The sequence below is a fragment of the Lepidochelys kempii genome, chromosome 2 (assembly GCF_965140285.1).
Source record: "Lepidochelys kempii isolate rLepKem1 chromosome 2, rLepKem1.hap1, whole genome shotgun sequence".
Lineage (NCBI taxonomy): Eukaryota > Metazoa > Chordata > Testudines > Cheloniidae > Lepidochelys > Lepidochelys kempii.
Window position 1 is genome coordinate 39,007,279 of NC_136381.1, and position 112,746 is coordinate 39,120,024.

General features: G+C 41.9%; 1 protein-coding gene across 8 annotated transcripts; it reads left to right on the forward strand.

The window, feature by feature from the left end:
- Positions 1-3,366: 3,366 nt before the first annotated feature.
- Positions 3,367-100,005, forward strand: RNF19A (ring finger protein 19A, RBR E3 ubiquitin protein ligase). Of its 8 annotated transcripts, none has more exons than XM_073330439.2 (13): positions 3,367-3,595; positions 6,546-6,702; positions 8,693-8,813; positions 10,228-11,052; positions 58,268-59,033; positions 68,464-68,672; positions 71,323-71,467; positions 72,251-72,413; positions 80,669-80,783; positions 83,455-83,616; positions 85,112-85,325; positions 87,812-87,955; positions 89,242-91,513. In XM_073330439.2, the coding sequence occupies exons 5-13, from the start codon at positions 58,438-58,440 to the stop codon at positions 89,930-89,932; spliced, it is 2,439 nt and encodes an 812-aa protein (XP_073186540.1). In that variant the 5' UTR covers positions 3,367-3,595; positions 6,546-6,702; positions 8,693-8,813; positions 10,228-11,052; positions 58,268-58,437; the 3' UTR covers positions 89,933-91,513. The 8 variants fall into 8 exon arrangements, with proteins under 8 accessions (XP_073186540.1, XP_073186543.1, XP_073186544.1 ...); XM_073330442.2 differs by lacking the exon at positions 10,228-11,052 and adding an exon at positions 23,812-23,875; XM_073330443.2 differs by lacking the exons at positions 8,693-8,813; positions 10,228-11,052 and adding exons at positions 53,278-53,444; positions 56,199-56,348.
- The last annotated feature ends 12,741 nt before the right edge of the window (positions 100,006-112,746 follow it).

Sequence of the window (112,746 nt, forward strand, 5' to 3'; positions counted from 1 at the left end):
ATGCTTCTCTCCCTGGGGAGAAGATGAGAGAACAAACAACATGTGACAGATGTGTAGTCATATTGCTTAATGAACTACTGGAAGGTACTCATATACTACAGGGATGAGTCCGGTATAAAAACCTATGCAGAACAGAATATTTCTAACTGCAATATTTAAGGACAGTCATGGAGGAAAGGTCCAATTAAAGAACAATTCTGGAAAGGATGAATATACAGAATATAGAAGGGCTAGAGAAAGGCAGGATGAGGGTTAAAGCAAAAATAATGTGAATTGTATTGAAAGTGATTCTTACATCTCTGAATAAGGTAAGAGAAGAGTAGAGGGATATGATAGTATAGGAGTGGAAATCAGTGGTGGCAAACAAAGCAAAATAAGTGGGTTTTGAGGCCAGGTCTGCAGGAAAGTGAGCACATTTGATGGAGGTTATAATTCCAGACGTAGGGAGTAGCATGAAAGAAGACAAGAAGGCAGTGATGAGCTGCCAAAATCTTAACAACTGGTTCCCTCCTCACTCCATGAGGGGGTCGTTGCCCACCCCCGCTCCCTGGGACTCCTGCCACATCCAATCCCCCACGTTCCTTGATGCGCCCCCCCCCAGGACCCCTGCCCCATCCACCCCCCCTCCCCTGTCCCCTGACTGCCCCCAGAACTGGGCAGGAGGGTCTCATGGGCCACCGTAGTGGGTGCCACCCCACCCCTAAGAGCCAGAGGGACCTGCTGGGGGGTGAGGTGGGGAGTCCCGGTGGTGCTTACCTGGGGCAGCTCCCAGGAAGCATCCAGCAGGTCCCTCTGGCTCCTAGGGGCGGGGGAGCATAGCTGGGGGGGAATAAGGGGAGTGGCCGCTCCCCTCACTGATCACATCAAAAGTGGCGCCTTAGGTGTGGACTCCCTGGGTGCTCCGGGGCTAGAGCACCCACGGGGAAAATTTGGTGGGTGCAGAGCACCCACCGGCAGCTCCCCACCCCGTGCCCGGCCCCAGATCACCTCCGCTCCTCCCCTAAATGTATCGCCCCGCTCTGCTTCCTCGCCCCCTCCCCAGGCTTCCCGTGAATTAGCTGTTCGTCGGGAAGCCTGGGAGGGCTGAGAAGCAGGCAGTGGCAGCTTCACACTCAGGCTGAGGGTGGCGGAGGCGAGCTGGGGTGGGGAGCGGTTCCCCTGCGTGCCCCCCCCCCGGGTTACCTGCTGCGGCGCGGGCAGCCCGCCTCGCACCCCCCGCCCCAGCTCATCTCCGCCTCCCTGGGCCTGAGTGCGAAGCCGCCGCCGGCTTCTCAGCCCGTCCCGGCTTCCTGCGCGAACAGCTGATTCGTGGGAAGCCTGTGGGGGGCGGAGAAGCAGGGCGGGGCGGCGTGTTCAGGGGAGGAGGCGGAGACAGAGGTGAGGTGAGGTGAGGTGAGGTGAGGTGAGCTGGGGCTGGGGTGGGGCGGGGCGGGGAGCTGCTGGTGGGTGCTCTGCACCCACCAAATTTTCCCCTTGGATGCTCCAGCCCTGGAGCACCCATGGAGTTGGCACCTAAGGCGCCACTTTTGGCCGGTTAAATTTAGAAGCCCTTTTAGAACCGGTTGTCCCTTGCGGAACAACCGGTTCTAAAAGGGCTTCTAAATTTAACAACTGGTGGGAACTGGCTCCAGCTCACCATTGCATGAAGGTCAGTATGAGAAGAAGAGATAAATGGAGCAATAAGACAAGGGGAAGGGGCAACATGCAGAATGTAATGGGTGGGCAGGAGATGAGATGTAGGCAGCTGAAGTGCTAACCAGGGCCTTGAAAGTGAGGTAGAAGTGTTTGAACTTTGTCTGAAAAAAGTCTGGGTATTGGTTAAGGAACTTGAGTGGTGTGATGTGGTAGAAGAGGCAGATGATTACTTGTGTTACCAGATGTTGGAATCTGGGAGGCCAGAGGAGATTACGGTAAACCAAACAAGAGAGAACAGTGGTTTGAATCAGGGTTTTGGCAAGGAATACAGAGAAGTGACAGATTTTAAATTCTGCAAGGATTGATAGGAACATGAAACAAGTGCTGACAGAAAGTTCCACTGATTGTGGAATTATGTAAGAAGAAACAAGACTTTTTTAGAATTATTTTGAAAGTTTATTTTTGAAGCAACAATATGAAGGACAGAAATGAAGGAAAAGTCTGTATTTTGCTACATGTAGTTTGTGCTAATCAGCACTCAACAATGTTGCCCTACAGAAACCTCCAATAGTTCATTCTTCTCACTGCACTTTTATGTTTTAATGGGTATGAAGTCCACAGAATAGTAAATAATTACTTTGTGTTGGTGGTGCTGCTGCCGGCAAAACTGTGAAGTCCCTGCACACTAGTTCAGTAAATCAGTTTCATGCTTGGATAAATTAACATTAATATTGCCCTAAATCCTCTTGCAAATAAATTAAACTGCTCCCTTTCCTCCTTTGTTTTCAGTGACAGCAGGGGTGGCCAAAATGCAGCCTATGGAGTTCTACAAAGGAGCTCCAGGCTGCTTGGCTGGAGATGGAGCATCACATGCTGGGAGCGGTAATCTCCTAAATGGGTTAGCACTTTCTTGTTTGGAGTTTGTCTAGTGGGACCAACTAATGTGGTATGGTATTGCGACATAATGCTGTGTCACCCAGGCTGCCTTAAAACAGCAACAAGCTATTACTTGGTGACAAGTCATGACAAGACAGTCTTCTGGTTCCAAAAGCTGGGTGGAGTGCTAAGTGGGGGTGGCCTGGGAGTGATGTTGGATGGATGCATGCACAGGCTTTTCCTTCTTTAAGACGGGGAGCGCCGCCAACTCTTGTGATTTTTATCATGGATCTCAGGATATTTGGTGTTTTCCTTTAAAGCCCCAGCTCTTGGAGTCGTGAGCGTTTGTTTTTAAACAAATCAGGGTGGTTTTAGCCCTCTTCATAATGGGGGTGGGGGTGGGGGAGAGACTTAAGAAGATAAAGTAGGGTCCCAAGACGCAGCAGGCAAATACAAGGAATCCCAAACTGCTTATTTTCTAGCAGCTCCTGATTTGAGCCCAACGGTAAGTGTGCTCGGGGGAAGGGGGGCTCCTGGCTTTTGAATGCCTGGGGTTGGCAAGAGGCCTCCGCTGTGAGGGGTGGCAGGCAACAAGTCACCCCGATGGGAAGTCAGGGGAGCTGTTCAGTGTGTGTGTGGCGGCGGTGGGGGGCTGGCTCGGCATGAAAACAGCCCGTCCCAGCAGCTCGTTACCCCGCCCGCAGCCAGGCGGCAGGACGAGGGCCTCGGGGCAAAGGGCCCCGCCGCGTGTGAGGTGAGCCCCGCGCGGGGGTGGGGGCTCGGAAACCAAGCGGCCCGGCCCGGCGCAGCCCAGCTCGGCCCGCCCCGGTCCCGGCAGCGCCGCCTCCTGCCCCTCCCGCCTCACACACAGACGCTTCCTGCGCGGGGCCGGGCGCAGCGGGGTCGCGGCGGCGGCTGCCGAGTTAAAGGTCCGGGGGCCGGCCTGGCGCGGCTGCAGGGGCCCCTGCTGCCCGGGGAGCGGCCCGGACGCGGTCTCCGCGGCGTGCCCGGCAGGGAGCCGCCCGAAGCGCCGGGGAGGCGCGGGCGGAACCGCCTCTGGACAGGGCCCCTCGGGCCGGGGTCGGTAAGTGAGAGGCTGGGCAGGTAGCGCGTCCCCGGGCCCCGGGCGGGATCCCCGCTGCCCCGGGCGCTGGCAGCGGAGCAGCGTCCTGGCAGCCGGAGGCGGCGGCGGCGGCGGCTCCTCACATTACTGGCGGGTGAAGTCATCGTGTCCATTGTCTCCCGTCAGCTCCCGGCCGGGCCGCCAGCGGGGGGAGCCCGGGCTGCGGCGCCGAGGGGGGCGCGTCCCCCTCCCTCGCCGCACACAGCCGGGAGCTCTGCCAGGGCCGAGCTGGGGGGCGCCGCCGCGCTGTGGCCCCGCACGGGGTGGGTCAGGCTCTGCTAGCGGGGGCCGAGGCTCCCCCTAGGGCGAGGGGGCCTGGGAATGGCTACCGGGTGGGGAGACGTTACTAGCCCCATGTCCAGCTTTGCCATTAATCCCCAGGCGGGGAGAGACTGTGAGGAAACTCCCCCCCCTTCCCCAAAAATCATTGTGGGGCGCCTGTAGCACCCACACCTGGAAATGGGTCTGGCGCAGCGACTAACACACGCCTCTTGAATTGAACCTTAAAAGTAACCCTGGGTGGAGAGCGGGAGAGAGACTAATGCCCCCACCACAAGAGACTGGATTACATCTACTTAAGACCCATCATCTATGTAATGGGCCAGTGCTAGTGTAGACAAGCCTCCAGGGGCTGCTGCTGGCATGTTTAATATGTGGACCTGATTGGAGGGTAGTTAAGTGGTTAATGCCCCTTGGTGCCTTGTCTATACTAGCATTTTTACCAGTGAGTTTGCACTGGTGGTAATGTAGGAGCGGGAGATTTTCCCCCAGAAAGTCTGGTGTGGACACAGCCATAGAGCCTTAAAATTAGTGGGTGAGGGTGTGGTTGGGCTAGGAAAATACAGCTGGAAACACAACCTTAAAATGAAATATCCAGGGAGGACCCCCACCAAACAAATGACTGAGGGACCTGAACTGGTGCAGGTCTGCAGGTGGCATCCCCTGGGGCTCTACCCATAAATAAGGACATAAGGGGCAGCTCTGCTTGAGGGAGTCTCCTATGTCTTTTGGTTATGTTTTAAGAAGCAAGATGTAGAACGCTAGTATCTGCATGGAGCAAACAAGCAGGGGAGGAGATTGGCATTGGTATTCTTGAGGATTCTTAATACAATATGACTATTTCCGCATGGTGGGCACAACAGCTTTCATTTCTGTTAATGTTTTAGCGGGCATTGGTTTTGATTAGTGTTTTATATCAGCTATTCCTCAAAATGTGATGCTAATCATCACCAAGGTCAAAATTGTGAAAAGGGCAAAGTGTATTTGAGGAGTGGGGAATTGCAGGGCTGAATGCTGCAGATAGGTCTAATCAGAACCTTAGATTTTCTTCTTTTATTTCCCTGGATATTTTTCTTTTGTCCCACTCACCTCCAAATAAAACTTCTAAAACAGTATTGCCAGTGGAAAGGCTGGATTTCAGCATATGGTGAGCTACTTTTCACTGTGTCCACTGCAAAGGAAGGTTTTCAGTTTAGTATTATGATTGAGAATGAAATGTTCTAATTCAGCTTTTTCAAGAGATCTGTCAACTGACTTGTGGATCAAATCTGAGGGATCCAAATGGGAGTAAAATATAAAATGGAAATTGCACAAAAGTGGCAAAATTCATTTGCAACTACAAAAATGGTGATGGCCTTATGTGACTGCACTGTTTTGCTAAATTTTACTCATGTTGAACTGTGAAACTGTGTTTGAAGCAGTTTATGTAGCCCAGTGCACATGTAAGTGTAGTTAAAAATCAGGAAAACGTGTAGGCATTTTGTTTTCTGTATTCCCAGAAAATTAGTGCTGTTTTGCATTTTATTCAGATTGGAAAATGAAAATAAACCAGTCAGTTTCACTTTCTCTTGCACAGGCAGTAATGCTGCTGCCTTTTGGGACTACAGTTCTACAGAAAAAGGCTTATGTTTTAAAAAAAAGAATACATTAGTCTTGAAATTAGAAAAATCTGGCAAACATTTCTGTTTTATCAACACCCCCCTCCACCCCCCCCCTTTTTTTTTTGAACAAAATATAAATATTAAGGTAAAAAGTAGTCGTCGCTTTTAAATGATCTGAAGTCTTGGGCCTTGCTCAAGCTCTCTGCATTTCCAGCCATTCTTAGCTTTGCAAAAATGAGGATAGGTTTGATCATTAATTCTAAAATTGGGAACTGAAAAATAACTGTGTCTTATATATGCAAAATGGCAGGACTTGTATGCAAGAGTCATCAGAATTCTTAAATTTCTGTTTAGTTATGACAGCAGTGGATCAGGAAGAGGGAAGATATTTGACGGATGCAAATGTGTACCTTTATAAAGTATGTCTGTCTTGTCCCCTGAGTTAACAAAATGTTATGACTGTTTCCCTTCTTATTTGTCCAGTAAGTAGGTTGCTCTTCCATACATCTTATTAACTTCCTTTCCCCCCTGCCCCTTTTACCCTGTTGTGGTACCCACCACAGTGCTCTTGCGGGCAGGACATCTGAATCCTTCCTTAGTACTAAAAATCCTGCGTTGAGGCCAGTGACAAAGGGGCTGTGAGCTTTCAAGTGCAGCAGCTATTTTTTTTGCACCCATGTCCTTTTATGCCCAAGTGCATTGTCTCTGGTATGTTGTTACTTTATTCTGGCCCTTGGCCTTGGAGAAATCATTCTCTAACATGCACCCTGAATTATAATGCAGTCTGCTGTCGATAAGTCACCAGATTTTGGAGAAGAATTTTTAATAATTAAAACAGGAGCATAGACACACAAGCACTTAAATTCCAAAGTGTTTGGTCTGACTCCTAATCTGTAACAGGAGCCAAGACTCAAACTGATTCTTGCTTACGGTTAATAAAAGTTCTTCATAGGACCAGTTCTAATGTTCTATGGTTGTTTACTCATAAGGGAGCTAATTTTTATTTTCCTTTCCCTCTGTATTTATTCCAGCTGTAAGTTTCCAGTGTCACTTCTGCATTAGCTGATGGAAGATGTGTAACTATGGATGAACCAATGCACATGCACAACTTCAAGATAAAAATGGTGTTGTATGTTGAATTGCTAAGTACAACTCACTTGCACAGGGAGATAAACTTCCACCAAGAAGGTAACAAGATGCTTTAAGCTTTGTTTTTCAGTGACTTGTGATATTTTTATTTTCTGTAATAAAAAGCTACATAAATACCTAGTAGAATACAAATTTTTTAGTACATTTGATTAGTGGCAGAAGGTGACTTTTTTTTTTTTTCCCTTGACTCAGACTTGTATGCAATTTGCCTTCTTGATACTCAGTCTTCCATGTTTTGTGTGTGTGTTTTTTTTGTTTTAATCTTGAGTGAGGACATTTTCAAGAAAAACACGAGATATGGCTATCGTTTCATTTGTAGATTTCTATTAGTCTGTTATACAATAAACTAAAACTAGAAAAATGGGAAAAAAATCAATAGCCATAAAAGTACTAATCACTTATCAAATATAGATAAATGACCCAAGCTAGGATCTTCCAAACTAAGGACCATTGCTAAAAAGAATACAGTTATGATCCCATATAGCCACTACCCTCAGTACTTTCCTTATCAGAAGGGAAGGATTGGCAACATTATTAAAATGTAACTACATTCTGGTGTTCTATAAAAGTTTTCAGTGAAAACAGCTAACTTCTGAACATTTTTTTGAGCAGACAGGGCCATCCTTACCCAGTTTCTAGAGCTCAGGGCATAATATTCTGTGGGCTTGCAGGGCCTTTTACCAATGAAAGAGCCTTACACAGCAATATCCTTAGCCTCTATTTATTAACAGTTACCAAAACAGAATGCATATGCTAAGCATATATAATGATCACCACTCCCAATAAGGCAGATGAACTTTTCCTAGTGGCCAGTCAGGATCTGGTCATCTGGAGACTCCAGCGTCTGCATGATATAGTTGGCAGGGTATTGAGGACTGGCAGCTCTGATCTTGGGTTGTGTCCTGGAGTTGGTTCCAAAGAACTTCCTTTTGGACCCCAGTTTACGTTGTTAAACTTGAGTCCTGCTTAGCTAAACCTTAACCAATCATTTTAAACTAAAGTACTACAAAACAGTATTTTTAACCAATTCTAGCCCCTTACGAAACAATATTTTATCCAATCATACCCCACCACCTTAGTTGATTTAAATCTTGCAAAATTAGTCATGCAACAGACAAACCATGCAGTTAAACAATAGAGAAATAGGGACCATAAAAACAAAACAATAAAGAACTATAGATTACACATTCACAACTTTTGAGAAGTGGTTCCTTGCCAGACAGAATGCTATCAAACAAAGTTTTCTTTAAACATCTTAAGATTTGTTTCTTTATCTGGTGATGGTGGGTACTATTGGGACAGGAGCACCTTCTTAACAGCCCAATATTTCATTGTTTTGATGTAATTTAGATGGAGTGTCAGGATGAGACGTTCTGCTCCTTGGCTCATGGCTGCTGCTGTCCTAATGCAGAAAAAGGCTTCAGACCTCACAAAACATGTCTTCAGAAAGACAATTGAAAGGTGCCCATCAGGAATTGAGTTTGCTGCAGCTGTGCTTATCATAGCTTAACTGTTCCTTTATATTTTCTAAGTAGTTCTTCCTGACATACTTCATTTTATCCAAATAATCTAGAAAATACTCTATAAAACACCTACTGGCTTTTAATGTGGTAATTGACATAGCTCTGGACTTTCTAAAGCTGCCAAACAATGTTATGGCCATCTCATTTGTAGTCCACTGGATTTTCTGGCACGTGGGGGATGGAGCTTTTCTTTTAAACTAAAGCTCATTGCCCTTCCCTTCAGTAGTCCCACATATTTTGTGGAGGAACTAGACTATGCCCTCAGGGCTGTTTCTATGGAATTCTCTCATTTTATCCTTTTCACAAATTATCCGTGTCACCTCAAGTTTTGGGAATTTTTTTTTAAATGAGTATCAATTTTAGCAGTTGACTACTTTAATCAGATTTCATTGAGAATAAATTGGCTGTTTTGATGGAATCTGGGCAAAAATTATTTCAAGTCAGTGATGCCTTCTAGTTTTGAAGAAAAGGTACTTGACAGAATGACACTTTTTTTTCCAAAACAGGAAAAACTTCCTTTTCTGCCAAAGCTCCAAGACATCAGCACAGCCATGTTCCTGTTTCCATATGAGTAGCTCCTGGGAGCCAGCTTTATCCCATTTAATTTTTGGAGAAACAGCTTTCAAGGTGAATTATAATGGTTGTGAACCTCAAAGAGATCATTTTATTAAAGACTGGAGGTTTGGGCTGGAAACTGTGCCATGTGAACATGGGTTACTGAACATAGGGATTTTACAGTGCCTATCAACTTAAGGGAAGCTTACTGTCAAGTTTCTATCATTACAGCACCAGTGTTCCTAAAGTATGGTATACCAGGAGTATATTTTTTTATTCCCTCCCTCCCCTTTAAACACTGTCTGCAGAACCTGAACCACAATCATGATGATGACGACAGTTGTAGCCCTTCAGAAAGGGGAGATGTTGATGGGGCCCTACCTAGACACTTTACTCATCCAGTTCCCTTTCTGTGAAGGAACAGAACTTTCAGTATATTCTAGTTAACTAGCTTAGTGGTAAACAGGAATGGGCATGAGGGAGAATGTTGACTGATACTTCTGCAGTAAATCTTTTTCTGGAGACTCCGATAAGACATCAAAGTAGAAAAAATTTTTTCCCTTCATGAAGAGGGTGGAATAAACTGATCCATTCAAACCAGATAGTTTCAGTCTTCAACTACACCAGTCCCCCAGAGCTTCAAGTCACCTTTTCAGGCTTGAGGATTTGGTGCTGTACGCTGTCCAGACTTCAAATGCTGCAACTCTTCCTGTCAGTACGATCTCTTCTTAGTCCCTCTCATTCCGTGATACTTTAATCACTGAACAGCCAGACATGGTAGAAGTGTCTTTTTGGTTATAATTGGACTGACCGCATGTTATAACAGAAACCAGCAGGCTGTTTGGAAATCCACTTAGGCGCCAGGATGACCTAGGCCCTTTGCTTCATCATCATCATCTAGGTAAGCATACTAATGCTGGTTGTCCTGTCTTCCAAACATGTAGCACCACAGGGACATCTGACTTTGAACGGATGGTATGTCTGTAGTGGCCTAGCCCAATTGGCAAGGGGATTGAAGAGTAGAGCCCAACAGGAAACTGGTTCTTTTGGTCAGTTGTGCAGAAGTATCCTCGCTTCCCCCCCATCTGCTCTTCATGTTTCCAGAGCCAACAGTTTTACAATAGACTTGCTGATTTGCAAACAAGTTCAGCTGTGAGATCTGAGTCTGGAAGCTAAATTCTTTAATCTTGACCAATTAATAATGTATCTTCAAGGAAGATTTCTTTTCCACAAAGGAATCAATGTCCTGCATCAAATACCTCACCCTAGGAGATCTAAATCAGTACTCCATTCTTTATTCTTTTGCTGTTCAACCTAGGAATACACTGCTTATTTATTACTTTTCTCCAGGTGGTACTTTGCACTTGTCTCAGCTTCCTACCAAAAGTGATCTTTTTCCCCTGCTTCCACATAAGGGTATAGCTATTTACTTTTGTTGCCTTTATAAATTAAATAGCAAGATACTTGTATTTTGTTTTAATATTAGGAGAGCCTAAATCATGTCTCCAGAGGAAGTCAGAAGCCCTGTTCATTCAATTTGAAGGTCATAAATGGAGCTGCCACATTTTCAGATTGTCTAACCAAATGGACCCTGAATGGTATCCAGAGCCTACAAAGCCAAAGTGCTGGTGTGCCTGGGAATGTGTAAGATTCCCCATTCAAGCATCCTAGGCTAGGAGAATAGAGAGAGGAACAGTGCAAAGCTACCTCCTGGTGATTCTTCCCCATTTTCCAAAACTCTGTGGTCTTAAATGTCTGTACCTGAACTGATACTGCATTTGGTCACTGGATGCCAAGAATATTTCTCAGAGTTCCTACCTGACTCCTCCTCCTTCTTCTTGCCACCTTTGCTTGTTCCCCTTTTTGTTGCCCAGGTTTACATTTTCTTGTGTGGTGGACTTCTAGTCCCAACTCTTATCTGCATTAGTGGCAGTGAGTCTCAGAAAAATGAACCTTTCTACCTCTTCTGTGATCTGACACCATTGCAGACACCCAACCAGAGTAAGAGTACAAGAAAGCCTCTAAGTCTCAATGGAGGAATACAGAGTTTTCACTATTAACAATTAAGTGACAATTCCAGGATAAAGTAGATCATGGATTAACTAATTTGTTTTCAGCTGTGGAAAACTCAACAGGAATAAAGAGAAGGATGCACCCTTCCTTGCAAGAATGCAAAATATCTTCACTGGGACAATCTGCACCTTGCCTGACTAAGGAAGGAAGAACAAAAACTCTTGTTTTCAGCACTTGTTTAGCCAGATCATAGAAAAACAGCTACACAGATAAATTTCTCCTGTATTGCCGATTCAAGGTATTAGACGTTATTTGATTAAAAAAAATGTTCAAATCATGGTTTCCACAATACTTGTTTTTTGTTTTCACTACCTGCAGTATAACTAGTGTACTTTTAAAGCTAGATCTTTTGTTTTCAAAAGACTTGCAAGGAAGGTCATGCAATAATACTGCAGACCTGATTAGGTTTTTTTAGTTAGGTGATTAACATTGCCGGGGGCTTACTAGGCCTGAAAGTAGTGCCATTATGATAGAGAAGATGTATGGATAACTAAGCAGTAAACTGCAGCAAGGTATATTTTATAGGCCATATATATATATATATATTTTTTTTGCAAAGCTTCTTTGACTTCATTGCAGTTATGCTTTATTTAGCTCTATTTGGCTGTTGATTCATGCCTTTGGTTTGTGCTGCCAACCACCAGAGCAGTGTATCAATAGTAAAGAAATGCATATCTTTGACATGTTTTAGTGCTACTGAAGTACATCAAAAATATAGCGGACAGTTTTGATCATTTAATGGTAGTGTGTTTGGGGATTGAAAGGAAAATAATTTCACTATGCTTAAAAAAATTTCAGAGAAAAAGTTAGAACTCTAAAGGGAGCAGGGCTGGGGGCCTCCAGTTTTCAATACTGTAGACCATATGGCAGTGGAAGTTAAAGGAAGCTTAAGTAGATTGTTAGAGATACTCAATCCTGAAAAGATTGAGGCACATGCTGAACTTCACTCATGCGAATAGTCTGTTTCAGGTCAGTGGGATGACTCAGATATGTGAAGTTAAACTTGTTCCTAAGTGTACACTTTTCTTTATCAAAATGGTCTTAAACAAGGAAGCTCAGAGATGAATGACTGGAAGATAAACCATGTTTGAGTGACTTCCAGTTATGTGTATTTAATTCATTTGTCAGTGATGAGCAGTACCAGTGTTGCATTCATTAGTAGTTGGTACATTAATCTCAAATCACCAGAAAGGCCAAACTAACTAATCAGAGTATGGCTTTGAACAATAATTCTTCTTAGAGTAATTTTACATGTCTATGCCCTAGTAGGTGTGTGCGCGCGCCTTTGGCACAATTGTCAGAGGACCTTTTCCCCTCAGCAGTACTGGTCAGGGCAGCTCGAGTGCCCTCCATCACTGTGCACCACTGCCTGCTGGTATAAGAGGGCAGAGCTGCCCCTGAGTCCACTCGGTTCCTACTGACTGCCAATGATGGTTGTTGAAGTGCTTCCAGACTTGCTCTTGCAAGTTTATTTCCTTCACTCTTTGTCTGTGGTATGTTTCTCACTTAGTAGTTAGAGGTTTTACCCAATTTTATTTTTGATATTAGAGCTATGCCTCACTCTCTGGGGACCAAGTCCTGCTGGTTGTATGCCAGACCGATGCCAGTCAGTGACCTGCACCCCAGTTGCCTGAATTTTCTGTCTGGGGGTGTCCCACATCAGTGACAAGTATCACATTTGCAGAGGGTTTAAGGCTCGCTCAAAGACAGAGCAGCAAAACTTAAGTGTCTCCTTATGGAGGTGGCACTTTGCCCTCCATAGAAGCTGTCCGGTTCAGAACATACTCAGAGTATGGCGATATTGGAGCAGAGTGTGCCTCCCAAGATGTCTTCAGCACTAAGTTCTATGTCTCCAGTACCGAAGAAGAGACTCCGATCTGAGAAGGACCCGGTACCTCATCCAGCTAAAAGCAAGATCTCTGGGAGGGACTCTGAGGGGAAGCTTTCCCTAGAGTGTTCCTCTGCTGCAAAGACAAGTTAGTCAACTCCAGAACCTGTGCCAGGTCCATCGAGGCCAACCCCTGAAGTTTCTATTTGTTAGACCCAAGACCCAGTCCTGGTATTGATGCCAGCACAAGCATATGCTTCTACAAAAGAATTACTTAACCTTTCTGTACCAGTGTCCCCATCTATGCAGGAGGGGTTTCAGATGGTATCCGTGACTGTAATCCGCACTCTAGCCCCACAAGAACATTCAAATATCAATGCTACTTCTGGTACCTAGGAGGCCAGTATATTCCAAGGGCAAGCCGCAGTTAATATGCCCGGTAATGCCACCTCTGGGTTTGGCTTACTTGTCTCCTGTCCACACTGGTTCTGCTCCACCGTGATTGCAGGACTCAGTCATCTTTGTCAGATTCAGAAATGGGGCCCACCACCAGGTCTGTGGCCGTTCTGGACACTATGGGGTGTCCCTCCCCTTGATAGAACCTCTCCTCACCTGTCTGACTTGACTTCCTCGAGGGTGCACCAGGTTCATCAGTACCACAGACCGGGTTCTTAGATAACCAGTACCATGCAACTGGCAGTTGCTTAGATGGCTTCTCCACTGAAAGAGGCAGATCAATCATTGCCTCAGTGTCCTGGTGTGTGTCCTTCCTCATCTCCAGATGAGTTTGTAGAAACGGTGAGCAATTTTTTTCCCCCCAGCACCAGAGGATTACAGGGCTCACAAAGAACTGCTTAAAAAAGGACTCAGATATTCAAGCAGAAGAGGTTCACCAGAAATCCCACAAGCCAGTAGACATTTTAGCTTCTGCGGGACCCTCCCAAGTGGTGCTTCTGATTAAGCAATTCTGGAACCAGTTTAAATGCTTTGGCAGACCCCTTCTACTGCCTTCATTGAAATAGACAGAGAGGAGATACTATGTCCTTCTAAGGCCTTCAAAGACCTCTTCTCTCACCTGCCCCTTGTCTCTTGGGTGGTGGCAGCAGCTGAGTAGCGGGAGAGGCAGGGTCTCCCTGCATTGACTCCAAAGAGTAAAGAATCAGAGGCTGGACCTGTTTGGTCATAAACTTTGACAGAAGGGCTGCAGCAAAGAATTGCTAATCAGCAAACTCTCCTAAGTTGTAACAACTTCGCCCTATGGGAACACATAATGAAGTTAAGCTACAAGAGAACTCCAGGTGAGAGTTCACTCTTATGGTAGAGAAGAGTAAGCTGGTGTAAAGGACAGCTCATCAAAACAGTTTGGATGCAGCAGACTCAGCAGCTTGTTCCATGGCATCTGTTATTTTTGAGGTGGTGTTCATGTCTGTAATTCTCTGGTCTCCCTCTTGTAGTACAGTAGGCCATCCAGGATTTGCCATTTGAGAGTCCATCCCACTTTTTGGAAAAGACAGACTATAAGCTGCGTAGCCTAAAAGATTCAAGGGTAGCACTGAAATCCCGTGGAATTTACACATGAGCAACGAAGAGGAGAGGATTCCAGTCTTAGTAGGCTCATAGATATAAGAGCTTTATACCTTGGCCCCAAGACCTGCTGAGAAAAAGGTGCAGGAATTACTGGAGGTGATCACACACACACCCCCCATCGTGCAACAGCAGGTTCCTCTCGACCAACAGCAGAGTCTAAACATGCATTTTGACAGGCCTGTCAAGGGCAGCATACCAATACTTGCAGACCGATCTGTTCCTGCCAGTTGTTTATCCCACTTCCTCCATACTTGGACTCATGTCATATTGGATCGTGCAAGCTAAGCATAGTGGATCTGGGGTAATCCCTTGAATTTGTTTTTGTCCCCAGTCTCTCTTCAGGGATCAGTCTCATGAGACTGTTCTTCAACAGAGGGTCCAATCTCTCCTTCTAGCAGGAGTAATAGAGGAAGTTCCTCTATTCCTCAGGGGAAGGGTTTTTATTCCTCTACTTACTTATTCCTAAAGCAAAAGGCAGTCTCACCTATTTTAGGTCTAAGAAAGTAAAGTTTTGCATCGTTACACCTAGCTCCCCTCATTCCTTCCGTGGAACAGAGCAACTGGTATGCTGCCCTTGACTTAAAGGGCACTTACTTCCATACAGTGATTTGTCCAGACTGCTCCAAGTTCCTCAAGTTTGTAGGCCAAATGGAAGCACTGTGAATTGGTAATGTGTTCCATTAGCTATCAACAACCCCTCTTGTTTTCACAAAGTGTGTGGAGTCAGTAACTGAATATCTGAGAAGACTGGGAAACTGTGTATTCCCTTACTTGGGTGACTGGTTGGTGAGGGGCCAGTCTCACTTCCAAGTGCTGTCCAGCATGGCAATCATTCTGGCCACCTTCAATGCATTGGTCTTACTCGGTTAAGACATATCAATTCTAAAACCTGTGCAAAGAATAGAGTTTATTGGAACACTCCCAGGTGCTATACAAACCAGAGTGTTTCTGCCCCATTCAAGATTCCAAGTGCACCAAACCCTTTTATTGAATCTAAAAGCATATCCCATTACTACAGCACACATTTGCCTCAGACTTCTGGGGCAGATGGTAGCGTGTACCTCTCTGGCACAACACACCAGACTGCGCCTCAGGAGCTTCAGGGTTGGCTGCCTTCAGTCTGTGTTCCCCATTGTCATTGTCGAGACAGATTATTTCTTGTTCTAGAACTAATTTTGTCCTCTCTGGACTGGTGGACAGGTCCTCAGAACATTTCTACAGGAGTCCTTTTCATTTCTGTGCAGCCATCGCTCACAGATGTCTTGTCTTGTCTCTGGATTGGGGGGAACGCGCATCAGAATCCTACAGGCGCAAGGGATGTGGCCCTCACAGGATCTGAGGACTCGTACAAACATCTAGAAACTACAGTAGAACCTCAGAGTTAAAAGTATCAGAGGGGGTAGCCATGTTAGTCTATATCCACAAAAACGAGGAGTCCGGTGGCACCTTAAAGTCTAACATTTGTTTGGGCATAAGCTTTTTGTTTTTTACCCACAAAAGCTTATGCCCACATAAATCTGTTAAGTCTTAGAGTTACAAACACTTCAGAAATGGAGGTTGTTGGTAACTCTGAACAAAAACGTTATGGTTCTTTCAAAAATGTACAATTGAATATTGACTTAATACAGATTTGAAACTTCACTATGCAGAAGAAAAATGCTGCTTTAAACTTTTTTTAAAGTAAAACAAGCACAAACCATTTCCTTACCATGTCAAATATTTTTTTAAATTTTCCCTTTTTTTGCCATTTAACACAGTGCTGTACTGTATTTGCTCCTTTTTGTCTCTGCTGCTGCCTGATTGTGCATTTCCAGTTCCAAATGAGGTCTGTGGTTGGCCAGTCAGTTTGTAACTTTGAGGTTCTACTGTATGTGCTACCCATCTAGCCTGCTCAGCCTTCTGTCCCCGTGTTCTCGGCGGGAAATCTGTTAGTGTTTACATAAACATAGTTTCTATATTCTCTGTTAACAAACAGGGAGGGGCCACCTTCTTCCCAACTGTGCCAGAAGGCAATTCTGCCTTGGGAGTAGTTGGCGGATCGCTTAAGAAGGTCTTCAATGGTCATTTCATCTGGCTTTGGCCAGGCCCATCTTCCAGTTGTGGGGAGTTCCCCACGTGGACCTGTTTTCAACAAGGGTCGACGGAAAAATGTCGTTAGTTCTGCTCCCAAGGGGGGAGGGGGAGTCACAGCACTAGGGCTTTGATGGATGCTTTCCCGCTATCATGGATGAATTCCCTGTTGTATGTGGCCTTTCCTCTGATACCATTACTATCCGGAGTCCTGTTCAAGGGCAAGCAGGATCATGCTTGCTGTAGGCATATAGCAGCAGCATGACCTCAACACTGGTTCTCAACTCGGTTAGCATTATTAGTGAAGCTTCCTCTACCCCTCCCATTAGATTCAGATGAGATTTCTCAGGACCATAGCTGTCTGTTCCATCCCAGTCTACAGGCCCTCCACTTGACAGTATGATTGGTTCCTGGCAAGCACCATTGGGAATGGCTGGTTTGAAGAACATTTCAGAAGGTGCTGCTTTATAGCAGACAGCCTTCCATTAGGCATACTTGTCTGGCCAAATGAAAGCATGTACTGGAGACACACATTTCTCCGCTGAAAACAGCTAAAAAATGTTTCCATTAACCACATTTTGGATTATCTATTGCACCTAAAAACAGCAAGGCCTAACAGTTCCATTAAAGTATATTGGAGTGATTTTGGTATTCCACCCTCCAGTGGGTAGGTAGTAAATAACTTTTTTCCCCCCCAACCCCATAACTATTAGATTTCTAAAAGGGTTGTACAGACTATACCCTCCAATACAAGAACCTGTTTCTCCATGGAATCCTTGTGGCACCTTAGACTAACATTTATTGGGGCATAAGCTTCCATGGGCTCTAGGCCCTCTGAAACCTGTTTTCCCCATGGGATCTCAACCTTGCGCTAACAAAATAACGGGGCCTCTCTTTGAGCCTCTTGTGGCTTGCTCCCTATTCCGCCCCTCTAAGAAAGTGGCGTTTTTGGTAGCGATAACCTCAGCAAGGAGAGTGGGTGAACTGGGAGCCTTGGTTTCCAGACCCTCCTTATACAATTTTCCATAAGGCTAAAATTTACATTTGCCCTTACCCAGAATTCTTGACAAAGGTGGCTTCCAGTTTCCACATTAATCAGGCAATGTATTTACCAATGTCTTTCCTGATGAACAGAAGCTTCATTCATTGGATGTGAGGAGAGCAGTTATTTTCTACTTGGGCCACACTAGATCCTTTAGGTGTTCAGTGCAGTTATTTGCTGCAGTTGCAGACAGGATGAAAGGCAAACTGGTTTCAAGTTGGGATTTCCTCTTGTTGGTGCTACCAATTAGGTAATGACATACCACCCCTTAGAGCATTAGCTCATTCGACTAGAGTGCAAGCAGTTTCAGCAGTGTTCCGAGTGCAAATACCTGTTCAAGTCATTTGCAGAGCAGCAACCTGGTAATCAGTACACTCTTGCTACTCATTATACCGTTTTCTGTCAGTCCAGAATAATGCTAGTTTTAGACAAGTTGATCTACAGTTGCTGTTCAGGTAGAGTCTGAGACTCACATTAATCTGCTTGTGAGTCACCTACAGTGGAATGGATGTGCAATCACTCAAATTAAAAGGGTTACCTGCCTTTCCGTACTGTTGGTCTTCGAGATGACACGCATGTCCATTCCACAAACCTGCCATCCTTCCCCACTCTGTTGGAGTCTATGTGGTAAGAAGGAACTGAGGAGGATCAGGGGCGACACTTCCCTCTTATACTGGCATGCAGTGGTGCACATCAGTGGAGGGCACTCAACCACCCTCATTTGTACTGTTGAGGGAAAAAATTCTCTTGACAACTGTGCATGAGGTGCACACGTATGCCTGCAGTGGATTGGACACGTGCAGCACATCTCAAATAACAAGAGTTACATTAAAGTAGGTAACCATTTTTTGTCTAAAGCCATACTTTAATATGTATTTTGCAAGAACTTTAATTTCTGTAAAATATATTAACTTTGTTTTTCTTTGGTGTATGACTATTTTGTTCTCTCTAAAAAAGACTCTCTTTTCAGTTGAACTATGGCTTAGCTGTTTGTAATGCACTGCAATGTGAGAATGCACTCTTGCAGTATTTGTTAGGACAAGGGCTCTTTCAGGCCAATGGTTGGCTTTATCTAGTTGTGGTGTTACCCAAATACCATGATGAGCGCATTGGAAATATCTAGATGAGTGGATATAGTTTCTGGGGAAATTATCTGTCAGTGCAGGTATATGGCAGACTTTTTTTGAACATCTACTGCATGGTTACACATAAATAAAATGAGATTAAATATAAAATTATACACAAACTGTATTTGAAAGGATGTTGTTAAGGTTGTAAATTGAAGGAGTCAAAAGATAAATGCTAGAATTAAGGAAGGTTGTGCATCCTTAATTCATTCACCGGTATGTATCCAGTCTTAGTGTGTGTTTGTTCCCCCCCCCCCAGGTCCCTTGAATCATTTAGTGCACACTTAATGAGCAGCTACTCAATATTTTGTTTTCTTCTTGTTCAATGTGTGGCTCCATGCCTTACTCACTGCATACTGTTCAAACACTGCTCTACACAGAATTTTTAATTTCCTCAGTCTTTCTGTGGCTCTCATTGCTATAGTGCTTTACAAACGTTAATTTATCTTCTTAAAACTTCTTTGGTGGAGTGTTAATCTCACTTTACAGATGAGGAACTGAGGACAGAGATAAAAGTAAAAAGTATCCAATAATTTTGGGTTCCCAGTATGGGACAGAACCCGATTTTATCCCCCCCCCCCCCCCCCCCCGGAGTACTTAATTATATAGCCCTTCATATTCAGGCACAGCTCCCACTGATGTCAGCTTCAGCTGTGAGTGTTCAGCCTTTCTGCAAATCAACCCCACAATATCAAGTTGGGCACCTAAAAAATGAGGAACACACAATTAGTGACCATGTGTGACCTGATTTTTTTTCCCCCTTCCCAAGCCTGATCTATTCTGACCAGTTCCCTGTCAAAGAGGCAGGACTCTCAAATCCATGGCACATCATCCCAGTTCCGTTTTCTTCCTCACATCATCCCAGTTCCATTCTCTGCCTCAGTCCAGTTTTGCTCCACAGATTTTTCATTCCAGGCCCACTTTCCTTTCCTTTCTTTCCCTATCCAGGCTCCCAGTCCCAATCTCCTTCCCCAGTAGTCCCATTTCCACCAGCCCTGTTCCTTGTCTAATCTACTTCTCTCCTTGCCCACAGTTTTGCCCTGCCCATGTTCCCCAGTGTCATTGGTTCCCAGTCTGTCTCTCCCCAGAGTCCTCTTACAGTCTGTGTTTTCCCTCCCCCCCACCTCAGCTCTTTGTCCCAGTCTATGTGCCTAGAAAATTCCCCTCCCCTTGAGTCCTTGTAAGATTTGTCTCCCCTTCACCTCAGCCTCCCCACCCAACTTGTTCCCAGTCTCTCATTCTCTGTTCCTCATCTGATCTCAGCCTTCCCCCCCTCTTCCACTTGAATTTCCAGTCCCAGTTGTCCCCCTCCTCCCGCTTTCCAGTCCTCGTCTGCCCTTACACTAAGCTCCTTGTCCCAATGTACTCCCCCAGGCCCTGCAGATCCATCTTGTGTCCCCTCTGCATTTGAATCAGGAAGCTTCACGCTTCTTGGGCCCGGTAGGGTGGTTACTGAGAGCACAGGAGAGAATCTCTCTGCTTTCGCTTCCAGGGCCAAGACCGGCCCCCACATGGACCCAAAGCAATTTCAGGGAAAGTTCTGCTTATCCCAGGGCTGGAGCATGCTCAGTGCTGATAAAATCTCCAAAGATTCTAGTTGTTTAAACTCTTAAGTCTCTGCTAAGCATTTGTGAATTGTGACCCCCCTCCCCACCGATGCTTATAACATGACCAAATTTGATTGGATTTTCACAGGGCTGGCCAAAGGCACATCCTAATTTCAAGTCCCTGCTCCAGAGTGTGGGGATACTAGAGCCCTTCAAAGAAAAGTTCGCAAATATTTTTTAACGTAGGCAAAATGTATTTTTCCCCCCTAGCCTTGTTCTTGGGAATGGCTGATCTTAGTGGCAATTTAAAAAAAAAAAATTTGCCTGAGGCAGATACCCAAATGGTTTAAGTTTGGTGAAGTTATAAGTAGTTTAAAGTGGAGTCTTACAATGGGAGGTGTCAGACAATCTTAATAGGCTGCGCTTCTAGACCAGCATAGAAATAAGAAATACTGTTGATAAAATGTAGAAGTTGGGTGAGTCATAACACATTTGACTGCTTGGTACACTGGCTTCTAGCTTGAACAGTGTAAGGTGGTTTTTTTTCTTCCATCTTAGCGTATAATTATTTGCTTAACCTCCCCTCAGCCTTAGAGGGAGCTGCTGCTTAACTACAGTATACTACATCCACCCTTCCTGCAATCCTGCTGTTGCCTTTTGGAGTCAGCCAGCTTCTTAAGTGCTGCTTCACTCCATGTGTTGCACATTGCAGCCAATTAAATGTACAAAGTAGTGTGCTGTTTTCACACTGCAGCCCTGGATGATGCATCGTAAAAGGCTAGAGTGAAGCATGCCATCTTGTGAGCTCAGAAGCTTACTCTTTTATGTGAGCCATGAACTGCAAAGTGAAACTTACCAAAGACTTTATAAAAAGAAAAGGAGTACTTGTGGCACCTTAGAGACTAACCAATTTATTTGAGCATGAGCTTTCGTGAGCTACAGCTCACTTCATCGGATGCATACCGTGGAAACTGCAGCAGACTTTATATACACACAGAGAATATGAAACAATACATCCTCCCACCCCACTGTCCTGCTGGTAATAGCTTATCTAAAGTGATCATCAGGTTGGGCCATTTCCAGCACAAATCCAGGTTCTCACCCTCCACACAAATTCACTCTCCTGCTGGTGATAGCCCATCCAAAGTGACAACTAGTCACTTTGGATGGGCTATCACCAGCAGGAGAGTGAATTTGTGTGGAGGGTGAGAACCTGGATTTGTGCTGGAAATGGCCCAACCTGATGATCACTTTAGATAAGCTATTACCAGCAGGACAGTGGGGTGGGAGGATGTATTGTTTCATATTCTCTGTGTGTATATAAAGTCTGCTGCAGTTTCCACGGTATGCATCCGATGAAGTGAGCTGTAGCTCACGAAAGCTCATGCTCAAATAAATTGGTTAGTCTCCTTTTTCTTTTTGCGAATACAGACTAACACGGCTGTTACTCTGAAACCTGTCAAAGACTTTATGAAATCTTAGAATGGACAGGCTAACTGCAGACATGGCACAATAAATTGAAACAGAGCAGGACAGAGAATAATCTATTAAAAATAGTTTTAGAAATCAAGAAAAAATGCTTGACAAACACCCTTTCCTCTCCTCCACTCCCCATATTTTTGAAAGGTAATACTTTCTTTATCTTTAAATACATTTGAACCCCGTTTATCCACCTTCAATTATCCAGCTCTCCATATTAACTGAACAGCCAGCGCACAGGTCCAGAAGCGGGTGACCTCTCGTGTGGCCACGAGATGGTGCTGCAGCCTTGCACTTTCCTATTCTTGGGATTATCCAAAGTTTTGAATATCCTGTTTGACCCCAATCCCAGTTATTTTAGATAAATGGGGTTCTGCAGTACTTATTTTTTCTTTCCCTCCATCATCTATTTTCATCTAATCCCAGCAGGCTTTTCTGTTACCTTATTTTTTAGTAAGGCACTGAATAACAAACAAATGCAAATAGAAAGGTATATCAGTACTAATAGTAGTTTTCTGTAGACCACCTAATTGTAAAAATTCCTAATATTTTAAATGTTCTATTTTTATTTGCAAATATGCTATTATGAAAGTTAACATAAACATAGCCTAAGCCCCAAAGTGTAGTTGTGTCTAAGGTGTTTATACATCACAAAAATGGCTACACTGGGTCAGACCAATGGTCCGTCTAGGCCAGTATTCTGTCTTCTGGCAGTGGCTGGTGCCAGATGCTTCAGAGGGAGTGAACGAACAGATCAATTATCAAGTGATCCATCCACTGTCTTCCAATCCTAGCTTCTGGCAGCCAGAGGTTTAGGGACACCCAAAGCATGGGGTTGTGTCCCTGATAGTCTTGGCTAATAATCATTGATGGACTTATCTCTCCTGGATTTATCTAATTCTCTTTTGAGCCCAGTTATACTTTTGGCCTTCCCAACATCCCTTGGCAACAAATTTCACAGGTTGACAGTGCATTGTGTGAAGAGGTACTTTCTTCTGTTTCAAATCTGCTGCCTGTTCATTTCATTGGGTAACCCAGGTTCTTCATCTAGCACAACAGGGCTTCTAGTTGCTATTATGGTTCAAATAATAAATTTAAGCGATTTAACTTTAAGGTATTACCTATTTATAAGATATAAATATATCCAGGCTAACACACGTTCCTTTGCACTCAGTTCATGGTTGTGGGTTAGTAACTGTAAAGCACTCCTGTGTTCTGGTTGGCACATTTGACTGATTATGTTAATTCCAGTGATATTAGGAACTTTGTATAATGTGACAAAGTTCCTCCTCTACCTTGGTGGGTCCTGCTGTGATTCACAGCAGCCCTCAGTTTAGCCACTTTCATGGCTCAAATCTGCCATTCACTCAGATAACCTCATCACTGGCCAGCATGGGGAAAAAGAGAACAACCACCCCCACAGTTTCTGCTGATCCACCATGTAGGTCATGGAACAGCCCAGAGACCTCCCCTCTGGTGGATCCCACAGACCAGGTCAACTCCTCCTGTGTCTGATCAGGAGTTGGGAGGTTTGGGGGAACCCAGGCCCACCCTCTACTCCAGGTTCCAGCCCAGGGCCCTGTGGAATACAGCTGTCTAGAGTGCCTCCTGGAATAGCTGCATGACCGCTACACTCCCTGAGCTACTTCCCCATGGCCTTCTCCCAACACCTTCTTTATCCTCACCACAGGACCTTCCTCCTGGTGTCTGATAACACTTGTACACCTCAGTCCTCCAGCAGCACATCCTCTCACTCCCAGCTCCTTACACACCCACCTGATTAACTAGGAGGTTTTTAACTAGTTTCCTCAAGCCCCTGATTGGCTTCAGGTGTCCCAATCAACCTAGCTGCTTTCTGGAAGGATCTTAATTGTCTCCAGGTGTCTTGATTAACCTGCGGCAACTGCCATTTGGTTACCATGGTCACACAGATTTCTTTAGCCTGGGGCTAACCTACCTGTTTCTCACTACTTTCCTATAACCATCTGGCCTTGCCCCATCACAATAACTAGAACTTCATATAGTGGTCTGCTTAAAGTGCTAAAGAACACTGATTGTAGCACTTCTACTGTTGGTTCTGTAGGAATGGCATAGCTTGTGCTATGGTAGTTTTTATGTTTAACTAAAATGGTAAGATACATATTTAAATTACATATACCATAGCAAACTGCTTTTAAAAAAAACTTAATTGTGTTTTGAAAGATTCCCTTCCATAGCATAAAATGTCCCTTTTAATAAAATGTTAATGTCTTTGAAGTGGAATTATATAAGTGCTTCCTCTAGTGTATTTGTGTAATTATTTTCTTTGGAACTGTAGGAGGAAATAAATGATTTCAGGTAAACAGTGAGGTTTCTGGCGTCCAGGAGAACTTCCTTCAAAAGTAAAGTAACTATTTTGGTTTTTTGACAAGTAAATCTGAACTTTTTTTTAAATCTTGCTGCGAGCTGTCTAAGACTTAGATTGTAAACTGAGACACTTTCCTTCTAGGTCCTTTAGGGAAGGAGTTACTACAGGAAGAGCCCCACTGGATTTATTCCCATCTATTGCATTATGAGGTTTAAAAGGCCAAACTTGCCGTTGGAGATGAGTTCCCATGCAAGAAAGAGGCATTCACTAAAGTTTTTCTGTAGTGATGTTCATAGAATCATAGAATATCAGGGTTGGAAGGGACCTCAGGGGGTTATCTAATCTAACCCCCTACTCAAAGCAGGACCAATCCCCATCTAAATCATCCCAGCCAGGGCTTTGTCAAGCCTGACCTTAAACCTCAAAGGAAGGAGATTCCACCACCTCCCGAAGTAAAGGATTCCAGTGCTTCACCACCCTCCTAGTGAAATTTTTTTTCCTAATATCCAACCTAAACCTCCCCCATTGCAACTTGAGACCATCATTCCTTGTTCTGTCATCTGCTACCACTGAGAACAGTCTAGATCCATCCTCTTCGGAACCCCCTTTCAGGTAGTTGAAAGCAGCTATCAAATCCCCCCTCATTTTTCTCTTCTGCAGGCTAAACAATCCCAGTTCCCTCAGCCTCTCCTCATAAGTCATGTGTTCCAGTCCCCTAATCGTTTTTGTTGCCCTCCGCTAGACGCTTTCCAGTTTTTTCACATCCTTCCTGTAGTGTGGGGCCCAAAACTGGACACAGTACTCCAGATGCAGCCTCACCCATCTCAAATAGAGGGGAATGATCATCTCCCTCAATCTGCTGGTAATGTCCCTACTTATACAGCCCAAAATGCTGTTAACCTTCTTGGCAACAAGGGCACACTGTTGACTCATATCCAGCTTCTCATCCACTGTAACCCCTTGGTCTTTTTCTGCAGAACTGCTGCCAAGCCATTTGGTCCCTAGTTTGTAGTGGTGCATGGGCTTCTTCTGTCCTAAGTGCAGGACTCTGCACTTGTCTTTGTTGAACCTCATCAGATTTCTTTTGGCCCAATCCTCTAATTTGTCTAGGTCCCTCTGTATCCTATCCCTACCCTCCAGCGTATCTACCACGCCTCCCAGTTTAGTGTCATCTGCAAACTTGCTGAGGGTGCAGTCCACACCATCCTCCAGATCATTAATGAAGATATTGAACAAAACTGGCCCAAGGACTAACCCTTGGGGCACTCCGCTTGATACCGGCTGCTAACTAGACATGGAGCCATTGATCACTACTCGTTGAGCCTGACGATCTAGCCAGCTTTCTATCTACCTTATAGTCCATTCATCCAGCCCATAATTCTTTAACTTGCTGGCAAGAATACTGTGGGAGACTGTGTCAAAAGCTTTGCTAAAGTCAAGGAATAACACATCGACTGCTTTCCTCTCATCCACAGAGCCAGTTATCTCGTCATAGAAAGCCATTAGATTAGTCAGGCATCCAGCTACCATTATTAAAAAATTGTGGTAGCATTCGGGATCCAAGTCGGGTCTTGGGCTCTGTTGTGCTAGGTAGTATATTGATTTGTATGAAAAGACAATGCCTGAAGTCAGAGAACCTACAGTTTAAGAAAAGAACATAAAATGAATGCTGGGGTGGGGTGAGGGAAGGGAAGGGGACAGGACAGGGAAGACAAATATATACAATAAAAAAAGTAAATTTATAGGTAGAATAGTTGACTATCCCCATCTGCCCTTTACTTGCCAGTTTTTAATTGGCTGATTTTTTACAAGTATCATAAGAGATGTTTGTTTGTTCTCTTACTAATTCACCAAATTGAGATTGTCAATGGGGTTCCCACTCATTAGGGCAAATGAAAAATGTTCTACTGTATGCCTGTGCCACCTGTAGGCACAAAGCAGCTATGTTGTTTTTCCACTTTTAGCAGTCTAGAGGAGACATCCCTGTAAGCTTACCTGTGCTTTATCATGTCTTCATTCCTCTCTACATGCTACTTTTTACCCTGGTAGTTGGGATGAAGGATAGAGCTACATTTCTGATAGAATGCTAATGCTGATCCAAGCAGTTGTGTGGGAGTAGTAGAGCAACTCTATCCCTCTGTTTCTCTCTACCTAGAAAGAATCTTTGTTTCTGCTGGGAGGGGAGGAGTGGAGTTTAGTGGGAGAGGCCAAAGCATAGCCTTAATTGGGTGTATGCCCTCTTGGAAAGCAAGCAACCCTTTTAAAATACGTTCAAGGTAGAAATATGTTTAGAATAGTGTGAGCATATTTGTACTACTTGTGGTGTACCTGTTCAGTCAGTCCGGCACCTCTTACAAGCATGAGAATTAACTTAAATGTTAAATATCTAGCACTTGTATAGTGTATTATATCTTCAAAGTATTGTGCAGGCATTAAATGAGGCAAAAAGCAGATGTAAAATGGAATCTTATGCCAAAAGTAAAAAGCAAGTACTTTAATGTGACATTACAGTTGATTTTACATGTACAAAAGTCATCAGATTAAAATAGGATTCCCACTACAGTTGGAATTTAACTCTCTTGTACATATGCAATATTTCATGGATTTAGGATGATTCACAAATACAGTATTTTCTAAGAAGGCCAAGTGATAGCTATGGTTCCCCCAGAAACCATCAGTTTTTTTTACTTTTTGAGCACACAAAATATGAACTATACAGTTACGTATTTGGTTGGTTAACTTTCTCAACCAGACTTTTTAAATCTCAGAGCACACGTTCCTCATTGCAGACTCGCACACTTTAACTTCAAATGCAGGAATTAGAATTAATCTGAGCATATAAAGAGATCTAATGCTTCTTAAAGTATAAAATAGTCTTCCTTTTCACACTCCTGATAACTCAAAAGGCTGAACAGGCTTTTACCAAACTTCTTGTTTCTTATAGTACAGTATACGAACACAAGACATTTTAATGATTTTTTTTCCCCTCAAAGTTTTAAAGGCCCTAAAATGGCGTCTTAAAAATAATTCCTCTGAGCAGTAGCTCCAGAGTTGCTATTGATATTACTTTTTTAAATTTTAATAGCTTTTGTCAGTTTATAGAGGTCACTACATACTTTGTATCCAATCAGAGTGGATAGAAGATAAAGACTAAACAGAATTTCAACAGGGAAAATATCAGTCTTACAAGTTTGCACAGTACATAGTAATTTTCTTAGGAGTGAAAGCTATGTACTATCAGTAAAAATTTAAGTTGCAACATTAAAATTAGAGGGTGCATTTGCTTTTTTTGTTTTATTTTATAGTGGGGGAAAGAAATAGGAAACAGATCACTTTGCTCTTTGAGAAGCAACACATCTCTTCAGCTTCTGTGAATATTTACAGATTTTTAACCTGGTAGTGACATTTTAGATGGAAGTCTTTTCTCACCTTTGCTATTGTTTTGCAAGTCAGCCCAGTTGCGTGCAGGTCGTGTGTAATTCTCAATTACAAAACAAACAAAATCCATTTGAACAACTTGAAACTTCAGAGACCAGATGAAGAGGACCGGTTAGCATCTTGCTGTAAGGAGACATAACTTGTCTTTTCCTTTCTCTGAAAAAGCTACTATTTAGTCTGCTATTGGGCTCATCAGCTTTCTTATGTTAATTTGTTAGCAGTAGCAATTTTCTGTCCTTCCAACCTTTTGGCTATTCCCAGCTAGGGATTTTACTATATCAGCCAGTACTATTCTTGACCACTCCCAAAGATCATTTTGATGCCCATCAAAATGTATGCTGTCTGAGATGGCAGTTTAGCTATAGAAGCTGCTATCATAAAAGCATAAACACCCCTCCCTGCCACCCCACCACTTTCATGGTAGGACCGAACACTTTCATGGTGCGTTTCAACTTTTCAAGGTTTATTATTGCAGGCTGATTAATTTCCTGTTTTTCTGCTAATGTGATGCCAAAAGTAGAAATATGTTATCTTTCAAATGTTTGTTTTTTAATTAAATCTAGCAAATTCGTAACTTATTAATTTACAAGGAGTTGTTTAGGACTTTTAATGAAGGAAAAAACACCCTCTCTCCCCGACCCTCTCTCCCCCAAATGCAGTCTCTTTGCCCAGCCAATCCAGGTTCCCGTCTCAATCTCTCTCCCCCATCTGGCCTCCAATCTTCCTCCGCCCTCCTATTCTCTGTCCCCACTGGGTTCCGATTTTTTTCTCTCCTTGTCCAATCTGTGCTCCTCCCTCCCTGGTTTCCTGTCCCAGTCTTAGTTCTCTCTCTCTCTCACAAATAAACAGGTCTCTTCTTCTCTCCGTCACCCCCACCGCACACTTCCTCTGATCCCTCACCTTTTCCCCCACCCCTTATTTCTCACTCCCAGTCTCCTTGGCCACCCCGTCTTTAGGTGAATTATCACAACTTTTATCATTTTAAAAAATATTTATAAAATGTGGCCTTTAGGCTCAAGATGCCAGAATACAATATAATAAACAACAGTTACAACTCTACATTTCTCAAAAGGTGAGAAGACCGATTACTCCTTTCAAGAAACCCAAATCCCACTCCTTTCAAGCAGGTGTGTGTGGGGGAGGAGGGGAAGGGGAAGAGCATGTGTGTCAGGAACTTCTAATGATGTCACAGCTTCTCCTTTAGTGCATAATATTGTGGAGTAGGAAGAAATAACAGAAAATCACATTTACAGAACATAATCAGGTAGAGGTAGGTTAGAAGTATAATTTTTTATTTAATATTTAATTATATTATTTAGAATGTTAATGTTTGTAGACTTCAGAAATTCAAATTTAGGTGTGGTGACAGTGCAGCTGACTTGTTAGTCTTCCTAGAAGTTTTTTTTACTTGAAAAACTTCTCTAAAGTGAAAACAGCAGAATAAAGCTGCAAATCCATTTTAAATTTCTGATTATTTGTGTGGAGAAAGTGCAGCTGCATTTAAAGAATGTTTCTTGTGACAAGTGCTTACATATAGATAGTTAGTTCATTTTTTCTTCCAAGAAGTACTAAAAAGTGTTCCATAAAAATTACTGTAGGCTAATGAAAAAATAATAGGTACTTCACAAATCCTAAAGGATTGCATTTTTTTTTCATATATTGAGATTTTCTTTCTTCCTAAATATGCATCCCCTTTTGAGGGTGGGGAAAGAGATCTTATGTAGAAGGACATCTAAGCTATCATTGCAGCCCAAATTCCTTGCTCAGATAGTAATCCAGCAGGGTTTTTTCTTCAGTAATAGGGGCGACATTCAAAAGATTAGTGATTTATTAAAAGGAAGACTGTGTGGTATTTTTAAAAAAAGAAAAGGAGTACTTGTGGCACCTTAGAGACTAACCAATTTATTTGAGCATGAGTTTTCATGAGCTACAGCTCACTTCATATGCATCCGATGAAGTGAGCTGTAGCTCACGAAAGCTCATGCTCAAATAAATTGGTTAGTCTCTAAGGTGCCACAAGTACTCCTTTTCTTTTTGCGAATACAGACTAACACGGCTGTTACTCTGAAACCTGTGGTATTTTTGTACTTACAAATCCTGGAGGGTTTTAAGAGGAAAATATACTGGTGTGTCAGTGAGTGAGAGAGAGAGAGAGAGAGGGTTAAGTTTCATATTCTAAACATATAATTCATGTGTTTAAAAGGGTGCTTTTGTCTTTTAGAAATAGCCTTGTTAAAATATTGGACTCTAGGACTTGGGAGATCTAGGTTTAATATCAGACTCTGCTACAGACTTCCAGTGTGACTTCAGGCAAGTCACACAGTCTCTGACTCAGGTCACCATCTCTAAAATGGGAATGATACTTCCTTTCCCCTGTTTTTAGTGTCTTCTCTATTTAGACTGTTTGAGGCAGGGAATGTCTTATCTGTGTATCTACAGTGCCTAATATAGTGGGTCCTGATCTTGGCTGGGGCCTCTAGGTGTTCTAAATTAGTATGCGTAAGAGTGTGTGTATGTGGTTTTTTTATATATAATATATATAGAACCCTCCTCCCACATTTATTTATTTACTTACTTACTTACAGGAGTCACTGGCAGTTCTCATCTATTTCATATATATACATATATATGTGAAGTAGATGGGAACTGCCAGTGACTTCTGTAAATAAAGTTGCCTACAACTTTTTCCTATTACAAAACCTTGTTTTTAGTTGCTCAAAACTTTAACTGGGCTGAAGTTTGCCAAGGTGGGTGTCTGCCTCAGGCTGAATTTTTTTTAATGTTTTAGAACAAATGGTTCAACTGTTTGAGAATATCAAAAGAAAGTTTTATTGCCAGTATTTGGTGCGGGGAGAAGAGGGGAAACAACCAAAAAACTTAGTTGTTTCATTGAGAAGCTCTAGTGCATGGGTTCCCAGACTTGGTTTGCGACTTGTTCGCAGCTCCTCCCGCAGCTCCCATTGGCTGGGAACGGCAAACTGCAGCCAATGGGAGCTGCAAGTGACCGTACCTGCGAACGATCAGGTAAACAAAGCATCTTGAGGCCCACCAGGGGTTTACCCTGAACAAGCTGCAAACCAAGTTTGGGAACCCCTGCTCTAGTGCCTCCATGCTTTGGCGCAGGGACTTGAAATTGGACAGAGGTGTTGCCCTAGGGCCAGAAAGCAGCCTTTTGTCATCACTGTGAAGAGCCACACATTTAGCTTTTGATGATTAAACCTTTGAAAAATCATTGTTGACACCTGCTCAGAGGCTTGTTAGTTGGGCAGCCAAATTCTCCAAAGATTCTACCTGTTTTAAGCATGCTCCCGCCAGGGCTTTTGAAGCTGAGCAGATCTTTCCCTACAGTTGCTCCTTCCACATGCCAGAGGGCTGCTGTGATTCTGGGCACAGAATTGAGTGCTAGAAGACTCTCACAAGCTCTCTGTTCCTCTTGCTGGTGTCTGAGGAGGAAGAGGAAGTAGTCTGATTCAGAGGGAGGACATGGAAGGGTTGTGAGATTGATAAAGAAGAGAAGGTGATGGGGACTGGGGACATGCCAATGGACAGCCCCAGAAGAGGGCATGCTGGGGGACAGGACAACAACAGAAGGGTCTGTAATCCGTAGAACGCACCCCCTCCAGAATCTGGAATTCCTGAGTTCCAACATTCATCTGTCTAGCAAATAGCTGTGAAACCCACTGATAAGATGTGTCTCATCATCTTCTAGTGGTTGGTGCACATAGAGGATAATGGCTTACTACTACCAACAGTTACTCCATTAGTTAAATTGCAGAGGTCTGTGTTAAAGTCCTTGAGTTCCCAATCCTGCTAATAACCCACGTGGGGTAAGGATGGTTCCACATGATGGAATGTGTGTTTGGTCAGGGGGGTGTTTAAGCTTGAAAAATTACATTAATCTCTCCCCCCCCCCCATGTTAAACAAATGTTAAGGTGATAAAGTCAAGCACTCAATTAAGGGTCTATGAAACCATTGTTCTGGCCTCCTTGTGCCATTTGCATTATGCTACATCTTTAACTAGATGATCCCATACGATTGTTCCCATAGGATACCTGCCACATTCAGTGCTCAGGATGGTTGTGTAGGGAATGAGGCTGTTGTCTGAAGGACCTGTGCCTCATTTAGTGTAAAAGTTAGAGAGGGTGTGTAGTGATTGAGACGGGATTATAGGATGAGAAAGGAGGGTTTTGTGGTTATGGCAGTGCGGTGCCACACTATAGAATTAAATGCTATGCCAGTTTTCTTTATAGAGTTCATATGTAATGCAGAGCAAGTCACTTAAAACAAGCTTCATCCAGGTGGCCACTGACTGCATGTTACTCATTTATTGGCTGCCCAATTTAAGATAACCAGGGCCTAATTGCACAAGTGCTGAGCACTCTCAGATGCAGCTGAAGTCAGTGGGAGCTGCTTTGAATCTATAGGGTAATATAAAAATGCTAAGTACTCTGAAAAATCAGGCTCAAGGTATCTCTAGTTGGGCATGCAACACTGGTGGTCGCTTAACAATTTTGGCCATAAGATCACAGTACTTCTGTTCCCTATCTGCAAAATGGGGATAATATACTTCCTTTACAGGAGTACTATGGAGATTAATTCATTAATGTTTGTGAAGCACTTAGATACTGTTGTGATGAATACTATAGAAAACGAATATCATGAGAGAAGTAATAATTCTCTTTTCACTGTTGGGTTTGGATGGTGTGTGGTAAAGGCATAAAAGCACACACTGAATGATGAGGGAAAAAGTTACCTATTCAGTGAGCTCCATCCTGTGGACTTAATGAGGCCAGGGTCTTCTGAAAAATAGTTTGTGATCCTGTAATTAAACATCATCGTAATTCAGCTCCCTTGTGCGCTTGCATTAAGGTTTCACAAGGAACTTTAATTGTGGTATTTGCTAAGTTTACACTGCTTCACTGTGCAACCTTAACGTTCCTTTAGCAGTTTTTTTCTGTATTTGAATATATCTACTGTACATATAAAATGTGTGCAAATCTGAGATGCAATAGAATATTTATTGGAGAGACATTCAATAGCTTATATATGCCAAAACAATGAGATGTGTTATAATTGAACGTATTGTGGAAAGTATCTGCTCCCAACATTAAAAATGCCTTTAAATAAAATAGTCCCTGTGCACGAACACCTAGGGAGTGTCTCTCTGCAGCACTGTACCCATTTAGCAGCTGGTGTTTTTTCAGGGAAAAGACCCAGTAAGGCTCATTACCTCCCCCATATGTAAGGGGGATGGAAATTGCTTTCTTGGGAGAAAGGGTCTAGGGTGAGAAATCCTGAGGTAGGAACCCTCGCAGTGGACATGGCTGCAGAGAAGGCTTGAGTTGAACTTTGTTATATTATTAATTTATTTGTTAAAGCCAAACCTGAGAAAGGGAAATGAGGGTCTGATGTTGTATATTTTTAGAGTAGGCTGAGGTAGCTACTTACACAATGAAATTAATGGGTTTTGGAACTGGTGTTGGAAGAGGTGTTCCTCTATCCTCTCACTGCATCAGACCCTCCCACCCCCGTTTTTTCCTCTGCCTGTTCAGATCATTTGCATGCTATGATATCATTGGTGGGGTGAAATGAGTGAACAAATGAGGTTGCATCAAGGGCTCACATGCCAACAATACCATTTATATATAGACTGGTTGATACTGGTAGATTTGTGACTTTGGAGGTAGCTTTCCCTTTTACCTGCAGCCCCCTTTTTACCTGCAGCCCCTACCCCCACTTCATCTCTCTTCCCCTTGTTCCTTCCCCTTTTCTCCTCCACCTGTCCTAGTTGTTATGCAGCACTGTGACATCAGAGGTAAGTGGATGCGCAGCTGGTGGTAGGCAGATATAATATATAGAGCATGTGGGGATTGTATCCACACAGTCAAAGCTTTTACATTTTAGGAGCAATCTCACTGGCTAATTCTGATTTAGCCTCTGCCTTATTTTCTGCTGCATTTACTTGAGGAATAGCCACAAATCTAGCTGAAGCTGCTCTTAACTTTAGTGGGGAAGTGGGCTGATTTAAAATATTCTGCTTGTATTCATTTAAATCTAAACTAAGTTATGAGTAGAACAGTGATATTTTTTGTTTGTTAAATTTAACTGCTCATTTGTCTACTAGGATATAATGTCCGCCTGACCCATGGTTATTTAAAAAGCTTCGCTCAGCATACATTATAGCTTGGGCTGAAGTTGTTAGTATTCGCAGACAAAGAAGGTTTTAGGATCCAAGATAGAACAGTTCATTATTGGGTAGTAGAATTGTGACATCAGAGTTAACTTGGCAGATCATTATCATGGCAGAGTTAACTTGGCAGATCGTTATTTGTATTTAATACACATACTGCACTTGTACTGACTAAAATACTCTAGGTATACCTTTTTTCTTAAACTTAAATCCCATTTCGTGACTAATGTCACAGTCATGGAACAAAGCTCCCTGATGGCCATGAGGTGAATCTCTTCATTGCTCTGGCTGAGCAATAGTGGTATTGCTGCTCCTTCTATGAAGTGTCTTTTGTAATGTCTGTATGTTTGTAACAAACTACTGTTACATTTTGATCCAATTTGAAAGAATTATTCTGTAAATGACATTTTATGTAATGTGCAGCAATTGAATGCTCTTTGATCAGTAGAACAGTTCTGGGGTAAAAAACATTTTAGGCAATTCAGCTGCAAATTATGAATTAACAAGGTGGCGGGGGGAAGGGGAGGTAAGAGAATTTTTCTGTCTCTGTATCACCACCCAGCAATGAACATTTCATAGGCATAGCAGAACAAAGGGCAGAGAGAAGACTTGAGAAAATAGAGAGGCAGAGCAGCACTGATCAAGCCCATCCTGGGATAGGCTACTAGATATGATATAATGCACTGGTAATTGACAAGGTTATATAAACATTAAGCAGTTCTGATGGTATCACATGCACAGGACTCAATGAGAACACGTGGAAGCAAAAAAAAATTTTATAGTGTGGCTGGTTGAATAATTACAATTTGGTGCATTTTTAGAATATTTTTAAATAAATCATATGACAGTTTTTTCACATTCACGGGTTTATAGAGCTGGGTAAATAATTTTAGAACTTAAAGTTAAATAAAATTTCCAGTGACCATTATGCAAAGTACTGTTTTAATAAGAACAAACTTGATTTTTGCAGATTATTGTCAAATTCTAAAAACTTAGAATTTCAACAAGCCACATTACAGGAAAGCCACATTACAACTGACAATTTTGAGAATCTTTTGTTTTTTAAATTCTGTAACTTTTCTATGTCATTATCTTACACACTTAATTTCACATGAAATATTAGTTAATTTTAAAATAATTGAAATTAATAAAGTAAATTTAATTACCGTGTTCACCATGTTTTCCCTCTGGGTGCAGATGGACCACTGAATTTTAGCAGAAAGTTTCCTTCTGCCAGTGTTGGAGTTATAGGCCTGGTTTAATTCTATTCTGTTGCAGGTAGGTTCTTATATAACCCTAATCACTGTAATATTTGAGTGCCATCTAGTAGCGCGTTAAGCAAAGTTACTAACATCTGTCACATGTGGTTCAGTTTTTCTCTGATCCCCTCCTCAGCAAGGAAATTGTATACAGTCTAAGTTTGGGTAATTTAAAAAATAAACCAAATAAGCACATACTGTTTTGTGTTTATATTGCGGAAGACAAGGTTAAATAAGTATGTCTTGAATTTAGGAGCAGAATGTGAGGTTTGGCGTTGTTTTTGGTTCCCATGGATATTTCTTCTTCAGTCTGGGACCAGCCACTGAGAAATCTGTCTCCTGTGTAGATTATCATTACCTTTGCGGTAAAAAGTTCTGTAGTGCCTGAAGAGCAGAGTTGTTGACCACAGTCTTTTTCTTGCAGCTTTAAAAAATCTTGTAGACATCCTTGAAGCAGGCCATTGAGAGCCTGGAAGATAGGGACTGAGACCTTGAACTTGACTCCCTGTTCTTTGGGAAGCCAGGGGTAGAGAGCAGAGGATAATTTTGATGTACTTTCAATAGCCCATGTTGCTGAGGAGATATACTGCTGCATTCTGAATTGGGTGGAATTACCTAAGGGCTGATGCTTTGTGCCCAACTATATTTCATTGCTATAGTCCAGCTGGGATGTGATTTACCATATAACTAAGGGCAGATCATCACCCACCAGGATGGGATAGAGTCTCCTAGTCCAATAGGAAGCATTACTTGAAGACTTCGTGTCAGAGTTTAGTGTCAGCAAGGAGCATACCTAACCTAAAGACAGATTTGACTCATTGCTGATGTATACCTTCAACCAAAGAAGACTGCACCATGGCTTCCAACTCTTCAAAGCTTTCCTCTGCTCACCAGTATCACATCTCTGGTGCTTGTATTGAGTATCAAATACCTGTTCGTTATTCATAAGCTGAACATGTCCAAACAGTGGGCCAGCTTGGTGTTTAGTGGCATGTGGTAAAGCTCAAATAGAGCTGTCTCATCTGCATATTGCTGGCACTTTGAGTCCATGTCATCTTAGCAGTTTTTCTAATGGCTGCATGTCAGTGATGAATAGGCCCAGAGAGAATTGAGCCATACGGGGATGCCACAAGTGAGGGGGTCTGGTGGGAGAGATGTAATTTCTCTTTATTTTGTTCTTTGGGTGCATTCCTTCAGGAAGGACTTAAACCATTTTAACTTGTTTCCATGGACCTCTGCCACCTCTCAAGTGGGGAAAGTAGTATCTCTTGGCTGCCAGTGTCAAATGCTGGAGAGAGGTGTAGTTGAGTGAGGGTGGATGTCTGCCCTCTATCCATCAATACCAGGAAGTTATCCATCCGTGCCATTAAAGCTGTTTGCATTAAAGCTGTGTTGACTTGAAACCAGATTCTGCCAACTCTAGACATTGGCTTCACTTAGAGACCCTAACTACAAGCTTATCTATGAAATAGCTCAGAAGTGGAAGGTTTGATACTGCACAGTAATTGGCTAGCTCCTATTTATCCAAGGTAGTTTTCTTCAGTGTTGGTCACTATTGTTAATTTTTGAATGAGGAAGGGAAGATTCCCTCCCTAAAGGCAGCACTGGCGAACTTCAGCCATGAGTGGCTCATGACTCTTTCACCAACCAGGAAAGGCAAGGTTTCAGAGTCACAGGTGTTGAGTCTATTGGCCAGTATAGGGGGAATGGATCCATGCAGTTTGAGAAGTGTTTACAAATGCTCCTGATCTTTTCAGCAAAGTAAGATGATAGTTCTCACTGCTGGGTTCTGCTGTGGAGTGTGGTAATCAGGATTATGAATTGATTTACCACCCTGGATAGCTCCTTAAGGTGAGATGTGGCACTTCTGTGGAGGCTGTGGAAGCTTGTCTTGGTGTAGGCTTTGAAAAAAAACTTCATTTTAAACCTGTTTCAGCCCTTGTTTTCTACCATCACGCTCAAGTTTTCTACCATCACGCTCTCAATCTAGTATATGTGGATGAAGAGGCCCTCTGGGATGGTTGAAACTAGAATATGAAGATAATGATTCACAAGATCTTCAACTCATTCTGTGGGTAGTATGCTATTATCCTTTAGTATATTTTGGAATTTGATGGGGGCCCATGACACTTCCTGCTTGAATCAGGATCGTGTGTCTTTCTTTATGCCTGGGAGCTATAAATGCTCTATTACTTGTATGAGGTGATGGTCTGTTCAAGATAATGCCTGGGTTGTGATGTCCTCACTATTGATATTTAATGTGAGGATCAGGTCCAAAGTATGACCAGTTATGTGGGTTAGACAAGAGGTGACCTGTGAAAGTCTTAAAGAAGCAAGTGAGGAGATGAGTTTTTTTGAACTTTAACATCTGAGGCCTTGTTACTAACAACACTGAAGTTTTCCCAGGATCACCTGTCTGGAACATTTCACCACCATCATTGACAAGGTATCAATGAGCTCCCTTATAAACCCTTTAGTCTTTGATGTCCATATTGTGCCCATGCTTTGTTAGCTCTGACTCTGGTATGTAATTCAAATGGCCTTGTTTTATTTGTCTCATCTCTTTTGGATTTGACGTTTGAAGAAAAGATGAATGCAATGCTGCCTCCCTGCCTTATCCTGTCTACATCAGGCTTAGCGGCTTGGAGGAACATGGTGTGCCACCATAAGGCTTGAGCAGTTTTCCAGGCAGGTGTTTGTGATGCAGGCTGTATCAGGGGCAATAAGGACTTGAATAGAATAGAATTCTGCCTCCCTATTACTCCTTTCTAGCCTGGCTCCATCATCCCTGTATACCTTTCCTCCCTCTCCTTGCTGCCCTGAATGTCTCCGTAGCTCCTCAGCTACCCCCTTGCTAGCCTCTTCATTTAATTGTCTTCTCTTTATGCCTTGCCTCCCGTCGACATACCAGTTTTCTGCAGCAGAAGTCAGACCATTGGAGGTTTGCCACATGGAGAAGCTCTCCCTATACCGCAGCAGCAGTCTTCAGCTGTCCGGCATCTTTATCTGTACTGTCCCCCACTCTCTACTCTTTTTAAATGGCACTTATTGTTAAGGACGCCAACCTCAGATTTTCTTAGGGCGTAATAGCACATCCTAGGCTTCAAAAGTGTCTGCTGACAAAATTTAAAGTATCTTGTTGAGGTCACAGTTGAGTTTGCCTTTGAGTGTGATTTGTGTCCGACGCCTCTTCTCTCCTCTTCCCCTCAAGGAATTGTGTGGTTGTATGTTGGAATTGAAAAAGGAATTTGGCAATGCATGTCAATGGCAACTGTTGTGTATGTGATAGGAAATATATCTGAATTAACAAATTTTTGAGTTGTAATGTATACAGAGTAGGCTAACTTTTCATAGAATACTTACATTTTTTACATTTGCCCACCTCTTTAACTTGAATAACAATTTTTTATTTTAGTTTTTAAAGCTAGCCATCTCAAAAGACTGTTTCTGTAGCTTTTTTCCTTTAAAGGAGTTTGGAATAATGACTCTTAGAAAGAAAATGATGCATGTCTCCTTTACAAAACAAGAATTTTTGAAAGCATCAAAACTAGGTTATAGTTTATAAATCTTTTTTCCAATATCAGAAACTGTTGAGCCACTAAAAATATGAAATACCTGCTTCCTGTTGTTCAAAGGATGGTTCCCTAAATGTCCTGTGCATCAGTCATTCCGTCCCATTAATAACTTCATTTCATTTTTTAAGGTGCAATGCAGAGCTAAAACAAAAAATTAGTTGTCTGAGATTTCTGGGTAGCATGCCCCCACTAATTAGCTTCCTAAGGGTATTAAGCACAGAAATTTTGACTGCTTTTTAAAAATATTGTGTTTTTCCCATCTGGGCAATCCTCGTGGTACTTCCTAGCTCACTGACAATATCTCAGAAGTTTCATTAGAAACCACGCAATTCATAATAGGCTACTGTATTGGAATCCACTGAAATTTATGGTGTATGATGCCGCATTCTGGGCTATCACAGTGAATCAGGACGTCTTTTTTCAGTTTTTCTGCATTGTTAGGTGATGTGTCTGCCTCCTTTGTACTTTTGCCATTTTTGCAATGGCTTTGCTGTAGGCAATGTTTCCTATCTGGGACTCCTACTCAGAACGTCTCTCGGATGGATTATTTTTATTTCTCTGGACTTCTCTCTGTCTCTCTAGCTTTTGACTTCGTTTAGTTTTTCAATCTCTATTCCTCCTGTTGTTTGGCCCCTTTTCTTTTGTGCCATCTTCTCTTAGGTTTATCTTGAAAGAAAGTTGCACCGGTTTAAATAAAGGTGTGATTTTGTTTTGTTAGGCTGATATATTAAACTAGTACAAAATCTACACTTTTTAAAAAAATTTAATTCAGCATGTCTTAAATTGTTTTTAGGTTAACTTGATAAGGAATGGAGTTAAGATAAATTGAGATTAGCCAAATGCAATTGAATTAAGTGTGTCCGTACAGGGTTTTGAACTGGTTTAACTACTTGGGTTTACAGCTGCATCTTTAGTTAAACTGGTACAATTTTGAACATAGACCATATAAAAGGAAGGCTGTTCCTGTGATGAGGATACTCGCGTGGTACTTGGGAGACCCAGGTTCAGTTCCTTGCTCCAGCATAGGCTTGCTATATGACCTGGCATCAGTCATTTAGGATAAAAATTTCTTAAGTCTGTAAGTCACATTTTTAAAGATGTCTTAAACACATAAGTCACTTATTAGCCATTTCTGAAACTTACCCTTAGTCTTTGTGCCTCCATTCCCCATCTGTAAAATGGGAGTAATAACACTTCCCTACCTTAAAAGGGTGTTCTGAGCTGTATCCTAGTTTCCATGATTAAAACCCCCCAAATTCTCGATGACAATAAACCATAAAAATCCACATTTTTCTATGATTAAAATAAAACACTGAGCTTTAGTTTCCCTAGCCACAATATACATAAATATCAGTTGAACACAGTGTTTTACTGATATACAATAGAATCATAGAATATCAGGGTTGGAAGGGACCCCAGAAGGTCATCTAGTCCAACCCCCTGCTCGAAGCAGGACCAATTCCCAGTTAAATCATCCCAGCCAGGGTTTTGTCAAGCCTGACCTTAAAAACCTCTAAGGAAGGAGATTCTACCACCTCCCTAGGTAACGCATTCCAGTGTTTCACCACCCTCTTAGTGAAAAAGTTTTTCCTAATATCCAATCTAAACCTCCCCCACTGCAACTTGAGACCATTACTCCTCGTTCTGTCATCTGCTACCATTGAGAACAGTCTAGAGCCATCCTCTTTGGAACCCCCTTTCAGGTAGTTGAAAGCAGCTATCAAATCCCCCCTCATTCTTCTCTTCTGCAGACTAAACAATCCCAGCTCCCTCAGCCTCTCCTCATAAGTCATGTGTTCTAGACCCCTAATCATTTTTGTTGCCCTTCGCTGGACTCTCTCCAATTTATCCACATCCTTCTTGTAGTGTGGGGCCCAAAACTGGACACAGTACTCCAGATGAGGCCTCACCAATGTCGAATAGAGGGGGACGATCACAATAGAATCCCATTATCTGATCTAACTGGGACCAGGGCCAGATCAGATAATTTGATTAAAAATTTGGATAATCCGGATAATGGAGGCTAGGATAAATGGGGTTCTACTGTACATGGTTTTTATTTTTTCACAAAATGTAAAAACTAAAGATTCTATGTAAAAATGCAAATTCTGCATTATTCCATGGTAATCAGATTTCTAGGATCCCTGGTTATGAGGATAAATGCATTAGGGAGTTACACATTTTGTAGCATCTTTAGTCTGAGCTTATTGCACACACCAGGGGCTCCTTTCATCTCTCCATTCCCACCCACAAGCTCCCTAAGTGTCATCCTCCTCTATTTCAGGGACTCACTGCAACTCCTCCTAATTTCCCCCTTCTAGTGGTTCTATGTGTGCCCTGTTTCTTCCTCCTCCATATGAGGGTGCCCCAAGCCAGGGCCTCTGTGTGCTTGCCCTGTTTTCCCCCTTCATCCATACACCATTATTTGTTGTCTGTCTGGAAGATAAGTCATTCAGGGTGTCAGCATGATTAAACTCTATGGGAGGATGAAGATAAATGAGGGCATTTGTATCCTAGAAGACATAATATGTGCCATTAGTCTTTCGTTTGGCATAAAGAAAACTGCAGAGATGCTTGGACCTATGATTTGTGTTAAATTTGTTCTGAACAGATGGCAGGGGCTCCATGTGTCCCCTGTGCTCCCCATTTTGGTTTTCCAGTTTCCCCCAAAGATCAAGAGGATTCTGTCTCTTAATGCCTTAGAACATTCCCTGAAATTTTGAAAATGATCAGATGTATTGTTCAAAAGTTATTGTGTTACAGAAGTGCCATTGTGTTGTATGTAAGGCTGTGCAGGCTTGACCAACTAAAAGATTGAGGCCCTCAAATGCTATAGTAATGTGGGCCACCTTACGTAGAGCTCAATATACTTAAACATTTTTCTGTCCTGTAGATCTCGCCTCACATTTTCCTTTCTCCCTGCTATTGTGCCATATGCTGTGTATAGGCTGCTGTTTTCCCCCCAGAAGTGGCTGTATTGCAGTATTACTGTAAATATATATTTCATGAGGCACTTTACTACCCGTTAGGGTGATAGACTATATAAATGTAATTATTTTTGATAATAGTACATTGTTTTATTTTGCTGTCTTTCTCCCTTCTCCTTACTCACCCTGCCTGCTGAAGAGTGGGATCATTAAACCTCCTTGCCCTTGCTTTCTTTACTGGCTGCTGAACCTGATGTTCTGTGGCAATAGAAGATATGAAGCAACATAAAGGTGTGCTCCATATAAGGCTTGGTGCTTGCTTGCATAGTGAAGATGTTGGAGAGCAGTGCCTCTGACTTATCTGAGAGCATGACAAAAGGAAAGAAAGTGCTAGTTGGTCACACTGGCTCAAATCAAGCACTGAACAGTACACAACTCCCTACTGGGTAATATGACTATGTAACTATGTAAATAATTGCACAACTTCTTTTTGCAGTTACTGTCCAGTTCTTGTCCAGTATCCAAGCTTTCAATTTTTTCAGAAAAGTATCTAGCTTTCATGGTTGCAAAGAAAATGTGCAAAATACAAAGTGAAATCTGACACACTATTGTGTTCCTCAGTGTGTGGTCAGTATGAAAGAATAGCTCTGAGATGTGTGAATGATTTCCATTCATGTCTCTGGGCTGTTAACTCTAAAGCCTCATGATAATACTTGAAACATGAGCTAATTCTGTGCTAATCATTGAAACAAACACCAAGCTATTATATTAATATTAATCTATCATTGAATGTCATGAAAGATACTAGGATGTGGTGGTGGGGAAATAAATTGCTGTCTAAGTTTGCTGAGGTGGGGAATCAGAATAAAAGAAATGTAGGGCTGGGAGGCACCTGGAAGTCATCAAGTGCACAGAAGTTCAGGATCAAGTAAACCTACACCATCTCTGATAGGTGTTTGTCCAACATGTTGTTAAAAACCTCCAATGATGGGGATTCCACAGTCTCCTTTGGAGGCCTGTTCTGGTGCTTAACTATTATTATAGGTAGAAAGTTTTTCCTAATATCTAACCTAAATCTCCTTTGCTGCAGATTAAGGCTACTACTTCTCATCTTCATGAAGAACAACCGATCACTGTCCTTTTTTATAATAGTTCTTAATGTATTTGAAGACTGTTAGCAGGTCTCCCCTCAGTTGTCTTTTTTTCAAGGCTGAACATGCCAGTTGTTTTAACTTTTATCTTTTTTTGTTGTTGTTGTTGCTCTCCTCTAGACTCCCAATCTGTTGCATGTTTCCTAAAGTGTGGCGCCCAGAATTGGATACAGTACATGAGTTGAGGCCTTTTGAGTGCCGAGCACAGTGGGACAATTACCTCCCATGTCTTTACATATGACACTCCAATTAAAACACCCCATAATATTAGCTTTTTTTGCAACTGCATCACATCATGTACTCGTATTAAATTTGTGATTCACTGTAACCCCCAGATCCTTTTCAGCAGTACTACTACCTAGCCAGTTACTTCCCATTTTGTAGTTGTGCATTTTTTCCTTTCTAAGTGAAGTACTTTTCACTTTATTGAATTTCATCTTGTTGATTTCAGACCAATTCTCTCATTTGTCAAGGCTGTTTGAATTCTAATTCTGACCTCCAAAGTGCTTACCTCCTAATTTGGTGTCATCTGCAGATTTTACAAGCATACTCTCCACTCTATTATCCAAGTCATTAATGAAAATATTATCTAGTATTGGAAGTATCTATGGGGCCCCGGTAGATTAGCCCTCCAATTTGAAGCAAACCGTTGATAACTACTCTTTGAGAATGGTGTTTCAAGCAGTTTTGCACCTACCTTATAGTAATTTCATTACCATATTTCCCTTGTTTACTTATGAGAATGTTATGTGGGACTGTCAAAAGCCTTTCTATAATCAAAGTACTTCACAGCTATTGCTTCCCCCCCTCCACTAAGCCAATAACCCTGTGAGAAAAGAAAATCAGGTTGGTTTGTAGGGCTGTCAATTAATCACAGTTAACTCTTGATTAACTAAAAAAAAATTAATTGCAATTAAAAAAATTAATTGCAGTTTTAATTGTGCTGTTAATAAAATACCAATTGAAATTTATTAAATATTTTGGATGTTTTTCTAACTTTTCAAATGTATTGATTTAAATTACAGCACAGAATGCAAAATGTACAGTGTTCACTTTATATTTTTGGTTACAAATATTTGCATTGCAAAAATGATAAAAAAAATAGTATTTTTCAATTCACCTCATACAAGTACTGTAGTGAAATCTCTCTCATGAAAGAGCAACTTACAAATGTAGATTTTTTTTTTGTTACCTAACTGCACTCAAAAATAAAACAATGTAAAATTGTAGAGCCTACAAGTCCACTCAGTCCTACTTCTTGTTCAGCCAGTCACTCAGACAAACAAGTTTTGTTTACATTTACGGGAGATAATGTTGTCCACATCTTATTTACAGTCTGACTTGAAAGTGAGAACAGGCGTTTGCATGGCAGTTTTGTAGCCAGCATTGCAAGGTATTTATCTGCCAGATATGCTAAACCAGTGGTTCTCAAACTATTGTACTGGTGACCCCTTTCACATAGCAAGCCTCTGAGTGCGACTACTCCCCGCCCCACCCCCATTTAACACCATTATAAATGCTGGAGGCAAAGCGGGGCTTTGGGTGGAGGCTGACAGCTCGCGACCCCCCACATAATAACCTCATGACTCCGTGAGGGGTCCCGACCCCCAGTTTGAGAACCCCTGTGCTAAGCATTCATATGCCCCTTCATACATTTAGGATAATTGGTCTGTAATTCCACAGTTTCTCTTTAAATGGGAACAAAGATGGATACTGTGCTTGCACTTCTACAGTCCTCTGGGACTTCACCTGATTTCCAGGAGCTTTCAAAGATGAGTGCTTTAGCTAGTTCCTTAAGTACCCTGGGATGAATGTCCCGTCCCCCCCTACCCCCACACTCACACACTTTGCATCAGGACAGTTTGCAAAGTGAGATGTCTTAAACAAACCTAGCCCTCTGATGCTGGCAGACCAGGTACCACTCATGCCAAAGACCCAGGCCTAACTGAACACTTAGGCCTTGTCTACGCTGCTGCTTTACAGCGCTGAAACTTTTTTTCACACCCCTGAGCAATGCAAGTTTCAGCACTGTAAAGTAGAAGTGTAGACAGTGCACCAGTGCTGGGAGCTAGTCCCGTCATGGACGTGGGTTTTGTTTTTTTGTTTTGTTTTTTTTTACACTGCTGGGAGAGCCACGACGACACAGCCATGTTAAAGCGCTGCCGCAGCAGTGCTTTCACGTTGGTAGTGAAGACATACCCTTACAAATGCATAGCTGGAAACCAGTCTTGCTTACCTTTTATGTTAGCATTATCAAAATAAGTATTATATGTTAAATTGATAATGTTTTTAGTGTTTTGTAAAAGGCTTGTAGGATACTACCTACATTGTTCTCACTCGACTAAACCTCATATTATAAAGTGATAGCATTTGCATTGTAAATCTCTGTGACATGTAACTCATCAAACAGGAAAAAAGCTTTGTGTAATGATGGTCTCTAACTAGATGTTAAATCCTGCTCATTAAACTCAGATGAGTCATTGTGTGATATCAAAGGATCAGAGTTAAGTGCATTTCTCCTCTCCCCCTTCCATGAAGAAGGGACCTGCCTGGGAACTCTTACTGTTGCCTGGTTACGGCCCTGCCTGTGTGTGTGTATTAGAGGAGGTTTTACCTGCCTGGCTCAGCAAGACAGGTTAAAGGGGCCCATGCTGGCAGAACAGGTAGACTCAGTGGTATCTCAGCACATCAGGTGGCTTCCCAGGTGGTTTTTGTTTTCCATGTTAGGTGAATGAAGTTGTGGGGGACTAAACTCTGATTTATTTGCTAAATTGCAGCCAACCTATGTATAAACATAGTACTTCATGGTATTTTTTTACTGTTAAGAATAAAATGCAGATGAACAAAGTTCAGAGGCAGAATCTTTAACTCAAAAGCAGTTTAAAAAGCAAAAAGAATGGAGTGTCAGCTTTAATTTGACTAAAGTGAAAAATAAGCTTCATACTGACTGAAAACTTCTGGCAGATCTATCATTTTGTTCTGCTTATTTGGGTCTTTGTCAAGACTGGATTAATGAAGTAGTTAAATTTTTGGTCCTTTTTGTAGGTAACTCTAATTCCTTATATTCAGGATTTCCTAATGCCCTAAGAACCTTCTCAGAAAAGACAGGTTATATTTAAATTCCTTAGCACCATAGATTCATAGATACTAAGGTCAGAAGGGACCATTATGATCATCATCTAGTCTGATCTCCTATACAACGCAGGCCACAGAATCTCACTCACCCACTCCTGCGAAAAACCTCACCTATGTCTGAGCTATTGAAGTCATCAAATCATGGTTTAAAGACTTCAAGGAGCAGAGAATCCTCCAGCAAGTGACCCGGGCCCCATGCTACAGAGGAAGGCAAAAAACCTCCAGGGCCTGTTCCAATCTGCCCTGGAGGAAAATTCCTTCCCGACCCCAAATATGGCAATCAGCTAAACCATGAGCATATGGCCAAGATTCACCAGCCAGATACTACAGAAAATCCTTTCCTGGGTAACTCAGATCCCACCCCATCTAACATCCCATCACAGGCCATTAGGCCTATTTACCATGAATAGTTAAAGATCAATTAATTACCAAAATCATGTTATCCCATCATACCATCTCCTCCATAAACTTATCGAGTTTAATCTTAAAGCCAGATAGATCTTTTGCCCCCACTGCTTCCCTTGGAAGGCTATTCCAAAACTTCACTCCTATGATGGTTAGAAACCTTCATCTAATTTCAAGTCTAAGCTTCCCGATGACCAGTTTACATCCATTTGTTCTTGTGTCCACATTGGTACCGAGCTTAAATAATTCCTCTCCCTCTCTGGTATTTATCCCTCTGATATATTTATAGATATATTAATGTCTCCCCTCAACCTTCTTTTAGTTAGGCTAAACAAGCCAAGCTCCTTGAGTCTCCTTTCATAAGACAAGTTTTCCATTCCGTGGATCATCCTAATGTGGTCTGCACTTAGAGTTAATTAGGGTTTTAAATGCTGAATTTTCTATAAATCCTGCTTTGGTGTTCTAACTTGGCCTACAAGCAGGTCAAACAAGAAAGAGATTCTTCATTGGAGTGATTCTTTGATGCAAGCTGGCTCCCTTTTCAAATGAGGGGAAGGAACAGTTTGTGTTTCATTTTAATGAAAGTATTGCTACAGTTGGATTTGTATTCTAGTTGTGCAGTTTCATGGAATAGTTCTCTTTTATCACTCTTAAACCCTTAGGTTGATAGCATTTTCCAGACAGACAGCCAACAAATTAAATGAGTTAGGACACCCCATAAGTAGTATACCTCCACAGAAGCCAGAGGTGAGAACACTTGTCCATAGTCACAGAAGGATTAAATATATTTATGTAATCTATGCTTGTGATGTTTTGGAGTTTAATGGAGGAAAAATTCAAATTGTGCATAAGAGCTTAATTTGTAGCTGTGCAGTACTGCACAGATCTATACATTTTGCGTTGTTTGGGTTTCCATGTGCCTACACTAAATGATATCTGGCTGATCACTTTTTGACCTTGCTATGTGATGGTGTTTACCTGTTTACAGTAGTGCTCAAAATTGGCTACATGCACTTTCTAAACAGTGGTCCAGATCCCTGGTCTTGTTAAGATCACTTTATTCAGTGGGACTGATGCAAAGTGACCTTAGAGCTACCCTGAGGGTGCATCTGAGGATTCCTTCAACAGGAGGGATCCTTGCTTTATGCCAGCTCCTCTGTCACAAGGAATGAGTTGAAGCTGGATGGGGGAAGTGGAAGGTGTAAGAGCTCATATGTATTTCCCTTTGCCAATTCCCATTTGGTGGAGAGCTCCTTATTAGTTTGTTGCACCAGTCACCCTGCGAGAGGCATAATGTAGCTAACCTTTGCCTCCCTCAGCTGCATTGAAGGTGAGTTTGGTGCATCTGACATTTGTGACCAGAGAATATATAATCTCTGACCTGAAGCCCTTACTGGTTGAATCCAACAGAAAAGCAGACTCACAGAGAAAGGGAGTACAGCATGCCTTTTTTGGTAAAATGTGTGAATCTGCAAGTCTCTCTAGCCTATCTGTAATTATCTAGATTTTTTTTTTAAGTCGTCATATCATACGTGGCTCTTCATGGGGGATTTGAAAGGAGAGCGCATAGTCCCTTCACAGATCATCTGTGTGCAGGCATTCTGCAAATAGGGGGTAGGATAGAAGAAGTTGCAAAGATGGCTGAGAAAGGTCTTGAAGAATGGGTTAATGACAGTGATGGGAGGACAGGAGGTGATACAAAGTGATAAGGATGGCTATATATGAAGGGCACATTTATGTAGAAAACTTGAAGACAAGGGCAAGAAGCTTGAATTTGGTGCCTTAGAAAAAGGGAGCAGTGCCAGAGTATGGTTATCAACTGGCTATGAAGGTGATCTTGGCAGCACATTTTGTGTGGATGGGAGTGAGCAATGTGGGAGTTGGGAAGCTCACAGAGGAGGAGATGACGGTAAATAAACAAGAGATGAAGGCCTGAAAAAGAGTTACACCCTTTTCTGTCCATTCCTAAGGCTGAATCTTATAAATGTTATGGAAGAAACAGTGGTAGGAATTGTATATGGCCTGTGTATGTGGGTCAAGAGAAGGAAAATTGCAGCTGCCTTTACCCACACTGGGCACTTCCCCAACTTCTGGTCTGCCCTCATGTGAAGTCAGACTAAGTCCTTTATTTGTAAAGTGTCCATCAGCAATTATCCCTAGCTAAATCTTGGTATCCAACAGCAGTCAGGCTAAATCTAAATACATTTTCTTGGCATAGTACAGAAAATAGAGAGCTAAGCAAGGAATAAAGTTTGGTTAGAAAACATAACGTTTGTATCTTAAGAGGTTCTTTACAGACCGATATAAAACATGGCTCCTGCTCCAAAGAACTTATAATTTAAATTCAGAATAACATAGTTTGAGTGATAAATGTTGATGGACAGGTCAAGAGAGTATTGCAGCGTTATAAGGTCTTATGTTTCTGTTGATTTGTGATGTATGTTTTTGTTTTGTGTTTTGGTTAATATTTGTTTAATTTTAGCAGGTCACTATTTAAAAAGCTTTAAGATAGCCGCAAATCTTAGAGGTTTTTGTTTAAGTAAAGTTAACCCTTTGCATAACAATAAATCCTCTTCATGACTCCTAGTAATATTTGGTGGGGTTAGGTTAGTGGGAGTTAGGTATGTGTGCAAGGCTAAGAAAATTACTTTCTTCAAACTTCAAATAAGTTAGTAGTTAAAAAATAAAAAAAGGCTTAGTGTGTATGAACTTATTAAAAGTGGTCTGTCTTAATTATATTATTCTTATTTCCATACAGAAGATTTCAGTTTTTGGTTTTGGGTGGGGTTTTTTGTTTTTGGTTTGTTTTTTGTTTTTAATCTTTTAAAATGGCAGATTCTACAAGGCTTTTCCAGTCCTCCTACACAGTAAGGATAGTAACTGAGATGATGGGAGGATTCGGAGGAGAAATGGAGACTGTCAGTGACAAAATAAACTTTAAATTCCTTGATGGTATTCTAACATGTTATACATAGTACCTTCAACAGGAGCCACTTCTGAAAACTGGGTCATTTATTTAGGAGCCTAAATACAAATAAGAGCTTAACTCTATACTCCTCTTTGTAAAAGTTTTGGTGCCTGTGTATGTAAATAACCAAGAGACTTCTATAAATAAAGACAAAAATTAAACCAAAACAATATTGCCCTCTTATGCAGACGTTAGAATGGTACCAGATACTACAATAAGAATTTCATGTCCTGCTGGTGATACTGGTTGGTTAGGGTTTATCCATAAATTCTTTAGATTACTAAGAGAAAGACTGTGAAACTAAATAAAGGAAAATTTAGGGTGAATATCAGATACAAATTTGTGTAACACTGAGGTCTTATTTTAAACGTAACGACCTCAACACCTGGGACATTGTAAATCAAGAGTGGACAGAGCTCCTAATATATTACATGAAAAATTCCTGTATTTGCAGGGTGAATGGACTAGTTACATTTAAAAAAAAGCATTTTTCAATCTCTTTTCTATAATTAATAAATGTATTTGTGTTTTAATTTCAAGTCTGTTTTCCCGCTAAAGAATCTTAATAAATTTGAGTTTTAATAGTCTTAATAAAATCCAATATTGCTATCTAAATTCTCTATTTTCAAATTCAAGCTAGGGGAGTCAAATAATTATTTTTACCACATTTGTATTAACCTTAGGAACATTAAATGGAAAAATGCATCCTGATGATGAGTTACACCTAATTCTAGATCTTCTTTAAAAAATTGATTTGAATGGAAACCAAAAACTACCTTAAACTCAAATATGTGTTTAATAGACATGTATTTGCTCACCTTTGCTGCAGCATCAGCAATGAAAATACATACTAGTCCCAGAGTATTGCTGATACCATTGGTACTGGTGCATGCACACACTTTTCAGCATGACATACTGTTAGGTAAGTTGAAGTGTTAACAAAACAAATGTTAGATTAATTTCTGTTCTATTCAAAAGACTGGAAATGATGTAGAGTGGAAAAGGTCAAAGTGAGTAGGGTAGAAAAGCATGTAAATTGCTTGAAGAGACCGTTACAAAGAAAAAAATTAAAATAAAACAATATTGTGTCCTTTTAAAAAAGGAAAAGTAAGAATTATATTCAATCTTTTCCTCGGTTTAAATAGATTTTATCATATTTAACCAAAATTGCTCTGCCTCTATAGTTTGTTTCCCTGAGGAAAAAAATTAAACATCACAACTTATGAGGAATGCTTCTTATGCATTTATTTAATCAATCATAGAATATCAAGGTTGGAAAGGACCTCAGGAGATCATCTAGTCCAACCCCCTGCTCAGAGCAGGAGCAATCCCCAATTTTTACCCCAGATCCCTAAATGGCCCCCTCAAGGATTGAACTCACAACCCTGGGTTTAGCAGGCCAATGCTCAAACCACTGAGCTATCCCACCCCCACCCCCCGTAATGATCCCAAATGTTGCAGTAGAAACCTGAGGACTAAGCTCTAGTCTTGGCAAGTAAATCTTTTTTTAGATAATCTTTGAGGCATTCTTCTAGTTAGAAGAATATATCCATTTTGCTGTATCTTTCCATAGATCGTACCATTTTTCTCATTAATCTGGGAGAAAGCCAGTAGGGGTAGTCCGATAATAACACTCTTTCCATTCCAGTAGAAACTCATGAGAATGTTAAACAGCTACTGATGTTAGACATTTTTAAATCCGCAAGTCCAGGTAACTTGCATCCAAGAGTTTTAAAAGAGCTGGCTAAGGAGCTCACTGGACTAATAATATTGATTCCTCTTCCTCCCCCCAGTAAATCAGGAGAGTTTCTTGGCCAGTTAATCTGTGCAACAACATCAACTTGCACCTCTGGCAGTGAGGGTGAAATATCTGTCTTGGGGTGATCTTCCTTCCTTTCTCCCTCTCCTGACCCACCTTTGCCTGCAGGGCTGGCAACAGTGTTTAAAGCTCACAGTAACTTGGAAAATGTTAGCAGGGATGTTATTAACTTAGATCCGGTCCACACTAGGAAATTAGATCAGAATAACTATAATGCTCAGGAGTGGAAAAAATCCCCATCCCCATGGGACAGGACCTGCCACTGCGAGCTGAGCTTTTAGTTTTTTGTTTTTCATTGTATTTCACATTTGCTCTGCTAAGTCTTGTGCTATTTTGTGCGGATCTGACCATAATTAGTTAAGTTATCACAGTGAAGCTAGTCTTTATACCCTCTCTTCTGTAATGGCTACTCATGTGTTGTCTATTCTTTTTAAAACTTTGTAACTAATAATAAAAGCCACATCTACTACAAAAGAGAGAATGGCTAACTCTGTCTTTCAGATTTTGAATCTGGTATAGGATAATTGTAAGTTGCCCTTAAATAAGTGGCAACTTCTGTATTCCAAAAACGAGGCAAAGTCTCTTAGGAATTGGTCTTGCTGGAGAGTGAATGATTGATATATCCCATGCAAAGAGAACACCAAACTGAAAGAGAACATTTATTAGAACATGGGAAAAACTTTGCTTATAAAAAGTGCAGTTGATGAATCACCATAGCTGCTATTTCTTGATTCGCACATCTGTTGAAATTGGCAAAAAAATCTTGGAATGCGTGTTCTTTCCTCTCTAGAGAAAGGAAGGGAGGGAGGCTTATATTCTTCTTCTTGGTTACTATACTTTTTCAGAGAGTTTATTTCCAACAAGTTTATCACCATAAATTAATGTTTTTTTACTATAACTGATTTGTTTCATACTTGTGCCTGAAGATAACACTTTGGTATATATTACTGTTGCTTTCAACACCAAAGATTACGATAAGGGAAACATTAGCCAAAAAGAGTTCGGTTTTGTCAGGTTGTTTGTTTTGTGCATTCGATAGTATTTGATCAGTTGCACTATCATTAAGACCCACACAGAAGACAGGGGAAACTAAATTCGTTAACAGGAGAGAGAGAAAGTATGATTGTAAAAGCATAAAAATCGGCAGGGGAACTCAAGCAAGTGTAGTATGTGAAAATTTTTTTCACCAGATGTCACGTTGACAGTGTTCCTGTAACAGAAACAAGAATAAATGTTGCTTCTTTGAGAGATGGTCCCTATAGTATTCCACTGAGAGATGTGCGCATGTGCCAGGTTCCCAGAGCCAGAGCTTTTCCAAGTAATAGTGTCTGCACATGCACCCTGGCATTGCCTTGTGGTTTCACCCGAGACCATAAAGGGTGGAACAATCGACCATGTCTTCAGTTCCTTCACACCACCCAAGATCCGCGTCAGAGCTTCTTCCTTTTTCTCTCCTCTTTCGTGACGCACTTTCCAAAAAAACTGCGTTTTTATTCTTGTGTATATAGTTCAGATTTGACTGATTTTAGTAGTAGTTTTAGTGCTCATAGTAATTTTTCTAGGATCAAGGATTTTGGGACTCTGCTTTGGTGATTTTCCACCAACCCTGCCCCCTCACCCCCACCCCCGCACCTGTGTCTGGGCACTGGATTATACCAAAGATACCAGGATTCAAGGTCGGCACTTCTTTCCTTTGCTTGTTTTCATTCAACGACAATCCTGTACTGCTTGGAGGAAGCCCACATCACGTCCAGGTGCGGTATCTGCCTCTCCTTCCCTGCCTGTGCCCAGGAAGGCCAGGCCCTATGGCTTAAGACGCACCTCATATGGGGCCATAGTCCGATCCTGAGCAGTACATCATGTACGCTGACCTGAACGGTCCAGGAGCCTCCTATCGCAGAGTCCCAGTCCAGATCTGTCGGTACCTGCACTATGGATAAGGCTGCAATTTAATCACGGAGGTCATGGAAATCATGGAATCCAAAGACCTCAGCCAGCACTGGCTGGGAGCTGTGGGGTCCCATGCCACCTGTGGAGGCAGGGAGCTGCGGAATACCCCTGCAGCTCCCAGCCACTGTGGGTGGCAGGGGGAGCCCTGCAGCTCCCCGCTGCCGCTCTGGGCCACCACAGGCGGCAGGGGGGAATCCCCACTGCTCCTGGCAGAAAGGGGTGGCGGGGGGGATCCCAGCCACCCTGGGCAGCAGGGGAAATACCTGCCACTCCCAGCCGCCACAGGTAGCAAGAGGGGCCCTTGCTGCTCCCAGCTGCAACGGGAGGCCGGGGGACCCCCACAGCTTGGAGCCGCCAGTGGAGGGTGACCCTGGAGCTCCCAGCCCCGCTCTCCCCCTCCAGCTGCCCAGGCTACCCATTTTGTCATGGATATTTTTAGTAAAAGTCAAGGACAAGTCACGGGCTTCTGTTAATTTTTCATTATTGTCCGTGACTTGTCCTTGACTTTTACTAAAATATCCATGACAAAAACTTTGCCTTAGCTATGGATACTGTGCTGGGGCCTAGCCATGAAACCCAGAAGAATGTGCATAAACATGGTAGTAAGTGTTCCTCCAGATCCAAGAAAGAGGCTGCATTGTCCATGAATTCTGGCCATGGAGGAGGCGTGCATTCCAAGGCTCAAAGAGTGAGAAGGCGGCTCCTCATTCACTGGATCCACCGGTCCGGGTTCCCAAACTGCACACCGTCCTGCATCAGCTCTGCTAGCGCAACATTAATCATTGGTATGGAACCATTATACATCCTTGCATGCTTGTATTTTAGCAAATCCATTTCCTCACTTTAATGGTTGTAAAAGTAAATAAAATAATTTTCTGAAGGTGTTGTTTTGGCTTCATATTTATTGATTTGCCAAATCCAGATGAGTAACCCCAGAATTTTGCTCTTTAGGTCAAAGAGCTGCCTTTTAAAATTTGGCTCTCTAGTTACATTTTAACACAATGTATACTTTATTTCATGCGGCTCTGCTAGAATTTGTCCAATTTAGAAATATACGTATATTATTTAACGTTGGATTACTTCCTACAGACTTGTGAGTTTGTAGTCCGGATTAGACCTCCACCTAGAACTATTGTCATTCAGTTTTGATACTATTTGACAAATTAACAGCAATACCATCATTTTTTAATTTATCCCCAGTTTTACAGACATTCCATCGAATTGCTTTGCACTGACTTTTTGGCGCTGGAGATGGAATTCCATTTCTGAGTACTAATTTCAGTTCACTGAAATTAGTAACTCTACTTTTCAGTTTATTTTTTGGCATACAGAATTTGATAAAAATGAGTAGCAAAGAATTGGTTGGTGTATAATACAATAATTATATTCCATGTACCTTAAAAATGGAATAAGAAAAGGAGTACTTGTGGCACCTTAGAGACCAACCAATTTATTTGAGCATGAGCTTTCGTGAGCTACAGCTCACTTCATCGGATGCATGCCGTGGAAACTGTAGCAGACTTTATATATACACAGAGAATATGAAAAAATACCTCCTCCCACCCCACTGTCCAGCTGGTAATAGCTTATCTAAAGTGATCATCAGGTGGGCCATTTCCAGCACAAATCCAGGTTTTCTCACCTCCACCCCACCACACAAATTCACTCTCCTGCTGGTGATAGCCCATCCAAAGTGACAACTCTTTACACAATGTGCATGATAATAAAGTTGGGCCATTTCCTGCACAAATCCAGGTTCTCTCACCCGAACCTGGATTTGTGCAGGAAATGGCCCAACTTTATTATCATGCACATTGTGTAAAGAGTTGTCACTTTGGATGGGCTATCACCAGCAGGAGAGTGAATTTGTGTGGGGGGGTGGAGGGTGAGAAAACCTGGATTTGTGCTGGAAATGGCCCACCTGATGATCACTTTAGATAAGCTATTACCAGCTGGACAGTGGGGTGGGAGGAGGTATTTTTTCATATTCTCTGTGTATATATAAAGTCTGCTACAGTTTCCACGGCATGCATCCGATGAAGTGAGCTGTAGCTCACGAAAGCTCATGCTCAAATAAATTGGTTAGTCTCTAAGGTGCCACAAGTACTCCTTTTCTTTTTGCAAATACAGACTAACACGGCTGTTACTCTGAAACCTGTCATAAAAATGGAATGATACTGCATGTTGACACGAAGTCTCATTTTCCTTTATAAAGTGGAAAAATATTAGTTATTGAAGCTCTGTAAACTTGTTTTATAAGTAGGAGAATTCTACAAGCATTTTGTTTTCATTTAGTTTATGGATTTAGTACACAATTACTTAACAGCAGTGCCTTTGACAAATGAACCTTCATTTGCTTCAGGAGATACAGTATTTTGGATCCTAACAGATTTTTTTTTTACCCTCAGTCAAGTTAAATCATACGTGTCAATATATGTAATATGCAGTGTTGTAGCCGTGTTGTTCCCAGGATATTAGAGAAATTTGGTTTGTGAAGTAACAACTTATTACAGATGTAATAGTAATTTTAACCACTGTGAAGTGAGGCACGATACAAGAGAACAGTCATCATTCAACCAGGAACAATATAGCTTTTTTAGAATTCAGCTATGAATTTAGTACTATTGTGCATGATGCTCTGAAATAGAAGCTTGTTTTTAATTTACTTATTATAGCATTTTAAATATTTTACTTCAGATACAGTCTACAGCATAATGCATCCCTAGGGTTACCACCTTTCTAATTGCTGGTAACCAGACCCCTGAGGCCCCGCCCCGTCCCTTGCTACTCTCTCTCCTCCCTTGTCGCTCACTGGGTCATCTCCACTCTCCCTCTTCTCCCCCTCCTCCGGGGGCTGGGATGGGAGCTGCTGCTCTCTGACAAGGAGCCTTCCAGCAGGTAGGAGGGTGCCCTGCCTGAGCAGGAACTGGCACAGGTTAATGACCCGTCGCCTCCACCCACCCCATGGTAACCAGCCTTTTGGTGTCCAATCAGTACATCTGACCGGACACTGCCAGGTCCCCTTTTCGACCAGACTTTCTGGTTGAAAACCAGGCACCTAGCAACCCAAACATCCCATCAGTGAAAAAGAGAAAAAACGTGTTTTAACAATACTGAATGGATTTTGCTTGCGAAATTCCTCATTCCCAAGGCCTTGCAGCCTTTTCCAATTTGCAAGAGAGGACATCAGTTTGAGTGTGACTGGACTGTTAACTGGGAATGCAAATAATAGTATGAAGCTGCAGGTTTTTAAAAGTAGGCCTTCCTTTACACATTCTGGCAGCAAAGTTGCTATGGAGATGACTCCTAGATTTTCTATACTTGCATCCTACATGTAAATGCTAATGCTGTTGCAGCAGAGGGATGATGAAGTTACTGTAAGATCTCAGTAATCTGTTCTTGGTGAATCAGTTTGTCAGAGCATAATACAGTAGTTTAAATACTTTGTTCCATTTAGTATAAATTGTTTATGTATATTGTGACTGCAGAATTTGTTTGCATGAATTATGCATGATGAATATGAACATTTTATTTCACAGTCCCATAAATGCAGGACTTGAAATATACCAACTTTGAAAGAAATACTCTTAAAGCGCCTAACCATGGTTCTCGGTGTTAGTGAAACCAGCTGTCATTTCATGACTCTTCAGTATTTTCACAGCATAGCAGTCATATGATGAAATCATCAGGTATTGCTTACAAAATTGAAATGTCAATAAAATGGAAATAGAAAATGCTTATAAATACTAAAAGTGTAAAATGTGGTGGGAAGTGAGACATTAGATTCTCCTCACAGTAATCGCTATGTGCTGTGTTAGTGGCTGTGTTTTAATTATCCTCTTGGCTGCAGGTTTACAGCTGTTTGAGAGGTTGTTTTTAGGGTGTGGATTTTTGATTTTCTTTGTTTTTGTTTTGTATTGGTTTTAAACAAAGATGAGAATGACCTCCCCAAATATGTGCACTAGCCTATCCATGATATGACCATATTTATATCTTGATTTACTGTTTCTTGTTGCACATACATGGTATCAGATCTTCCTCTTGGAGAGATCAGTGGGTTGACGTTTCCACTGCTAGTCAATCTTCTTTTGAAACCTCCCCTGCTTGACTTTGTGTTCTAGGTGTTGCTGATTTGGCTGTTGTGGGAAGGGTCTGTAGACATGCACTTAGTTACTGTTCAATCAGTAGCTGGTCCTATATCTAGGATACAAATTTTGTAATATGCTCATTGGCATTGGCTCAAGGCTCAAATGCATTGGCTCAAGGTCTCCTGCTCAATATGCCGACACTTAACAGATTCCTAAGTCTCCCATCTACCAACATGTATAAAAAAATAGAATTTGTAATATATCACATTATGTAAACCCTATAAATCCCTCCTCCTCCTTCCTATTTGTTTCTAGCAGTTAACTTCAGTATGACACATCGAAAACCAGTTGCAGTCCTCCTTTTCCATATTGAGGTAAAGTTTGAAACACTGAGAAACAAAATATAAAGGCCAGCAATGTGGTAGTCCACAGTACACCGGAGCAAGCCAGTACATCCAATTGTATGACATTGACATCTTCTAGGAAACACCTCTCATTTTCCCCTTATTATCAAAAGTCGTATTATCAGGTCTCATGTTTTCTGAGAGCCAGCTAGCCCCCTGTATGGAAAAACCTGTGGGAAGGATGGGTAATGGAGGTGCCCTTACTGCATTTTTCTGTAACTGGCTCCTTTGCTAGAAGACAGTGGAAAATGGAGGTTGTGGATTTTGGAGGCCATGCTCCCTCCCAGTCTCATGGATCCATGAAGAAGGGAGACCCATGCTGTGTTGCAGGGGCAGCTACTATTCTGCTGGTTCCCCTTTTCCCTGGAAGCAAGATCCAGTAAAAGAACCATGTTGCCATTGTCTGAGTCTCCTGGCAGCTGCTTAGTAGCAGCCACAGAAGGAAACCTGAAGGAAGTACAGCTCCAATCTCTATTACCTCCTTCCTGGATTTCAGCATGGAAATCCCATGTTTGTTTTTTCCCCTCTTGCCCTGTTTCTAGAAGTACAGACCCTGAGTGGAAGGATATTCATATAGAGCATGTTTTTTTAAAATTTTTGTTTTGTTTTGTTTAGCTATAGTGGTTCTATATGTGTCTCTTCTCTTCCTCCTCTTCCCCTCCCCCCCGCCCCAACTACAAAGTATTGTAGCCTTAATAGGTTAAACACTATAAATCCACTGATTACCCTATACTTCTGATTGGAAGAGCTGCTTATATTTTATTTTCCATTGTTGTTTTATCATTACTTGTATTACAGTAGTTCCTACAGGAGCTGTTGCCCTATTGTTTTATTCTCAGCACAGTGTAGTAAAAAGACAACTTACAACCTTGGTAAATGACAAAGGTGCAGCAGATTAATGAATCAAACAGATAGATAAGGCTGTTGGTGAGAAAGGAGGAAGAGTTAGCAGTAATATGTATAATATGAGAAATACGGTGCTCAGGTACTACGCTCTTTTTTTTTTTTTTTTTTAGAATTAGCAAAGGGACTGAATGAATATGATTCTAACCTGTCCTTTTTTCCCCACCCCCCGCTCCTTCCCTTGCTCCTCTCCCCTCCTCCCCCCCCATTCAGATAATTTCTATGAAGAGTTGGCAGGAAATAAATGCGTGTGAAGAAGTTTCTGCATGAAGACTGTCTGTCCAGTAGCGATTACCCGACAACATGACTTAGCATATGTCCTCTCATATTGAATTGAGCCTTAAAAATGATTAGGGTTACATGTTAACTTCAATACACTTCTGATGAATGTTCTAGAAATGAGTTTGCATCGGCAAATGGGTTCTGATCGGGACCTGCAGTCTTCTGCCTCCTCGGTGAGTTTGCCTTCAGTTAAAAAGGCACCAAAGAAAAGAAGAATTTCATTGGCCTCTATCTTTCGGAGGAAAAAGGACACAAAACGCAAATCCAGGGATTTAAATGGAGGGGTGGATGGAATTGCAAGTATTGAAAGTATACATTCGGAAATGTGTACAGACAAGAACTCCATTTTCTCCACGTATACCTCTTCAGACAGTGGAGCCACCTCTAGCAGCAAACCAAGTGGCGACTTCATGGAGTGTCCCTTGTGCCTTTTGCGGTACTCTAAAGACAGATTCCCAGAAATAATGACTTGTCACCATAGGTCTTGTGTGGATTGCTTACGTCAGTATCTCCGGATAGAAATCTCTGAGAGCAGAGTTAATATCAGCTGCCCAGAATGCTCTGAACGATTTAATCCCCATGATATTCGTTTGATATTAAATGATGACATCTTGATGGAAAAATATGAAGAATTCATGCTTAGACGGTGGCTAGTTGCAGACCCGGATTGTAGATGGTGCCCAGCTCCAGACTGTGGGTAAGAGTGCTTCCCTCCCCACCCCCCCATCCTTTCTTTTCCCATCTGATCCAGTGGGGCATATTGAACTTCTCTAACTAGTAAAATCACTGTCACCAAATCTCCCCTATCATCTCTCTACATTATTGTTTGAATTTGTAACAAGTAAATTAGAGTAATTCTAATGTAATCATTTCCACATTATTGTTGACAAAATGTTTTATCCTCTAACCAAGAAAATTGTGGAAACAGATTGTTCTAGTTTGTGAATAAGGTATATAAAGCAAATCAGGTGACAAAATAGGTAAGATAGGTGCATGGAGCCCCAAGTACTAAGTGTAAGGCTATTTAAAAGGAAGGATGAAATGTTGTGCCTTAAAGCACTGGCACTTCAAGTGCCAGCAGCTGGGGGGGGAAGCAGCAAAAAAACCCTACTCCAACCAGAGTTCTGACCCCAGAAAGGGAGACGTGCTAGAGACTCTATCAGGTACACTAGGGACATTGCTATTGCTTTTGATTTTATGTGTAAGACACTCAGATATTGTGGTGAAGGGTGACTGTAAAACTGTGATAATTCATTTGTTGTGGTAGTGAGATCAAATGGTTATAGTATTTATTTTTTTTTTTTTACAAGTTACGGTAAGTACTTCCAGCAAATTAATTTACTGAGTTAAATATAAGCTAAAAAGCATTATTGATATCTAATATAAAAGAAAAACACCCTGAGAAATCTGCTTGAAAAGTCTTTTTAATTCTAGTTCTCTTCACCTGCAGACAACAGTCCACTTGCTGTTGGTTGTGAGATATACCCGCTGTTGTTCGGGTTGCCAGGCATCCAGTTTTCAACCGGAACACCTGCTCAAAAAGGGACCCTCACTGCTCTTAAAAGTCTGGTCAGCGGTTCATCAGGGCTAAGGGAAGCTCCTTGCCTCTGCGGCTCCCTGAAGCGGCTCAGATGTCCCTGCGGCCACTAGGCACAGCGCTGGCCAGGGAGGCTCTGTGCACTGTCCCCACACCAAGCGCCAGCTCCGCAGCTCCCAATGGCTGGGAATCTGTGGGCAAGGGTAGTGCGTGGAGCCTCCTGGACACCCCTGTGACTAGTGGTCGCAGGGATATACCAGCCGCTTCCGGGAGTCGCCTTAGATAAGCACCACCCAGAGCCTGTATCCCTCACCCCCTCCTGTGCCCCAACCCCCTGCTCCAGCTGGGAACTCCCTTGCAGAACCCACACCCCCTCCCGCAATCCAAAGCCCTTGGCCCCAGCCCTAAGCCCCCCCCCCCCCCCCGCATCCCAAACCCCTCATCCCTGGCATCCCCAGTCGGAGCCCTCACCCCCAGCCCCAGACCTGAGCCAAACCCTTCATCCCTGGCCCCACTCCAGAGTTTGCACCGCCACTGGAGCCCTGAGCCCCTTCCTGCACCCTAAGCCCCTCATCTCTGGCCCCACCCCAGAGCTCGCACCACAGCCCGGGCCCTCACTCCCTCCAGTTTGATCCTGTTTAGTACCAGAAGAAGTTTGCCTAAACTTTGAATCTATTGTTTAAATCAGAGGTGGGCGAACTACGGCCCACAGGCCACATCCGGCCCACGGGACCGTCCTGCCTGGCCCCTGAGCTCCTGGCCCGGGAGGCTAGCCCCCAGCCCCTCCCCCACAGCCTCAGCTCACTGCGCCACCAGTGCAGTGCTCTGGGTGGTGGGGCGGTGAGCTCCTGGGGCAGCGCAGTTGCAGAGCCGTAGCCTGACCCTGCGTTAAGGGGGCAGGGAGCGGGGGGGTTGGATAGAGGGCAGGGGATTTTGGGGGGCGGTCAGGGGCTGGGCTGTGGATAGGGGTCAGGGCGGTCAGAGGGCAGGGAACAGGGGGTTTGAATGGGGGCAGGGGTCCCGGGGGGGCAGTCAAGGGGAGGGTTGGATGGGGCAGTTGGGGTGGGGGTCCCGGGGCGGTCTGGGAGAAGGGGTGGATGGATGGGGCAGGGGTCCCGGGGGGGGGCAGTCAGGAAGGAGGGTGGGGTGGATCGGGCGGTGGGGGGTCAGTTAGGGGCAGGGAGTCTGGAGGCGGTCAGGGGATAGAGAGCAGGGGGGTGGATGATCTCATTTTGTGATGTATCCTTGATTGATTTGCTAATTCACAAAATGTATTTATTGAGCACTTCTTGTAAAATGCTGTAGGTACCTCACAGGGCGAAGACATTTTCATTGACCCAAAGAGCTATAATTTAAAGTCTAAATGGCACAACATTCTGGGCTTATAAACAGGAGGGGAAGAAGGGTGAAGGGAGGAGCAAGGAAGGATAAGGATAACAAATAGTAATATGACAAAATAAGTAAAATAGGACATACCATAAGTGAATATAAAATGTTGCCAAAAAATTCCTCTGGTAGGAATTCTAGGCCCTGATCCTGCAAATATTTATGTGTATGCTTAAATTTAAATGTGTGGGTAGTGCCATTGACTTGAATAGGAATTCTTATGTGCTTAAAAAGAAAAGGAGTACTTGTGGCACCTTAGAGACTAACCAATTTATTTGAGCATAAGCTTTCATGAGCTACAGCTCACTTCACTTATGCTCAAATAAATTGTTTAGTCTCTAAGGTGCCACAAGTACTCCTTTTCTTTCTGCGAATACAGACTAACACAGCTGCTGCTCTGAAACCTGTCAGTATGTGCTTAAAGCTAAGCACATGTATAAATGTTTGTAAAATCAGAATCCTAGGGTAGGCAGGTCTTCATCAACTCTTATAATCCATTGTTGGCTTAAATCTGTTGAAAAGTAGGTTTTATAGACACAGTGGTAAATGGATCTAGCTATAGGAGCCTTATTTATACCAGAGTTCCCAGTAGTTGGAAGTTTTACAAAAAATTCTTAGGGTAGGCAAGTTTCTTTTAAAAGATCTTGCTTTTTTGTTTCGTCCCCTTCATTCCTTCCCCTTTTGATTGTCCAGTTTTGTGATAGTTTCTCAGTCACTACTGCAAGTTAGGGAGTTTCTTCTGTGCTTGTGTCCTATTTTTTTCAATTAAGTACAATCATTGATTTAAAATTTGCTTGCATGATAAAAACTTAGCAAATTAAAACAAAAAATTGTTAAATCTGATACCTATTACTTTATATTCTGTACTTCACTCAGTATGAAGAAAGAATAGAGTAGCTTCACATTTTTGTTATCCTGCACTACCATGGTGTTATGGTTGTAGGGGAATGTGTACATCCAAACAAACTATTTTCATTTTTTAGTGTTACAAAAACTTTTGTTACATTCTGTATAAACTCTTTTAATAAACAACCTAATTTTGGAATTTAAGTATATTTTAGAAAAACATACTTGGTTTGCAAATTTAATCGGGGTATTTTCCATTTGGAGTTTCTAATTAATTCTGTCACTTTAAATTTGTATCAACAGTGAGTTTTATTAAAAAAAAAAAAGCATAAATTTTAACTGAGAAATGCCATTTGAAAACACAAACATTAAGGGTGTTCACACTGTCTCTTAGGAACACATCAGTATAAACAAAATTAGGATGAAACATAACTAGTCAGACAAATTTACAGTACTTTGGCACATACACTTTTTGTAGTGCTGAATGTTTTCATATGTTTTTCTAATAGTTTTTTAATAAGAATACAGTATCTTTTGAGCCTACCTAAGTTTGTGTGTTTTATAGGTAGTTCTATAGCCCTACCTGGTAGGTTTGCCTGACAATTTTCATTATAAGATCCTGTTTTCAGTGGCTTATAACTTTTATCAAACTTCCACCATTTGGGAAAGAACTTTCCATGCTGGGTGTCTGCCTCTGGTAGAATATTTGTAGAAAATATCAGCCAAAACAGTTCAGCAATTTCTGAGAAAAAAATCTAGTGACCTTTTCTTTCAGAATCTTTTAATATCCCCCATGCTTTGGAGCAGGAACTTGAAATTTGACAGAAGGGAGGCAGGGTGACCTTTTGTGTTAGAGATGTGCCTTTTGCTATCCAAGTAAAAATCTCCCAAATTTTGGCCAAGTCATCCTTTTAAAAATTGCATTTTACACATACTCTGTAGATACGTTCTAGAGTTTAACTGCTAAAATTTCCAAAGATTGCATCCTTACATGGTCCAGCATAGCTCATCTTGTGCTAACCAGATGGCACTTGTGCCATCCCCACACAGCAACTGAACATGCTACGGCCCAGGGCAACAGACTTCCTTGAAATGGTTGATCCCAGCTGCTCTGGGCAGGGATAAGGTCCAGGCACTGGACCTGACTTTCCTGTTGTCTCAGTGCTGGACCTCCTCCACTTTGGTGGCCCCCAGGCAGCAGGAGGAGTAAGCAGCCCCAGTGAAATGCAGAGGAGAAACAAGGTGGACCAGTATAGCCGTAAAGCCTAGATTTGGAAAAGGAGTCTGGTGAGACTGGGGCTGGAGGTAGGGAGAGAAATTGGGACTGACTGGGTGGGGAGGCTGGGACTGTGAGCCGGCAGGTGAGAGGAGAACTGATTGGGCAAGGAGATTGGGAATCAGGAAAACTGGGATTGGGGAACCAGGGAGGAAAATTGGGTGGGAGCTTGGGGAGCAGCACAGATTGGATGAAGAGCTAGGAGAAAGGGCAAGACTGGGACTGGCTGGAGAAGGAGACTGGTAGTAGGAATGAGTGTGTGTGAGAGGGAACAGAAGGCAGTTCTGACAATGAGTTGGGGTGCAGAGAGAGAATGGGATTGTCTGAGCAGGGACTGGGACAAGAAGGCAGGAAGTGGGGGGATTGGGACAAGGAACTGATCAAGAAAGTCCTATGGCCTGTGTTATCCAGGAGGTCGGACTAGATGATCCAGAGAGGTCCCTTCTGTCCTTGGAATCTGTGAACCAAGGAGAGGGTGTGGGCAGAAGACCGAGATTGGATGAGGGAACTAAAAGGGAGACTAGACCTGGGGGCCAGTTGCAGGGGAGCGAGGACAAGAGAGACAGATCCACAAAGACTTGAGAAGGGGTGGGGGGAAGCTGGGGCCGGATGTAGGGAAGGGGAGAAACTGGGCGTGAGGGGGACACTGGGACTTATACAGCAAATCCAGAATGGAAGAGTGGGACTGATTGGACAAAGGGATTGGGATGAGAAGCAGGAGGAGTGGAGATTGAGATTGACTAGAGAAGGAAAACAGGACTGAGATAAGGAGCCGTGGTGGGTGGGAGCTGTAAGAGAGGGTTGGGGCAGGGCAAAGGGTTCAAGCTTGGGGGGAAGAAGCAGAGAAGAGGTCTGCCCACTAGAAGAGTACACTCCCATTCAGAGCCTGAAATGGGACCAGAGATTTCAGCCTTTTTCTGATGTCCGCACATACCTGCGAAGCCAACGGTGCACCCTTGCCCTCTAGTGCTGGTCCACTTGCAGAATGGCAGCCTAGTATTGCTATCCGTTACTCAGCTCAGGTGACCGAGATGTAGGCAGTCTTGCTGATGGCTCGAGTGGGTGGCAGTATAGTGCTAGATGATGGAATTTGTTTTTTCAGTTTGCTTTTTTTTAAAAATTGGGAAATTTTGCACAATAAACTGTTAAAAGGACATTATTAAGGTTGCATTGTAAAGCACTCAAAAGTTCGGAAATGCCAGAATTAATGGATTGTGATAGTAAGTGATCGTATAATTAAAGACTATTTTTTTTTTCCACATTCAGTGTGCTGCATTCAGTGCAGGATGGACCTGCTCTGGGGATGGATCAGGGTTGTGTAATAAAGTGTGTTGTCTGTTGGACTCCTGCCTCATTTGTTGAAAAAGTTGGAAGATGTGTAGTGAATGAAGTGAGGGGTTTTAGCTGAATCCCTGCCACTGCTGGACTTTCTATGAGATGCTGGGCCAATCACTTAAACCATCCTTTTTTACAGGTGGTCACTAATGGTATGTTCCTCATTTTTTGGTGCCCAAGTTGATACCCCAGGGTCTGATTTGCAGAAGTGGTGACCACTCAAAGCTAAAGCTAAAATCAGTGGGAGCTGTGCTTTGAGCAAATTAAATACTATTTAATGCTAAATACTCTGAAAATTCAGGCCCTGGGAATCTCAAATTGGGCATCCAAATTTAGTGGATGTCTTGACCTTAATCTCTTTGCCTCCATTCCCCATCCGTAAAATGTGGATAATATCACCCCTTCACCTCTTGTGTATTGTGAAGATAAATTGATTGGTGTTTGTGAAGCACTCATACTATAGTAATAGGCACCACAGAAAAGCCCATGAGGAACTTAATTCTGTCTTTCATAGCAGGGTTTGAACAGTGTGCAATAAATTAAGGCCAGGGTCCACACATTGAAATATGAGGGTAACACAAAATATTGAATAGCTGCTCATTAAGTGAGCACCATCCATTCTGTGCACTGAGTAAGATGGGTCTTTGGAAAAATAGTATGTGATCGTGTAATTAAAGACTGTATCATAATACCTACCTATGCACAAAGGAGTCAAATTAAGGTTTTCTGGGCAATCTTAATTCTTTCACTTCCTAACTTTTGAGTACACTTTGCAACCTTAATGTTCATTTCATACGTTTTGTGTGTCTGTGTAATATACAAATACTTTACAGATACTTGTGTGCCATTTTCATGTACAGTAAGAACATCTTTATTGAATGCTTGTAAATTAAAAATTAAGGGGAATGACTGCTAGGTGCTCCACAGCTATTTTGGTATTGGATAAAATAATTTCAAGAATAAATTCTTAAAGAAATACACAATCTCCAGATGAACAAACATATGCTTTAACTGTTGCATGGTGCAGCACTAGGCATTCTCTTCTAGATCTGTGCTTTGACAAACTGAAAAGTATTAACATGCAAAGTACATAGATAAAATTGAAGGTTTATTTTTCTCAAATTAGTTATTGCTGTGAGATGTGCCACAATTCAGGGCCACTGTACGTGTGTTCCTCCTCCATGGTCAGTTAGACCCTGAGCATGTCAGCAAGACCCACCACCCAGACACTTGGGAAGGAATGCTCTGAGTAACTCAGAGCATGTCTGCACAGCAAATTAAAACCCACGGTTAATGTGTGCCAGCCGGCTTGGGCTCACGGGGCTCGGGCTGCAGAGTCGTTTCATTGCCGTATAGAATTCTTGGCTCGGGGTAGAGTCCAAGCTCTAGGACTCTGTGTGGTGGGAGGGTCGCAGAGCTCCAGAATTCTACACATCCATGAAACAGCCCTGCAGCCAGAGCCCTGCAGTTCCAATTTGGCTGGCACAGGTCAACCATGATTTTTCTTTTCTGGGTAGACATCCCTTCAGAGCCCTCCCCATCTACTGTCCTGTCTCTGGTCATTGGGAATATTTGCTACAAGCAGTTGCAGGTGGCCACATGCAGTTGTAGGCAATCTCATCATAGCATCTTCTCTGTAAACTTCACAAATTTCAGTTAGGTACAATATTATTCACTTTGGGTAACATTTTCAAAAGCCCCTTGATCATATAGGTGCCTAAGTGACTCAGGCACTTTTGAAAATGGGACATAGCTTCCTAAGTCACTTAAGCGCTATTAAAAATTTTACCCCTCCTGTCTTATACTATTGTTGTTTTTGTAATGTTAATCACCTGCCATCGTATTCAGCCTCAAATGTTACTTTTTCAGTACTATGTGAACTAATTTCTGAATTAAACATCTGTCTCTCCTTGTTTTTTCTGTGGTGCCCATTGCCACAGTATCTAAGTGTTGACAGTGCTCTATAAATGTAAAATCATTGACTAAGATTTTCAGTAAAGACTATTGACTATGGGTGCCCAGTTTGAGGTTGGTGTTGGTACCAGTCCTCTGAAAAGCCAGGCTCCTTTAAGGTGTCTCAGGATAGCCCTTAAAAATGGAGAGAACCAAAATCACTAATTACATTTGAAAATGTTGAATGTTAACATTTCCATGCCAACATGAAGATTTTTTTCCCCCCTTAACGGTTTAATGTATACTTCTTTTTCCTTCCTCAGAGCCACTTGAGGAGCCCAAGGGCTTCACTTTCCTTTCCCCCATCCTTCTAATCTTATGCATGCTGTGTCACAGTGATCCCCTTTGCAACACAGTAGTATCAGAGGAAACATACTCTCTGTGAAACCTGAAACACAACACTATAAACTTTTTTGAGTGGATTAGCAAAACAGCAATTTGCTGTGCATCTTTTTCTGAACGTGCTGTTTCTCCCATACTCTTTATCTTCATCAACCTAGGAGTAAGGGACTGGGCAAGACATCTGAACTTGGATGTTCTTTGTGGCAGCACATGTTGTGCTTCCATTAGACCTCTCTAGGCTGTTCTTTATTTGGTTTTGTGGTAGTATGAAGGTAATTTTGCTGTAAACAAATGCTGTATAATATGCATGCTGAAAAGACTAATCCACTCAAATGCTGTGCTAATCTTTAGTTTTTAAAATGGTCAAATAACTCTTTCAGGTAATTACACTCATGTGAATGTTTTGTTTTCCATAAGAAACTATAGGCAAATGGACAATCAGTAAAGTTTCCCAGTAACTTAATCTTTACGTGTTGTAACTGCAACTTATGGAAATTCTTAGAGGCAAACCCAGATCCCATGTCTCCTGGATGCAAAAGGCCCTGAATATGTGATTTGGTGTGCACAGAGAGGTGGGAATGAGGTCACATGGGATTTGCCGTTTTAAAATTCTGTTGTAACACTTGGGTATGCTCTCAGGCCTGGATTTTTAAAGGTATTTAGACTGATTTAGGAGCCAGTCTCATTTTCAGAGGGGGTTTAGGCACTTAGTCTTAAGTCCCATTTTGGCTCCTATATCAGTTAAGGGTTATAATGCTGAGTGCAGCAATACCTAGATACCTTTAAAAATCTGTGCTTTGTCCTTTAATTCCTAACCTCAGCACATATTTGCCCCTAAAAGAAAACCTGTTTTTAGACAATTAGCTTGTGTTCTTAAGACACTTAATAGATATCCAAAAAGACAATTTATCATTTCATGTTTGTAGGTGTTGCATCAGTGTGTCAGACGTGCTGGAGTATTGACTTTACTTTTTCCCCAAGAAGTGATTGCTGCAGGGGACTATGCCATACTGAATCACTGAATTATAAATCATGTTTGTTTATTTTAGTGCTTAGGGACCAACTGAGATTGGGGACCAGTTCTGATAGGCACTGTACAAATAGAGTAGTACACAGTCCCTGCCCCAAAGAGCTTAGACTGTCAATAGATAATACAAAGGATAGAGGAAGGAGCGTTCTGACAGCTTTAGTTTCTGGCTAGCTCCTCCCTGCAGTTTTCCCCCAAACCTACATGGCAGGGGGGGAAGTCCCTCTGCATCTGTCTTAGTGCCCCTGGAGGTGTCTGCTCTGCACAATTTTGGATCTGAGTAGGTGGGTGGGGTGGCCGTGGCTAGGGGCCCCATTCTTCCCCAGTCCAACAGTACATGCTTAAGCTGCTGCCCTAGTAGCTGGTCTATAGATACTGTTTTTGTATTAACAAAAATCTTTCTCCTACCCCTTTGATCATTTAAGATATGCTGTGATTGCTTTTGGCTGTGCCAGCTGTCCCAAACTTACCTGTGGGCGTGAAGGCTGTGGTACTGAGTTCTGCTACCACTGTAAACAGATTTGGCATCCAAACCAGACCTGTGATGCTGCTCGCCAGGAAAGAGCCCATAGTCTACGCCTGAGAACAATTCGTTCTTCATCTATTAGTTACAGCCAGGAGTCCGGAGCAGCAGGTATGTGTGATCGTGTGTCTCTGTAGAATGTCTTACTAGTACAGTTACATGATTAGTATTACCAAAGAAAGAAATATGTGATGACTTCATTAGCTCCAACACTCATTCTTTCTTTTTTTTTTTTTTTGGTACCAGTTTCAGAACCATAAAACATTAATACAACTTTAGATTAACTTTAAAAAAAAAAGTGCTGGGTTTTTGGTTTTTTTTTTTTTGGTTTTTTTTCTAATATGGGAAACTTTGGGTTTTCAGTAATGGTAAAATCATGAGGGTATAGCGCTGATGGCTTCAATTGTTACAAGCCTTTTTAGGGTTTTTAAATCTTGAGTTCTTTTATAGTTTAGAAGTGTAATCCTCAGTGAACTTGCAGCCACGTATTCTTGAAACACTGCTGGCTGGCTGGAACCACTCTCCTCCCAACTGCACAGCTTCCACAGCTGAAACGCAATATTTTTCCCAGTGGGTGGAATTTTGACAAGGTTTAGAATACTGGTGTAAATAGACCTGAAAAAGCAAAATGATGATTGGTTTACCCAATACCCACACCCTGTATAAGAATGCACAAACTGTTACTACACATGAGGGATATATCAAGGTAATTTCTGCTTGTCAATAAAGTGCTTCTGCATTGGCCAGCCAGAAATCAAATAACTCAGACATGTGAAAATTTAGTCTATTGCGACTGTTACTGAGTAGAAGGAAGGTTTGACTAATCAGTGGAGCAATGATTTGGTATCGCCAAGCGTTGCCTGTTTTGTCTGACGCACACTTTGTCAAATTAAACTCTCTTGCTCGTTTATCTCTTCCCCAACCGACTCTTCTCTCTGACTGGACTAATTAGACATATGGGGGGAAAGATTCTCTCCTGCGTTCTGTGTCCAGTTATGTCTCCCTGATTCTCTGACCTAACCCTAGCCTAGGGGCAGCTCTAACTTGTACAGTATGCATCTGGTCCCCTAGAGATTACATGCCAGTTGGGAATCGATAGCATGCACCATACTTTTGTCACTGCCTCTTCCTGTGCATCACGGTCTGTGGGGAGGATGGTGTAGGACAGGGGTGGGCAAACTTTTTGGCCTGAGGGCCATATTGGGGTTCCGAAACAGTGTGGAGGGCAAGGTGGGAAGGCTGTGCATCCCCAAACAGCCTGGCCTCTGCCCCCTGACTGCCCCCCTCAGGACCTCCCACCCATTCAACCCCCCCTGCTCCTTGTCCCCTGACTGCCCCCTCCCAGGACCCTCCGCCCCTACAACTGCCCCCCCGGGACCCCACCTCCTATCCAACGCTCCCTGTCTCCTGACTGCCCCGACTCCTATCCACCTCCCCACCTCCTCGCAGGCCCCCCAGGACTCCCACGCCTATCCAACCACCCCCTGCTCCCTGTCCCCTGACTTCCCCCCAGGACCCTCTGCCCCTTATCCAACTCCCCTGCTTACCACCCCCTTACCATGCTGCTCAGAGCATCAGGACTGGCAGGTGCACTGCCCAGCGGGAGCCAGCCACACCGTCACAGGCGGTCCAGTGAGCTGAGGCTGCGGGCGAGGGGGGACAGCAGGGAAGGGGCCAGGGGCTAGTCTCCCCGGCCAACAGGACGGTCCGTCCTGCGGGCCGTAGTTTGCCCACCTCTGGTGTAGGAGCTGGTTCTGCTGACTCTACACTTGTGGCAGACTCTCCCATGCTAGGCATGGTCTCCAGCAGAGAGAATTGGCAGGAGTTTTCCACTGCCCCATTTTCTCCATCGAAAGCCTACTGGACTGCACCTTTCTTCTGCACCACCAAGTTATTTCTGACCAGCTAATCAGTGGGGCGTGCTTTACATAACTAATGTTGCTACACAGGGGGTGATTTATGTTGCTATGGTGAATTGCTTGTCCTGTAATTCAGAATCAGAGTAGCAGTCTGGGAAATAGTCCAGAAATTGCAACAGAAAGTCTTGTCAGTATGCCATATCTTGTCTTTCCTATCATTAAGGTTACTCTTTGGGAAACTTTCATTTTTAAACTTGTCAGTGACAGAAATAAACCCTTAGCGATATTTTCAGTATTAAGCTCAGTTAATAGTATTAGAAAGATTCTGATTTGTCTGTTTTCTGTAACAAATATAAATTTATCTGGTTTGGGGAGAAAGAGCCATTAAGGGGAGGCCATGGAGCGGAGTTAAGAGCAGAGGAGTGAAAAAGAGAACAAAAACTATGGAATATTGAAGGTGAAATGCATATTAAGTGTGAGGAAGAAATAAGGGTTAGGACTCAGGAGTGAAGATTACAGAAGTATGAAATGTGGAGGGGATTATATGCAAAGACTGCCTGTCATCATTCATGTTTATTATTTTGTCTGTTTAATATCTAACTTATGTTTTATTGACTTCGAAAATCTGTGTGTGTGTGTGTGTGAAGCTATTGATGTATCTAAATGTGATATATGTTAATTTGTTGTGATTAGTTCTAGTTTATTGATAGTTTGAAAGGGTCATGACTTAAAAACCACCTGCAATTAAGGATTTAGTAAAGCATGTTTATAAATAAGATTTAGATATGTCTGCGTCAGAACTACTGTGATCAGTCAAATCTCATAAGTATTTCTTGTCTGCATTTAGATAAATTTCACTTTTTCATAGAAATAGTATGATCTTCATGTTTCATTTTAAACAGCTGATGATATAAAGCCATGCCCGCGTTGTGCTGCTTACATAATAAAAATGAATGATGGAAGCTGCAACCACATGACTTGTGCTGTATGTGGTTGTGAATTCTGTTGGCTATGCATGAAAGAGATCTCGGATTTGCATTATTTAAGGTATGTTTAGGAAAAATCTTTATAGCTATAGATTATCTGAGACAAATATTTTCTCATTTTATACATTCAGAATTTTACCTACATCCTGTTTCCTGATTTTTCATTACTTTGCTTTTCCCTGTTTTGACTTCTTGTTTAACTTCAGGAGTGACTGGAGTGTTTATACTAGTGCAGACTGATTTAAAGTTCTGCTTGGATGAATAAATGTTCTGTGCTAAAATATCTAGGGCCAGGTTGTCCAGTCAACCAAAGGCTGTCTTGTGTCTCAGCAGAGTAGAGAATTATCCTCTAGTGTTTATGTATGAGAAATTCAATATATTTTTTTCATTTAGGTCCTTAAAATAGTCATTTCATCTTATTTCAGAAAATAAAAATCAAATGTTCTCTCACTTTGTTTCAAGCTCAGAAAGGTGGATGCAGCACATACTTAGTGTGACCAAATGAATGAAATGGTGTAGATGTTCACAATAGCTACTTTTACTGCAGTTCTAGTGCTGATTATTTATTTTGAGTGTTAACTTGATATAACTGGAAGTTATAGTTTCCATGTGAAAGTGATAACTTGTGTTAGCACTGAGCAGCACAAGACATTATGTGGTATGATTCATAGTGCATTTCAAAGGACATTGGAGCATCTGAAAGGTCTGAAGAAATAGTTTTTAAACACTCAGTCACCATCGGTGTAACATGAATTTTATTAGATATTGTCATGTCTTAAAGTAACTTATCATTGGCTCATTTCTAAGCAGTTGTTTGTGTTTGTTTACAATTCATTTCTATTAGCCCATCAGGTTGTACATTTTGGGGAAAGAAACCATGGAGCCGTAAGAAGAAGATACTGTGGCAACTGGGAACACTTGTTGGAGCTCCAGTAGGAATAGCTTTAATAGCCGGCATTGCTATTCCTGCTATGATTATTGGAATCCCTGTGTATGTGGGGCGTAAGGTAAAGTGCACTGTGCTGCTTACCTTGCTTCTGTTTTGAAATGCAACACTCTTGATCATGTACACTGGTGTACTTTCAGTTGGCTCTGTTCACTATTCCTTCCCAAATAGGTTCAGCCATAACTTTAAAAATGGTTAGCATCCTCATTTTATTTGTGAGGGGCCATGTTTTTCAAAATGTGGCTCTTCCGTTTGCACACACACAGCCCAAAATATTTAAAAATTGATTCCTATAATTTGGCCTATAAATCCTTACTTAGGCACCTAAATAAGTGGCCTGATTTTTAAAAGTCCTGAGTTTCCAACCTCCCTAACCCTACTCAGATCTGGACAATAAAAGAGGAAAAGGTGGTAAAAAAAATAAATTCTTAGCTTTTCCCTTTGGATCTCGAGCAAGAAAGAATCCATTGACATATTAGTTGAAAATCCTGCTATATACATATGCATATGCCCACACATTTCTGTGTTTGTACTTAGTGGCTTCCAAATTCATTAAGTTACTAGGGTATATACATTTACTGATCACCAAGTGCAACTATCCACAGCTAAACGCAGTGTTTTTTGTTGATGTGGGAATAGACAAGGAATTAACACATTAACCAGTAAGTAGTTGGTATCTTTCCTCCAGCAATAAGGACTACTACTAGGAGTACTAGTGCAAAGCAAATAACAAATAGCAGATAAAATTATTCTTGTGTGTTTGTTCTATCTTTTCCAAGTTTTGTAATTCAGGGTCAAAAAGTAAGTTATCCAAAGACCTTTGAAATGCTGTTTTTTGAAGTGTTAAGATGCCAGATCTTTCACTTGAGTTACGCTATCCTGAACTTCTTAAATCCTCAGGTTATTTTATGTTGTTTTATCAACTTGAACTCGTGGTGCCATTGACTAGTCCACGCTTGCATCTGCCAGTCTGCCTCTTGGTGCTCCAAGAAATTGTCATTCCTTTCCTTTGCCTCTGCCCCCGTTCTGATGCTGGTCTGGAGTTGTGGAGACTCATCTCTGCCAGGCCCCTCCTTTTTCAGTCCGTTCTCTCCAGTAAATTTTCTCACTTTCTGCTACTGTTGCTTTAAAAAATAATCCACACTATTCCCTCATGTTTTAGCACGCTTGCTGGGTCCTAGCAAAAGAGAAGAACAATAGCGATAGTTGAATTTACATACAAATTACTAATAGCTTCTCCCTCTCTCTCTTTGTTCTTATAACACCCAGATCACCTAAGCACCACACATATATAAATAAATTGACCTTTACAACAGCCCTTTGAGGTAGAGAAGTATTGTCCCTTTACATCATAGCCTAACCTGAAGAGTAACATCAAAAAAGGGACGGCTTATTTCCAAGAGCAACAGGGAAGTGTTAGTACCATTATACAAGGCATTGGTGAGCCCTCATCTGGAATACTGTCTCTCCCATGTTTAAGAAAGATGAATTCAAATTGGAACAGGTGCAGAGAGAGGCTGCTAGGATGATCTGAGGAATAGAAAGCCTACCTTATGAGAAGAAACTCCAAGAGCTTGGCTTGTTTAGCCTAACCAAAAGCAGGCTTTGGGGAGATATGATTGCTCTCTAAAAATATGTCAGAGGGATAAATACCAGGGAGGGAAGAGGAGTTACTTAAGTTAAGCATCAGTGTGGGCACAAGAACAAATGGCTATAAACTGGTGATCAACACGTTTAGGCTTCAAATTAGAAGAAGGTTTCTAACTATCAGAGGAGTGAAGTTCTGGAACAGCCTTCTATGGGGAGCAGTGGAGGCGAAATACCTAACTGGCTTTAAGACTGAGCTTGATAAGTTTACTGAGTGGGATGGTATGATGGGACTCCCTACAATAGCATGTAGCTGATCTGTGACTTCTAGCAGCAAATATTTCCAACAGCCAGTGATGGGACACTAGATGGGGAAAGCTCTGAGTTACTACAGAGAATTCTTTCCCAGGTATCTGGCTGCTGGGTCTTACCCACATGCACAGGGTCTAACTGATCGCCCTATTTGAGATTGTGAAGAAATCTTCTCCTGACTCAGATTGGCAGAGACTCTGGGAGGGGGTAGGGTCACTTGCAGGTTTAAACTCATGTAAATAGTGGATTCTCTGTAACTTGAAGTCTTCAGATCATGATTTGAGGGCTTAAGTAACTTGGCCAAAGGTTATGGGTCTATCACAGGAGTGGGTGGGTGGGTTCTGTGGCCTGCAACGTGCAGGAGGTCAGACTGGATGATCGTGATGGTCTGGTCCCTTCTGACCTTAGTCTATGAACTTGTCCACACTGTAAGTTACTTCAGAATAACTTACGTTGCTCTGGGATGTGACTAATCCACACTCCTGAGCAACGGAAGTTATACCGATCTAAGCACTGGTGTGGACAGCGCTATGTCGGTGAAAGAGCTTCTCCCACTGACACAGCTACTGTCTCTAGTGGAGGCAGGAGTTATTGAGCCAAAGGGAGAGCTCTCTCCTATTGTCTTAGAGCATCTCCGCCACAAGCGCTACAGCGGAGCAGCTGCACCAAGGTGCTGTAGTGTAGACGTAGCCTTTGAGTCCACGTCTAATTCCTGACCCTAAGAGCTATGGAGAGGGCTTGCTAGCCAAGTTTTGTGCAACAGTGGTCACCAAGACTTTGCAAATTCATGTAAGATTTGCTGCAGACAAGCAATTTGGCCTGGCAAATTTCTGAAGTCCTAAGGGGAGCAGACCATAAATTAAGGGGTTTGGCCCTGCAAACCCCACATAGGTAAGAGAGCAGTAAGACCCATAGGGCTTAACTACCTCTGCCTTCAAACTCTTCTCAAGTGGGGACAAGGGCACTGGAACAATTCCTGCCCTCCTCCTTCTCAGTTGAACCTTGGTAAAGGCTACGCTGCTGAAACCCCTTCTCATGTCCCACTTTATTAAAACTATATGGAAAAATAAGTTATTAACTTAACAAGATTTTGCCATTGCTTAATATTTAATAAAGGTGATTGAAAGGAAGAAACAGTGATTTATCCCTCCTTTTTTAAGTTGATTGCAGCTACAAAAATAATATATGTAAAAGGCAAAGAATACATGGTGTGGCAGTCTGTTCACCCCTCTTACAGGACTATGATAATTTTATACAAAGTATTCCTCATGAGATATCATTTGAAAACTCATAATTTGCTGACCACTACTGTCCTGGTAAAATATGTGTGGCAGCATTGTATGTAAAGTTATAAGATTCTACTGTATGACATTACTGAGGCATATTCCCAGTTTGTGCCTATTTCTGGTAACTTGTTCCTCAAATGCAAACTGATGCCCAGCCAGGTATCAACAAAATCAAATGGAATATCCCCTGATCAAGCGGCCGTTCTTTGGCAGGAAAAAGGGTGTAAGCAAGGATTTTACATGTTGGCCAAAAATAGAAAGCTGGAAGTTTCCATCCCATGGACTTTCTGTCTCATGAACCTCAGCTGGAGATGATTTTCTACGAAAAGTACAAAGAATGGGGAACAGAAGCCCCAAATTGTCTCTCCTTTCATCTCTACTCATGGTATCAACAACACTTGAAGGACAAAGAAAGCATCATTGGACTGGAGAGGGATCCTGGCTGAAAGATTCAGCCAGTAAGACTCCAGTAGTAAGAAGAGACCTTTTGCTTTGAATTCACTTAGCTTGTTAAGTTAGGTATTAGTTGTGTTTTTACTTTTTATTTCATTGTAACCAATTCTGACTTTATGCCTCACTAGTTGTAATCACTTAAAATCTACCTTTCTGTATTCTGTTAAATTTGTTTTATTGTTTTATCTAAACTAGTGTGTGTTTGGATTGAAGTGTTTGGGACACTTCATTAGGGATAACAAGATTTGTCTGCATAAATTTGAGGACTGTTTAATTAATCGCAGTTAACTCACATGGTTAACTCAAAAAATTAATCACGATTAAAAAAAATTAATTGTAGTTTTAATTGGACTGTTAATAGAATACCAGTTGAAATTTATTAAACATTTGTGGATATTTTTCTACTTTTTCAAATATATTGATTTTAATTACAACAGAGAATACAAAGTGTATGTTACTCACTTTATATTATTTTTGTTACAAATATTTGCATGTAAAAATGATAAATAAAAAATATTTTTCAGTTCAGCTCAAACAAATACTATAGTGCAATCTCTATCATGAAAATACAACTTACAAATGTAGATTTTGTTCTTGTTGTTACATAACTGCACTCAAAAACAAAGCAATGTAAAACTTTAGATTCTACAAGTACACTCAGTCCTACTTTTTGTTCAGCCAATCACGAAGAGTTTGTTTACGTTTACAGGAGGTAATCCTGCCTCCTTCTTATTTACAGTGTCACCTGACAGTGAGAACAGATGTTTGCATTGCACTTTTGTAGTAGGCAATGCAAAGTATTTACATACCGGATATGCTGAACATTCATATGCCCCTTCATGCTTCGGCCACCATTCCAGAGGACATGCTTCTATGCTGATGATGCTCGTTTAAGAAAAAAAAATGCATTAATTAAATTTGTGACTAAACTCCTCAAGGGGAGAATTGTGTCTTCTGTTCTGTTTTACCCTCATTCTGCCATTTACTTAATGTTTTAGCAGTCTCAGATGATGACCCAGTGCATGTTGTTTGTTTTAAGAATACTTTCACTGCAGATTTGACAAAACCCAAAGAAAGTACCAATGTGATATTTCTAAAGATAGCTACAGCACTTGACCCAAGGTTTAAAAATCTGAAGTGCCTTCCAAAATCTGAAAGGGATGAGGTGTGGAGCATGCTTTCAGAAGTCTCAAAAGAGCAACACTCCGATGCAGAAACTACAGAACCTGGATCACCAAAAAAGAAAATCAATCTTCTGTTTATGGCATCTGACTCAGATGATGAAAATGAACATCTGTTGGTCTTCACTGCTTTGGATCGTTATCAAGCAGAACCCGTCATCTGGAATGGTGGTCGAAGCATGAAGGGACATATGAATCTTTACCGCATCTGGCATGTAAATATCTTGCAATACCAGCTACAACAGTGCCATGCAAACACCTGTTCTCACTTTCAGGTGATGTAAACAAGAAGCAGGCAACATTATCTCCTGCAAATGTAAACAGACTTGTTTGTCTGAGTAACTGGCAGAATAAGAAGTAGGACTGAGTGGACTTGTAGGCGCTAAAGTTTTACATTGTTTTGTTTTTGAATGCAGGGTATTTTTGTACATAATTTTACATTTGTAAGTTCAACTTTCGCAATAAAGAGATTGCACGACAGTACTTGTATTACGTGAATTGAAAAACACTATTTCTTTTGTTTTTTACAGTGCAAATATTTGTATAAAAATAAATATAAAGTGAGCGCTGTACACTTTGTATTCTGTGTTGTAATTAAAATCAATATATTTGAAAATGTAGAAGACACCCAAAAATGTTTAAATAAATGGTATTCTCTTATTGTTTAATAGCGTGATTAATCGCAATTAATTTTTTTAATCACTTGACAGCCTTAATAATTTTCTATTAATGAAATGATGGACTTTATATGAGCTTGTATTGTCCAGAAGGGTGCTGGGCTGTAGAAGACGCACATTTCTAGGGGGAAGTTGGGACAAGAGTTTGCTGGTGTTGCCCTGCAGTATAATTGATGAGTGTCTGGTTATAGCACTCATACTGTGTAGCTGGAAGTGATTTACATGCTAGTGGCTATGTGTGGGCAAACCAGGAGTAGTTGCTCTCACAGCAAAGCAGTGTAAAAGGCACCTCAGGTTGGAGAATTGAGGGGACACAGCTGTCTCAGTCCAGATTGTACCCTAGGGATGCCTGAGTGGCGCAGCAAGGAGCAGGGTACCTGCACAGCTTGTTGTTTTGAGTGAAGTTTGCATTTTAAGCACTGGTACAGCAATTTTAAGTTAGTCTCATGTGTGGTGGCTAGAAACAGTCCAAGGAGGCATAGTTCGTTGTTTTCTGTTTGCTTATTTCAGGTAAGGGAAATGGAAATGGTGAAGTATAAAAATGAGCAAAAGTGAAACAATTACAAAGTTGAAGCTGGCTAGAGTGGAGGTAGCAGAAGAAGAGAGAACGGCCGTACCGAATGTGGAAAGCAGAGATGAGACTGAAAGAAGCAGCTGCTGCATGGGAAGCTGAAGAAGCCACCCATAGAAGAGCGATGGAGCTTAATGAACAGGAAGCTGAACCCCTTAAGCGAGCTATGGAGCTGAGACAAGAATTTGAGGAGAAGGAGAGGAAATATAATCTGGAGCTGATAGAAAAGCATGGGAAGATCCCAGAGTCACCAACATCTCCCATCACTTGAGGAATCCATGGCTAGGACCAGCTGTGTCCTACATACAGAAAGACAGACTGCACTAAGGAATACTTAACCACTTTTGAAAATCTATGTGAAATTCATAAGATTCCTGGGGACAAGAAAATCCCCACAATGGTTGCATAACTGTCTGGTAAATTTTTGAATGTATTTAATGAACTGCCAGTTCAGGAAGCTGTGATGTATTCTTAATTTAAAGAATCTGTTTTACAAATATTTCAAATCACCCCTGAAGTGTATAGGGTGAAATTTAGAAATCTTAACAGCAGTATTGGCATGAGTCATAGTGAATATCCCTTTGAATGATGATGCACAGAAAAAATTTGCTTTCATCCCTGATACAGACTCTGAATTCTCAATGTTACTGTTTGGTTTAATTAATGCTGGGGCCATGTTCCGGAGTCTGGTGAATAAAGTGTTAAATGATTTACAGAACTTTGCAAGAGCATATGTGGATGACATTGCAAGAGGGGAGATATGACCCGTCTGTGTGTTCACCCCTTTGTACAAAATTTATCATAGTTTTGTAAAAGTACGCCTTGTGAGATATCATTTGAAAACTTATAATTTGCTGATCATTAATGTCCTGGTAAAATGTGTGGCAACATTATATATAAACTTAGAAGATTCTACTGTATGATGTTATTCAGACATATTCTAAGTTTAGAGAAGCCAGCACAAACCAGTTCCTCAAAAACAAAAGGCAAACTGATGCCTCAGCCACGTATCAACAAAATCAAATAGACTATCACCTGGATAAACAGCCATTCTTTGGCAGGAAAAAGAGTGTGGCAAGGAATTTACATCTTGGCAAAAAAACCCCAAAAAACCCCAAACAGCTGGAAGTTTCCATCCCACAGACTTTCCGTCTCCTGAGCCTAAGCTGGAGATGATTTTCTAAGAAAAGTATAAAGAATGGGGAACAGAAGCCCCAGATCATTTCTCCCTTCATCTCTACTCATGGCATCAACAACACTTGAAGGACAAAGGAAGCATCATTGGGGGCGGGGTGTGTGGAATCCTGGCTGAAAGATTCAGCCAGTAAGACTGCTAGAACATGGTGAGAGAGACCTTTTGCTTTGAATTCACTTAGCTTGTTAAGTAAGATTCTGACTTTTATGCCTCATTACTTGTAATCACTTAAAATCTTCCTAAAAAGAAAAGGAGTACTTGTGGCACCTTAGAGACTAACCAATTTATTAGAGCATAAGCTTTCGCTCTAATAAATTGGTTAGTCTCTAAGGTGCCACAAGTACTCCTTTTCTTTTTGTAAAATCTTCCTGTAATTAATAAACTTTTTTCATTGTTTTATCTAAACCAGTGTTTGTTTGAACTGAAGACTTTGGGAAACTTCAGTTTGGATGACAAGATTTGTGCATATAATTTTCGATTAATGAAATGATGGGTTTTATATGAGCTTGTATTGTCCAGGAGGGTGTTGCGCAGTACAAAACGCACATTTTTGGGGGAAAGTGTGGGACTGGGAGTTTGCTGGTATTGCCCTGCAGTGTAATTCATTGGTGGCTGGCTATAGCACTCATACAGTATAGCTGGGAGTGATTTACAGGCTAGAAGCTGTGTGTGGGCAGACCACAAGTGGTTGCTTTCATAGCGAAGTAGTGTAAAAGGCACCCCAGGTTGGAGAATTAAGGGGACGCAGCTGTTCATCCATCTGGATAGTACCCTGTGGAATGTCACGCATGGGGATTATAGGGACTTCTAATACTTATGCTTTCTTTTTTTAAATTGTATAAATTAATGTAAAATCACTAAGAAAGATGTATTATTTAATGTCCTTCTTTGAGAGGCTAACTTTTAAGGAGTATATAAGGATTTAAATTAATAGTATATAGTCTCTAGCTGAGAGCACACAACAGACTGCTCTATAGCAGAACAGAGCCAAAACTATTTACATTATGTTATGTGCAATGTATCCTGAAACCCTCCTCTTTCTTCTTCCCTCAAGATCCACAATCGATATGAAGGCAAAGACATTTCGAAACACAAACGGAACTTGGCTATTGCAGGTGGTGTAACCTTGTCTGTAATCGTTTCTCCAGTTGTAGCTGCAGTAACTGTAGGTAAGCAAATACCACCACTGCATGAGAGTAGTACCTTGCAACCAAGCATTTGAGAAGACTTGTACAGACTCTCATTAATAAATGACCCTCAGTGAATTAGGAGGTATTAGCTTCATTTTATAGATATGGAAATGGAGGGATAAAAAAGTTGAGGTTTGCCCCAGATTACACTGTAAATTGCACTGGAGCAGAGACCAGTGTCAAGACGTTAGAGAGGCTGCATCTAAATGAAAAATTATAAAAAACTTCTTTAATCTTGTAATTTTCATGTTGAACTTGTTTTCAGATTTTCATAATCTAACATTTTTTCTTTAAAAAGAAAATATAATTTAAAACTGCTTTTAAAAGGTACTCTAAAAATGGCACCATGGGGTCCTTATGTGTGTGCCAGTGATTCCAGAGCAAATTTGCTCAATTTGGAATTTTGAAATTTTTTTAATAATTCTTTAATATCTGACACTGCAAGCTCAAGTTTGGTCTTCGGGAGACAAATTGGGTTCTTTCCTTCTCTCACTGAGGTTTGCATTGAAGAAAAGTAGGGTTGCAGCTGGTGTCACCCTCAGCATATTCCTGAACCAGAGCTGTGTAGGAGAGACGCCCCTAATTCTGTGGGTACTGGGCATGGCTACAGCCTTATTGCCCTCCCACCCAACAGCTATTCCTCCATGAGGGGAGGGGAAACTGCAGAGAGGAGCCAGCTGGAAACTCCAGCCAGTAGGAGCAGAAGCAGCCAACGCAGGGACTTCTGGACAGAACTGTCTCTGTCTACAGTTCTGTATGGACTTCCTCTGCCTTTTGCTTATTGGCTTTCTGCTCCAGCCCTCCCCCTACCTTTGCCACAGTCTCTTCATCCCAGCCTCACTCCATACCTGCCCTCTTACTGTCTTCTCCCCCACTCTGTCCATCTCACTTCCCTTCCCTTTTCTTTCCATCTAGCTTCCTCTTTCAGACAAATGGATCAGACAGATTTGTCTGATGCCTCTTCATTTCCCCCCATTCCCCCAAGTAAATCCACCCAACAAACAAAACAAATATCGTGGAATGCTGTTTGCTGCCATCACATTGTTCACTCTGCTTGCGTGTTCTACCCCTTCCACCCATCCTGTGCCTGTCTTATTTGTTTAGGTTGTAAACTCTTCAGGGCAAGGACTGTCTACTCTGTGTTTGTGCAGTGCCTAGCATAATGGGGCCCCAGTCTTGATTGGCCCTTAGGCACTACTGTAATAAACATTATTATTAATAATAATAATTAATAATACAATCAATGGTACCTTTGGCTGAATAGGGGAAAAAGGAACCCAGTTTGTGTCTCAGATCCCAATACAGGTTTGCAGGGCTAGCAGTTGGGAGGGAAAAAAAATCTATCTTCTACTTAGGCATCCATTGGCCTGGACTTCACTCATGGGTTACAGCTCTTCATTACTCCTTCACAGAGGTAACAGCAGGGTTTTTTCCCCACTCCTTTTACTTTTTTTTTACTTACTCCTTTTACTTTCGGTTGCCTCTTTGGGCCTCCTGCACCACCACACTCTTACCCTAGTTTACTTTGCCTTCGAGAGAGTAGCTTGAGGCACACTGCTCTCCACAGTAGAGATCCTGAGTGTGAGTTTCCAGTGAATTGGATTTTCAGTAATTGGAACCTATTGACCTTCCTTTTAGGGCAGACTGAAGAGCATCTGTATTCATCTGTATTGCAGCTGCTTTGCTCCATATGGGTCAGTTTGGCCTGGCACAGCCTGCCATTTTACTGCACCTTTCACAGGCTTCCACCAGCAAAACAGCAGAATAGTCTAGTGCATAGTGTTAGAGATCTTGGGCCAAATGATTAGCCCCTACAGTGTGTGGGAAATGATGCTCTGTTTGTATGAGTGTAGCCTAGCCCAGACTGCCTTTTTACTACACGTTTCACTGGCTTTGCTCATCAGTTTTCTCTTTTTTCATTTGTAAACTGAGATACATAAACCCCATAATGACACTTTCTTAAGGGCCGATCTTACCTCCGTTGAAGTCAGTAGCAAAGCTTTCTCTGACTTCAGTAGGAGCAGGATCAAGCCCTTAATTACACTGGCAGTAGTAGGCATTTCTGGTTTTAAAGATACTTGAAATAGTTCTTTTCTCTCACGTCAGAAAAGTTTTTAATACCCTTTAACAAAGCTTATTAAATCCGATAAGTGTAATATATATATTGGTAATGGACATAGTGTACATGTCTACTCATCCTATACTATACTATACTATACTCTTTGTCTCCCATTGTTGGTAGGAGAACCTTCTTTGCATGATGATGCCAAAAGGGCAGTGCACATGCACGCTATGTGCTGGAGTCGGAAAGTTTTCATAGCAGTGCCCATTGATCCCCATGCATGCAATGCGTCCCCCTTGTGCTTTCAGTTGAGGCTATAATAGGGTATATGGGTCAATGCCACTCCAGTTCCCTCCTCTTTTGCTATCTGGAACAGCTTTCATGTTTCACTCCACCTTAGTGATTTGCCATCTGTTCTCAAATCTCACTTGAAAACCATATATTTTCTTAATTCCTTTCTCTTCTTCTGTAGATTTATTTTAACTGTGCATTATTAAATAATGTAGTTACAAAACCTGGGATAGTTTAATAAAAGGTGCTGAAGCAAATAATGATATTGAATGAAAAGCTCTATATTTTCCTTTGTAGGCATTGGTGTTCCTATTATGTTGGCTTATGTGTATGGAGTTGTTCCAATCTCCCTCTGTCGCAGTGGAGGCTGTGGGGTGTCTGCAGGCAATGGAAAGGGTGTCAGGATAGAATTTGATGATGAAAATGATATAAATGTTGGTGGAACAAATGCAGCAGTAGGTAAGAGAATTCAATATTTTTTTTTCCTGTAAATTTAGTGTTTTGTAATAGTTGCTACATTTGAAAGCCTAGGACACTGAAGATCTTTCTTTGCAGAAGAGCTACAGTGCAGGTAACAACAGTGCAAGTCGCCTCATGCTGCCTTACCTATGTGCCTAAACTGCATGTTAAAGGACCCATCTCCAGCAATAAGGGTAGTTGTTTTTGTGCCATGATGTTTTTTGAACTACAGGTGCCTGGGATGTGGACTGAGCCCACTACCCTTCTGTCTTATGTTCTGTTCTGTGTAGGTTGTTAATCAACCCTCATCACTGTAATACCTGAGTGCCTTCCAATAGTGCATTAAGTGAAAAAGATCACCAAAGAGCCATCAGAGGGTAACCGCTTTCTCACTCTTGATCTAAGCTGAATGCAAATAGGTGACTTAGAGGTGAAAAGCATTCTATTGCATTACCATTACCATTCCCTTTGTACCATCCACTCTCTCAGAAATAACAATTTAAGAATGAGCGTTTTAGTCAAAACAAGCACATTTTAATTTTTTAGGCCTCGAGCATTGATCTGTGTGAGTGGACACTTGAATGGAGCTTCTTGGTAATCACTGGGGCACTTGGTAATCACTGGATGCAGTGTTAGACCCAGATGAGAGAGAACAAAGGCTTGTGTCCCTTCTCGAATAGTTAGTTCCCATAGTGCAAATTCAAAGAAGTGATGCAAACATCTCCTCTCACTTGTTCTAATCAAGTGCTGACTTCTGGGTATGTCCTCCCCCAGGCTGAAAGGAGCGACATAAGATGAAGCTGTTGGTTTTCATCTCTTCGTCTCTAAGGCTTTGTCTACACTACCCCTTTTATTGGTAAAACTTTTGTTGTTCAGGGGTGTGAAAAAACACACCCCAACCAACATAAGTTTCGCTGACAAAAGTGCTGGTGTGCACAGCACTCTGTCAGCAGGAGAGGCTCTCCTGCTAACAGACATAGTGCTGCTCGCTGGGGGTAGTTTAATTATGCCAGCAAAGAGCAGCTACACGGATACCCTTACAGTTGTGGTGGTACAGCTATGCCGCTGTAAGTTCTGTAGTGTAGACATAGCCTAATAGGGAAAAACATCCTGTCAGATATCGTTCTACTGCTGCTTTCTTGAATTTTATAAATCTGTTTTTTAATCAAACTAAGACTTCCTGCTGGAGAGTTCCTACATGTAAGGTGGCTTCAGGTTACCATTCCTATATAGCATTAGGTATTTTTAAGCCTTTCAACAACTTATCAAACAAATGTATGGTTTCAGTCACAGCCACTCCAGCAGTCCCAACTGAGAGCCTGTTTTACTTCATATTGTAATCTTCACATGGTGAATAGAGTGTGTTTTCACATATTGTCTAGATTCTTTGGCTCCTTCTGGTGTTATTCCAGAAGCAGTTTTCTTATCCACATTTAAGACAGAGTTAAACTTTCTATTTCCTTTTGTATTTCAAGCCTGTTACATTTTTATCTAGATACCACTTCAGTAGCAGAGGCCCGTCATAACCCTAGTATAGGAGAAGGAAGTGTTGGAGGATTAACTGGAAGCCTGAGTGCAAGTGGCAGCCACATGGATAGAATAGGAGCCATTCGGGACAACCTGAGTGAAACTGCTAGCACCATGGCACTGGCTGGAGCTAGTATAACAGGGAGTCTGTCAGGAAGTGCAATGGTCAGCTGTTTTAACAGGTAAGACCCACACTTTCTGCTGTTCTGGTATCTAGCTTTAAATGTGAGGCGAGTGTAAGTGTGTGTGTGTGTGTGGGGGGGTGTCACTATTCTTGATATTCAGATCATTTCATGTTTAAAATAAGATGGAGTAAAGTTAATTGTACTTTTGCATAATTCACCTGTATCCATGATGTCACAATTTTAAATATCCTAAATATGTCTGTTCCTTGACAAGTGAGTCCACTAGCTATAATTGTTTACTCTAACCCACATTTAAAATACCCAATGAAAAACTTACCAGCATCTGTCTCATTTTATGATGAGTATTTTAAGTATCCATTCAAAGCTTTCAAATTGTAATTTTAAAAATAAGAATAATGTGCACATGCCTAAACTGAGTAACTGCAGAGTTGTATTTGTCCTCACCTCATTATGTCTCACCTAAAATTTAGATTGTAAGTGCTCTGGGGCCCAGGGACTGCTTCTGTTTCCTGTGAAGTACCGAGCACACCGTGGGGTACTATACACTAATAAATAACGAGTGCTGTGATGCAGTTTATTTTGCCAGTATTTTATATACTAAGAATATTTTGCATAAACACTTTGTTCACTTAATCAGTTAAATGTTAGTATGCAAAGTCACACTGAAATCAGAGGGATTTGCATAATATCCATGCTGCAGACAATCTATAGTCAGAGCCATTGCTTAACAGACCATTAATAAACACAGATACTGAATGTGCATGCCAGCTACTCTTCAGAATTAAAACTCTTTTTTTTTTTTAAAAAGGCAGAAAAAGTGAAGTGGCCTTCAGTAAGGAGTAAATGACACCAACACCTTGTTTTAAGTCAGCCTAGTTTTAGTGTGTGAATAAAAGGGTGAGGCTGAGAGGATTTTTCTGACAGGCCTGAATGTGGAAATAGTAACTACAGTATACTGCTGTGTTATATAGCTTATCCTCTTGGGTTCTGAAATCACAAGTGGATTGTGAAACGTTTGCCTCACAGAGGAGGATAAATTCCATATGCTGAAGCAATCCAAGATTCAGTATTATCTTCCGGCAATCTAGTTGTTTGTAACCCAGGTTGTAAAACAAATTCTTAACATTTTAATCTAATTATTTTTCATTATGAGCCATACTTACGCACACCAAAGTCAATAGAAAGATTCCCAGACTCCAAATGTGTAAGGTCAGGACTTTGCCATTTATAAGTAATATAATCATCCCAAATATGTAGCAGTAACGATATTATAGCACCCACTCTATCTTCACATAATCTCTATATGTCTGTATAAGAAATCAAAAACTTTTCTTTTACTGATAACAACATGATGCTATTATATAATCATTGGCTGCTTCACCTTCATACCAGATCCCAGATGCCCCTATCATTATGGCCTCACATCACAGTTACCTTTCTTTTGCCAAGAAGGACTCTGGAGACCTCATTGCGGACCCAAAATGCCACTAATTAACTCCCGAGGAATCACTTCTGAGTAATCTGAAGCACGTAGCTGCTTTGTTGGCCATGCTCCATTCTCCACCCCAGAGAAGGCAGAACATCTCTTGGGAGAAGTGTCAAAATCTAGCAGTGAGGGTGGAGCTCACCTTGTTTCTTTAGTACCATTTTTTTGGTTTAAACAATTCAGATATCCAGGGTATGTTGAATTGGTAAGGACAGGATAGAAACCTCTGTTTTGACACTGTATACATTCTAGAGAGAACTTTTCAAGCAGAGATACTTTGCCTTGTACAACTGTCTTCTCCTTTACCGGGAAGAGAAGTACTTTTTAAAAAGAAAAAATAACAAATCTATGCTTCCAGTTCATTGTCAGAATGTATGGCTAGACAATAGGTAAAATCTCAATGGTATTTTAAACTGATTTTTTTCTTTACATACTTGCTCACACCTGAATTTGGGTGGTCTGGTTTCTATAATTCTCCTCCGATGGTTCATACGTAACATCACTATCACAGAAAGCAGAATAAGGAATGCAGCTCCCTGTCCTGCATTCCTTGATTAGCAATGTCTTCTATTATTGCAGGAGGAACATGGGAAATTAAATGGCCTGAACTTAGATTTTTGGCTGGCAGAAACGGTCTTTGCACTTTTTAAATTATGGTAGTCATCTCTTGGTTACTAGATGAAGTGTCTACAAAATCTGGAAACCTTAATCTGGAAGTCTCTCATAATGCTCAATTTTCCTGGTTGACCTGCGACATTTTCTTTTGGTAGGCGGTTCATTTTTAGTTTACGATGAGTCTCATTTTCCTGAATTGAAGAGACCGCATTTGTGACTGATGGAGCAAAAGAGAAGTGACCATTTCAGTAAATAGGTATCTTTCAGTGTTGGGGAGACACTTGTCAACTGTTCCTGATATCACATGGTGGATAACTTTACAAGATGAGATACTGACTCTTAACCCAGGTATTTCAATTATGGTAATATTATGAAGGTAACTTTTTTGACGTTTTCTTTTATTTGTTTAAATCTCTCCAAGGCTGGAAGTTCAAGCAGATGTGCAGAAAGAACGGTACAGTCTGAGTGGAGAATCTGGCACAGTTAGCTTGGGAACAGTTAGTGACAATGCCAGTACCAAAGCAATGGCAGGATCCATTCTGAATTCCTACATCCCATTAGACAGGTAAGAACAATATGAGGAAAACAGAGAAGACTCATGAGTCTAGTTGATAAAGGATATTTCCAGGGTACTAGGCCAAATGACTTATCTTGATAAGGGATTCCATCTACAAGATTTACCTTCAGGATTATGCATATATATGTATCTTACACACCACAATTTACAACAGGAGTCGGCAACCTGCAGCACCCGTGCCAAAGGCGGCACACAAGCTGTTTTTTACTGGCACGCTGCTGCCAGCCAGGGTCCCGGCCACCGGTCCCGCTCAGCCTGCTGATGGTCTGGGGTTCCGGCCGCCAGCCCCTTGCCAGCCGGGGTCCCAGCCATTGGCCCCGCTCACCTCGCTGCTGGTCTGGGGTTCCAGCCGCTTGGCTCCCTACCAGCCGGGGTCTGGGCCTCCGGCACTGCTCAGCCCTCCTGCCAGCTTGGGGTACCGGCAGCCAGCCCAGGGCTCTGCTTCTAGCCTGGGCCCAGTGCTCTGCAGCCCTTATCAAAAATTACACTGCAATTAGCTTAAAAACTTGAAAACTTAAAATATTACAGTAATCGTTAAAAAATGTATAATGTTAATAAATACATGGGTTTGATGAAACAAAGTAGTTGTACTTCTGTGCCTGTGCTTAATTTGTGTTTTCGATGATTTACCTTCTAAAAAAAATCTCGCATGTCTCGCACCCCCAGAAAGGGCATCTCGCACCCCCATGGTGTGCTTGCACCCCAGGTTAAGAACCACCACACTAAATTGATAAGATCTGCATTTTAATTTAATTTTAAATGAAGCTTCTTAAACATTTTAAAAACCTTGTTTACTTTACATACAACAATAGTTTAGTTACATAATATAGACTTAGAGAGAGAGAGACCTTCTAAAAACATTAAAATGCATTATCGGCACACGAAACCTTAAATTAGAGTGACTAAATGAAGACTTCGCACACCACTTCTGAAAGGTTGCCGACCCCTGATATACAATATCCAAGTGCTAGTTGCTGCCAGGCTAATGATAAACATTTGGATGACTATATGTTCCCAATTGGAATACTGTCATGGTAGCACAGTAAATAGGTGGATCCCAGATTTTGTTTCCTTTTAATTAATTTTGATTTAGAAAACCCTTTTAAAATGTATAAAACGATTCGTTTAGAAAAAACCTTGAATATTGCAATTTAACGTTCTTGTCATGTCATGCACATAGAAAAGAGACAAGGGCATGTTTTGCTTTGATGATGAAACTTTTTGTAAGTTGTCTCTTAAAGATGGATGCTTTGACCATTTATTTCATGTTCTAGGGAAGGCAACAGTATGGAGGTGCAAGTTGATATTGAATCGAAACCAGCTAAATTCAGACACAATAGTGGAAGCAGTAGTGTTGATGATGGCAGTGCTCCAGGTCGCAGTAATGCTGGTGGTTCATCGGCCTGCTTGCCAGAAAGTAAATCTAGTGCCACCAAGTGGTCCAAAGAAACAACAGCAGGAAAAAAATGTAAAGGTAAACTGAGAAAAAAGAGTAGCATGAAGATAAATGAGACCAGAGAGGATATGGATGCTCAGTTGTTGGAGCAACAAAGCACAAACTCCAGTGAATTTGACTCTCCCTCTCTAAGTGACAGTATCCCATCTGTAGCAGATTCCCACTCAAGTCATTTTTCTGAGTTTAGTTGCTCTGATATGGAAAGTATGAAAACCTCATGTAGCCATGGTTCCAATGATTATCATTCTCGCTTTACTGCAGTTAGTGCTCTCCCTGAGGTAGAAAATGACCGTTTGGAAAACTCTCCACATCAGAGTGCAATTCCTGTGCTTGCTCCACCGGCCCCAAGCGCTGAAGGTCCACAGCTGAGTTATATTGCTGAAGAATGTGTTAATCATGGAGCTTCAACTGACATAGGTGTAGGTCTTGGTGAAACACTGAAAGAAACAAATAACAACCATTCACAGCATGCTGTGGAATTAAACACTGCAATTCAGACTGAAATTTAGACCTGCAAGTGCTGCAAAAATAGATTTACCACTAAAGAACCATGTCTGAAAGCTGGTTGAACTACATGTGACTACTGTAAGTTTCAAGTGGCCAGCAGAAGCAAGGTTTTGATGCAATTACATTTTATATATGCCTGTCTAGGAAGGCAGAATGCTTCATGTGGATCTTGTTACTGACCTGTATGAAGTATATGAAGGCTTTAACAAGTGCATTACAACAGGACAATATGTTCATGTTTTGTATTGTTGCCACAACTTTGCTTGAAAGTATATACTTGTGTAGTCAGATAAACAATTGGCTCATTCATAATATGTTAAATGCTAAATTGAACAATCTGTACTATACTGTTCACTTGCAAAATGTGGGGCTTAGGATAAGTGGGTGTTAGGTCAGCAGTAGTAACTTAATGAAACCGTTCTAGGGTGAACACTAATTAGGGGAAATGAGAGGGTCACAGAGACCTTAACAGTAATAAATCTTTGTCCGTACTAAATATTTGTACTGACCATTTTGCCTCCTAACTGGACACAAATTTCAAATGTTTGCATTTAGAATGAATCACATATTCAGAGCTGGATGCAGCCTGTTTCAGAAGTGCTTGTATACTTGTACACCTTGAGCAAGTTTATGGCATTTTGCATAATTCTGAAATAAAGAAAATTGGAACTTAATATGTGGTACAAAGGTGACATTTCCTTATGAAGAACAACAGTCCAGGTAATTCAATTATATATGCATCAGATGGCAACAGATACAGCTACATATACTGTATAAAAACTGTAAAATAAGAATCCATTGACTTGTAAACATTGCAGAGAAGCGTATACAGTCACCTTTCATTAGTGGAAGAACAGTGCCCCTTTGATTCTTGGTGCCTTTGGAATAGACTGGGTTTTAAGTGCCTGGTCGTTTGAGGATTTTACTGTAACGTTTTCCAGAATGTCCTCTTTGACCACCTTGGACTATAAAGGAAAACTTTATAGAAAATAAAATGACTGTGGTAGATAATGTGTATAATAATAAAGAAGTATTAGCCTACCAAAGACTCACTCAGGCTTAGTGGATAACTTTTACATGACATCTGTCTGCAAAACACATGAACATCTTCAGTCACAGAATTAAAGCACAGTGCAGAGCTTGAACAAGTACAAAAGATGGGTTCCAAATCTGACTGGCTTTTCTTTTTTCTTTTGCTTATGGAAGATATACAACTAAACACAAGCTGAAGTTGGCAAAAGCGTCTGCACTATTACAATTTTTGCTGCATAGTTCATTAAACTGAAAAAAAAAAAAAAAAAAGGTGGCTATCAGAATAACAGTTAACAATGTTCTGTCTTGTGTTCCTCGTAAGTATTGCCATTATGGTGCTACCCAAAGTTTGGTATGGTAAAAAGAAAAATGCCATGGGCTGCAGTCCTCTTCCATGACTTATCCCCACCAAGTTCATTAATATGCTTATAACACTAGTGCCAGTTATGTTATTGGATAATGCTTGTTATGGTATTTGTATATTTGCAATTCAGTTTTGCTCAATAATATGCGTGTAAACTGCATACCTGAAATAAATGTCTACATAATAACTTTTTAGTTGTCCTTTGTTTAGTGCACAAGTGGCCTTATAAGAATGTGACAGTTCACTGATGAGACTTTTCTACAAGGAGTGGTGCACTCTCCTTTCCCATTGCCTTTGTTCATATTCATTTTGCTAGTTATAGCTTCAATGGGAGGTGAAAGTTTCTGGCACCCAAAGTATTTTTTCATACTACTGCAAGGTGACCTTGCTTTTTTCTTCTTCTCTCCTGCCAAAGTAGTGACCCACATTGCCACTTCAGTAGGCAGGAAAGTAAATTGTTGACTCAGAGGACAGAAATGTCATAATTGTTTGACAGAAACATATGCTATTTTTCCAACATATAGCAAGTGGGCTGACAGCTAGCCACTCAGTTTGCTGATCACTTACCATTTTTCCTTTAGAAAATTAAACAAAAACACATGCCCTTTCTTCCTTCACCTGAAACAAAATCCTATGAGCCACTCAGAAAGCAGTTTATCATAAGTACAGCAAACTTGAACAATGTTTATGGATAACCAGGTTTCTGATTGGCTGAAGAGCACATTCATTAGGTCTTTTCCCTTAGTCTGTCACAGTATGTTCAATGGTGGTCAATGATACAGTGAGAAACTGTCATCCAACAAAAGGAATAAATGTGTCCATCCCATTCCCAAACTGTATGTGAGCAGTAATTTTCTTCAAGGGATTCTGGTAATAATAACAAATCACAAGAGTTAGCGTTATAGTGATGATGTTCTCACCAGAGTAATTGGAAGTAAATTGTCTCTTATATTTGTAGATTATACTAAATAAAATGCTTAACTTTATTTTTCTATATCTGTTCTATGTTATTGTCATTGTCCCTCTTCTGTTTCTTTCATTACTGCTTCTATTTGCCTCATTTTGAGTTTGAGTTTTAAAACTAAGTACATTGGTACTGAATAATATTAACTTCTTATTTTGGTGAACATCAGGATTTACTAATTGACTGAAGTGAAGCTGTCGATGTTCATCTAAATGTGAAGTTAATATGCATATCTTGGATGTTATTTTCAGAACTATTATGAAATCTCTCCATCAAGGTCATGAATTCAAGTGCAAGAACCACATGGCTGTCTTTTTAGTCAATCTTTTTGAGGCAGGAGTTCCTTGTTGCATTTAACAAAGAATGTAAATCTGTTATTGGCTTTCATTTATTCTAAGATTAACTTTGCATCCATCATTTCCTATAGTAGCAACAAAGTAACTGCAATCTAAGATTGCTGCTGAAACTCAACCACTGCTGTTAAATTCCATATTTTTAAATTCAGGTATGTTCTCTGAGCTATTTTACAATTGGAGTTTAGCTGTGTATTGGAAGTAAACTGAATTCCTAGTAGCGTCTACTATATCAGAGAATTGTTGATAATTGTATCGCAAGGACATACCGGATCGATCAGCCTTTTATTATTTGATGCTTAAAGTAAAAAATAATTCAGCATGGCACCTTTAGGAAACTTTAGACATGACTTGAACTCTTGTTCCAGTGACTCTCACTGAAATTTTTCCATTTTTGGAAATTGTTTCAGTGTTTCCTACAAGTAGATAAAGGTTAAGCCATTAAAATACCTGTTCTATGCACGTCTGGATATGTTTCTGAATTGGAACATTTGAAATGTTGCACAAACATTAACACCACCTCTAATTAGATCAGCTGCAAAATTTATGCTCACCTGAGAAGACTAGTTTTTTGTGACGGGTAAACATTTTTTCATTATAATCATTGATTTTGTTCCACCCTGCAGTAGCAAATTTTTCCTACATTTATGCAAAGCTGAAGTAGTTAGCTGTTTCAAGCATATAACCTTTCTTGTGAGTACTAAATAAATTAAACTAGAGTATGGATTCACTCAATGAGAGGGGGAAATATTTGGAGGCAGAAAGACGCTACTATGTACCAGCTAAGGGTTCAGAGTTCTTATTCTCTCACCCAATGCCCAACTTCTTGGTGGTTCAGGCTGCTTCGGAAAGGTCCAGGCAACATCATCATGGGTCAACCCCTGTGGACAAGGAGGGTAAACGCTTAGACTTGCTGGGGGAAATGGATTTCTCATCCTCCAGTCTTTAGGAGAGCTAATTATCAAGTGGTACTGGCTAAAAATGATTTCCTGAACTGTGCTAAGTTTGAGGAATTTACCAACAGTCTCTCACAGCAGGATCATTCTCGTTTCCAAACTCTGATAGAGGAAGGAAAACTAATAACCAGGACCACTCCACTCTGCATTCGATGTGGTTGATACTTCCTCTTGAGCCATGGCTACTCCCATTGTTATGCAAAAGGCCTCCTGGCTCCATGCCTCAAGGTTTTCCAAGGAAGTTCAGAATACTATCAAGAACATCCCCTTCGATGAATCTCATCTCTTCAATCAGAAGACAGATGAGTCCTACACACCCTGAAAGACTCTAGGGTTACCCTTCGATCCTTGGGTATATACACACCTGCCCCTAAGAGGAAGGTCCACAGACAATCAACCTCTTCGTGGTAGAAGGCCCCAATACATCTACCATCAGAGACCCTATGAACTGCATAAAAAGCAAAGGATTCAAAAATCCCACTTCCCTGTGCCCTCCACATCAACAATGACAGCTCAATCCCAGCCTCCAGCCTGATGGTATTTTTGATGCAGGCTTGAATCTCATTCTTTTGGTTTTGACATGCCCCCACTTTGAACACTTAGCAACTTGCTCCATGTCCCTCGTCTCCAGGAAGATTGCCTTTCTGACAGCCATCGTGCTGGCACAGTGATGGCAGACCCTCCATACACTGTATTTCACAAAGCTAAAGTTTCTTTACATCTACACCCCAAATTTATCCCTAAAGGGATTTTGGAATTTCACCTTCACTAATCCATTCATTTGCTTGTATTCTTCCTGAAACTGCACATGACTACAGAAGTGCATAGGCTCCACTCCCTAGATGTTCAAGCTTTGGTCTTTTACCTGCAGAAAACCATTCAGAAAGGCTCCGAGGCTGTTTGTTGCTACAGCAGAGTTGATCAGATGGCACACCATCTCCACCCAGAGAAGTTCCGAATGGATATTGGGCTGTATTCTACTCTATCAGATCTTGAACCTCCTCCCCCTCGGTGGTACAAGTACACTGCACAAGAGTCTAAGCCATGACTGTAGCATCCCTTCAGGACATACCCCTCCTAGACAACTGTAAAGCAGCCACATGGAGCTCTAGCCACACATTTGCAAGACAACTATACTCTGGTACAAGACTTGGTGGCTGCTGCTGCCTCATTTGAGATGGTAGTTCTCTACTCAATCCTACCATTCCCATCCTCGCACCATCCTCCTACTTAGATACTGCTTGTCAATCACCCACCAAGGAATACAATAGGGACCATCTTTCAAAGAAGAGGAGGTTACTTACCTGTAACTGGAGGTTCTTTCAGATGTGTGGTCCCTATCAGTATTCCACTAACTATCCTTCTTCCCCTCTACTTTGGATCTTATCTGATTCACAATGGAGAAGGAACTGAAGAGGTGTTCAGTCCACACTGCCCTTTATCACCTCGGTTGGGAGCACAAGGCAAACCAGAGCACATGTGGGGAGTAACATGCTAGTTTCAAATTCTCTAACTCCCAGCGCACATGCCTAACCCACAGTGGAATACATATAGGGACCCCACATCTCTAAGAACCTCCAGTTACAGGTAAGTAACCTCCTCTTCTAGATTTCCTCCTAAAGCCTATTCTGCCTCTTGTGCTAGTTTTGTTTTGTAACTGTCAGTGTAACAAATTATAAATAAATTTCTTAAAATTGTACCATGTTTAATTACCAAAGTTGTAATTAGCTTCTGCTGCCACGCGAGGTCAGTTTGCGAAGTATTTTTATTATACAATGGAGACTTTCTACGGAAACGCAAAGAACAGCAGAATCTATGAAGCTTGAGATCTGTGACATAACTGAGGAAGTGATGAAATGCAACATTCAAAATGTCTCAATTCTGGCTGTGCCAACCATCCTGTGTGACCTTGTTCAGTTTCATGTATAATACACAAGATTTATTTCAGTCTTCATGAAGCACTCAATTCCAGTAGTGGCTTGTGGCCAGTGAAGGAATCATAGAAATGTAGGGCTGGAAGGGACTTTGAGATTATCTAGTCCAGGCCCCTGCAGTGAGGCAGGACCAAGTAAACCTAGACCATCCCTGACAGTTTTCTCTAAAGTTATTCTTAAAAACTTCCAATTATGGGAAGTCCTTAACTTCTCTTGGAAGCCTGTTCCAGTACTTAACTATCCTAATATCTAACTTAAATCTCCCTTGCTGCAGATAAAGCCCATGACTTCTTGTCCTACCTTCCATGGTTATCAGAATGTCATGTGAACTGTGTCAAAAGCTTTGCTAAAATCAAGATCGATCATGTCCACTGCTTCCCTGCAGCCAATAGGCTAGTAACCCAATGAAATAAAGAAATTAATTTGGTTTTGCATGATTTGCTCTTGACAAATCCTTGCTGGCTATTACTTACTACCCTAGTAGCTGTTAGATGCTTACAAATTGATTAATAAGTTGTTTCAGTATCGAAGTTAGGCTGACTGGTCTGTATTTCCCCAGTCCTCTTTAAAGATAGGTACTATGTTTGTCCGTCTCCAGTCAGGCCCTTATCCATGAGTTCTAAAGTTCCAACATTGCTTCAGCTACTTCCTTAAGTACCCTAGATTGAAATTTTTCACATCTTACCAACTTGAACACAACTGACGTATCTAAATATGCTTTAACCTGGTCTTCCTCTATTCTGGCTTGTGTTCCTTCCCCTTCGTTAATATTAATTGGGTTAAGCATCTGGTCACAATTAACTTTTTTAGTGAAGACCAGCAAAATAGGTGTTAGAGAGCTTATTCCTTCACTCTCCCACTTCCCTGGTCCTTCTCGCATGAACAGAGAGCAACAATACCCGAAGTCCAAAGGTGCAAACAATTCGATGTTGATTGGGGTGAACTTCCAGCAAGCTTAAATACAAGTTCCTTTTTCCTTATTTTCGAATCCCAACTTACTTCCTGTTTGCCCCTAATTTATATAGTAATATTTCTTAGCTATACCTTAACCAATCATTCTACTGAAATTTAACTAACCAATCCTAACATATTGTAACATGATTAGCTAACCAATTATATCCCACCATAATAATTAGATTACACCCAGCAAAATTAATTATACAGCAGACAGAAACAATCACAGAACCAGACAGAGATTATACAGACAAACAATAGCAAAGTGGGAACTATAATGACAAAACAATACAGAAGTGAGGATTTCACATCCCAGCTATTGATAAGTGAGTTCTTGCCAGACAGGATGCTATCAAACTAAGTTTCCTTTTACATTTTCTAGGCACTTCCCTTTCTCTGGAGGTGATAGGAATACAGTCCTGTCCTGATAGTGCCTGACAGCCCAATAGCACCTTATTTCAATGTGACTAGTTTGGAATGTGAGGATGTGACTGTTCGCTTCCTAGCTTATGGCTGCCTCTGCTGCTTAGCCAAAGGCCTTAGCCTAAGAACAGGGCCTCAGACTGTCACAGTAAGAGAAGGACCTTACACCAGCAGACAGTGATTTTGATTCTTTCTTTTATACCTCTAGAACTCGCCAAGTGATAAGAATACCCCTAAATTCTTAAAGTACAGGCCTTTGCAGACAGGCCTGAATATCTATATCCTAACAATAGGTATTAAATATCTCAACCTCCTTGCTCACATCTGTTGTTAGCTCTGCTTTCCTGCTAAGTGGTGAACCTACACATTCCTCAGTCTTTCTCTCACTCCTAATGTATTTCTGGAACCTCTTTTTATTGCTGTTTTATGTCCCTTCCCAAGTGTAACTCATTTTATGCCTTTCCCTTTCTGATTTTGTCCCCACATGCTTGTGCTATTCTTTTGTACTCCTCCTTAGCAATTTATCCAGGATCCTACTTTTAGTAGGATCCCTTTTTGATTTTTCAGGTCATTAAACAGTTGAATGGACAAAGCACTCTTACCTTGTTAATCGTTTGCATCTATTTAGGGTAGCTATTTTGGCATTTCCAGGGTGCTACTCGCTGTGGTATTCAGGTACCAGCACTGTAGATGTGGTTCTGATTTTCAGTGTCAGTGTAGTAGTTTTCTTTCTGCTCAGTATGTTGTGATGCACTTCTGCTATGCCATGGCCTAGGGCAGTGGTTTTCAATGCCATAGTATAACAACATGCTAAAGCAGAAGCTAGTTTTGGTTCCTCCCCCCTCAAGCAGTCATAAAGAAGTGGAGAGTGATCATGCCTTTCTTGGATCTGCTTCTGATCTGGGGTACTTGGAACGATTCATGTGTGATTTTGGGTGATCACTTAGGCCACATCTGGTGTAAGTAAGGGTATTTAACATGCATCATTGCCAGGAGGTAGCACTTCAGCTATGTCCATCTACCATGCTTGCACTTTCTATGAGACACTGCCTAGACCTAATGTCTACCCCTATTTTAAATACAGGGAATGTCACTCAGATAGTAGAATCTACTAATGTAGAATGAACTGAGTGTATTCATCAAGTATTTCTGGAGCAAATGGATTGGGTGCACTGAGGAGAGAAGGGGAGGTTTGCAAACTAAACAACCTTCCAAATAGAGCAGTATCACATCCAGCTGATGAGTCAGGCTCTTGGGCATTAATGACTGACTTGAGTCCTGGTATGGTTCCTGTGCCAAACTGTAATGAACCACCTGTGCAAAAGCTGTAGCAGTGCTCCCAGCTGACCATACACTAGTATTACTGAAAAATGTCTCTCACTAGCTTGTAAAATGCTGTATCAATGATTAATAATTTGTATTTCTCTGTGACTGTAGGGAATAAAATCAAGCTAGGGAAGGGGAAGAAGCATCAGCTAAAGCAGAAGCCTAAATGCAGAACCAGCAGTAATGCCACTTGCGACTTCTTATCCTTGCCTGTCGAATCAGACCCCGTGAAACGTCAGTGAATGTGGAATTGCCTTGGGAGCTGCACAAGTACTGAATGGCACCATTCCTGGCTCATGTTCTCTTTCAGTCCTATTGTATGATAGGCCAGCCCCTAGCCTTATTTAATCCTGCCACAAGCCTGTGCTTGCAACATAAAATTGCTATTAATGCTGAAGTTTTCCTTCTTTGAAGTGCTATGAGTTTAAGGGGAGCAGAGAGATCACCCATTTAGCCGGGAGCCAGTGCCCTCTATGAACACAGCAAGAGAAGCCACGCCACACACATAAAGCAAGGGCCCCATAGACCTTTAATCTCCCCTCCTTTATGACTACTGGACTGGAGGAAGTCTCCAGTTACCCCCTCCTGCAACTAGATTTTTATTTTGGGGGCAGGGGAGGAGTTCACTTCTGTCCTAAATTAAAGTCCTGAGTCTGAGGCTGCTGTTGTCCAAAGCCTGAAAGTGAAATGATGGCTTCGGTGTTCCACATCACAGTAATGACACTGTCCAGTCTTGTTAAACTCACGCTGCTGCTTTATACACCAGAGCAATAGTGATACTAGGGATGTGCAGACCCAGCAGGAAAGCATAGCAGCATGTACACCTGGAAAGTTGTCTCTAAAGGTTTGCAAACTTTGATTATGAAAACATGGCTTGCAGTCTACACTCACTAATACATTAGGCTTCCACACACACACACTGGAGAACACTTCCCCTCCAACCTGAGGAAAAGATTTTTTTAAAGTGTGTTACTGCTTATTTTAAGAAAAAAGGAAAGGCCACATAGCCATTTGTCTAGATTAGAACCAGGTTAACTTTTGGCACTATTTACATACTAAGGTTGTGGCTGTAGTCATGAAACACTGTGACCTTGTCTAGACTAGCAAGCTTACAGTGACACAGCTGTAAGATCACTGGTGTACCACTCCATGCGGACAGGCAAGAGTTCTCTTGTTGGCATAAATAAAACTCCTCCACAAGCGGTGGTAGTGGGAGAAGTGCTGCCACCAACATAGTGCCGTCCACACTGGTACGTCTGGTGATGTAACTATGTCACTCAGGGGTGTGGTTTTTTTTATACCCCTAAGTTACCTACAAAAGTGATATGTAGACAAGCCCCAAGTCTTAGCAGACAGATGTTTATTTAAAGGGGTTTTAAATATGTTTCTACATGCGCCATTTGATTGTCCAGAATCACTCCTCATTAGCAAAACACATCAAATGCTGCTTAAGTTACTTCTGGGGGAATTCTGCACTACGGCGCACCTGCATAATGAATGAGCCCTGCATTTTTAATTTTTTGTGCAGAAAAAAGCTGCTGCTGAAATGTTGCTGCAGTTCTGCTTTTAGCCCACCAGAGAATAACTTCTGCAGTTCCACCTTTTGTCCACAAGCGATGATATAACAAAGCAGCAGCTCCCGGTCAGTGAGGGAAGAGAAAGAGCCTGCCTTCTTCGCAGCACCTGGCAGGCGAGGTCAGGAGACAGACAACATGGGGTGCTGGGGAAGGTGGTCAGACAAGGGCTCATTAGGGTTAGTGGGTGAGGACAGACGGGGGCAGGGGCTGAATGGGAGTGGAGGCGCAGGGCCACGTGGTGATAAGGGCAGGGGTACAGAGCTACATAGGGATGGGGTGGCAGGGTGGGGACATGGGGAGGGTGTACAGAGCCACATGGTGGTGGGTGTCTGAGTGGGGGGGGGGGTGGAGGAACAAATGGCCAGGGGGTGCAGGGACACATGGGGACAGGGGCCAATGTACCTGACTGAATGGGAGTGGCCAGGGGTCAGCCAGGGTCTGCATGGGGGAAGCTCCCTAACAATCCCTCCCTGCCCCCACACCAAAAAAACCCCCATCTGTTCCATACTTTTCCCATCCATATCCAACAACCTTCCAAGTTCACACCCAGATTCCTTCCCAGCAATTTACTTCCCTCTCCCTCGGTTTCACCATTACTTCAGCTTCTAAGGAGTGTGGGAAGTATGGTTCTGTGTTGTAGTTTCATTACGCAGAGTGCTGTACTAATATGCCTAGTAAGGAATCTATTTGTCAAAAAAGATTTCCTGAATCTTTTTTGTTATCTGTATTGTTACAGGTATTCTGAAATAAATTACCAAAAGTAATTGAAACTGGTGTGGTTGTGTTGTTTTGCCAAATAATATGTGCAGAAGTTTTAATTTTTTGGCACAGAATTCCTCCAAGAGTATTAAGTGATTTAAAGGGAGGAGTAACTGCTTGGCACACAGCAGGTCAGATGCCACTGATGAACACTGATGTCAGTAAATTTTGTATTAATGCAGTGAAGTGCTGCTACAATGTGACCTTTGCAGTTGGGTCATGTTCCTGACATCAAACTTTATCTGAATGATCACTTAGCATACAGGCATCAAGTCTGGTACAGAGACTCAGATTTCAAACTTTGTAAGTTATTCACCATAGACTCATGCATCCTGCCATTTGGGTTTGGGATAAAGGAATGGAGTAGAATTTTTTTTAACAAATAATGACATAATTTCTATTATATAACTTAAAGGAACTCACACGCTTTGGGTATGTCTACACTGGAGCAATAATACCCAACTCAGACATTAGCGTACTAGCTGAGCGATCTAGTGTACTAAAGCTAGACGTGTAGCCACCACAACTGGAAATCCCATCTTAAACCCTGGACCCCTAAAACCTCAACTCCTCAATGAAGGCTTTTGTTTGGGAATCTAGTCAAGCGATCATTTTAAAACAAGCTCTTAGTAAACGAGGCTGAGGCTAGAAGGTCAGGCAAGATTCCCTTGCCTTCATTAGTGGGGAATGGCTGCAGCATCTTTAACTATGTCACATATAGTACTGCTGGAATCATTTTATACATGCCGGTCTTTTTGTCCACTGTCCTTTATTTTAATGTGTCCTCTGGAGCATGTGCAAGAATTTATATTTGACCTAATTTGAAGGGGCACGTACTGCACCCCCACAGAGGCCTGGGGCCAGGAGGTGTTCATGGCCCCTGGCCTCCACCATGGGGCTGGAGGAGTTCTGTGCCCTCGACAATTGGGGAGGGGGGCCTGTGCCCCTACTTGTCCCACCTTGTGCACGACCCTGCTTTTCCTCCAGGCAGACTGGCAGGGGGTCTCTGTTCTGTCCCTACATGACCACCGCCTTCCCTCCACCTTGTGCCTGCAAGAATCTAGTGTCCCTGGCCCAGCAGCTATGCAGGGAGCCCTCTGCAGCTCCCCTATCGTGGCCCCACTTGCCCTCTACCTAACACCCAATCACTGCAGTCACAAACCGGGGGCCGAGAAGAGAGAGGTTATATTCACAACCACATTTAGCAATGGATTTTTCTCATCAATTTCAGTTTGTCAGTTGAAAGCCATGTTTACCGCCATCAATTTAAATTGAATCCTGACAAACCTAAGAATAATGGTACTGCCCTAAAAACTGAGGTGGGTTACCATGCATACCACCATTCTCATTTGCCCATCATTGTACTGGGCTTGTGGTACTCAGCATTATGTGGAGTGGAGGGGGAGCTACAATGAACACCTAGTACCTCTTTTTTTTCCTCCCTGGACATGGTACTGTTCCCCACAGAGTCACTTTAGCACCCTCTGCAAACGACAACCATGTATGATAATAGCAGGGGAGGAGAATGGAAAGAGAGCATTTTGGGTGAGGGTAGAAAAATCGATAATGTGGCCCTGGGAGGAAAGAGACCACAAAGGCTTAAGAGAAACACAACAAGAATTCAGAATAGGAACAAAGAATAAGAATAAAGCCCACAGGGACATTAGGAAAGTTGGGACTCAGTTCTCCACGGGTGATACAATGATGGAAGCTGCAGTGAAGATAGGGCTCAGGCGTTTTTAACTTTGTCATGGTGTTAAAAACTTAACCTTATCTACACAACAACTTCCATTGTTACTACAGCCAATGGAGCTGACTGTTGATGAATACACAGCCAAGAGAAACTATTTCTGATGGATAGATTACAGTCAGTAACAGACAAGAATGCTGAATCAGGATGGGGCTGGAGCAAAAGGAAATCTTGACTTGGGTAACATCATCTGGTTATCACATTATGCTACATCAAAAGTTACAGTGATGTCTTAACTTTTTCTTTTAAACAAATCACATGGGTATTGCGATATGATTAAAACAACTCCTGTCATACAAAACAAGGAAAAGGAAAAGAAAAGAGAGAAAGGGAAAAAAAAGGATAGTTCCCTCTAAAAATCAGGTGTAATAAAGGCTACAGTTCCTGCTCTATTAAGATTTTCTCCTCTACTGAAGGGTTTTCAAATTTATCCTTGGAAATAAGCACCTCAATCTACAGTAACATAAAATGCTTGGCTTTCAGTAACAGCCTAATAAAGAAGAAATTACTATTCCTTGTACAGGTTGTCATTTAAAAACAGCTTAAAGCATAAAAACTTTGCTCACTGCCTTTGGCATATTTCTTTAATGTCTGAAGAAGCTTAATATGCTATTGCAAATAGCGTTACTTTCATTTACACCAGGTAACATCAACACTTTCAATGCCAATGTCAACTCTGACTTGAATAGAATAGGGGCCAAAACACCAACATATAATTTTTTTTGCTTAAAAAGAGTTTTGCTCACCATGAAATGGATTCTTTGCTGCTGCCATTAGGATCCACACAGACCTCCCCCACAGCCAGTCCCAGCCCCCTCACCCAGCCCCCCACTGCTAAGCCCCAACCACCTTAACCTGGACCTCTGGAGTCACATTCCCCCTGCACCCAGGACCACCCCCCCCCATGAGACCCTGTGAATCCAAATAGAGGCACCCAAACCCAGATTACCACACACAGAACCCACTCACCCCACACCTGAATCCCCCCACATTAAGCCCCTCCACACTTGGATCCTGCTGGGCTGAGCCTGCCTGCCCCAAACCTAGATTAGGGGCCAGTGCTGGGAGTGTGTGCAAGAATGTCCCTCTCACTTCCTATCTTGGTGCACTTGGCATGGAGGGGCAGGGCCCTGTGGTGTTTCTGGGGCAGGCCCAGGCCTTGCGCTGTGTCAGGGGTAGGTGCATCTTCTTTGCCAAGTAGGTGTCCCGGAGGGGAGAAGTTCCTGGATGATCTCCCACCTCCATGCAGCCAGTGGCCTGTGCTCCTCATTGCCATGCTGGAGGCTCCACATTTATTTATTGACAAAAGATGCAGAATTTTAAAATATTGTGCACAGAATTTTTTAGTTTTTTGGCACATGTTCTCCCCGTTGTGGGGGAGCCGAAGTGCACAGAGCCAGCCATGGAGAAGTTGGTCCATGCTACTAGCAGCAGCATCCAGGGGCTGGCTGTGTTGAAATTGTGGCAGCTATAAAAAGTTGCAGTGTCTGCCAAAAACTGCGGTTCAAGCAACAAAATCATGGTCCTTGATTTTCTTACAGCCTTTGTCATTTACCAGACTACCAGAGTGGGCTGAACGAGGAGAGAAGCTGCTAACAGAAAGAAAATGACCAGGTAAGTCATTTCTCATTCTGTTGCACAGCTTCTCTCTTCATTCATTACTCACAGGAAATAGCGAGCAGCAAGTCACAGCACTGGGGACGGGGGGCCGTGGGCAGAATGAGCCGAGTTTAATACTTATTGTAGAATAACAGGCAGGAATGGAAGTTCATCCCATTTAAAGCAAGAGCTTTATAAACAAAGACGTTATGTGGGAATCAACCTAGTACCACCTTGCTACCAAAGGATACCTCTGTAAAGGAATGGAATCTTACTTGGCAAATCTTCCTCTGATGAGGCTCATACATTCTCCCTCCACTGCCTCTAGGGCAGGGGTCGGCAACCTGCGGCACGCGCAGGGCCGTCCTTAGGATTTATGGTGCCCTAGGCGGGATTATTAAACTGGTGCCCCTATGCCTGACTTGCTCTTAGCAACACATACAAACTTACAGTACTGGAAAACTTGCCCTCTGCACTTTATTAAAAACAGTTTAACTTCATTGAGCACCCTGTAATGGCTGATGGACTAGCAGTAAAGAAGTAGCGCTATAGAAAAAAATTTATTTCTTGACAGAATGATGCAAATAATATAATTTTTTAAATTTGTCAACATTTTATTGGAAATTTCTATGAAGCGGTATTGAAACAAGGATTTGTTTTTAATTAAAAGCGATCTTTCTGGCTTTTTTGGCTGCAAAAATCAGTAATAATGACATCGTATGACAAAGACAAAGTGATGTCTTGTTCGACTGCAAGAATAGCGAGACCAGTCAAGCATTCCTGACTCATTGTAGAATGGAGATAGTTTTTAATGAGCTTTAGTTTTGAGAAACTCCGTTCTCTGATGCTACTGTTACAGGAATTGTCAGCAGAATACGAGTGGCAATGTACACATTAGGATATATGTCAACAAGTTTGCTGATATGAATAAACTGTACAATGTTAGGATAAAGATATTCAGGCCTGTCTGCAAAGGCCTGTACTTTAAGAATTTAGGTGTATTCTTATCACTTGGCTAGTTCTAGAGGTATAAAAGAAAGAATCAAAATCACTGTCTGCTGGTGTAAGGGCCTTCTCTTACTGTCACAGTCTGAGGCCCTGTTCTTAGGCTAAGGCCTTTGGCTAAGCAGCAGAGGCAGCCATAAGCTAGGAAGCGAACGGTCACATCCTCACATTCCAAACTAGTCACATTGAAATAAGGTGCTATTGGGCTGTTAGGCACTATCAGGACAGGATTGTATTCCTATCACCTCCAGAGAAAGGGAAGTGCCTAGAAAATGTAAAAGGAAACTTAGTTTGATAGCATCCTGTCTGGTAAGAACTCACTTATCAATAGCTGGGATGTGAAATCCTCACTTCTGTATTTTGTCATTATAGTTCCCACTTTGCTATTGTTTGTCTGTATAATCTCTGTCTGGTTCTGTGATTGTTCCTGTCTGCTGTATAATTAATTTTGCTGGGTGTAAACTAATTAAGGTGGTGGGATATAATTGGTTACATAATCATGTTACAATATGTTAGGATTGGTTAGTTACATTTCAGGAAAATGATTGGTTAAGGTATAGCTAAGCAGAACTCAAGTTTTACTATATAATCTGTAGTCAATGAGGAAGTGGGTGTGTGTGAGTGGGAGGGGGTGGGAGGGTGAGGGTGTGGGAAATGGGAACAGGGGTAAGAAAATTGGAATCATGTTTTGCTAAAGGGGGAAATGGGAACAGGGAATGGGAGTAAGGAAGTTGGAATCATGTTTGGCTAAGGGTAGGAATGGGAACAGGGACACAGGTGTAAGGCTCTGTGGTGTCAGAGCTGGGAAGGAGGATACTAAGGAAGGAAACTGGAATCATGCTTGCTGGAAGTTCACCCCAATAAACATCGAATTGTTTGCACCTTTGGACTTTGGGTATTGTTGCTCTCTGTTCATGCGAGAAGGACCAGGGAAGTAAGTGGGTGAAGGAATAAGCCCCCTAACAATGTCCATCATCGATTTTGCATGTGGCAACACTGATGACAATGTACTCAATTCTTTGTACAGTTCAAGTCCATTTAAATCAAAACTATCACCCTGCTTCAGGAAGCTCTCTAGGTTCTTGCACTTTGTCATTTGCTGCTTGTGTTTTCCTATTTCGTTGAATTTAGTTATGTTATACAAAAATACAAACTGTTCATGGTGTGACCTTTCATCAATGGTAGATATTGCTTTATCCATCACAACATTAAAAAATTCAACCTCAAATTTATTTTCTGGATCGTCTATGGGCTCATCTGTGCCTTCATATTCCGCTTGCTGTTTTTTCCTTGAAACTCGTGTCACGTTTGGACATGGAAATTTTGGTTCTATACCAAGTGCCTGTCCAAGCTCCCTTGCTGTAACCTGTGCTTCTTTGAATCAATTTTCTCTGTATTTCACTCAAAAGTCTTGTGTGTTGTTTAGTAAGGTAAGTGTTGAATCAAGCTGCATCATTGGACTCTGCATTATTTTGCTTACACTTGAGATTTTAGCAAGAATGTCATACCAGATTATGACAGATGTTAGAAACTTGAAGCTGGATATTTCAGAGGCCAATGACGGTGTTTCACTTTTAACTTTTGAATCTCTGGCTTCTTCCGAAATAGCAACCAGTGCTTCATAAACTTCCTCAGATTGATGTCTCAACGTTTTTGCACTTTCTACTCTGCTTTCCCAGCGTGTCTCAGATAGAGGCCCAACGGTAATACCATTGACATGTGCTTTGATTATCTGCCATCGTTGAGTGGAAGCTGAAAAGAGCATGTAAATGCGTTGCAGCAAACCAAAAAAAGAAACAGCTTCTACGGAAAACTTGGCCATATCACACAAAATCAAATTAAGGCTGTGGCATGCACATGGAACAAAAAAGGCTCGTGGATTTTCTGCCAGCAATCTAGCTTGCACGCCAGAAATGCATCCTCTCATATTGGCACCATTATCATAGCCTTGTCCTCTAATGTTCATTACGGACAATCCCATTTGTTTTAGATCATCAAGGAGAGCTTGAAGAAGTCCAAAACCTGTAGTGTCCTCTACTTCTAAAAATGTGATAAATGATTCCTTAACTGTAATCTGTGCTGAATCACTAATGTCGACAAATCTCACTACTAATGACGTGTGTTCTCGATGACTTACGTCCGGAGTGCAATCTAGAATTACGGCAAAATATTTTGCCAAAGTAACCAATGAAACTCTTTTGTCTCTCACTTTATCACTCATTAGCATGATCAGTTCATTTTGAATTCTTGGTTCCAAACAGTGGTCATGTATTTCATTTTCAGTTACTCTTCGGAGATGTTCACTCATCACTGTGTCAAATTTTCCCAGCAGTTGTATAAGGCCCAAAAAAATTGCCATTTTTGGGCTGGAATAATTTCTCAACACTTCCTCTAACAGTAAGATTGTTTGTTGATAGATATTCAACAATAGATAACAGACGTTCAAGAACACGACGCCAATGCTGCTTCTCTAACTCCAGCAATCTTTGGTTTTGGGCATCAAGAGTTGTCTGATTTTTTAACCTTACGCTCAGATCACACCATTGGTGCATACTTTCATTGTGGTGTTGTGCCTTTTCATGTTGCGGTAATATGTGACTAAGATTTTTCCAATTATTAATACCCATGGTTGCTATCTTAAAATTGCAACTATTGAAAAGCTTGCATGGGAAACAAAATACAGCATCTTTGCATTTAGAGTACACAAGCCACCATCTGTTGACAATTTCACCATTAGAAAGTCTTTTGTAGTAATTGTTTTCTGTGAATTTCCTACCTCTAATGTCTTTAGGATATTCAAGACCTTTTATTCTCCCAGGGCCTTTCTCAAGTATAATGGCACGGAATTCGTTGTTTAAAGACCGCAGCCATGCGCCAATGTCATCTATATCCCATGCTAGTACAGTTTCAACTGTTGTAATTTGTTGTTTTGTGTCTGCATCTGTTTCAAATGATTGTTCTGTGTGTTGTTGCATTTCTTGAGCTTCCTCTGCATAAAAATTTTCTTGGGCAGTTACTTGATGATCTTGATCAACTTCGTTGTTTTCATGACGTACAAACTTAAGTAGAGAACCCTTCTGTGCTTGTACAGCTAATCCTTTTTCATCTTTCCATTTTCTTTTCTGTGACCCGGAAAGTTGTTTTCAATACGACATAACTCATAAGGATGTTTTTTAAAGAAATAACTGTTTAAATTATCAGATCATCAGAAATATTATTTAAAATACCTAATATAGGATACTCGTGAGTCTGTGACCTTGAGCTAGTGTGAACACACCTCACAAGGCGCTCTGCCCTGACTGAGACCCAGTAGAGTTGAACACCCATGTCATTTTTACAAAGCCACTTTTTAGTTTTAAATGTATAGTGGGCATCAGTCTTAATGTTAGTTACAACTCTCTATCCACCTTATACTGTAACTAGATCAATGGCATTATCCAGTTTAATAAGCTGGGTTTCCAAGCAGTGGGAAAATATAACCCTAGTTTTACTCCTAGGTAAAGCACAAAGTGACCAAAATGAAGTCAGCCCAGAATCATCTCCTCTCGATTAAGGCAGCACAGAAATGCGACAGGAGTCCTATTGTGCCTTATTTTTGTTTGGAAAGACATTAGCAATAGCAGCACATTTTGGGCACGGCCAGAAATACATGACAAATCACTGCCTCTAAAGTTCCATCAAAACCTGACATTCTCACAGCTCCAGCATGATCTGCTGCACAAATTGTTCACAAGGAAGCGTCCCTGGCTTTTTTAACTCATATTAACCATGTATTTACTTTATGAAAGTTGGACAAAATATTGTGAAAACGTAAGACATTGGCTGCCCAACCTCTGGGCTGGCAGAAGCTACACTGACTCACTAGGAAAAAAAGCAAGAGACTCTGCGTACACCATATGGTCACTCTGTACACTAGTAAGGAGCTGAGCATATTGCAGTTGTTAGAGGGCTCTATTTAGCAGTAACAGGGCTATAAGAAAGCCAGTCAACATTTTTTGTTTCTCTGATGAAAACTGGCCCACTCCCTGCCCCAAACCACACTTGTCACAAATAATTGTCAACAACTTAATTTTCTGGTTTTGGCTAAGATATTGATTTTTTAAAAAAAATATTGAAATTGGATTCAGGATTGTTAGCAAGCATTTTTAGCAAACAAAGTTGTTAAATTACAAGCTAAATGGCAACACAGTACAGCTTTCATGCTTGGCTCACCCCCCAGCCTGCTGGTCCAACAGCTGCAGTAGAGGAGGAGATAGGCGGAAAACTGCAGGACTCCAAAATACATCTCTTAGGGTGCAGAGTGGCAACAGCAGCAGCAAACCCTCAGGTCCGAATACATGCTCCGTGGGGGGCGGAGAGGAAGAGGAGGAAAGGGGGGTGCTCCGTGGGAGGAGAGAAGAATGTATGTTATGGGGGCAACAAAGGATACTGCCAGAGCCGCCAGCCTGCCTCACCTCAAGCAGGGGTAGAGAGTCACAATCACAGGTGAGTTCCTTCCTCCTCCCCTACCCCCGCCCCTTCCCAGAGACCCCGGCAGCCAATCCCCTCCCTCCCTCAAACTGCGTTGCATCCGGCTCTCTCTAGGACCCAGCAGCCCTGCTCTTACATGCTCCACTGCTTCGCATCTGTCCAGGCTCCGGACAGAGTGGGGCCCTCAGCAGAGTGGTGCCCTAGGTGGCTGCCTACTCTGCCTATGGCTAAGGACGGCCCTGCACGTGGCAAAGGCGGCACGCGAGCCAATTTTTACTGGCACGCTGCTGCCAGCCTGGAATACCAGCCACCGGCTCTGCTCAGCCTGCTGCCAGCCTGGGATACCAGCCACTGGCTCTGCTCAGCCTGCTGCCAGCCTGGGATACCAGCCACCGGCCCCGCTCACCTCGCTGCCGGTCTGGGGTTCCAGTTGCCAGGCCCCCTGCCAGCTGGGGTCCAGGCCTCCAGCCCTGTTCAGCCCTCCTGCTGGTTTGGGGTACCGGCAGCCAGCCCAGGGCTCTGCTCCTGGCCTGGGCCCAGGGTTCTGCGACCCTTATCAAAAATTACACTGCAATTAGCTTAAAAGCTTGAAAACTTAAAATATTACAGTAATCGTTAAAAATGTATAATGTTAATAAATACATAGGTTTGATGAAACAAAGTAGCTGTACTTATTTGCCTGTGCTTAATTTGTGTTTTCAATGATTTACCTTCTAAAAAAATCTTGCATGTCTCGCACCCCCACGGTGTGCGTGCACCCCAGGTTAAGAACCACCGCACTGAACTGATAAGATCTGCATTTTAATTTAATTTTAAATGAAGCTTAAACATTTTTAAAACTTTACTTTACACACAATAGTTTAGTTATATCATATAGACTTAGAGAGAGAGACCTTCTAAAAACATTAAAATGTAGTACCAACATGCGAAACCTTAAATTAGAGTGAATTAATGAAGATTCAGCAAACCACTTCTGAAAGGTTGCCGACCCTTGCTCTAGGGACTTCTATGAATAGTTTCCAAGGTGCCTAGCATGTCAGCTGGTGCAGGATTTTTATATCTTGTCTGCAGCATCTTTGAGGCCCTAAGGCATTAGCATTTTGGATAGAATGAAAAGAACAGGGTACAATAAACATATCTCAAGCATATAGAGTGCATATCTTTAGAGATCTAGGAATACCCATTTATGCCACACACTTCCAAGAGTTAGAATAAAATAATGGGGGAGCTGTTTTCCAGGATTTGTGGAAAGACGATGAAGTTACTCATCTTGTGCAGTAACATTGGTTCTTTGAGATATGTGTCCCTATGGCTGCTCCACTATAGTGTGTCTGCATCCCTGCACTGCTGATCAGAGAACTTTGGTAGCAACGTCCATTCAGCCTGCATATGCACTGCTCCTCACCTGCCATGAAGCTAGCCAGCGTGTGTAGGTGAACCCTTGTTGGATCATATTAAAGAGGTTCTGTATTAAAATCACAAATGAGTTTGATTCCCCATAGTTTAAATTCCAGGGTATTACTAATTAAGAGGTCTCTTGGTTTTTGGTACTGTTTCTCTCCCTCTACGTGTGAAACTTGCAAACTGCTAATTGTGTTAGTACATTCTAAGACAGAGTCTGTTCTCAAAGCAATTCTTTGTAACAACCACCACTCAAACAGAGAGAGAGACTCAAAGCAATATGCTGTAACAACAGAAACAGCACCCAGAGATTCCCCGCCCTTTTGTTGTATTCATCTCGCTTTGTTAACAATTGTGATTAAAATAGAGATAGAGGATGCATGTGGATGGATGCTTGGTGTGGATAATAACTGAATGATCAGGGAGGTGCCAGCCTAAGAATCCAGTGTCTATTGGCTGAAGAAGGCGTCAAGTGGAAATAACGAGAGGACCCCTGGAGGGCAGACTGGAATCCACCCAACAGCCTCAAGAATGGGAGAATCAAAAGAACAAGATAACATCTGGCAGCACGGAGCCATCAGGAATGTGGCATCTGCTGATTGATTCAGCAACAGCATGATGAAGCAATTCCCATAAACTGGCATAGGAAGAAATTCCTAATAAAATGGACTCTAGAAAGTGAGAACTTTGGGGTCTGATTCTGCAAACCAACTTCCAGGAGTATCAGATGAACATCTGAGAAGGCCCTGCTCCCTCCTCATGTCCAGGCCACCTGGCTAGTGGCTTGGCATGAGCAACTCTAAGGCTGGTAACTATGATAAAAACCTTGCAGAACCTATGTGTGTGTGTATGAATGAATGTGTGAATAAATATGAGATTGAATGGAACGTTATAGCTATAACTAACTGCTTACTATGATTCTTTCTGTATTCACAATAAATGTGGTATTTTGCCTTTTCCCCTTTAATAAGATCCTGCTGGTTTTTATTTTATTGGTATAACACCCTCCTCAGTTCCTTTTCTACTGCAGTCAATAACAAGAACTCTGGAGGGTGGGGAGGGTGTGTCATGGAGCACCCACAGGGGGACACATCTCAAAGAACCATTGTTACTGCACAAGGTAATTTCATCGTCTTCTTCTTCGAGTAGTGTCTCTGTGGGTGCTCCATGGTAGGTGGCTCCTGAGCAGTGCCCAGCACTGTGTCTGCAACCGAGTGTACATACTGAGGACCTGGCATACAACTGAGGATAAACTAACAGGCCTGTAGTTTCCTGGATCACTTCCCCCGCCCCCCACCTTTCTTAAAAATAGGAACTATATTAGCAATTTTCCAGTCAGAGGGTATGACCCCCCCAGATTTACAGATTCATTAAAAATCCTTGCTATTGGGCTTGCAATTTCATGTGCCAGTTCCTTTAATATTCTTAGATGGAGATTATCCAGACCCCCAAATTTAGTCCCATTAAACTGTTTGAATACGACTTCCACCTTGGGTGTGGTAATTTCTACTTCCATATCCTCATTCCCATTAGCCACCCTGCCACTACCCCTAAGCTCTCTATTAGCCTTATTAAAAACTGAGGCAAAATATTTGTTTATGTGTTGAGCCATGCCTAGATTATCTTTAATCTCCACTCCATCCTCATTGCTTAGCAGTCCCACTTCTTTCATTGTTTTCTTTATATGGCTAAAAACCTTTTACTATTGCTTTTAATTTCCTTTGCAAGGTCCAACTCTGCTTGGCTTCTAGCAGTTCTCACTTTATCCCTACACTTTGACCTCCAAGAGGAATCTTTTCTTGCTGATCCATCCCATCTTCTTTTTCTTGTAGGCTTTCCGCTTTCTCTTAAATGACTTGTTTGAGATGCTCTCTCATCCAGCTTGGTCTGCAACCCTTCCCTATAAATTTTTTCCCCTTGGTTGGGATGAAGGCTTCAGATACTTTCTG

What these genes read in the sequence shown, in the direction of transcription:
- RNF19A (XM_073330444.2), top strand. Translation starts at nt 58,438, where the DNA reads ATGAATGTTCTAGAAATGAGTTTGCATCGGCAAATGGGTTCTGATCGG. An exon ending in TGTAGCTGCAGTAACTGTAG is followed by an intron (nt 80,784 to 83,454) that starts GTAAGCAAATAC and finishes TTTCCTTTGTAG; the next exon opens with GCATTGGTGTTCCTATTATG. An exon ending in TCCTACATCCCATTAGACAG is followed by an intron (nt 87,956 to 89,241) that starts GTAAGAACAATA and finishes TTCATGTTCTAG; the next exon opens with GGAAGGCAACAGTATGGAGG.